The 115836-nt window shown below is 36.2% G+C and overlaps 12 protein-coding genes, 1 long non-coding RNA gene and 1 pseudogene across 20 annotated transcripts; 8 read left to right on the top strand and 6 right to left on the bottom strand.

Annotated features, from left to right (window-relative positions):
• Positions 1–6795: 6795 nt before the first annotated feature.
• On the bottom strand, positions 6796–12961 carry LOC129567934 (probable cyclin-dependent serine/threonine-protein kinase DDB_G0292550). 2 transcript variants are annotated; one of them, XM_055445319.1, is made up of 6 exons: positions 12844–12961; positions 7975–8192; positions 7801–7892; positions 7628–7718; positions 7479–7549; positions 6796–7369 (listed from the first exon to the last, which is right to left on the bottom strand). In XM_055445319.1, exons 1-6 carry the CDS (start codon positions 12850–12852, stop codon positions 6861–6863), a joined length of 990 nt encoding a protein of 329 aa, XP_055301294.1. In that variant the 5' UTR covers positions 12853–12961; the 3' UTR covers positions 6796–6860. The 2 variants fall into 2 exon arrangements, with proteins under 2 accessions (XP_055301294.1, XP_055301295.1); XM_055445320.1 differs by lacking the exon at positions 12844–12961 and adding an exon at positions 8285–8387.
• A 1120-nt stretch (positions 12962–14081) lies between these two features.
• On the bottom strand, positions 14082–16485 carry LOC129567932 (general transcription factor IIE subunit 1). Its single transcript, XM_055445311.1, has 4 exons — positions 16061–16485; positions 15787–15943; positions 14642–15592; positions 14082–14486 (listed from the first exon to the last, which is right to left on the bottom strand). Exons 2-4 carry the CDS (start codon positions 15905–15907, stop codon positions 14311–14313), a joined length of 1248 nt encoding a protein of 415 aa, XP_055301286.1. The 5' UTR covers positions 15908–15943; positions 16061–16485; the 3' UTR covers positions 14082–14310.
• Positions 16486–16625: 140 nt separating this feature from the next.
• Positions 16626–24588, bottom strand: LOC129567928 (nose resistant to fluoxetine protein 6-like). Its single transcript, XM_055445305.1, has 14 exons — positions 24318–24588; positions 19758–19787; positions 19582–19669; positions 19345–19482; positions 19062–19250; positions 18931–19004; positions 18676–18875; positions 18382–18497; positions 18168–18270; positions 17988–18098; positions 17672–17862; positions 17400–17529; positions 17003–17335; positions 16626–16927 (listed from the first exon to the last, which is right to left on the bottom strand). The coding sequence occupies exons 1-14, from the start codon at positions 24586–24588 to the stop codon at positions 16751–16753; spliced, it is 2151 nt and encodes a 716-aa protein (XP_055301280.1). The 3' UTR covers positions 16626–16750.
• Positions 20458–23963, top strand: LOC129567933 (cAMP-dependent protein kinase catalytic subunit-like). 6 transcript variants are annotated; one of them, XM_055445312.1, is made up of 4 exons: positions 20458–21319; positions 21677–21841; positions 21982–22138; positions 22247–23963. In XM_055445312.1, the coding sequence occupies exons 2-4, from the start codon at positions 21703–21705 to the stop codon at positions 23103–23105; spliced, it is 1155 nt and encodes a 384-aa protein (XP_055301287.1). In that variant the 5' UTR covers positions 20458–21319; positions 21677–21702; the 3' UTR covers positions 23106–23963. The 6 variants fall into 6 exon arrangements, with proteins under 6 accessions (XP_055301287.1, XP_055301288.1, XP_055301293.1 ...); XM_055445313.1 differs by having other exon boundaries at positions 20458–20548; XM_055445318.1 differs by having other exon boundaries at positions 20487–21497.
• A 278-nt stretch (positions 24589–24866) lies between the features above and the next one.
• Positions 24867–27044, top strand: LOC129567938 (40S ribosomal protein S10b). Its single transcript, XM_055445326.1, has 4 exons — positions 24867–25921; positions 26311–26508; positions 26584–26824; positions 26940–27044. The coding sequence occupies exons 2-4, from the start codon at positions 26312–26314 to the stop codon at positions 26973–26975; spliced, it is 474 nt and encodes a 157-aa protein (XP_055301301.1). The 5' UTR covers positions 24867–25921; position 26311; the 3' UTR covers positions 26976–27044.
• A 298-nt stretch (positions 27045–27342) lies between these two features.
• Positions 27343–28765, bottom strand: LOC129567936 (transcription elongation factor S-II-like). Its single transcript, XM_055445323.1, has 3 exons — positions 28625–28765; positions 27852–28467; positions 27343–27765 (listed from the first exon to the last, which is right to left on the bottom strand). Exons 1-3 carry the CDS (start codon positions 28691–28693, stop codon positions 27515–27517), a joined length of 936 nt encoding a protein of 311 aa, XP_055301298.1. The 5' UTR covers positions 28694–28765; the 3' UTR covers positions 27343–27514.
• A 132-nt stretch (positions 28766–28897) lies between these two features.
• Positions 28898–31388, top strand: LOC129567929 (protein SPT2 homolog). Its single transcript, XM_055445307.1, has 2 exons — positions 28898–29390; positions 29532–31388. Exons 1-2 carry the CDS (start codon positions 29325–29327, stop codon positions 31248–31250), a joined length of 1785 nt encoding a protein of 594 aa, XP_055301282.1. The 5' UTR covers positions 28898–29324; the 3' UTR covers positions 31251–31388.
• A 158-nt stretch (positions 31389–31546) lies between these two features.
• On the bottom strand, positions 31547–33165 carry LOC129567937 (RING finger protein 141-like). The gene is made up of 5 exons (XM_055445324.1): positions 32932–33165; positions 32807–32840; positions 32496–32730; positions 32209–32357; positions 31547–32021 (listed from the first exon to the last, which is right to left on the bottom strand). Exons 1-5 carry the CDS (start codon positions 33053–33055, stop codon positions 31829–31831), a joined length of 735 nt encoding a protein of 244 aa, XP_055301299.1. The 5' UTR covers positions 33056–33165; the 3' UTR covers positions 31547–31828.
• Positions 33166–33330: 165 nt separating this feature from the next.
• Positions 33331–35169, top strand: LOC129567935 (sin3 histone deacetylase corepressor complex component SDS3). The gene is made up of 4 exons (XM_055445322.1): positions 33331–33722; positions 33800–33878; positions 33984–34698; positions 34857–35169. Exons 1-4 carry the CDS (start codon positions 33593–33595, stop codon positions 34950–34952), a joined length of 1020 nt encoding a protein of 339 aa, XP_055301297.1. The 5' UTR covers positions 33331–33592; the 3' UTR covers positions 34953–35169.
• A 213-nt stretch (positions 35170–35382) lies between these two features.
• Positions 35383–38373, top strand: LOC129567931 (histidine--tRNA ligase-like). The gene is made up of 6 exons (XM_055445310.1): positions 35383–35738; positions 36216–36381; positions 36497–36771; positions 36867–37073; positions 37250–37544; positions 37663–38373. The coding sequence occupies exons 1-6, from the start codon at positions 35655–35657 to the stop codon at positions 38178–38180; spliced, it is 1545 nt and encodes a 514-aa protein (XP_055301285.1). The 5' UTR covers positions 35383–35654; the 3' UTR covers positions 38181–38373.
• A 194-nt stretch (positions 38374–38567) lies between these two features.
• LOC129567930 (histidine--tRNA ligase, cytoplasmic-like) lies at positions 38568–40711 on the top strand. 2 transcript variants are annotated; one of them, XM_055445308.1, is made up of 5 exons: positions 38568–38805; positions 38880–39254; positions 39449–39655; positions 39787–40081; positions 40155–40711. In XM_055445308.1, the coding sequence occupies exons 1-5, from the start codon at positions 38614–38616 to the stop codon at positions 40634–40636; spliced, it is 1551 nt and encodes a 516-aa protein (XP_055301283.1). In that variant the 5' UTR covers positions 38568–38613; the 3' UTR covers positions 40637–40711. The 2 variants fall into 2 exon arrangements, with proteins under 2 accessions (XP_055301283.1, XP_055301284.1); XM_055445309.1 differs by having other exon boundaries at positions 38667–38801.
• Positions 40634–43680, bottom strand: LOC129567939 (uncharacterized). Its single transcript, XR_008687894.1, has 2 exons — positions 43492–43680; positions 40634–43398 (listed from the first exon to the last, which is right to left on the bottom strand). It is a non-coding gene; the product is annotated as an uncharacterized LOC129567939 (long non-coding RNA).
• A 681-nt stretch (positions 43681–44361) lies between these two features.
• On the top strand, positions 44362–67102 carry LOC129567852 (uncharacterized). Its single transcript, XM_055445206.1, has 6 exons — positions 44362–45235; positions 45355–45528; positions 45629–45967; positions 63974–64230; positions 65116–65241; positions 65445–67102. Exons 1-6 carry the CDS (start codon positions 44870–44872, stop codon positions 65842–65844), a joined length of 1662 nt encoding a protein of 553 aa, XP_055301181.1. The 5' UTR covers positions 44362–44869; the 3' UTR covers positions 65845–67102.
• A 19694-nt stretch (positions 67103–86796) lies between these two features.
• On the top strand, positions 86797–87942 carry LOC129567894 (prolyl endopeptidase-like; annotated as a pseudogene).
• The last annotated feature ends 27894 nt before the right edge of the window (positions 87943–115836 follow it).

Consider the following 115836-nt stretch of genomic DNA (forward strand, 5'->3'; position numbering starts at 1 on the left):
GGAGGAGGTGGAATCGGAGGAGGTGGAATCGGAGGAGGTGGAATCGGCGGAGGCATTGGCGGGTTCGGAATCTTTTTCACAGGTACCTGTATATTTTAAACAAAAAAAATGAAAAATAGTTGAACCAATTGAAATGTTCCAAAAACACTGAATACAATCAATCCGCTCAAATTAATTTTACAGGTACACCCATCCCAACTCTCAACACAGATGGCAGCATCACGGTAATAAAAGTTATTCATTGTTATTCGTCTTGCTGCATTGAGTAATTTATTTTTCGTTCACAGTTTACATATCCAAGTGGCGCAACTATAACGTACAGTGCTGCAGGAGCTATTACTGGCATTACGTTCCCAGGCTTGACTGGCCTAAGAGGTCTGACAGGCTCGGGAGTGAGAATTTTCGATGAACAAATTAGCGAAGGTCATGACAGTGTTGAACAAGAAACGATCAAACCAGTGAAAAATCGACCATACCCACTGAAAAAACCGCAAAAATATACGAATAAATATAGAGAATATTCTAATTCGCAGCCAACTTATGAAAATCAATATTCTTTATATCAATATCCAAATGGAGTTGGACCGTTTACAACAGTTGCTGGAGCAGGAGCACCTTCATATGCTGAAATCCATTCCGATCGAAATAAATCATCAATGAAAAAGCCGTCGAGTGATCGACAAAAAGGAAGCAGTTCGAATAAGCCTCCTAAAGAGTCGCACCGACAATCGTATTACAGAACGGGCAACAATAAGATACCTACGAAAAAAGAGAAACTATCAAATTCAGTGTATTTTAACTTTTTGGATATGTATACACCGGATCTAAACTACAAAAATGTACCAAGCTTCAACGGTGCCAATTTGTATGACAATCAATTCAATCCATTCAGTAGCCCATTCAGTAGTAGTCAGAGCGTTTATGAAATCAAGCCGAATCAAGGTAGTACTATTCCCAGTTACAACAGACCAACTAACGGGCTGAACTCATTCACAAATGCACCATTCAACGCCTACAATAATCCATCATTTGCATTTAACGGAAATCTTCCCGTTCAAATTATTGCAAATACGAAGCCATCAATTCCATATAGCACACCAAAACCGAACAACAAATCCGAAGAGGCAGAAGAAGAGGTTCGTGTCAACAGACAACCAAGAACATAGATTGCTTGATGCCAAGTCAAATATGATGATTTGAGTCCGCATAATGTGCACCATTGAGCTGTTTCATGAAAGAAATATACATAACAATAGGATTAGCTCAAAATTGATTTGCTCTAAAAACCATTTATTTTTCTACCAATTATTTATTTATTGAATAATAAAAAAAATCGTGTAAAAAAGTCAGAAAATTTGTAGCTCTTAATTTTAAATTGTCATTATGGCATTAAGTGTAGTATCTTAGTAAGTGATGGCAAGTAAGTCGGAGTGGGTGGCAAATAAGTTGGAGCAGCTGGCAAGTTAGGGCGATTTGGCTCTGTTTGTTTTTGGAATGGGGCGGTAGCAAAGTTTGTGTTGAAAACAAGATCGTTTTATACGAAGCCTTTGCCAGTTCGATCGATTTGGGTTCGCATTGTTTGTGTTGAATCTGATGTTGCCACCAGCAGCTTCTTTTTGAATTTGGTTGTTGGCGTTTTCAAAATGGTTATCTAAAGCAATAATATATGTAACGAATTAACCAGTTTGATTGAAGAGCAGTCACACGCCAATTATAATATTTCTTTATAGAGTTAATTTTCATTTGTTTAATATAACGTAATATTCTGTGTTTTACGTATATACTTTTGTTCAAATTTGACTATCGAAACCAATTCCAATTGGAATTAGGTTTAAAAGAGTTGATTCCATTTTCACAGTTCTTATTCGCATAGAAAACACAAAATCTGCTAGCTTTGTTACAGCTATGAATTCACCACAAATTCACAATCATCGAAGATAGAAGTCAATGAGATGGAAACTAGACTTGAAATAAATTTAAATCAAAAACATAAAATGGTTATCGTTCAATTGATGTTCTATGTCGATGACATGATGCCATATTTTTGTGTTGATTACGTCTATTCATTCCGATATGTGTATAACGGTTGCGCGTTGTTGAAAAGACATTTGTGCGAAAAAAGAAATGCAAACCGGCTTTCAGAAGCTGCGCATAATAATCGAATAATCGTTTGCGAAATATTTTATGCTTTATGATATTAAATGCTATTATTTATTGTATCGTATTTTTATTGGATTATATCAATCCACCAGGTAGAATCTAAAGCGGGAACGAGTGTAGCATCAATATGAATAACAGTTATAGAAAGCTCCGTTTTGATTTTGACAAAGTATAAAAGAGAGGTGCATAGGATCGTTTTCGTATTCAGTCGGTGATGTGATTTCGAAGGATTGATCGTTCAATTGCATATTTTCGAAAGAACATGGCAAAGTTTCTAGTGGCGATGGTTTTGTACACATTTCTGGTGTCAGGTAAATGAGAATATTTTCACAGAGTGAGACGTGATTTAAGAGTTTTGTGTTTATAGGTTTCGAAGCCAGAGAAGTGAATCTCAAAGATGAGTTAACCGTTTTGATCGACACCAAAAAGTATTTGAAAATATTCCAACGTTCGAATGAAGCAAATAATTGCACAGAAAATGAAGTGTATCAAGAGTGCGGCGCCAAGTGTGTGCTTGGGTGTCGGAATGCTTCATCGTCAGTAGGAATTACACTATCGAATGATGAATGCGAGAAAACTGAGTGCGTTAAAGGTTGCTTCTGTAAAGATGGATCGGTGCGTCATCGAGATAAATGCATACCAGTCGCAGAGTGCTCAGATCGAAGCGGCAAACAAATTGAAATCGGAACAGAAATATTGTATGATGCAGGCCCAATGAAAATTTTCGGACTATTTCGACCACAAGGTTGCGGTGCAGGAAGCTGTGGCATTCCACAAAACTGTGGACCACAAGGATGCGGAATTCATATCCATAATTACAATGAAGCAATTAATGAAGGTACAAAAATTCATTTCTGAAGAAATTGTGCATTCATTAAACGAAATTGCTATTTTGGCTCGTTGAGCTCTTGTTTTCATACATGAAGATATAGTAGTCAAGATGAAAAACCGATGAGTTTCATGCATGCAAACTTTATTTATTTAGGAGAAGACGAAGTGGATGACGACAGTAGTGAAGAGTGCAACGGCAATCATTGTCAAAATAATCAAGTAGTCCATACAACACATCACCATCACCATTCCTCTGATAGTAGTGAAGAGTGCAACGGCAATCATTGTCAAAATAATCAAGAAGTCCATACAACACATCACCATCACCATTCCTCTGAACATGGACATCATCATCATCATCATCATCACCATCAATCGTCCGAAGAATATGACGGTATGTATTATTCAATCGTCAGTTTAGTGTTAGGTTTTGGTTTGAGTTGTTTGGACAAAGTCCAGCCGACCGGTTGAGGAGCTTGCCTTCATGATTGAAAGGGCTACCGCAGTTCTTCTTAAGATTCTTTATTGCGTTCTATCTTAAGGCAAAAATTGCGAAAAGGAATGTTTGAAGTAACTAGCAATTGGAACATGACATGTTTTATTATTTGCAATATTTCAAATTCCAATTTCATGTTTCATTTATTTTTTTTTCACAAATCTCCCTGTTCGGTCGAAAAAAGTTCCTCTAATATAACTGAATAATTCACAACAGGTGGACACGGAGCGCACGGAGGAGGAGAAGATGTAGAGCGTAAGCATAACAATAATAATGCAGCCAACAACAACAATAATAACAACAACAATAACAACAACAACAACAACGGTTTCTCAAACATCTGGAGCTGGGGTACGAATATTTTATTGAAACCATTGCTCCAATGCATTTTAACGTCATTGAAAGAGTGTTAGGCTGGTATACGCGAAGGGATTGTCACATTTCTGTGATTTCTCTAAATGGCGTTAAAATGCATTGGAATTGCTATGATTCAAACAATCGAACACTATTTAATTTATGACCTAGACGATTTTGCCTGGAGAGCTTCTTTTTGTGAAAAAAAATAGCAATAAGATAATAGATTTTCAATTAGTTTGTCTATGAAATTACATCTAATGTTATCAAACATCGAAAATGATTAAATATGAATAAAATTATACTTCAGGAAATTCATGCCAAGGAGGCAGTTGCAGTGGAGGCTGCCAAGGCTCAAATTGCGGTGGAAGCTGCCAAGGTTCAAATTGTGGTGGGGGTTGCAATGGAGGCAATTGCGGTAAGAGTTCCAAATGCATCGCAGTAATCAAAAACACATTTCGTTCGAATCAATTCTTACATATATAGGGGAAGGTGGGGAAATTCGGAACACACATCGAAATAATCAAAAAGCATTCTGAAAAATTAACATTTTTCCAAATTCTAAAGTGGTACGACTTAGTAAATGTAAAAACCTAACTTTTGGACCTTGCCGCTTGTTGAAATTCGAATCGGTTAAAAAAATGTACCCTGTTGGCAAAAAACCCTTGATTTTCCGATTTTCAAAAATGGTGGGGAAATTCGGAACACTCCATAAATGGATAGAAAACTGAAACAATTTTGATGCAAAACGTTTATGGAGAACTAGGAAAAGATAGAAGAATTAATTTTAATGAGGAAAAAATTCAAAAATAGCGATTGTTGTTAGTCGGATTTGTAATTGTTGCCTGTGAAATAACTACCAATCTTTTTGGTGCATTTCAAGTGAACAGCTCGATCACATAAATTGCAATGAGTCATTTGTTAAAATTTTGCATGAAATATAATAAATATGCATAAAAACTGCGATATCAACTTGAAAAGTATTAAAAACCACTTGATCAATTTTTCGTATATAGGGCGTTCCGAAATTCCCCACTCACTAAGGCTTACAACATAATCGTGTTTCAGTCACTCAATGAATTTTTATGCGAAATTCCTTTTGTGAGTCGAAATATTAATCGTATACGATAATTAAAAACATATTCATCAGAGTTGATTCTTCGAAAAATGTCGTGAAATCAATGCAGACAGGCATTCTTAATATTAAATTTCCATAACTTGATTTTATGTTGATGCCGCACGTACACACTCATCGAGTGCTAATGGAAATTTGAGGTTTTGTTTAGAGAAAACGATGACAGTTATTCACATGTCTCAAACTATTCATTTGCTGCAAAATTTGGCGGTGTTCCGAATTTCCCCACCTTCCCTTAATTGATAAGAAACATCAATTTCCGACGAAGAAGTTATATATATAATCGTCGTCTATCAGATTTCACTTAAATCAATTTATTTATTTAATAGGCGGTAACTATCACCACCAATACAGCGGTAAGCTCTTGAAAAATCTGGAATTATTTATATTCAAAAATTCATGGCTTTTTCTTTACAAGGTCCTTTGAGCGGATGGAACGGTTGGTTCCAAGGGTTGCCAGGTGCACTCCCAGGATCCCAAATATTCCCAGGATTCGGAGGAGCATTCGCTGCACTATCAAATGCATTCGAAGGTATATTTTGATCACGAAAATGTAAAAAAGTTGAACAATTTGAAAGAAAATTGTTCCAAAATCACTGATTTCAATCAATTCTCTTAAATAAATTCTACAGGTACACCCATTCCAAGAGTTAATAAAGATGGCACCATCACGGTAATAAAAGTTTTTCATTGTTTTTCGTCTTGTTGCATAGAGTAATTTATTGTTCGTCCTCAGTTTACATATTCAAATGGCGCAACTCAAACGTATACGGTTAACGGATTTCTCACTGGCGTAACGTTTCCAACTAGATTGAATGGGATGACAAGCTTGACGAGCTTGACTGGCTTGAATGGCTTGGCAGATTTGAGATTAAGAATTTTCGATGAACAAATTAGTGAAGGTCACAGCAGTTCTGAAAGAGAAACGATCCGATCAGTGGAACATTGGCCATATCCACTGAAAAAACTACAGAAACATCGAAATAAAGCTGAAGAATATTCCATTTCGAAGCCAACTTATGAAAATCAATATTCTTTATATCAATATCCAAATGGAGTTGGACCGTTTACAACAGTTGCTGGAGCAGGAGCACCTTCATATGCTGAAATCCATTCCGATCGAAATAAATCATCAATGAAAAAGCTGTCGGGGGATCCACAAAAAGGAAGCAGTTCGAAAAAGCCTCCTAAAGAGTCGCACCGACAATCGTATTACAGCTCGGGCAACAATAAGACACATACGAAAAAAGAGAAACTATCAAATTCAGTGTATTTTAACTTTTTGGATACGTATACACCAGATCAAAACTACAGAAATGTACCAAGCTTTAACGGCGCCAATTTGTATGACAATCAATTCAACCAATTCAATCCATTCAGTAGCCCATTCAGTAGTAGTCAGAGCGCTTATGGAATCAAGCCAAATCAAGGTAGTATTATTCCCAGTTACAACAGACTAACTAACGGGCTAAATTCATTCACAAATACACCGTTCAACGCCTACAATAATCCATCATTCGCATTTAACGGAAATCTTCCCGTTCAAATTATTGCAAATGCAAAGCCATCAATTCCGTATAGCACACCAAAACCGAACGACAAATCCGAAGAGGCAGAAGAAGAAGTGCGTGTCAACAGACAACCAAGAACATAGATTGCTTGATGCCAAGTCAAATCTGATGATTTAGGCTTGAAAAATGTGCGTCATTCAGCTGTTTTATGAAAGACATATACATAACAATAGGATTAGCTCATAATTGATTTGCTCTAAAAACCATTTATTTTTCTACCAATTATTTATTTATTGAATAATAAAAAAAATCGTGTAAAAAAAATCGTGTAATTCTAATAGTATATATGGCATTGTTTATTCAAGTGTATTATCTATGCGATTGATGGCAAGAAGGTTGGAGTTGGTGGCAAATAAGTTGGAGCGGCTGGCAAGTAAAGACGATTTGGCTTTGTTTGTTTTTGGAATGGAGCGGAAACAAAGTTTGTGTTGAAAACAAGATCGGTTTGTTCAAAATGTTTGCCAGTGCGATCGAATTGAGCAAATCCATTGATTGTGTTAAAGCCATTATCGAAGGTTGGTGTGTCTGGGCTGAATCGGCTGCTAAGTCCATTGTTCAATCCGTTTCCGTTGTTCAAACCATTGAATCCATCGTTTTCACTTTGACCGAAAGTGCTGCCGAATGTGTTACCAAATGTGTTTCCTGAATTGAAGCCGTATGAAGCTGCATTGTTGCCGTTTTGGCCGTTATTGAAACCTTGATCATTGCCAAACGTTTGTTGGTTGTTCAATCCTTGTTGTTGTTTGTTGTATGGTAAATCAGGCACGTATCCATCATCAGCATCTTTTTGGATTTGGTTGTTGCCGTTATTGAAGTTGTTACCTGAAGCAATGATACGCAACGAATTAATTAAAATCAATTTGATTGAAGATCTGTCGATCGCTAATGATAATATTCCTTTATAATAAATCATAAGATATAAATTGCTTACCGTTTGAGAACGATGTGAATGGAGCGAATGTTAGTTTTTGCACTGGTGCTGCTGTTGGTTTCAGTTTGATTCTAAATAATGTCATCAATTAATAGAATTTTGATAAATTTAAAATTTGACAAAATCAATTTCGAACGGAAGATTCTTACTCGACTTCAGGTTGGTCATCCAATTCTGTTACGGGGTGATATCCGAATTCATCAGCAGTGTAACGTACTCGGTAGCGTTTACCATTGGAACCTGGACAATTAATCATGTAAGAGATTAATAAGAATTGTTGCAATACGTATCTATCTAATTTGATTGAAAATCAAATACCAACCAGTATATGTGTATGATCCACTGACAACGAAAGTCTTTGAATCCTTAAGTTTTCCAATTTGAGCAACATTGATACCATTTTCAGTTTCGAAACTGTAGACCAGTAAATATTTTGTTAGAACTTGGAACATTGCAAAAGAGCACGAAAATATCCTTGAATCAAATGGTTACTTACTTGTAGTTGAATTTTCCACCTCCTTGTACTTGTTTGATATTGAACTTTGTGGTCTTTGCTTTCATGACATCTCCTTGGAAATTGACTGGTGGGCGATCATCCTCACCGGTAATCAAGTGAATATCTTCTTCGCCGGCAAAGTCAGTGAAGTACTCCGAAATTGGCTTCTTAATTTTGGCAGCCGAAGCCAATGCGATGAATGCAACACAAACAACGATCTTCATCACAATGCAGAAGAAATAAGATAAAACAAATCATGTTTATTAACACATATTTTTTGTGCTCGGTTAAAATGCAAATTCATAGGCACCTAAATAACTTTATTAATAATATTTCTGTAGATGTAAAGCAAAGGTTATTTAATAAGACCATTTAATGTGACTTGAAACAAAGCAACCATGTTTAATGAGCTCACAACTAATTTACAACTTGTTAGTCGATGTGTTATCAAAATGGAATATCAAATATGAGTGCTTTGTTTGTTATTTTGTCATCACAAAGGGAAGACGGTCTGATGGCTATAAATTATAGCTATCGCGATTTGATTATCTGCTAAGATCGACCACGCAGTCTGCTCAAAATTGACATTTCAATCATACATAGACATCTCAATCATAGATAGATAGACAGAGCAGATGTGCCGGTTCATAATTCAGTTCTATCCAATTGACATAATTTCAATCGTTTTTATCACACGCCTAACTGGAAAATTATCCATTTGTCACGACCAGTTTGTTTTAATTAAAATTCAATATTTGTTTATGAAATGATACGTGACATTTGCGATCAATATTAATTTAACAAAGACACATCGATTAGTTAGCTTGGACACACCAATGTCATCATCGATGGAAACAATGAAATAATCCATACCATTAAAATGCGTTCAAAATTCAGGCAACAAATTCATATTTGGTTTTTTGCACACAAAATCCATCCAAAAAATCGATAAAGGCCATCAGATAAATAATCACGATTTTTAGGGTAAGTGTGTGTCGCTGTCTAACGTTGCTGGCTGTCGTTACTCATTAAACCAGTTTGATTTTTGGTGTAAAAGACACCGAAACCGAAAGAAATTTTTTTTCATTCAATCTTCGCACATCTTTCATTATGCATTAGCATACGCAATGCTTGACGCGCTCCATGTTTCAATGCTCATTTGCATAATTCATATGAGCCGTTTTCAATTCATTTTGATGTTAATATCTAACACCAACGAAAATTTTGGTCGACAGCTTGGTTCTGCGAGAATATGAGAAAACCAGCTTAATCGTTATCATGCCATCTTTATTTATTCGAATTCGTTCGATTTTCGTTTTCGATAATTTAATGTGATGCATATTTTCGATACAGTGCTGCAGAGAAGCGCGGCACATGTGAATGAAGTAGCCCATTTCAGTGGAGTCCATTTATCAACAGCTTAGCCTCAAATCACAAAAATTATGTAGCCGCTTTGTCTGCTTACATATTTTTTAGTAAAAATTTCCATAATTTCGGTTGTGGTCTCTTTTTCGATAGCTGACATCGCAACAGAGCGAAAATGGTATGTTCGATCTGGGAGAAAAAGAAGACATGAATGACGTGATTTATGCTTTAATATTTCAATTTGACCGTCATTGAATCATTCCAACCGCCCATTTAAGTCAACTGATACACATTTAGTTGTTTCGCGCCATGTTTATTCATTCCATTTAATTAACCACGGGCTGGATATTTATGTGCCAAATAGACAATTAGTGTCAAACAGTGATTTTATCAATTGGAATGAATTTCGAGAATTTTTATATTTGCTAAAAAAATTGATAGCAATTTCTGATAAAATGTAGAGAAATTTGTTGCATTTGTTATTATGAATATGTGGAATCAAACTAAGATTCGGCAAAATGTGTGATTTTTTTAAAAAATTGTCACATTTTCAGATGATTTTGTCATTTTTAAAAAATTATTTAAGACGAATTTGTTAAAAAAACGGACCATTTGCTTTAGACGAAATTGTTATTTTTTTAGACGTTTTTGTATTTAACCTAATTTTATTTATAAATATGAAGATTGAGATTAAAATCAGCGACTATGCCAAAAATGTCCAGCTTTGAACAAAAACGGGCAATTTCATATGAATAATCGCTTTTAAGTAGCGTCGTTGAACTGCAGTTGTTGACATGTGTTCTCAAGTGAGGCGGTCGATATCAAACGATGAATATAAAGCAAAAAACAAGAATTTTTCTTCTGGATACAACAAAATTCTTTATGTAATCCAGTAAAAAAATAGAAATCAGTCGTTTCGAAAGACGTTATTAACTTTTTTTATGAAATAATAAACAACGTTAATCTTCATTTTATGGGAAAAAATCTAACCGAAAACCCGGTGTGACGACAGAACAAAAATTTCATGGTTTGGAAACATGGTTTTGAAAAAGGGTAATTGATGTTTCACCACTGCAGCCAGAGCTAACATTTAATTAATTAATTACTTGATTAATTGATTTCCAGAAATATTGACATTTGAAATGTATTCATTGATTTTTATGTGACGAACAAATCATGATAATTGGACAAAAGAGAGCTTCTTCTTTGTAAGATAAGACGTAGACAAAAGTTCTAAAAAAGGAGATTTTTTTTTTGAACAACAAGTTTTTCGACGATGTCGATCATATATGGCTTGGTTTGTTCATAAATGTCCATCAAAAATGTTTATTATAGAAATGATTTTATCTATATTATCTATATACGATATACTCTCACACGTGTGCAAGGGGGGTTTTCCGGTTTTACCCCCCCCCCTCTAGGATTCCAAAATGTGAGACCCCCTCGAGCGATTTGAAAAATTTCACACTAGATATAATCGATTTTCAAAAGTGAGGACCTTTTTTTTGGGTCTTAATTTTTTTTGACACCCATTCATAAATTTCCGCCCCCCCCCCCCCCCCTCTGGAATTTTTGACCTTGAACACGTCTGTATACTCTGGATGCATAAAACGTGATCCGACAAGAAAAAGGCAAGGTTCATCCTGTCTATTTTGAAATGTAGAATTCGGCCATTTCGAATGGAACTCATTCGAATTTAAAATTATACCATAATTGCATGACCAAAGTATACACTGCATTTTGAGTGTATATTAACCCATGTAAAAAGGCAACAAATTATTAACGAAAAAAGAACGACAAACAACAAGATAATATTTATGCGTTTTTGTAACATTTCCATTTTGTTTCAAACCGAATAGTGTTTAATCTATCGTCAATGTAAATGTGAAATATAACACGCGATGATCTGATTGAATCAACCGATCGCCCCCAGGCGAAATGTTAAGCATGTATTTAGCGTGTTAGCACACCGACAGATTGAATTTGCAGAAGATGACGATTGAAACGGAATAAAAAAAAGTTTCAAGTAAATATCAATAAAATGGATTAAGATCGTTTTTTATGCGCACCCAATTCGATCATAATTGATTATTTCCTGATTTATGTATGTTGTTCCGAGAGATTTTGATAAAACCGTAATAATGCTACAGTGTAGCAGCTACACATATTCAGTGATTGAAAAAACTGATTTGCACAATTCTTTTGTCTCATTGATATAATCGCAAAATGGATCAACTGGATCAAAGCGAAATGTGTATAATCTCGCACTAAAATGAAACCCGAATATTTGCATAAATGGTTGAGACCTTATCAGCGGCGTGGACAAATGCACCGTTTTCATTTTTGCTTATTATATTGATAGTTGCCCTCTAGCATCTCTTCCGGAGATCAGTCCGTTTCACAAATTATCAGCTTTAATGTTTGAAACTTTTTAATGAATTCACTCTCTGGTTTTTATCTCCCGACTCATTTTTTCTCTGCTTTTAATCGTCATGAAAAACGGAATCGTGATATCTTTATGTTTGTTCCAAGTCAAGTTCAGTTTGTTTGTTTTTTCGGCAAAATCTAGATGGACACCAGTAATTAAGGATGCTGCATGTTCTGAAGTGATTTAAGAAGGAAAATCCACGAAACGTTTGGGAAAAAAGACTTTGATCGAACGTTCAACCATATCATTATAACTGCAGCACACATTTTGCGTGCTCATTTGGCATTCGTCCGGTTGATTTTTCTTCGGCCCACAAAGCTTCCATATCCAAATCTGAATAATCTCTTTAATGACTCCAAAATGAAGAAGACACTTCTAAGTAAGCTCATCTGATTTACTCCGAAAACACTGACAAGCACCAGGAATCAACGTTAATAAATGAGTCACAAGTTGACAGAGATTATGCAATAATAAAATAAGTGGTTAGAAACGAGAATATAGTTTCTTCTTTCATTTTTTTTTGTTCAGCGTATTTAGTGTATACATTAATCAATGGAGTGAAAATTTAAAATACTATGATTTAAAGATTAAACTAGGAAACAAGCTCATATTTAAATCGTTCTACGGTTGTTCTATTTTTATATTCCATATTTTTTGGAACTCGGTCAAAAACGTGTTTAATTCATGCAAATCGAAGCTCATAAATCTTGTAATTTCTGATGAGAGTCGTCCGTATTTTGGTCAGAAATCAAAAGTAAACATAATTTCAACGATGATAAACCATTAAGAAAAGTTGGGTCGTCAAGTGGGTGTGTAGCGCAAATGGTGTAAATTAGTATGTATCAACCCACTCGAGCCACAAACATAAGATAAAATCAAGTTCACTTAATGGATATCAAATATCTGCGTATTGCTAACCGTTTCGAAAATGAATGGTGTCAAAAGAATAATTGATAAAATTGTCCAAAAATGGTATATTGAACACTTGATCAACTTCTTCATTGTTTCAAGTAAGTAGCCAAAAAGTGTTAACTCAATCACAAAATATGGAATAATTGAAAATAAAATTCACTTACAAGTTTCATTATTTTAATATAAAATAGAGAAAACTGCTTCACAAAACTAAATTGAAAAACTATGAAAACGACTAAAGCCAATAAAGCGACTCGAATCAGTCAGTCATTCAGGAACAAATAGTAGATATGAAATGATGAGTGGCTTTGGGTGGCATGGGATATTTATATTGCGGTGAATATCGAGAAAAAATTGTGAAGTTGGGAATAAAGTGTAAAGCATGAAAGCACGACTGCGGCCGGCCCCCACGAAAGAAAAAACAACATCATCAGCAGCAGCAACAACAACAACGCCTATAGAAGGGATCCGTTTAAATTTAACCCATCGCTAAAGTGGTTTCTGCAATTTATTTGTGTGTGTGTGTCTAGTATCTTCTTCTTCTTATATTGATTGGTTGCCATTCTTTCGTCACTGAATGAAACTGTATCATGTTAACACGTGCAAAATACACATATACATTTCGCACTGTTCCCGGAACAGTTATAGCCCGTATAAATGTATGGACGCATGGATTATATATGATCATCGATCGATGTTATATTTTGGCATAAATTTAAATATTAGTTCCATTAACGTTTTTTGCTGCGATTTGTCTCTGGATCGTGACTCCTCACATCAGACCCTTCCCATTGATGGTTTAGGTGCAAGAAAACAAAAACGTTTTGCTTTCTTTTTGGCACAAAATCATGACACTATAGATAAATGCACAGTGATTTTTTGGTTGCGCTCAAGGTAGATCATAATCGCGCATTGCCTTCAAATGATTTTTTTATTAATTGGTTGCGGGCGAATGGTTAAGAAGAAATACAAATACACCATAAATTGATGTTGAACATAATGAGGAAATATTTGCTTCTGATTCGCGCCCTAAATCACATCGACAGATTTGTTAGCTGCTACCATTTACTTCGACGGAGTTGTGTCAACTTTAATTAAATATATGACAAAATGAAGCGCGAGCAAAAAAAAATCGCATTCAAATTCACACGTTGATTAATTGTCAGCTATATTTGGTGGAAAGAGTCGTCTTTTCGATTGATTAGTACAATTAAAGTGTCCAATCATATGAGACACATTTTTTGTTCCATCGCATACATTTCTTACCTGTTTGCAGACGATCAGACGTCTATTGACTTTATAATTAGATTCGCAATGCCCATATGCATCTATCTTAACCTTGTTTTCCATACATCATACACACAACCTGCAAATCGTATTAAAATAAACAAAATCCGCATTGTTGATTTATAATTCCATATGCTCGAGTTCCATCTCGATTTCGTTTTTTTTTATTACTTCTTTTTTATATTTGTTTAAAAAATCGATCTATTTTTCAGTTTTATTTTCTTCTTCCTTCTTTTTATACATTTACAACTAGAACTGATAGTTTTTATGAGAGAACAACAATTCACACAGCAATTTTGTGTTTCGATAGGTTAATAAATGGATCGTAAAATATGCGTAAAAAATTAATCGTACATGTGGCTGTAGCTCTCTTGGAAAACTTGGATGTAGGTCTCTTTTTCTTGGGGCGTCATTTGGGCAATGATTTCATCATTCACCTCATCAAGTGGTATCGGTTTACCAGCAACAAACACGGTTGGCTCATCACTATCCGACTCTGTATCGATCACATCAACATCAGCTGGAGGAAAAAATTATAAAATGCAAGAGAAAAAACAACTCATTAATGGAAATATTGAGAAGATAAAAAGGACCGCAGCACTTAAGCAAAAGTTAAGATGTTTATTGAAATTAGATAAAAATTGTCGGAAGTCAAAAGAAGTTTTGGCCACTTACGAATTTGTGCGTTTTCGATTTCTTGTTCATCATCACTCGAATCACTGTTATTGGTCGAAGCGGCCAACGATCGAACGGCTGCATCGTTTGTATTCCCTTTGCCCGGTTGTTTTTCGTGCTGCAGCAGCACCGACATAATATCTTCATTGTCTTTGCGTCCTCTTGATGCGATAACTTGTGACGAACTTTGCGCTGCTTGCTGTAGCGCCGAGTCAGATGTATCGTTGGCATTCTCCGACGTGACAATTGTACTTTCGGTCATCCAAATTGGCCGTTCTTTCGTTTTAACCATTTCCATTGGATTAGCATCGCCAATCGTAACATCCACACGAGTCTCTTCAACGGCAAAGCCTTGGTTTCGTGTTGCCTCTCCCGACCATGGTTCACTGCCATTGGCCGCATTTCGATTGTCCGAACGTTTGTTCATGCCGCGAATCGTTTCAATATCCACCGGTTCGGGTTCGAGACATTCGGGCGCTAATTTGATATTTTCGGCCGTTTTCAATAGTTCAAAGAACGATTGCATTTGCTCATTAAATCTAGCTAACATTAACCGTGAGTCTTTTTGTGGCAGTGCCGATGCATCTTCTTCCACCAAACAGCTGCAGTAGGTGCACCGAAATTCTGAGGTTATTTGATCAAACAGTTGATCGGCTTCCAAATCGGTGAATGTTTTTTGGCAATTCACACACTTGAAACTAGCTCGACTAGTCGCATCACGCTCAGTCGTCTCCATACGCTTTCGCATCCAGTCTAATTTGTATTTCACTACATTCACCAGTGTTTTGTAATTGATAAAGTAATAGGTAACTTTAGCCGCTTTGCCATCGGGACCAGTTTCCATTTTCAATCGACCTTGGAGCAATTTGTCATTTTTCAATATGGTGATTCGGGCACGCAACTGCTTTCGATCGAAGTTCAACAGATCACAGATGTCATCTTCTTTCATACCTTCATTTTGGGATGGTGAATAGAAAAGGATGAGTTAGAATCGATTGGAATCATCGCATTTATTACACAAAGTTGGAGTCGGGGGAAAGTTGTGTTATTCTAGTAATATTTAGATTGTTTTTGCAAATGAAGCAATATAACTGTATTATTCAATGCTCGCAAAGTATCGCTTTGATTGGCTTGGTTTGGCTTACATGGATTTCGAACAAGCATATCAACAATGAGGGCATCTTCGATTGAGTAGAATCCTCTCACCACGAACCGGGCCAGTTGCTTCAAAACACTGGGAATTTCAGTCAAAAGCTGATCCCCCATCTTGTCAGCTACGTTGATATTTGCTAAATCCTAAACCTTGAATACATCAGAAACAAAATGCAAAAGTTACTTTCTCTTGAACTAAATCACAATCTCACAGAAAGTTTCGTTCTTCATTAGTGTCAATCAACGAATTGAAAAAATGGCTCACACCTAAATAAAAGCACCAAAAATTTATAATAGGGAACAAAATCGTCGAAATCCACGTAATTTTTACAATTTCATCGAGTCAATTGATATGGATATTCTTGTTATTGAACTCTTGTCACAGAAAAATCTATTTGTGTTTGCAAATGTTAGCAACAAAACAAAATACCGCGTTTGTACTATATCAAATGGTCTTTGAAGATGTCAGAATTTATGCACGGTTTTCGAAACCGGTAGGTAGACACTTTGTGTATACCATTACACACTCATATACACACCCAGTCACACTGTGGACACCGCTTAAATAAATGCGCACAACTTGAACAGAAAAATGCAAATTGATCGATACTTGAGATGAATGTCATTTGAATTTGACACATTTTCAATTGAGTCATTTAAGCAATTTATTCGGTGCAGTCCCATTAAATTTGTTGACGAGTTCACAAATAGAAGTAAGCCAAACACAATTTTCCCCGAAAATTTGCAGTAGTAAATCCATCAAAACGTACAACAGATGGCGCTGCATCTGCAAAAAATCTTCACTTCACATAATATTCAAACACTTTGAAACTTTTTGTTTATTTATTTATTTTTTTTTTAATTTTCTTTGGTTTATTTTTCTTTTATTTTGACATGGAATAAACCTAAATATAGAATAAAAATTTGTTTGGCATAGTTTTTCCCTGTGGTTTTGACTTACGATGATGTTTCAGGTGCTGTTGGCGCTTGTGTGCTAGTTGTTGGCATTAAATTCAAATTTTTCTTCGGACCGAACATGAGTTTCTCAAGAACAACAATTGGTGATTCCAACGCGAGCGATGCAATTATACTCAATAATGTAGCAGCAATGATATCACCAAAGAATTTGAAAAGCTGTAAAATGCATCAAAAAAATTTTAATCCTTGTTTTCTAATATCTGTCGAAATGAATGAAAGAAAATCGCTCACAATGGTTCGGCCAGAGAAGATCAATGGCCTGTGTGTGCTTGCGGCAGTCATCAACATGATAGGCATATGCACCAAATAAATGGCATACGTTAATCGTGCAAATGGTTGCCAAAATTGAAGCGATAGGAACCAGTTGACCGGGCCACCGTAGCCTTTGACGCAGGCATAAATCACCAAACACAAGAAGAAACTCCAAAGAACACGACTGACTGGTGTATAAATGGCCGACTCCATTGGAGTGCCTTTGTGATCCATTTGCTGCAATTCATACGTATAATAGGCGAGAACACCAAAAATAGCAGCCGATACGACCCAATGAACCAAAACACGAATCTGAACATGTTTAAAAATTTGTAATTTCAAGCAATTCAATATGTTGTTGCTGACGGAAGCTTACCGCATGCCATCGCTCTCTTCTTCCATGTATTTTGAATATGAAATAACCAAACATAACACCGACGAGCCAAGGTGACATACGAATATGTGTTGGATAGTATGTTAAAATAAATGTTTCATGAATATCATTTCTACAAGGAAGAAAATGTATGTTTGATTAATTGATCAGACATTTTCGATCAGACAAACTCTCAATACAAAAATTGGAAATGAAAATTTGAAAAAGAAATTGTCATTTCAATTTTAGCGTGGATACTTCTGGAGATTTCTTACTTTACATTCAAAACTTGATTGACCAGTTCAAAGTGCACGTAGAGCCAATACGTCCAACCCACACAAACGCCAATCAAAACGCAAATGATCGCAATCATAAAGTATCCAAAATGATACAGCAAATAGCCTATCAATGGTGCGAACAAAAACAATTGCATATCCACTGATAAATACCAGGTGTGTGACAAACACTAAATGTTCATCATCAAAGAGACAGTCAAAGCGTTGTGCATTAAATTCAAAAAATAAGATTTAAAAAATGGGTTAAATTATGTTGTGAAACCGAAAATTGTGTATATACTGCTGTTATACTCACGATTACATCGGGATTATAATAATTTTGGATATACAATAGTGATGACCACCAATACTTATCGCAGTTGATAGCATTTAAAATGTATGACCACCAAAGTGGGCCGCTTCCGATCTTGAAAATGACGTTAAAATCAGATTATATACATTCATGATGTTGATAGCAAATAAATGCGTTTATTACCCTTCTGAACAGAGTCAAACTGATGATTATGATAACGGCTAATAGCGGTGTTAGACGCAGGTATCGATGAACGTATATCATAAGGTAATTTGCTTTGCCATCTCTAATCTCAAAATTAATGAAATTTCAATTTAACTCGATTGAAAAATTCGTTTTTTTTTTGCTTTTGTAATTTTTTTTTCAGAAACAAATTGGTTTTTTTTATTTGGCTTACGTTTTATTCAAATGTTTTAGCATTGACCATGTAACCAAAAGGCCAGATAGAAAGAGAAAGGTGTCCACTGAAAATGGCGCAAGCAAAAGAACGGTTGTCGAATAATGTGATGCCCACTGAAAATTGATTGATATTTTCATTTTTTAACGATTCGATCCATATACGGTTATAAAAAAAAAGATCCATTTTCAATGATTTTAATCCAGTTTTGAATGAAACATAAGAAAAACACACTCATTCCAGAAGCCAGCATACATTTCATGTTTTTGTTTTAATACGAATGAAATTGTTTACCTCTGGAATGTATGCGAAATTGAATATCGGAGCAAGCATTGTCATAACGTGAGCATGAGCATAGATCACCCATAGCGCTGAGAATACGCGAATTCCATTCAAACAATCCATTGTGTGCTCCGATCTGGATCGTTTTGTTGCAAACAGTTTTCGGCCATTTGTGTAAATTGAAAATGCAATGAGAACTGGCATCTTTTCCTCTGAAATCAAAAGAAACTGTAAATTCTGTCTGTGATCGAAGAATATGAAATTTACCGTCTCTTCTGGTTTTAGCCAAATCATATATCGTCGATGAGATCATGATTACTCCCAAGAATAGAATGAATCCTCTATATCGAAAAAATAATTTCAAGAGGGGAAATTGATATAAACTCAAGACGGCTTACAGAACAAAACAGTCGGCAACATCTAAATTCCAATTGAGGTCCTCTTTAACATGGCATGTATTAGGTACTATCGACACTACTGCTTTGTCTCGGAAGATTCTTTTTTGTATTGTCTTGAACAAACGCTCGATTTTTTCTTGTGTACATGATTTTGGAACACAAATACCAAAGTTTAACCCTAACATATTCCTGTAAACAAAAACGGAATCAACCAATTCTGATCGGTCAAATGGTACTTGTAACGATTTTGTTGTGATGTTCTATGATTTAAGTCTGAACTCACGAAGTAGTCGGCACAATTTTCGTTTGTGGTTTCGCTCCATCATAGCCACTCATTGTATCGACCAGTGACTTCATTCTGCTTTGAATGAAGTTCTTTTGGTTTGGCATCAGCAGGTCATCTTTCGATAAACGAGCAAGGCTGAAAAATAATAATTGGTTTTACATAGAATTGGCGACCATATTCATTTGTATCGCTTAAATAAGTCCATCATTTTTTTTGGTTGGTTTGCTTTCGTACCAATATCGAGGATGAAAATGTTCGGGCTTATCAATATTTAAACATTCATCGAAATCGCCAAGGTCATACATATTACCACGCAGAATACCTAATCAGAGAAGATTTATCTTGATTATACACAGATATGATGAAATTGGACCGAGTGCAGGCAGCAAAAATATTGTACACAGGCATACCTGATGGCAGTTTTCCCCACGAATCAAACACTGAAATAGATTAAACACACACTCATTCATCGTTGATTGTTTTTCTGTGCAAATTTTATTTAAATCAATATTTGAACATAAATGTATGTGTAAGTTCACACATCATTTGTTCAAAATAATAAAAAAAGACATAAAGATACGGGCGGAATTAATAAATTATTCTAGCTTTGTTGACATGTTTTGAATATTTTTCACAACGATTTCGATCTTGTTATTGATTTTGATTTGAGTATCAAATTTCATTGATCATCTTTGATTTTGTCTCATCCAAAAATTGAAATAGGGATTTTATCGCTCTGGAAAAATTGTTTTTTTAAACAATTTCCGCCAAACCAAATCGCACAATGAAAGAATTGTCAACGAATCAATGGGATATAACAAAAACATGAATAAAAATCATATTAAAAATTGAAAAAATTTCGAATAAATAAAAAAGGGAACAAAAACCAAGCTCTGGTCTTATTTCCAACAGAAAAGTTCCAATAGTTCGATGAAATTAATTGAAACATTTTCAAATTATAATTTTTTTTCTTCAATTTTTCACGTCACATTCAAAAAATTCATAATCAATATAGTTATCAGTTTGAGCTATTGTACTAGATTGCTCAAGCCATTGGTAAAATGGTCGTATGGTGGCGCCACCATGCATCGCTTGGTAAAACTTCATTAGTGATACGGATGTTTGTGTGTATTGCAAGTGACGTTCATTTTCCCACCAAATAATTTGCTCGGCATTTACGATAATCACCAAAATATTTCGGGTAAATCTTTGAAAAACCATAAAAACTAGTCATAATTTTGAATAATTTACATCAATTCATGTGGATAACTAAAAAAATCACGGTAAAACCGTCGAAAAAAGCATAGTGATTAACGCACACAGACAACGGAAAATCGATTCAAATGAATGAAATTGACTGCTTGCGCCACCATTATGAATAAAAACGCTTGCGAACTACAGTGGAAAAAAATGCTAGCGTATACATAAAACCACCGCAATGCGAACGTGCGTTTCTGACATTTTATTTATTTTATACGGAGCTGGGTATTCATTTTACATTGATGAACGTACGCGCTTCGGTCGAAGTACACAAAAAAAAATTCTGTAAAAAAAAATTCGGAGGCATCATTGTTGATGAATTAAGTGCGAAAATTGTGTGGATTTCGATAATGTAAACGAATCCGCATCGTTTTCACGTTTTACGGACAGTGCAAGAGGTTTTCATAAATCGGCGTTGATTTCTGAAACAGAGCGTATGTGTATTAAAGAAGCGCAAAGTGTTTGCGTTTTGCGGGCTTTCGATTTCATTGAGATATAATTTCCACACGGCGTTGAACAATCCGTGTTTGTATTCAGTTTAGTTTTTTTTTTTCCTGCTATTTCGGCCCGCTCTTCGCATTCGGTAAATTAAACATTTGCGATTGTTTTGATCGAGTGCATAATTGTGTGGTGGTGTAAATTTCGGGACGAAGAATTCATTTTTAGTGCGGTATATACTTCTTTTTTTCAAGTGGAATCAAATAAGTAAAGTGTAAGCATTGGTCGTGTAGCCGTAGTTCACTGTACGACACACACGCATTGTGTGTGCTATTAGTCAATAAGCTAATCAATAAGGAGAAGTTGAGTTTTGTTTTGTTTTCTCTGTGCAACCAAACGACACACGAAAATTCAGCGCATTTAAACAAAAAAACACACACACACATATGAATGTATGGAAATTATGTGCAAAGCATAAAAAAAGAAATTTAAACCAAACGAATGAGAAAGAAATGCATAATTTTATATTTGCCACATGTCATATGTAGAAATTGTTTTTGCTTTTTTCGACAGGTTTTTTTTTGTTCTCTTTCGTTTTATTAATTGGCCATTTGCATTCGATTTCATGCAGGCACTTGTGTGGAAGGAAACGTAACCATGGAAAGTGAAACATACCGCTTTATTTCATTAATTGAGAAACATCCCCAATTATATAATAAAAAGCATAAAGATTTTTTGCGCCAAGACATTCGCAATACAATATGGGACAGCATTTGCAAGGAGATGAATTGGGATGGTGAGTTTAGTATTTTAAATATACACATGAAGCATTGCTAGTAAAAATTGTGTGGAAAGACCCGCCATTTTTTGACATACTCAATTGTTTTTTTTTTGTCTGTATTTGTGTCGTCGTCGTCGTCGTCGCTGTCGCATTAGATACCAACAAGGCAAAGAAGAAATGGCGCAATCTTCGTGATAAATTCGTGAAGAAAAGGCGCCGACATGGCAGCGGCTCCAACTCGAATGAGGACGAAAGCCAACGAGAATTCTACAATAGCCTAATGTTTCTGGATGGGCATGTAAACAGTCGAAAGTGAGTAGAAAAACCAAACTAAGCAAATATGAAAAAAAATCAGAGTGTAACACCAAAAATGAAGTAATACAATTTGCCATTGGTGCTCTTGTTTCTCGTTCAATGTAGTGCTCGTACAAGTCAGGGTCAGACGACGTCTGGATCGACCACCAATACGGTGATAAGTACAACAACCACCACGCAGCAGCCGCAATACGTGCAAGTCAGCACCAATCAAATACCAATCGAGCACATAAACCTGGAATATTTGTCCGGTGTCAATGTCACCGAAGACGCTCAATGTTTACTCGACATTTCTAACAATACGAATGCCATAGCCAATCATCAACACCCTCCGCCGCAACCGCAGCAAACTCAACAAATTCAAACGCAACCGCAATCCCAACAGCATCAAACCCATGGCCAACCGCAGCATCAATCGTTGGCTGCCCAGCACATTCAACAATTCAAAATTGAATTTCAAGATCAGCTCGAAACGAGTATGGACGAAAAGATCAGCTTGAATCAGGTATGTCATCAGGAAGGCGAAGAGGTCATTGTACAGCAATGCGAAGTGGAAAATGCTACATACGATGCACAAACGCATACATTGACCCCAACATCGACCACATTGGCGCCGATACCAACGGCCATACATCGTGCGCACACCACCAATTCGGGTCCGAAAAAGATTTATCATCAAGTCATCAACAGCAACGGATTGATTACCACAAATCAACATCAGATTGTTACGGCACAAATCAAGCGGCCACGTATTGAGGTCGCCGATCAACAGGACATTGGCGAAGCGATCACCGCCGCCGTTGACTATTATAAACAGCAAACGGCCATCGCTGATGCCGATGCTGCATTTGCCAAATACATTTTAGAGGAGCTGCGCGAAATGAACAAAAAGCGCAAAAATGAGTTTAAACGAATGGTTACCACTTGGCTAACCACTGAAGAAGATGACGGACATGCGGAATGACGAATGCCAGTACGGCAACGTCGATACCGATGATGAATTTTCCTTTGATAAGGAAAATATAAACACACACACACACACACCCACTTAACGAAAATAAAACAAAAAAAATCAATGGTTACACAAGAGTAATTTCTTTTTTTGTCGAGAGAAACACACACAAAATAATATGGCGAGCAGTAATGAATGGAGTGAAATAATAAAAGAATGGAGAGGATTCAGAACATTTTTTTTTTCGTCGAAGATAAGATTTGCACTAAGGAGTTACGTTGCTTGGACTTGGATGGGCACGATGCGTTCGGACCCAAATCGCAACGGACATTTCTTTTTTTAATTGTATTTTAAAATTCTTTTAAAACAAAATATCCTTTGAAACATTATTTTTATGTATGTCATAGTAAATTTGCATTGTGGAAATATATATAGGCTTATGTCTCATAAAACAAAACCGGATTAAAAAAAAACACACACACACACCATAAATACGAAATTGAAATTGTAATTCACACATAAGCAACACGTACGAACCCACACCGAAGCAGCAGCAGCAATTGAGAGTCAAAAAAACAAACTCACATACAAACACATATATACACTCAAAAACACACAGAGAGAGAGACCAGGACCCATGGAATAATTTGCATCGATTTGAAGGATGCAATTTACCAATGGAACATAGAAAAAATAGCATGAGAAACATAGATTTCTAATTGAGCACATTTTAGAAAAAAGTGTATTTTTTCTATAAATCAAAATTTAAGAGAATCTACTTTCACATCATGTGTAAATTCTGTAATCGTCTTGTTAAAGAAAAGGAATCAAAATAAAAAAAAATACTTAAAAAAAGCTACAAACAGCAAATACACTGTGTGTTCGCTCTCTCTCTCTCCCACTATCTCTGCGTTGCATTCATTTGGATTAAAATCGTTTTCGAAATTGCATTTCGATAATTGTGTCAGACGAATGCGAAATCCAATTCTAACCTAGGTACATCTTAGATTGTGCGTTGTTATCGTCATTCAATCGGAGATACTTGAACGTCGATCAATAGTCGTTCACAAGTGCAAAATCATAAATTAACCCTTTATCGTGACCAAGTCGACCACACAATGACTTGCTGGAAATGGACATGTTTTTCTCTCAACAGTTTAATACTCGATCGTTCACAGCACTTCAATGAAAAAAAAAAAAGATCGACTCAAAATATTTATTTACCTCGAAAAGCCCAGGGTTTCTTCTTCCTCAATCCGTTAAATATACGGAGAAAATCTAGAAAGCATGGACTTTTGCCGAACAAAATACGATCCGTTGAATTTGTTTTCCGGTCTTCTTGATCTGACTCCAATCGAATAGCTTCTTCTAAATAACGCGGAAAATGAAGAATCAAATCCTCAGCGACTTCCAAATATGTTCCATTTCCATCAGCGGACGTAGATACCACCAATAACACGACGCCAATTAAGGCAAACAAACCGAATTTCAACATCTGGAATTTTTTCAAACACACAATTTAAAGACCAACTTTTAACAGTTGTATTTATAACGATCCGTCGCACTTAATGAACGATGTTAACGGCTGGAAGTTCTATTGATACTGTTGCGTATCCTTCCATTCAGCGGTTGTTTTATTACACGCGACTTAGCACTTTGGCTACCTATTGTTTGCAAGACATACAAATTGGTAGAGAGTAAATTTCAATTGATAACGACACGACAGAAAGTACATTGCATGTAAAGTATCTGCAAATGGAGTGAGATTATATACGAGAATCGTATGTGTTGCAAATCAACGGTGTGTGTATTTCGGGAGTCATCTGTTTTCTTACAACATCAGTATTTCTATATTTGTTCATCATTTGTTACCGTTTGTCGGGTAGAGAGAGAGAGGGGGAGAGAGAAAGAGGGGGGGAGAGTAATCCATAACAAAGAGAGTAACCAGAAAAAAACAGTCAATCGAAAATGACGTGCCTTATAGTAAAAAGAGATTTGCAAGTAGTAAACACGTGCAAAAAAAAATGTCTATCGATCCCGTAGATATGTTATAGTTTAAGCGCCTGTTTATTGCATACCTTGTCGTAGAATTACTTTTTATTGGGTGAATTCCACTATCGATGGCACATTGATACAATGACATTTTTGGCAGATGATTTACAACTCGACCGGTTAATATATATATATATGCAATAAACAGGTGCTTAAACTATAACATATCTACGAGATCGATAGACATTTTTTTGCACGTGTTTACTACTTGCAAATCTCTTTTTACTATCAGGCACGTCATTATATATATATATATTCAAACATATTGAGAATAGCATTTCATTGACCTAACTTCAGTTGCATTTTTTTCAGTCTGCTAATCAGGTCAGATGCACCGCAAATTCAATTGCGAAAAATGCGTTCTTTAAACTTTTTGAAGGAAATCGTTGTTGGCAAATAAAAGTGATAGAAATTCCCGATAATTGCCTTTTTTGCAAACGACCGAAGCATTATGGCTATTCCATTGTATTTTTTTTTCTTTTTTGATCTACCAGAGAAATTGAAAAGTTAAAAAAAATCGTGTTTTCCGATTTCCGTTTTTTTCTCTCTCGATTAATAATTCCAAAATCAAATCGGAAGAAGAAACGCATTTACCAAGCGCATGATTCAAAAAGTGAAGCGCATCGAATTCCGCAGATGCCACACAGATGGCGCCATCAGTGCGTCACGGCGAACATTGACACATTGCTTGTCGGCGAAATCGTACTTCATCTTGAATTTTACGGCAACTAAACTGTCTCTTTTTGTTCCGGTGTTCAAACATTATAGAACGCAAAGTAGGTTTTTCTCTGAATAAAATCGAAAAAATTCCTCATCATCACGTAATTAAATGCATCAAAAATAGTATCGATTTAACGGGCAGACCACAAATTTCTATGATAATCCATTCGATTGGCGAAATTGTGATAGTTTTAAGATAATTTTAATTTAAAAAAAAATTCTTTGGTCAGTTGATGTTATAGTGAATGTTTCAAGAGGCAAACTACTATGGTTATGTTTTTGTTGTACATTAAATGTGGTAGATAAATTTTCGGAAAATTTGTGTGGAATTGAGTAGTGTAACGTGGTTTGCTGTTATTTTTGAAACTATTTGATGTTTTTTTTTTCGGTGACATTTCAAATGATTGTCGACATTTTACTAATACGAGTGTGTTTCTCATTGCAGAATGTTTATGCCAAAGTCGCATCGTGTCCAAATCTATGAACATTTGTTCAAGGAGGGAGTTATGGTTGCCAAGAAAGACTTCAACGCACCAAAACACCCAGAATTGGACGTTCCAAACTTGCACGTCATCAAAACCTTGCAATCGTTGCAATCCAAAGGCTTAGTCCGTTCACAATTCGCATGGAGACATTACTACTGGTAAGAAACAATGCATACATGTGAATGAAAATGTCAGTGGTTTAATTGGATTTTATTTCATGGTGATAATTTCAGGTACTTGGAAAACGAAGGTATTGAATATCTCCGCTCATACTTGCATTTGCCATCGGAAATCGTTCCATCGACATTGAAACGTGCTGCCCGTACCGAACAAGCCGCTCGTGCTCGTCCAAGCGCTGCTCCACGCACTGGTGACAGCAAAACTGGCGCTGATCGTTCAGCATACCGTCGTGCTCCAGCTGATGGACCTGACAAGAAGGGTGATGTCGGTGCTGGAGCTGGTGATGTCGAATTCGTAAGTTTGCTGACTTGAGATTTTTTTTTCTCCCGCTCATTTTTTTTCTACTATTGACACATTCATTGTGATGGCATGATTAATGACTAACGTTTGACTTTCTTTCTATTTGCAGCGTGGTGGATTTGGACGTGGTTCACGACCTCAATAAACTAATGGTATTCGAAACCAATAACACTTGATTAAAATAAAGATCAATTTCTATTGAAAAAAGATTGAACATGACTGCGTTTCACTTGACATCCAATTTTGAACAGTTCCCTTGACGGTATTTATTCAGTTACTTAAAGCGAGTTTCTGAAACGCTTCATCGAATTGCAAAGCTTGCCATGATTTAAAGAGTGGAACAAACACTTGACATTTATCTCCTATTCATCAGGAAGAGATATCCTAATGAATGGAATTGATCATTTTCTTCTGAATTTCGGCTAAAATTGAAACATAATCAAGAAAAGAGGTAAGCATCAGCCTAAATCAAATGAAAATCAAAAGAGAGGTACAACAAAAATCGTTTCAAATATAAGGATAACCATCAAATAGATATATATTTGGTGTAAATGACTTTTTCCACAAGTTAAATGTTAACAATGGTACATAAAAATTGCGGTAATCAACAATAATTGAGATTTGAAAAAATAAGGCGGAAAGAAAGTGAATTGCATTGTTGTTTTAATTGTATTTGAATGTATCTTAGCAGAACTTCCAGCGATTTCCGCACATGTTGCAAAGCACGAACGTTGTCATCGGTTCATCGGCCGATCGGGTTTGCATTTGATTGTATGTACAGTTGCGACCTTTGCATTTGCCGCATTTCAACAAATCGGTTTTGGTTCCTTCAGCCGTGGCCAGTTGCGCGTCATTTATCGCTTCTTTCACGAATTTCTCGCGCACTTTTTTCATTTCATCGCTTGCCATTTCTTCTGGTGTCATTTTGGCCAAGACTAGAAGAACAAATCAATCATGGTTTATCAACCAATAAATTCCAAATTGAGAACGAATAAAAATAATGTTGATCAATAGAGACTACCTGCTGCAGTGATGGCACCAGACACATAATTGTCACGTAGTGTTGGATTTTTGGCGTCTTTTAAATTGGAGACACGAGATCGAACACGATTTTTGTAGCGCATGTCGGTGTTCCTGAATTCGGCATAAATGCAATCTTCCAATTCGTCAGCCAACTGTTCAGCAGTTTTGAAGGAACCTTCTTGTATATCACCATCACCTCGAATGGCTTGAGCCAGCAATTCACGGCATTTTAGTCGAACAGCATCGGTGGTTGAACTTGCTGACGAGTTGGATTTGTTGCCATTGCTCGAGCTGTTCTTCGATTGACTCCGGTCCGAGTCACCCTTGTGAGAATCCGATTTCTTGTGGTTGCTACTCGACGACGACGATGATGATGATTTCGAGGATGACTTTGAACTTTGACTGGAGCTCGACGAACTTTGACTGGAGCTCGACTTGCTTGCTGGCAAATATTTTTTCCAATTTTTTATCAACGTTTTGCTCAAAGAAATCACCTCTTCGTTGTCACAAGTTTTCCGCAATTCATTCACAGTCATTCCGATTCGTGTTTTTGTCAAGATGTTCAGGTCGATCTTAAGATTTTTCAACGTCTTCAATAGATCCAACGCTTGGTCCTGTCGAATGATACAGGAGGTTAGAAAATCATTACAGTTAGATTTTATAGATTAGAAAAGTTTATTAAGCATTAAATACTTGATAATCAACTGTTCAAAAGTCTTTTATCTGTTGAAAAACTTTTGGAACTATGGCATTGGAAAAAAAGCTACTCACCGAACCATTGTTTGAGTTAATTTTCACCAATTTTCTTTGAATATCCAAAACTTCGTCTTCAACACCCATGATGCTTATCAATTCAACGAAATTTGCGTTTCGTTTTCGTCACAAAATCACTTTTCCCTCCGTACAAAAATAAATCGTGTATCGAATAAAAGATACCAGAAAAATATGCCGATTGCGATTTGACAGCGGTCACCAGTTAAACTAAAGCAGTAGTGCGCTGTCAATGAGAAACATTCGAAATGGGAAATGACCATAAAAAAATATATATATTGCACTCATAATGCAAAAATGAAATTCCAATCGATTTTTAGAAGCAAAACAAAACATAGAACCCTTCATTATCTCATAAATTATTCCTGGCTTCTCATTGCAATGTGCTTCGAAAAAGGTGCTATTCAAAAATGTAGTACTTGAGCGAGAATGAAAAACTTGACAAGCGCCAACTTCACGCCGTTCATCCATCTGATTTTTCTCTTTATTTACATTTTGTTCGCACAAAAACATCTGACAATCTTCGGAATACTATCAGTGCCCTTTCAAGTTTCAAGATGGCAGTACATTAAGTCGTATTCGTGTCAAATCTAATGTGTCTCGTAATATTGCATGGAGCAATTGAGTAATTTTCCATTTATAAATTCGTAAATTCCAAGTGAATAATTGGATATAATTTAATTTTCAACATTGATTCAATATGGATTTTGGATCAATATTATCGGTTGCGCAAAAAAATACAAAAACTGTTAACCATTCGTCCGAGGTACGTATGATTAATACAATGACTTGATTGAAGAAAAAAAATTCATCATGCATTGTTTTTAAGGCCCAATGAAAAAAAAAATCGTGTGCCAACGTTTCAAAAAGTGATTCAATTTCCTGTTGTTTACATGAACATTTTCAGAGGAGTAAATTTTATTCGACCAAATTTGAGCCGCCGAAGAAAGAGACAAAGGAGAAAAAGTTATCCGATGGTATCAAGAAATTCCTAGAGCAAAAAAGTCATGAAGAGAAAAAAGATAAGGAAAAAAAGCGTAAGGAATATGCTGAACTGATGGCTTTGCGTACGGACCGTGATAAAAACAAAATCAAAAAGCATTTGAAAGTGACCAAGTCAGCCAATAAATCGGTTTTGGACGATGCAGTCAATAGTACGGATACAGCTGTCACTATGGAAGGTCCAGAGCAACCCGATGAAGATGACTATGGGTATACGTCGAATGAGGCCAGTGCACTGTACAAAAGTTTAATGGATAAATACAAATCAATGCCGGAGGATACGAAATTCGCCAAGTCATCGTTGAATGGTAGTAAAACTGCGGATCTAATGTCGACGAAAGATCGTGTACGTGCGGCAATCCTACGCGAAAAGGAAGATGAAAAGTTGGGGCGGAAACGAACAACCACAACAAGTGCTGATATTTCGAGTAGTTCAAGCAGCGAACAAAAGCATCGTTCGCGTAAGAATTTTTACGATCCAAAGGCTGAACGTGAAGCTGATGAACGAAGGAAAAAAGAGCTTGAGGATGAGAAACGTAAAAGCATAAAAAACAAGCGACCTCCGCCGCCTGTTATGGATTTTCAGAAACTATTGAAATTAGCCGAAGAAAAACAACACGAACCAATCAAAGTTGAAGTGCCACAAAAACCGAAAGAGCCCGAGAGATTGCTGACTTCGAAAGAGAAGCGAGAAATTGAAATGAAAAAGAAGGAATTGGAAGAACGAGAACGACGGCGAATGGGTTTGCCACCAAGCAAACCGCAGATTAATGGTGAGCAACGAAAACCGGAAGCAACACAAATAGCGAATGGTAGAATACCAAGATTGAATGGGTCGAATGCACCATCATCTAAGTCTTCATCATCACAACCAGCATTAGACATTCGCAAACCAAGTACTTCATCCATGAGAGAACCAATTAGACCAGTATCGAGCGCTTCATTACACAATAAAACACCTTCCAAACCGCAATCACAACCGAGCGCAAGCGGATCAAGACCGACATTTGCAAAGCCTAGCACATCACAGCCATACGGAAAGCGACCAGTCGATTTGAAATCGAGAAACCAAACGCATGACAGCACCCGAAATGTTCCCAAACAAAGCACATCATCCAAACCAGCTTCAAAGCCGATCGATTCGAAAATTGTGAAGACACGAGAATTTCCCCCGAAAGATTTAGTCAAACCGAAAGAATTCCCGCCACGCGATGTGGCCAGGTCTAAAGAATTTCCACCTCGAGATCCGGTGAAATCAAGGGAATTTCCACCGCGTGATATGCAACGCGGTCATACGTCGATGAAACACAAATCGGCCGCATCAAAACGTCGCATCATTGAGGACTCTGATGAAGACGAAGATGAATACGATTCGGAAATGGACGATTTCATTGACGATGACGAAGGTTTTGACTACTCGAGCGAAATCCGAAACATATTTGGATATGATAAATCTCGTTACCGCGACGAAGACGATGATATCGACAATATGGAATCGACATTCGCACAACAGCAACGCGAAGAATTTATTAGCAAAAAGATTGGAATCCAGGAGGATTTGGAGGATATACGATTAGAAGCCGAAGAAAAGAAGAGAAAAGCAGCAAAGCGACAACGTCTCTAAAACCACTGTGCATTTTTAATTTTATCACATTAAAAACCTATATATGTAATATTATCCTCAAACACTAACAATGTTGGGCAAACTTATCTATTTTTACGTTTAATAAAATTTTTACCAATTTCAAATATGATTCGAAAAGTGTGGAATGATTTTGAAGTTATTGTTCAATTTTATTTTCAAATTCCGAATTTCAGCCATCGCTTCCATTCCAAACCAAAATTTACACTGGGATGTCTTGGGATGAATGCACCAAACGGAATTGAAGTTGCAATAAAGAAAGAAAAACACGTTACTAATGATAAAAATATTATGGCTGATTTTATTTCCACCATTTTTAATCCCAATGCCAATATATAACTATATTTATCTGATTCATATCGGAATATCATTTAACTCGAAATACAACAAGAAATCACATAAGAAGAAAAACTTAAAAAAATACTTTTCTGTTTACAATATACTGTTAGTTGAAGATTGTTTTGGTTAAACAAATCACACATAAAAGCTAGGGAAAACTCGATATCTCGCGAACGTTGACATGAGTTTGTCAATATTGGTTTAGTTTGGGTAAGTTTGATTTAGTCATCGCTATCATCGTCTTCGTCTTGGTGTACATCGGCCTCATTGGAGGAGTCATTTGTGATCGCATTCAATTCGGTCAAGATTTCTTCATTCACCTCGTTGGTCTTTGGCAACTCGGATAATACCCATGAGTCATTTATACCGTTCAATTTTGTCTGACATAGCGGACACTTGTCGTGATTTTCATTCCTGGAAGAAGACCAAATTAGACAGAAATTAAAAATACTTGTGATCGGAATATTGAATATCGAAATATTTCTGATAGAATTTGAGTAAACTTTTTGAAAAAAACAAAATTAAAACATTCAAGTCAAGAGATTCCTGTGTTACATGAGCCAAAGACATGAGTGGAAAGAGTTAACTAAAAGTGAATTACCATTTTTCGATGCAAGTGCTGCAGAAAACATGTTCGCAAGGTAGAATGAGATCGGTTTTTCTATCTAAACAAATGCAGCACTCAAAAGCTGATTCTTCATCTGGTGAAACTTCAGCCACATTGTCAAGTAAATTCGGTAGACGACGTGCCTGTGAGAAAAGAGATGTTTTTTTCTTCATCCGTATTAATAATCTATTTAAAGAACACTAAGACACTGTGGGATATTCTGCGATATTATTATGTTTTCTTCGAAATTCGGATTAATCAAGAAAAAACACCCAACCCACCCTTTCATGTTGTTCTTCACACGATGACATTGCTTCGAGATGTGTTTGAAAGGTGTTGAACACTTTTAAGAACTCTCTCAAATTGATGAGCTTGTAGTTTTCAATGCGATTGCTTTCTGGATCGCATTTAACGCAAGCAATTCGAACGGTTGCCTTCCATAAAAATGATTGGTCGCTACCTTTTTTCACTGCAAAAATCGTAACTTTTCCATTCGAATCCAAACATTTTCGAGACCTGTAAAATTACACGCACTTTCCTTATCAGTGTATTGTTCATTTTTTCGATAATTATCACATCAGTGTCCACTTACAAATCATTGAGGTTGCTCAGGCAACTATTGAATTCTATGAAAGAAATTGAAAAGTTGAAAAAAAAAATCGTCTGAAAATTTTCTTTTTTTTTTTTCTCTCGATTGATAATTCCAAAATCAAATACCTTCATAGGTGAGCGAACTGATTTCCTTTAGGCATTGAGCATGTTTCCGAATTCCATAGCGAATCGTATCGACCGTATCTTCAATTGATTCGGTTGTTGATGGTGTTCCAATAGTTTGTCCCATTTGTACGGTGGAATAAAAGTGCTCACTCGTCGTTTGAAACAACGTTTTTTGCGATTTGTTTATTATTTACGCGTCGAACGGACGGTGTTAGGTTATCAGTGAAAAAAAGAAACTATGTGCGATGGTTTAGTGTGACAGACAGAGAACAGAGACGAGACAGTCGTGTGTAGTTGTTGCTTGTGTGTGTGTGTGTGCGTGCGATGTCGTTTTGACATAAGCCACTCTCACTCAGCTCACTCTATATGTATGTTGTGTTGTTTTATATTGGGTGCTAGTATTGCCTGCGTGACTGAATCAGAAAAATGGCGACTGTACATCTGACAGAGTTTACTTTTGTGTTTCGCAAGTGATTACCTCAGTAATGCTTGAATCTAGTTTGTGTATACTGTGCGTTTAGTGTTGAACAATCGATGAGGAATACAACGTTCCAGTTTGTGAACGGGAACAAAAAATAAAGCAAATTAAATGGATCAATCACATTTTTAATTCACTAACGACGACGACGATTTTTTTAGACAAAAAAAAACTAGTTGAATCATGGCTTTTGTTGGAATTAGTCAATATAATCACCATCAACAGATTGATGAATATGAATACGACGATACGGAGAATTTTTATGACGACGGAGCGAATTATGGAAATTATCTCGATGTGGACGATAGCGAAGGTAAGAGAAAAATCAGTGATGATTCCGGTGATAACAGTGTTTCAAAGCCTGTTTCTCTGTTTTGTTTTGTTTTGCAGATACTGAGGAAGCCAGTGAGTCGGAGTATGGCCACACGACTGGACGAAATCCAAATGAACCACTTGAAATAAAAGAATTGTAAGTGTTGTGCCCAACGTTTTTCAGTTGATGCAAGAAAAAACTGTTCAACTGAAAGTTCATTGATTCTATGCATAATTCACAAATTCCGATCATTTTCCGTAGAATGTACCAAGACAAATTGTCCAATTTGAAGAAGCAATTAGATCAACTGAAGAATGATGTGCATCCCGAATACATACGACGCTATCGAAAGCTAGAGAGTCAGTACAAAGAGCGTTTACGTCTCAACGAAGTGCATCGTGAATTTTCCATCGAATGTATCGAACGTGATTTTATAACGGAGAAAAAGGCAGCACTCAAAGAATTTGATGACAAACGTGCCGATCTCAAAGAGAATCTCATAGCTGAATTTGAAGAAAAGCGCAAAATGATCGAGTCCGAACGGCATTCGATGGAATTGACGGGTGATTCAACGGAAACAAAACCAACAGTAACACGAAAACTTCGGCGTCGACCCAACGATCCGATGCCAATGCCAGCGGAGAAACGGCGAAAACCAACAGTTAGCCAACTCGTATTGCTTTTAGACGACAAAGAAATCGAAAATGACCTGAAATTGATAAGTCGCGGCAAAACAATGACACCAATTCGATCACCATCCGTCAACAGTAATGGGCTATCGGCGATTAGTGCTAGTCTTGGTATAGCCAGCTGCTCATTGCCACCGACCGAAAATTACTCATTGATCGAAACAAAAATCGAGGATGGTAAATTGTTGTTTGAACGACGCTGGTATCATCGTGGCCAACCAGTTTACATCGAAGGGAAAGATATTGCCAAATTCGCTGCCACCATCTCAGCGATCGGAAATGAAGTTGTAAGTGCGATTTTGAGCTTGTTTGATCTCAGCGTAAAAAGTCACAAGTCCAAAGTATTGTAGCTAATCCTGTTGCATGTTTCGGTGACAAATCTATTTTTAGTCGCTTTTGCACACCTATCACTGATTGAATCAATCGTTTTTCTTTCGCTTTGCAGGTTTGGGTGAAAAAGCTGAACGACAACAACAAAGTGAAAATTCCAACGAGCCAATTATCACGCGGAAAGATAACAATAAAACGAAGGGCCAACTAATCACGGTGTCCTTTACATTCTGTCATTTAGCGTTAGTGAATAGGTTTCTCTTTTTTAAATATAAATTGCATTCATATATTGATATTTTGTTTTAGATTTAATTTCAACAACATTTTACAATCAAACCAAATTTTTAAATAAAATGAAAACGGAACAAACTGTAAAACATTGAATTGTATGGCGAAAGAAAAAAAAAACAGAGAAAAATGCTAATGAATTTTATTTTGTGTTTACAATATATTGCACACAAAACATTTTTTCATCTATCTCTTTGTTGTCCCCTCTACTATTGCACACAAACGCTTTGTTCGACGGTTTTTTGACAGCTGAAGCGAAACCAATACATATATGCATCACCTGGGCTGATGGTATTGGTGCGATGTATACAAATGTCAGTACTGAACGTATACCCATAAACATGCAGCACAGACATTCTACTCGGAACGCGTGTTTCACACACAGTTACACGTGCGCGTGTATAATTTATATCCGTATTCGCAGTTTCGCTCGTCAAAATTATACTTCAAACACACTTTGAATGAAATAGAGTAAAAATTGCATCATTCTTTTTTTATTTCGTGAGCTGTGTAGAAGCCACGTTCCTTTGCTTGATTGCAAGCAAGCACACTACCGAAACTCAATTCCCGAAAGAGTATTATTTATTTATTTGCGTTAAGTGAAATTGATAGTGTTGTGAATACAATGAGTGAAACACTCTTGGAACAAATTAAAGAACAAGGTGAGCTGGTGAGAAAATTGAAAGCTGCCAAAGAACCAGCCGCCAAGGTAAGATCCGCCCGTAATCATTGCGAAATATATTTTTTGTCTTTCAATTGGTTCATCGTTACAAAAGTTTATCAAATTCAAGGAAACATCGGCTTTTCCATAGAGTTTTACATTGAGGTTAGAACAATTTTGCGAATATATTGAAAATGATGTTATTTGGAAAGTTCAATTTTTACGTGCTCAACGCATACATTCCGCGAATTGTGTAAACGTGGGTATTTCGGTTTAGTAAAAACGAATCATATGAATGTGATTGATTGCAACACGACCGCAACTCAAGCACACGGTACAACAAAAAAACTAGACGTACTTTCACTCGTCACACACAAGTGAAAAAAATGTATCTCTCTGTATTCGGCATTGTGAAACACGATCCAAGCTTATGAAACACCAAAAGAGTGTTCATATTCATTTTATCGTATTGAATGTGTGTCACAATCACTTTTTAATTGATTATTTCAATTGCTACATTTGCAGGTCAAAGAAGAGGTCGATAAATTGCTTGCGCTGAAGGCGAAATTACAAGATGGGGCACCTGCACCGGGAAACCAAAAATTCACACTTAAAACGCCAAAGGGTACACGTGATTTTGCTCCACAACAAATGACACTGCGCCAAAGTGTACTCGAAAAGATTGTGGCAGGTAAGTTCCTCTGACTTTTCAGAGCTCCCAGCTCCATGGACGACTTAAAGATTACCTGATCGAAAATCTAGAATATTTTTAGTATTCGTGTTTTTATGAAATTGTACCATTGCAGTTTTCCAAAAACACGGAGCAGAAACCATTGATACACCCGTTTTCGAACTCAAAGACGTATTGACCGGGAAATACGGAGAGGATTCGAAACTAATTTATGACTTGAAGGATCAAGGTGGAGAGATTTTAGCACTTCGATATGATTTAACTGTTCCCTTAGCTAGGTACTTGGCCATGAACAAGGTTTCAAGCATCAAACGATACCACATAGCTAAAGTCTATCGAAGAGATAATCCATCCATCGCTCGCGGTCGCTATCGTGAATTTTATCAATGCGTAAGTATCCAGCGATTATTTTGTCAATTTTGTCAAGAAGATAACAATGAAACTCTCTCTCTCTCTCTCTCTCTCTCTCTCTCTCTCATTCACAGGATTTTGACATTGCTGGCACATACGATCCAATGTTACCAGATGCCGAATGCGTCAAAGTGGTCTCCGAAATATTGAACACATTGGATATTGGCGATTTTGTGATTAAGTTGAACCATCGGCAATTGCTTGACGGAATGTTCGAAGCTTGCGGTGTGCCAGTTGACAAATTCCGAACAATTTGCTCGAGTGTTGATAAATTAGACAAGGTAAGCGACAAATACCGAATACGAATATAATATGCAAATAAATAGAGACGTTTACTTTGTGTTGCTAAGCCATTTCCTTTATATTCTGTCATGTATATCAGTATATCAGTTACTAATCATAGCCGAATTTTATCAAAACAAACATATGTTAATGAATGACTTTGGTTTTTCAACAGAGTCCATGGGCTGACGTTCGACGCGAAATGATCGAAGAGAAAGGTTTGGATGAAGCAGTAGCCGATAAAATTGGCGAGTACGTACAATTGAGCGGGAATGTTGAATTGGTCGAAAAATTGCTGGAAAATGAGCACTTGAGCAAAGTTCCTGCGGCCGTTGCCGGATTACAAGCAACCAAATTGCTGCTGAACTACTGCAACATTCTTGGATTACAGGATGAAATAGTGTTTGACTTGAGCTTGGCTCGTGGTCTTGACTACTACACCGGTGTTATTTATGAGGCTATTTTGAAAGGTACGCCTCATGGTTCCAATTGAGTGGAATGGCATAGAATTTTGGGTTCAATCGAATCAAATTGTTCATATCAATTCTTCTCAATCATAATCTAAACTACTTCCCTCTTCCATTGCAGCCGAACCACCAACAGTAGCCAACCACATGAACGAAGCGTCAGCGGAAGAACGTGTTGGATCGATTGCTGGCGGTGGCCGTTACGACAATCTTGTCGGAATGTTCGATCCAAAGGGTAAATCGATTCCATGCGTCGGTGTTTCCATTGGAATCGAACGAATTTTCTCGGTGCTAGAGGCAAAGTACGCAGCAGAAAAGGTTAAAATGCGTACAAAACTTGTAGATGTCTACGTTGCATCGGTTCACAAAGGCTTGTACGAGAAACGACTTAAAATTACCGGTGATCTATGGAATGCTGGCGTCCGCGCTGAGCATTCGTACAAATTGAATCCAAAACTATTGGTTCAATTGCAACATTGTGAAGAACATGGCATCCCATATGCCGTTGTATTCGGCGACGCTGAACTGGAGCGTGGCGTTGTGAAACTTCGCGAAGTGTTCTCACGAAAGGAAGAGGAAGTTTCACTCAGCGGCTTGGCTGAAGAAATACGAAAACGTTTAATCGAAAAAGAAATCTAACTTCGAGCATTCAATCATCAACACTGGAAATTGGATAAAATACTTTTACTAAGCATTTACTTCGAGATATCAACCAGATGATTTGTATTTATTTTAGGTGGAACTCAGCACAATAAAACAGAAACATAAAATGGCAAATAATGCAATTTACTTGAGCAATTTAATAAAAAGAAAACTTTGGATATCTTGCAAACGAATGGATTCATTTGATTTGAATGAAAGCGATCCTCTTACTTACGAGAACATGAACTAAAAATGGTTTTTCCTTGAACTAATAAAAATGGTCTGACGAAATAAATTCGAATGTTGCGCTACGCTTGACTATGGTTTGGTGACAAGTAAATCGTGGTGTGTATGGAAATATGACAGTTTGAATTGTGAGGTTATGTATTTGTTTTGGTTTTGCAGTCAACAGGCACGGTAAAGAGGCACTATGAGTCTTTGCCGGGTGAATCTTGCCCGAAGTGTGGCATCGTTTTTGTGTTCAGAGCAACGGATTTTTTGTCTGCAGAAAAACAGGAGCATTCAGCATTTATCCAGGGTATCATGTTGTAACGACATTTGTAGATTTAATTATTATTCAACCGACTCAAAGTCGTCTTCATCAAAGCAACAAGCAAAGCAAGTGTGTTTTCTTTTTGGAAATCTCTTTTCTTCTGTAGAAGAAACGATTTAAATTTTTGACATTTGAATCAACAGAAACCATCGAAATTGAAACTAAAAACTGCAAAAGGAACACGTGACCATGGACCACAAGAGATGCAACTTCGACAACGAGTTTTCCAGAAAATTGAATCCATTTTTCAAACTCATGGCGCACAAGCAATCGATACGCCGGTATTTGAACGGAGAGAAATTCTAACCGGAAAATATGGAGAGGATTCGAAGCTAATTTATGATTTGGAAGATCAAGGCGGTGAGATTCTTTCGCTGAGATACGATTTGACGGTGCCATTGGCTAGGTATTTGGCCATGAACAAAATTACCAACATCAAACGGTATCACATTGCAAAAGTCTATCGGCGAGATTCACCTTCTATAGCACAAGGCCGTCTTCGCGAGTTTTATCAATGCGTGAGTAAATTGCATATGAGCCGAATGATTTTGGGGCAGTTAAAAGATTCATTGTGAAATAGGAGACAAATCGCGATGAATCTTATTCTATTCTTTACTTGAAATTTTATTTTGTTGTTCAATCTTCAAAAACGCTGCCGTTGAAAGAAATTTTTATATGAGGTTTTCATTAAATTGTTTGACATTCTTCACAGGATTTCGATATTGTTGGAGTACATGATGCCATGCTGCCAGAGATTGAATGTGTAAAAGTAATGTCGAAAGTGTTAAAATCGTTGGACATTGGTGAATTCGTAATCAGATTGAACCATCGACAACTATTGAATGGGCTGTTCGAGGCATGTGGAGTGCCGCATGATAAATTCAAGTCAATCTGTTCAGCTGTTGATAAATTGGATAAGGTAAAGCCGTGTATATATTTACATGTTCCTCGCATAAAAATTCATAGTTTTACCTACATTTCTCAATCGAATTCACTGTCATTTTGGCATTATTCTAACTATGAAGTATTCTGAATCAATTTTCTTAACAGTTACCTTGGGCTGAGGTGCGCAAAGAAATGGTCAACGAGAAAGGCTTGACTGAAGATGTTGCAGACAACATTGGCCAGTACATTCAACAGTTGGGTCACGCAGAACTGATGGAGAAACTAATGCAAGACGAGCTTCTGAACAAATACCCATCATCTCTGCAAGGTCTGCAAGATCTGAAGTTGCTTTTGAAGCATTGCAATCTACTTGGAATTCAGAATGATGTCATTTTTGATTTGAGCCTGGCCAGAGGTTTGGATTACTATACTGGAGTCATTTTCGAAGCCGTTCTCAAAGGTTATTTCCACTACAACATAAGTCAACAGGCAGAATAAATTGAAATTACAAACTTCTATTAAAAATGTTACAGATAAAAATGACAAAGACGCGAGAGAATCAATAGGTTCGATAGCAGCTGGTGGCCGTTATGACGATCTGATTGGAATGTTCGATGCAAAAGGACATTCAGTGCCTTGTGTCGGAGTTTCGATTGGTGTCGAGCGAATTTTCTCCATTCTACAGTCAAAAATGGTAAAAGACGGTGATGGGCCAACTAACTTTGCCGATGTGTATGTGATATCAGCTCATAAAGGTCTACACGAGGAGCGACTAAAGATTGTGAATCGGCTATGGAATGCGGGCATTCGATCAGAGCATTCATTCAAGCAAAATCCGAAAATTCTGAATCAAATTGAATACTGTGAAAAACATGAAATTCCTTACGCGATAATAATTGGCGACTCAGAGCTGCAACGAAACGTTGTTAAGCTACGGACAATTAGCACACGGGAAGAAATTGAAATTCCAATCAATAAATTAGAAGATGAAATTAACAAACGTTTCCATAAATGATGCTAATTCTTTTATTGCATTTTTCTTTCCAGTTCTTGTATGAAATAAAACAAAAATTTGGCATTTTTTACCCTATTTTTTACTTCATTTTGTTTTAAAGAAATTTGGTTGTACATTCTGTGTATCTTTCCTAGGATTGTAGTAACTTGTTACTTTTGCAGATTGATTCTCACATCTAAAAACGACTGGCGACCTTTTTTATGTAGAAATAAAATGATTTTATTTGAAATAATACAATAATAAATTTGGAGATATTTCAGTGTTTACCATAATTGACAGAGAAAGACATGTTCCTACTAAGTTCCAAATTGCTAAAAACAGCAACTACGAGGTGGAAGAAGAATAACTAGAAATGTGCCTTTGTATATTATGAAAATTTTCAAATTTCAATCAAATTATTTTCTTCATGAAACCGCTTATAAATTCAAACATTTTTATTTTTTCTACATTTTCCTGAGTGTTAAATATTTTCGTCGTCATTTATGGCCAAAATATATTCAAAAAACGAATATTGTGTCATATATTCAGATACTATTACATTGTGGATATGTTGATTATCTGACAGCCTTAGTACAAAAAAACAACTTCTGAACTCTTTGCCGATAAATGAAACGAAAAAAAACTTAGAGCAAAAAAGAAACAAATGAAGTTGCGAGCAAAAGTGACACAAGTGCGCATTGAGCGGAAAACACGTTTTTTCTAAGTTTTTTTTCGTTTCATTTATCGGCAAAGAGTTCAGAAGTTGTTTTTTTGTTCTTAGGCTGTCAGATAATCAACAAATCCACAATGTAATAGTATCTGAATATATGACACAATATTCGTTTTTTGAATATTTTTTGGCCATAAATGACGATGAAATCACGCATAATTCATACACTTTTGCTCGAAAAATACGTTGCAAACAAATAACGACATTTCATTCATAAAACACTGATGACACTCATGCACTCTTATACAAACACTTTGTTTCTTTTTATTCAGGGAAAATAAAAATAAACAAACAATTACTCTTCGAAATTAAAATAATCAAAAGCAGCTTCTTTATTTGAATCTAAAGCCATGAAAGAAAATTTAGGAAATAATGAAATAAATTGAATTAATTGGAATAATCATAGCATTTATTATGGGCGATTCAAAGTTGCAAAGAAATATCAAGAATTTAAATAACGAATAACAATCGTGACGAAATAAAAATGGGTTGGAAAATGAAATTAGCAAACGATCACTAAATGATGAGAATTTAAATAGGTCAAATGAACATTAGAAATTCAAATTAGAATTGGAATTGTGCTACATGATGTATGCTGAAAGGATTTTGTGATTCCTCTGCAGTACTTTCAGTCATGATGAATGCGAATCATATATCATACTTATGCAAACACAAAAAGGCTATTGAAACTAAAACGATGGGAGAAAAACTTGCCCAAATAAGAGTGAGTTGAGTTTCTTTTGATTTATGTAAATTTTATGGCCTAGTCCGGTTACCCCACAAAAAACTAATACGAATCAGGAGTGTTTCTTCGATAGCACAACATAATCATTCCGTCAGTTCATAAGCATCAAACGGGAATCGCATTTTTTCTAATTTAATTTAAATTTGGTGTAAACTTTGCGCACACAAATAGCAATGTAATTTGATGTTGAGGCATAAACGCAACTGAATATATTGAACATAAACACACTATTGTAATTGCTTGTTCCTGCATTTCATCCATTATTCCACTGATAGCATTTGTTCAAATGTGAAGTACCGGCCTCAGTAAAAAAAAGAATAAATGTTCTCTTCATATAACGACACCCAAGAGACTTAACCCTTTTGCATTGTGACAAATTCGTTGTCACGGAAACTTTTTCAGCGTCTCGTCTTCGGCTGACCTTTTTTCCACAAAACACTTGTAATTGCAAACTGCAAAACAATGTCGCCATAAATCTCGATTGGGTCCGAATAAATGACTTTTGTGTGTGACCTTAATGGAAAAAGTCAAAGTTGTTAGTAGGTGGCAAAGAAGTTTGGCCGAGATTTATTGGCTGTTTTACTGGATCCAGGTGGATTTTAATGAGCTATCAATATTCGTTAACCGCTTGTAATGTCATAGCAATGGTTATATTTCTATAAAGTAAGGAGCATATCAGTGCCGAGTCGAATGGTATGATAAAATCGAACTCGAGATTTTGGAAAATAATCTCACTTTTTATTGAATATTCCGGTTTCAAGTTAATTCGATTTCGTTCCAGTGAAAAGACAAAAGGGTGATTTGCTTGGTAACTTTTGTTCGCCGTTTGTTTAAATTTCCGAGTCTGAGAACGAGTTTTACCACTCGTTTGATTCGCTATTTCGATTAATTTCACATTTCCCATTTTGCAACGATTCCGAATCGAGTTTATGTCTGACATTTAATACTCTCATTGGCTACGGCTCTTACTATGCAAATTAATGTAATTGGAAAAGAAACAACCCCAAACAGCATTCGGCTTTTTTCTTTTTCATTAAAATAGAACTTTTCACATTGAATTGAAAGGTTGATTGCATTGCAGCACCGCACTTAATTAACTGGATGGTGGCAAGACACTTGTCCCATACAACGATGCACATTCTCCGTTGCCCTGAGCACTTTACACAATCAAGTCATACGACTCCGTGGTGAAATAAATATCAACTTTATCCCTTCATTTTTCCCCGGCATTCGGCGCATATATGGTTTTGAGTGTCTCTCGGCTTCAATCATTTGGAAATGCTCATTTCTTTTCATTTTTGCTGCTCTCTGTAAAAAGAAAAAAAGAATCGGGAGACTTCAGAAAATGTCATATTCATACGTGGTCCTTTTGTCCCGTTCAAGAATGTCGATCAAAATTACCGGAATTTCATTGCGTTGTCAAGACATCGTATGGGATTGATGCATATGAACCACTTTTGCTTAACAATGAAACAGGTATGATTCAATCATGTTAATATAATTCGGACAAAGATTCACTCAACTGCAGATTCATCTATTCTCAACATCTGGCCGTAGGCTACTCAAGTGTTTTTCTTGTACACTCTTGCTATTCTGTGCATTTTTAATATTTTCAAAGACATTCAATGTCTTGAACATTTACATTTTTCTGTTTGGAAATCACTCATTCGAAACGAAAGGGAAATAATGTCACTGTAGTCCAGTAATGAAATATTCAAAATATTCTTCAAGGGAAAAAACATATTCAACATGAATATTGTCAACAGATATATTCCCATTCAATCAACATTCTCTAACAAAAGATACAGAAAATGACAAACATCACAAAAATTCGCACTTGAGCTCATTCACTTGCCAAATAAAGAGTTTACAATTTATTTCCGAAGAGTTATAGGAGGTTTACAAATTCATAGTCTCCAATGGCTAACATCGAATTGAAAATGAAATTAAATATTTTTTTCGCTCCAAAATTCCTCTATTATTCGAAATTCAAATCTATTATATCAAAATTCTAATTCTATGACAAAAAATCCGAAATCAAAATATTCCAATGAACATGGTCAGGTCAACATTGCATGTTTTGAATACATTTTATGACAGTTTGTTCATTTTTAACGGGCTCAATATACTTGTATAGTGTTAGTAGCTATAAACTTTTACGCTTTTATAACGTTTTTAGGCAGAGTGAATATGATTTAGCATGCACACTAATGCCATTCAGAATAGTCAATACACTTGTGTGTGTGTGTGTGTGTGTGTGTGTCCGTATGTGTCATAAAATCTTCAATAGGATTTTGCATCGCTATGGCGGACTATTGGAGAGGATTGGTTGCCGATTATCGGTAAAATAGCACAGTTCAATAGAAGCATTGTGTCACCCAAGCGCATGGTGAGCTCAAACGATATAGCAACATGCTTGTGTTCAAACGATGCCAATAACACAAAGATAGAGGCAAGTGGCAAAAAAGTTGAACAAAGACAAAAGATGCGATTCGCACTACTGTTAATCAACTGTCTAAAATAGATGTGTTGCAGTCATTCGATGACACGAGTTTAACCTGCGTCAACTTGTTACGCATTGCGTCGCAATTCAATTCACTGCAATATAATTTAGAAAATCAAAAGTGATCTAGTTTGTTCCGTTCGAAGAACGTGATTTAGGTTGAAAAAGTTCTTTTTGTGTTCAAAGGTGAAGAATTTCCTAGACAACATATTTGTGTTTTTGAGTGTCAATTTCCATTGTTTTTCATCGGAACAATTTTGCATAAGACACGAGCCAATGATGTGTTCTCGTGAAGAGCTGAAAAAATTGTTGTACGAGCTACTGTACCGGTTGGATCAAGTGGCATATTTGGGTGCAAGGACGCAATTTAAAGATGAGTGTAACAGTTTGAATTCACAAGCATATTCGGGCTACAACGACAAGATACAATTTGGCAATGGAAATATTCACTTTGAAAATATTCTACGCTTTCAAAAGGCATACATTCGTTATTTCGTGTTTGCCTCGGATCCGTTCACCGAATTCATTGTTCCACTCACATCATCGTCGCTGGCATTGTTCATAACAAACATTCTGGCGCGAGATGGGGCCGTGCCAAAATTACCTTATCACACATCACGTACCATTATCGAATTTTTGCAGGTTAGTTCGTCGGTGCAACCACGTTGCGCTCAAACACACAAACAATATACTCGCTTATAGACAAACGATGCCGGTGAGAATAACATTGAGCACATGTACTCACCACCTCATTGTTTCAGATTACACAAAGTCATGTGGTCGAACGGTTGTTGTTGCATTACAAGAGCGATTTGGTGAAAGTGATCAAGGAGCAACGATTGCCGTACAACATCGATGTGCTTGCACAGATTCGACGTGATTGTTACCATCAGAATTTCAGCGACCCAAATTCATTGCAGAACAGCCAAGTGCTCGTGAGAAGTATAGACACATTGGTGTCACGTGTTGCAAACTTTTCATTACATTTTCTTTTGAACAAAAAGTTTTGAGACAATAATTTTCGATGTTCCATAGGAAATCGCCGAAGAAGCGCAGCAGATTTTTTTTCAACAAATACTGCCCAAAACAGTTCACTACCAATCGATAGAGCACACACACGAAGAGTACGTCATTCAAGTGCCGATTCAAGGCACAAACATTTCGGTGGTGCAACCAGCTACGGCCGATCAAGTGATGAGCACAATCATGCAAGCCGGCCAAACCGAAACCATCATTCAGAATGTCGATGTGACAGCACCATTGTACATTTTAACACCCGGCGCTCCAGTCACCATCCAAATTCCGACAAACGAGAACGCCATACCAGTCGCTCCAGTCATCGAAATTCCCTTGCAAAATGATGTGGCAAACGAGGTAAGTGAATTTACACTCACAAAACAATGCAACAATCACAGTCACAACAGCAATTCAGTCAACCATTTCTCATCAGTCGAACAAAATCCAAGTCATAATGCATCACTATCCTTTGTACGCACATTTCTCTGACTGAATAATAAATGCATTATTGTAAGTGACACACAAAAATCCGAACAATTGAATAAATAATTGTTTTTTTTGTATTCGAGAGATTAATCTTGCGTCGCACACATTTCACATTGCAATGGATTTGTTGTTCGCACGCCCCATCCACTACTGTTACGCATTCATCCGATGTCATGCATGCATAATCTGTTTGTTTTTCCCAAAACGGATTCGATTGTCAACATTTCTGCCATGCCAATTGAATCAAGCGCTCAATCATTTGTATTTGCAGAGACGTTTTTCTCATTGCAAAAAAAAAATCAAACAAGCAAACGGCTGTAATCAAAGTAAATATGTAAATTGAGACAGTGGAAGGTTTTGTTTGCCAAAGTTAAGCTGACGATGATATATTTCCGCTTTTGAATTCAAACGCATTTGGGTTGCGTTTGTCAAGAATGCCAACGGGTTTCTGGCTCTTGTCTCTCTCTCTCTCTCTTTCTCTCTCATTGGTTCTGTCTCTGTCTCTCTTCTGAACAATACCGAAAATATTTTCATTCAAAACCAAAACGGTTTCCCGTATGCAAAGGATACAGTTATTTGTACAGTTAGCATGAGCTCGATGACCAGATTATATGGATGCAATCGAAAGTATTGGGGCACCGAGATTAATGTCTGCCGGCGATATAAACTACCAGAAATCACGTCTAAATGATCGCAATTTATGTTTGCATTTCGAATAAAAGTAACACTTTTGTCTGTGTTTGCACAAATGATTTGCATCCACCGAAAAATCTCCGTGCATTTGACTGACGAATCGTCAGCGACGATGGTTCGGTCTATTTGGCCTCATGACATCGCCGACTATGGTTTTGCCATGGAACATGTTATATTTTCTAACTCGGCGCGTATTTTGTGTAATATTTAATTTGCTTATCTGATTTACATTTTCTAACAATTCACACGCCAATTTCACAGCAAACTATAAATAAACAAAGCAAATTCTGCGAACTTGTTCTCAATTTACCACAGTATATAAAAAACGTTTTATTTATTTCGATTTCTAATATGAGTGCAAATTAATTTCGAATTAAAGTCATTGGATTTCATTGGAAAACGGCTGAATCAGTTGTTTTTTCCATATTCTGTCTCTGCACATAACAAAGACGAGAGACCCTTGTACAACAACAAAAAAATGATGGTGTGTTTTTGAATTTCCAGTTGACAACACAATCTGAATTGTGTTTGTAATTCGATACTCTTACAGTTTAATTAAAGATATTCCTCGTGATCAAGCCTCAGTTGGCGTATTGAGCTGGGCACCAAAAATAAAATTGAATATTCAATCTGTTTGTCAAATCGAATTGATCCAAAAAAGAAATGCACATTTCGTTCCATTCATCCAGCCAGCCACACTGTTGAGTAATAGATCATGCTCAATGCCAGATGAAATCAAATACAATCGCCCAAACGGCATGAGAACGAATTGTAAATTGTATCAAACAATTGAGGCGGTCGAGCTGCATTTTGAGCGGCACCGTAAATTTTTCGGAATATGAAATGGTGACAGTATTTAAGGATGTTATTTATGAAAAGCCGAAAAAAGTTATAGTGCATTTGAATGGAATGAATCGAATTTGGGTGCACATTTCGAAAATGGTTCGCTATTTTGACACGTGACAATGTGAACCCGCTGCACTGAGAAGAGTCTCATCTGGTTGGTGTGACACTCTTATCGCGACGACCAAAAATATTATTCAATAAGCCGACACGTGTACTCATAACCAGTCCTTTTGTATACTCAGTGTTACTGCACACTAATTCGGCATCTCTAGTAGCGACCACAAATTCGAAAAATTGTTTTTTTTCTTTCAGCCAGCCACCAACTCGATGGCTGTGTTGGTATACATTTTATAAATTGCCACAGTTTACGCACTCACTACATTTTAATGGGCCACTTTTCAATCAGACATAAAAATTAAATGGATTTTTCACTCAACCATTTACGAGTCGGAAAAATCGGTGCTGTCACGTTATAGTCGAAAACTAGCCCAACTGCCATTATTCAAAATGAGCGAGAAAGCCCAAGAGTTACTCAACTGTTAGTTTGTTCACGTGCGCATTCACATTAATTTTGGTGAAGCTTCTCATTTGTGTTATGAACACGCATTTAACCATAGTGCATTGATGCATCGCAAATTGATTTTTGGTTTGAGATAACGACATAACTTTTTGCCATACTGTTTATGTGTGTGTGTGTGTGTGTGTGTGTGTGTGTGTGTACTCACATCGAGTTACTGCATCGACGAACGACGAACGTGGCGCAGTGCAATTCAGTGAGTGTAAAGATTATAATTTAATTAAATTTCATGAAAATTGCATTTTTCAATAATACCAACGCCATTTATGCACATGAGTGTAACGATTCGAATGAGTAATGGCCGTGTGGAGCGCACTGAAAAAAATTTATTCGAATAACGGGTTTTTATGAACCCTCATTCGACGACATCAACTCTGTATTGACTGTGTGACTAATTAAAAACCACATCGAAAGATAAACGTGTTACTTTTATTTTTCCTCGGGAAATCGTTTAATTCGATTCAATTTTGGTTAGAAATTTATGCTATAAATTCAGTTTAGGTCGTGACTTTTCATTCGAATGTAAAGTTTACATTGTAAACTGATACTGTTCAAGGTCATCGAAAAAATTAAAATAGCTAATCCCTTCTAAATGTTATTCGATGAAAGAGAAAAAAAAACAGTTAATTGAAAGAATTAAAAAAAAAGTCGAGAGATTCATTGATAAATATTTTTTTTCAATCTGTCTACGAAGCGAAAAAAAAGTCGATTTGAATTAGCCAAATTAGGAGTCTGAGTAGCGATTATATGCCCATATTCATAAGTCGCAGTGCATTGTGTTGGCGTGGTGCTGAAACATGTCGACGTCAGTCAATTTAAACATTATCACGTAAAAAGCGAGTTGATTTCAACATATTCGACCGCACTTAACATCACAATTCACCCTCTTTTCTGAAAAATCACTCTCGTCGACATCATCGCTGCCGTCGACTTTGTATGCATATATACACAGGGCCATTTCTCACTTTGAGGTCGTGTGCAAACCTTGTACACTCGATGAATTTTCGAAGGGAACAACCGAACCAAAGAAACCAAACGTTCTACATTTAACAGATCTAATTTTGCACAAAGCAAACAACACAAGACGAGAAAAAAAAATCAGGATCCATTAATATTATGAGAATAAGAGCCAGGCCACACAGTTCCCGAACCAGTGTACCACACTTCGAACGGCTGACTCTTTTGTTTTCTTCCCACGTCGTTCGTTTGACGTAACTCGCACACACACACACATAATGCGATTTCATTTTAGATTTAGATGTAATCAAATATGCAATTTATCAAATTGATATTGATCAGATGCGTTATGATCTGGTTAAAAATGGATTAAAATAGGAAATCATATTCAGGCGCACAAGTGAGCCATTTCAAAGCCAACCAAGTGAATGTGCTGCCGACCGCGTTCCGAATTGATTCCAGACAAAAAGTAAATGAACTTGAAGGGGGAAATGAAACACATATAAAGTGAATTAATTTCTGTGGTAGACGAAACCTTGGGCACACTCCAATCAAAGATGGTATAAATTTTGATTAAGCAGACAAGCAATTATTTGAATGAAAAGAAAAGCTGAAACATAAACAGTCGAAATAAATTGAGTAAATGAGGAAATGGAGAAAAAATGAGACAGAAAACTATAATGCAATGCCAAAGAGGCCAAAATACAACGCAATATAACGCCAGTATTTATTTTTGCCAGAGAAAAAAAATGCAACCGGCCTGATTCGTTGAACTTTTCATAAAACAATTGATTTGACAGCATTCACAACAAACCGAATTGTGAGTGTTAAAAGAGACACATGTCATATGCGTTGAATAAAAATATATACTCCAACTTCATATTCGCAATATCGCATCGCATCCCAAATACAGTTACCATGTTCGAGCATATAAAATAGCATTGAGATACGTATATATGTATTTTACATCATCATCATCATCAGAACATAATTTGTTTCTGTGTCGCAGTTCTCATTCGCATTGTGTTTTTTTTTTGCTCTGTTCTCTGGTGGCATTCTTTATCAGACAAAGGAGACCGCCCAACATTTGTCGACGAAATGTCGATTTTGCTCAAATAATGCGAGTCTCGTGGAAACGGCTACGTTGAATGTAACATCCCCTTTCCCATACAAGCGCACATCGTACAGAAAATACCATATTTCCCCTTATACAACTGGAAGCGTGCTCTATTTTGCTATGTGTATGACTCTGGAATATGCCGGTTGTGTTTATATTCGTTCTAACGTACATTCCGTCGACAACTCAATCACATGCACGCACACTCGCACAGAGTCTCACACAACCGAACTGTTTATATTGCACACACTAAACGGCATTCAAACGATACCTCATGCACAACGAATCTCGGTCGGTTGCAAACAGTTTTGAGTTTAGTCTACGACGTTTCATCGTCGTGTTATGAATGATTTTGCGTTCGAGCGCTCAACGGTTAAATAGATTTTTCACAGATACACATCGAGTTCGCATTTTGTGACGTGCTTTTTCCTACGTGCCATTCGTCATTTTGCACATTAGTTTGTGTTTTTTTTTCTGAACACGAAAAATTAGAGAGACAACTTGTTGTTTATTAACATTTTATCGCATAATTCGCGCGCTTCAAGTGTTGTAACCAATTAAGAGGTAAATCAAAATTAAGTGTTTGCTCTGAAAATCAATTGCAATTGACATTTATACACATTGATCGCTTAAAAATGCATTCCTAATTGGAGAATAATTGAGACAGTGTCTATGAAGTGCGAGAGAGAGAACGAGCGAAAATAAGCGGCTAACGATCGACCACTCGAAATGCTTGTGTGATAAGAAAGTTGTAATTGAAAATAAAACATAAACGGAGTGTGAGAGAGGGAGAGAGATAGAAGAAAAAATATAGAGAAAACTATGTGCTTAATAACAGATTAAGAACCAGGAAGGAGATTTAAATTGTAAAGCTAATTACATGAACAACATGCTAGTCAAACTGTTGATTTTAAAAGAGAACAAATTTTTTTCCTACTTAACGATTTGCCGACCACTGAAACAAAACATTGTTGTGCATATTCTGAACGGAGCTAAACGTTTATCTTGATTCATTGTTGGCTTGAGAAAAATTTTGGTTCATTTTGTCTGGTGTGTATCGTCGTCTTCGTCGTTAAAAGGCAACCAAGTTGAACGAAATTGTAAGTAAATTGAAAAAAAATTCAATCTATACCATTTTATTGGATCAAATAGGTCATTTCCACTGGTACTTAAGCAATTGACGCATCAATCGGCGTTGTGGACAAAACACAAAATTCCCAGCGTTGACATCGAAATAACGGTCAATTACATTTCACATAGCACGTCACTTTGATTCAATTTAATATCTCGTTCACTCATGAAATGTGCCGTCCGACCATTCAAATGTTGATATACCTAATCTAAAGAGCATTTGTTGCACTGATCCGAATCATATCGACGTCGTAAAAATGCATTTTGTTTCATATAAAGCATAATTCCTAATAACCGTGAACGAGGCAATATTACGATTTTGAATTCGAAAAGGTCTGTTTAATCACGAATAGAGGAAAGAAAGAGCGGGAGAATGGGAAGAAGGAGAGAGAGAGAGCCACATCAGAATGAGCTAAGCGTGTAATGAACGAAAATATGTATTAGGGATCCCTTTTCACTGGGTAAAACATTTCAATATTAAATTCCAATCTAATGTCGGTGGTGTCATTGTATCAACAATATGAAAACATCGGTTCTCATAAATAGGCACATCTCTTAAATTGAAACCCACTCGCATCGCATCGCATCGAAATTGATAACTTTGAAAATAAAGAGGGATGAACAGAAAAAAAATTACCGTCAGAAATGGATATTTATTAAACAGAGGCAAAAAAAACGCATTCGGCTAATCGTTTTTGGCTTGAAATTGCTCGCACCAATTTTCGTTCACATGCGATTTAATTCAATTGTGTATGTTACGAAAACTGTTTGCGTTGGTTTCGCATAAATAATTAGTGCTTGTGTCTGTGTGTTGTACATCCTTGCAATGCCCAGAGAAAAAAAATCCCTCTCAATTTTTTGTCGATTAAAAAAACACGTTGTGGTTACTGTGTCGTGTGCATCGTTTATCATTTTCTCTTTTCACATCCCATCTAAATAGTCAAACGGGCCGGAGTAGTCGCGTTGTAGAATGATTCGGGAGTGGTGCGGTCATTCATCTGTGCCTCGAAGAGTTTAAATGACGAAATGGTCAACCAATCGAGAATAAACATTATTACTCATACCCACTCATGTAACCGTTTTATTGAAACGGGACTTTCTCTCTCTCTCTCTCTCTCTCTCTCTCTCTCTCTCTCTCTCTCTCCCTCTTTCTCGACCAGAAAAAAAAGTTTGACGGCCAAACACACAATTTCCATGCATTTGATATTTCCGCCGACATTCAAATCTGCATGTTTAATTTACCGTGAAAATTTCTTTCGAACAACGCAGCCGTTGAACGAACAAAGCAGCATTTATTCAAATCAAAGCCAAATAGCCGAAAATGTAGCTGAGCGAAGCGTTGTCATTTCAAAATTTACACATTGTTTGCCAAAAAAGAACAACGGGCCATTTGAAATTCGATGGCATTCCACAGTTATGGGACCAAGGATGTATGGAATGCAACTGTTATGTTGATCACTCACCAAACTACGATTGAACCACGAGTTTTTGTTGATACATTTCGCTTCGAAGCGGGCATACACAAACACAACTTTATTCTCAATCTGAAGACAGAAGCAAATCGTCGTTCTGATGAGAGAAAATCGTCATTTTTTCACTGTTTCAAAGATGATTCGAAATGAAATGCTTAATTTTTAATATTCGTTCAAATTGAAAGTAAATCAGGTTTTATTTCTATTTCCGTTGCATTACATCTTCTCAAACTACACTCTCCGTTTCGCACTCACTCTCACTCTTAATCTCGTGCACATTTTTTTCCCCAAAGATTCATTCACATTTTGCGACTGAAGCAAAAAAAATACTAAAAAGAAAAAAAAGACTCTAAAAGCCGGAAATAACAGCAGATTTTTTCTCCTCCGTTCTATTTTTTCCGGTTTGTTTCCAAAAACGATGCTTTTGATAGAGCGAAAAAAAACCGTTGTAAATTTATCAAGCCGACTCAAAATAAATAATTCATCAATGGTCTGATGAAAAAAGAGCGGGAACGAGAGCGAGTCTGCTGGTGCAGACGACCGATTCACAGTCATTCCATCAGGAAAGGGATATGGGCAGAAACAAAACACAATAACTCGAGTCGAGTTTGTTCATCGACAATTGTCACCGGAAAAAGACTAACGGACTTTAAATGCTGTTAAGTAGTCAGTGTTGGAGTTGTCTGTGTTGACGAAGTTAGTGAAACCAACTTGTATTTTTTTGCTCTCGTGTATGGACACACATGTTTCACCTGCATGCATTTTGCATGGATTACTCGTTTTTTGGGGAGGATTCGAATGCGACGACAATTCACATCTTTTATTTTATGAAATTTTTATATCGAGACCCGATTTTCGAGTCTAATATTGTGTTTTTTTTTCTCTGTGTGTGAGTCCAAAGAGAACATTTACCGCAATTTACCTGATTTGAAAATGGCTCAGCCTTGAATGCGATTGTTTCAAAGTTCATTCGCACACGTTTTCGAGGGAGGCCGAGGGGAATGGGAAAGTTGGAATTTTCGAGTAATCGTAATGTATATGTAAACACATGCTTGCATGCCATCGCATTCCTGTCGTTCGTACGTGATTACGCAACGAAAACTTGCGGAATGCCAAACGACCGAGATCCGTTGTTGTTTCGTAATTTTCTCATAACAAAGCATAATTTTTCCACAAAAGGATTCTACGGAACAAAACGCAAACACACACACAATTTGAAATATTTTCAACGGGGAAAATATTTGCCGCATGATGTGGTTTGGGGTTAAAAGACGATCATAAATCACATTTTGTGTCGCTGTGAAATGATTCGTTGTAATTTTGTTTTAAATCGGCTCATTATTCCGGAGAGACATATTTCCATGGAATGTTATAAATTTCTCTGTGACTCTTCCTCCTCCGCCCACGACACTCATATTCGCAAATTCATTGATAAATTGATTATGGATTATTAATCAAACCAAATGAGATTTCCTGTTAAATTCCTGTGGCCTTTGTGCGGAAAGCGACATGTCATGCATTTAATTATCGTGGTTTAGATTCATTAATTCGATGAAAATGTTGTTGGTGCACTTTTTGCCCTAATTAAACCATTTGCTAACGATATTCCGTCCATTATATAGCATGCCATTTGTCGAGCCATGCACATTTCGTGACACCGACACCGAATGCTATACCTGGAATTCAATAACTAATTAGAAATTTGGTGTATAACAATAATTTGTCTCCATTTCTAAAGACTACCTAAGGTATTTTCATTTGTAATTGAATACACTATCTCTATCGTGCCAACGAAGCACTCTCGCTCTTCATATCCCAAACTCGATGATTCGATTGCAATCCGAGATGAACATTCCGAAGAAAATTATTCGAATAATTTTCTCAAGAATTTCCAAATGCAGCCAGCACACCGAGGGAATGCTGACTCTGTGGTTGGCTATGCTAAGAATTTCGTAACAGAATCAGAAAAGCAAAAGGCAAAAATACAGCAAATTTCTCGAAAATTAAGTAAAGTATGCGTAAACAAAGTGCGGTGGTTTCGTATGAACCAATCGTTTCGCTTTGTGCATCTTCTTTCAAAGGATACGAAACTTTTCGCAAGCGGATTAAACATCAAGGTGGGCTCGAGAAAAATGATAAAATGATATATTCTGTATTACATGTGTGTGTGTGTGTGTGTGTGTGTGTTTTAATGTGTACATTTTGCAGTAATTAAATCCGACTGCCTTTGTGCCGCTCGAACGAATGGGTTGAACAAAACACCGAAACCAGTAACTTTGAAAGAGAAAAAAATTGCGTTTATTTCGTAAAATTTCGAGCCAAAGTATGCGTTTGTGTGGTCACGAATGTTTCAAATTCGCAAAGGAAACGGACCAAACGTAGAAAATTCTTTGTGTCGAAACAAGAAATAGTTTGTAAAATCTCCATATTAAATTAGCAGCACCGAAGCAAAAATCAAAAGAAAAGCGTTGAATGTTATGTGGAAAAATATCATACGATGAATGCAAACTTATTTATAAATTATGAGCGATAATCACGCACGTTCGCCGAAATTGTGTGCAGACGGGAGGGAAATCTCTCACGACAACCCGACAAAATTTAGTGCGGAACCCGAATGCACTCAAAGTTTTGGCCTGAAGATGGAAATGTGTTTTGTTTGAGAAAGAGAAAGAGAGAGAGAGAGAGCGCGCGTGAGGTGCACGACACCAATTTATTTCATTATGAACTCAAGCAGGCAAAATGACAGCACGAAAAATGCTAACAATTAGGTACATATTTCGTATGTTGACTGGTTTTCGCATTGACTAATTAATTATGAATTCTTTTTCCATTTCGTCTGTTCGAGCACCCAATATAATATATACTCAAGTCAGACGCAAACACGTAATTGCGCTTTCTCAACTAACTCATTTTGTGTTTGTTTTGCCGTTTTTTGCCCCGTAAACTTGTCCACGTGTAAATCGTACATATGCATCAAAAGTGTTTTGATTTCAAATTCCACTGATGTGAGACCGACTCTCCCGAGAGAGAGAGAGAGAGAGAGAGAGAGAGAGAGTTTGGTGCTCTGTTTGCTGTTGGTTGCCGGGGCGTGTGTGAGTGGAAGGCTTTAGATTTCATTTTGAAATCGAAATTTCAAGCTGTGTGAGGTCACCAAACCAATCTAATTGCGAGCGTAAACAACCGATCTGAACGATAGCACAAAGCTTCGTCGTCAACGACGACAGCAACAACAGCAGCAGCAGCAGCGAAAGAGACGGACTCAATGAATATTTGCCGAAGTCGCATTGATTATTATCGTACAACATTGAAATGCAGCGATAATCGACACAAACATCGGCACATTATATTATGCCACTTGAAATATGAGTGCAACCCAATTTGGTTTTTTGTTCGTCTTTCGTCCGTGTTTTCCAAATGAACAACACCAATTAATTATAACATTCAGCGTCTTTTCACTCTGTTGACACTACTTCTTTTGTTTTGTGTTATTGTTCACTCGGTTGAGTGTAGTTTTTATTTCCCATTTGTATATTTGATTTGTTGTGATTTTTACAACTGATAAAATGCGCGACGATGTTAGCTCTAGATTTACTAAATACCCAAATCCATATCATCTACGCTCGTTTGTTTGCGGTAATGTGATTAAAGCTGCAGTTTTTTTCAGCTCATCTGTACGTCGTTTATTCCGTACAAAAATAGCTAGATGAAGGCATGTGAATGAATAATACCAACAAAAAAAAACACTCATAAAATGTGTTAATTCCAGATGATAAATCTCACGGAATAAAAAAAAAGTGTTTGCTGAAGAAAAGTGACATCGGCATTTCATGTAACTCTTTTCATTGGTGTGCTAATTACATCGGCAAACAGGAGACTAAACCAGACAATGTTGTCTGCATTTATAAGCGCTCTTATTAGAACGGCACGAAATACAATCGCTTGAATGAATAAACAGATTTCTGTGATGTTTGCACAAGTCATATATATATTGGCGATAACAAGACATTTTAGTTTTGAGTTGTTGAATATATTTTTGCTTACGCTCATCACATAGTCTATCGCTTACTAACTCCTATTCATTCGTATCGTTCAGTCACTTGCGCTCTCACTCACTCATTTGTTCTCTTCTGTGAAACGCACAGCATTATGCTCCGGAACGTGCCATAATTGTAGCTGGATCGGCTTGTTTTACAATTATACAAACGGAAAACATGTTGGAAATGCAAAGAAATGAGTTATCATAAATAGAATTTAAGTAGAAAAACAGTTTTTACAAGCAACAACACACACACACACACTCTCCGTCTAATCTCAAAAGGCATAATTCGTACTCTAGTGCCTATGATAGTTGAAACGATCTATGTATTTACCGAAGATGGAGTGCCAAGACTAAACATACTAAATAATTATTACGTTAATTATTTGTGAACACACACAAAACATTCAATCATCCGCTTTAACGGCACACCATTGCACCGTGTGTATTCTCAACACTTGATTAACAAACCAAACATTATGACGTGTGATATTGTATTTATGTTGATATTCCACACCTTCCGTTCTCTCACAGCAGCAAAGTAACGCGGTGTGTTTCTAAAGAGGATTCACAGTCGACGCGTTTTCAAAGAGTAAGGCACTTCCGTTTGGACCCAAAAACCATTTGTAATTACACTTGAGCACTTATTTTTCGGAGAAAACACCCAAATTAACCACATGCGGCGCCAACGCTCAAGAATTTTCATTCAACTTGACACTGAAATGATATTACACGAGCTAAAGCTGGATTTAATAAACACTAATCGACCATTATATCAACTTGACTCTTGTGAACGAGCGAATCAGCTCCGTACAGAGGACCGAAAATCCACATAAAATTACGCAATTTTATGTGACCATTTTTGGTGGAACATGGAATGACAAGTTTATTATTTTGGTATAAGTGCCATTTCAATTGAGCCGAGCAATTATATTTGTTGTATCAAGTGATCATTTGTTAATGAGTTGAACAAGAAAATATTGGAATTGAATAGAAAATCTGTTCGAAAAATGTAAACGAAATGAAAAAATGTTTGTTCGGATATTTTAAAGTAATATTCGGAAATGTTGAAGAAATTCGAAGCATTTTTTTTTCACTATGCTACCAAAAATGCCATAAGATGCATGCATCAAGCCATTTGAAATGCCCAAAAAAATAAATTAAAAATGCAAAATAATAATCTTTAGTAGTCATTAGAATCTAATGTTTTCCTAATATTCATTTCATAATGTATTTTTTTTTTCTTTGTTCCTCATCCATAATTATTTTCTTTTAATTTGAAATGCTATTTCTAAAGCCTTAAGTAAACAAGGGCACTCATGAATTCCGCAAAGAAGCAAACTATGAGTGTGTTTCCCGGCACACATGTGTTCCTGCTGCTCGCTATGAAATGTTTCAAATGCCAAGGCCTAGGAACATGTCGAATGGAATAAGGGGAGTAATTGTTGAGTGTGCATGTGTGCAAATAAAATGGATCGAGAGAGAAAGAAAAAGGGCGATGCATTTGTTTCTTTGATAATAATCAGTGTGTGTGGCTGGCCCGTTCAAGTGTTCTTATTAAGCCGATGCAGTTTTCCTTATACATGTGTAATGTAATATTTAATTTCTATTTTGCGAGGGACAATTTCCACATTTCCTTACCTCTCTGGGTTTTTTTTCTTTCTCTTTTTCTATTTTCTCTCAAATCGCTCAAAGCTAATATAATTAAATAAATATGCCAATGTTGTAATTTAACTGGCAGTCAGTTCGTTTTTCGCATTGCTTTGCGCGTAGCCAAAGTGCATGTGATTATTAACGCCATAAAAACTTAAACATGTGTTAAATGCTTGAGTCAACATGAAACGCAATGGAAAATTTAATTTAACAAGAACAGAAAAAAACACACACCGCACATAGCCGAGGCAGAGAGAGAGAGAGATCCGCGACGATACTCCCTTCCTTGTGTTGGTTATTGGCCAGACTTCGTGCTTTTCCAACATATCAATTACTTGACGACCATAACAAACAACGAAAGGAAAAATATTATGTCTCGAAAATAATTTCATAATAAGAAACGATAATCATAGAGAGGAAAAACACACTAAACCGTCATGGTGCAGTATAAATTTATTCGTTGAACTGTAGTAAATTATTATGCAAATTGTTGGTCAGGAATTCGTTGGTTTTGGTGCGCGCACTTTAACTTTATGATTATTACTCTGGTGGTTGCATATCAAAGTGTCGAATCTCGAAGTGATTCATTTACAATTGTTCGTGAGTGCGGAATCGGATTTGGAGCAAACGAATAAATTTCAAGACCCACTTCAGGTAGCAAGCACACTGCTCCCAGTTGAAACCACACTCGACAAGGATTTTAATTTTCTCATTTGCAAACACTAACTGTGAAAATGGGAATGTTTATTCATAATTGGTTTTTTGTTTGAAATACAACAAAGCGCTTCACATTAGAGAAGCAGAAAAAAGAGATGATTTTTACTCCAACTAAACACTTATCTCAATGAATTACCAAAGCAAATAACGTGGGTAAATGACGATGAACACTTTTGCCCTGAATGAGTTTTTATGAAACATAAAAGTAAATGCAACAGCAAAGGCAAATGTGTGCGCGGGTTTGTTTTAAGCGATTCCATTCTAAATGGAAAATTAAATAGTATTTTAATTTTTTTTTCGAGATTATTAATGAATATGAACTGATATCGTCCATTCGATTGAACGATTAGGAAGTAACTTAGCACATAGAATATTTTCGAAAAAATGAATGGGCTTAAAATGAAGCAAAATATTTTGAATATTTTGCTTGAAATTCTCCCCCAATGAATTTTGAGAAAAGTTGTTTCTTTTCGAAAAAAAAAATGGTCGAGCGCAATAATTTTCTAGCGTTTAAAAATAGATTGAGAAATTTTTAAGGCAAAGCCCATTTTTCATGAAATAAAAAATTATGAAAAAGCTAATAAATTTAATTTTTCATTCCATCATTTTTCGAATGCAGTACCAATTTATCAAACTGGTTCACTGCAGATGTCGGCCTATTCCACTATTGCACAATTGATGCTCCAGTTTTAATTTCATCCATTCCACCGCTTTTTCTAAAATGCTCATCATTATTTTTTTTTTAATCGGATTGAAATGCCGGCCAGTTTTGTACAAAATATAAAGACAAACAATTTATACGAATGACAAAACGTATTTAGTATTTTCCTTCCGACTTTTATTCATTCGGGCCGGTATTGTTATTGTTCTTGAGTGCATAATTCATTTTTATGACGACGCACACACACACACGAACACGAACACAAAGTGCGACAAGCTACGGCGGACCCCCATAAAAAAAAACCTTAGTCACACAGAATATAATATCCTTTATTATTGTTCTGGTGGATTAAATACGGAATTAAAAAGGGATGATTTATGCTGTCAAAAAGAAGAAGAGACTGCATTTTGTCGTTGTACCATTGTGAATGGCGTGAATAAAATGTAACCAATTTTTTGTTGTTGCCCAATTTGAAAAGGTCTCAAAGTGACGATCCAAAATGATTTGATTAAATAAAATTATTTCATAAGGGTACGTTTTTGATGGTTGAATGTGTCAATGCGCTCATGCTGAATGTATCAAATGCAGCGGCATATTCTTCCGAACATTCCCTGTGTTTCAATGGAATGGTTGAATTGGATTAGGAAAATTTCACACGAACCGAAATGGTTGACACGAATTTGTCTTGTTGATCATAATAATCGATGTTTGGTATTTGCTTATTAGCAGCAGATATGTCGAATAACTCGTTTGTGGTGGCAATGCATAGATTGAGAAATGAGAATGTGTCAAATGCAATTGGTATGCAAGACAGACATATCTAAGATTAATAACGGCCCGTATGAGAGAGAGAGAGAGAGAGAGAGAGAGATGCTGTGATGCATTGAATAAATCGAATAACACCAAGGAATCATTCAAGAAAAATTCCAATGTGTCAAGCCAAACCGCAGCGAATAATGCGATGATTTACGAGAATTAGTATGTCATTAGATAATTGCATAAATACAACGTTTTACAGTTAACAATCAATGGTTTAAATTAATTGATACCTTCGAAAGTGCGATGGATGGAATTCATTAAATGCAAACCAGTTTGTTTAGAAGCATCCCGTAATTAAAACGAAACATTGTATCGACGCATGTTTGCTGATGATTAATGAAGAAGGTGTGATGCGTATGTGTGTCTCTGTGTGCGTGCGTGTGGTATCACTTACACAAAGCGATTAGACACTGATCTGAATCGGAAATGTAGTAATAAAGCGAATTTGATATTAATGAAATTATTTCGACCGCAAAACCCCCGCCGTAATAATGACATTATTGATGATTGGTACACCGTTGGATATATCAGCATGGAATAGGCACCAATTCACACTTTTAATTATGCGTAATGATTTGTGCATACAGTGAAACAGTGTGGCAAAATCAAACCTATCAACCGCTTCCATATTCACCTATTCCGATGATTCACCGCAAATGGGCTCAGACATCAGGCACATGCAAAACATGCACATATGCCATATCGGTGATGACGATGCTCCATGCTCGTATGCATCGAATCGATATTTCGGAATGTGTTGTTTGGAAATTTAATGTGTAATAAGTGGTAGTGCTGAATTTGTATAATAAATAATAGAGCATGTTCAGTGGTAAAATAAACATGGCATATGCTTTTTGCCATGTAAAACACGATTTGAAGCGTCTCTGCAACCGTTGAACCTGTTGGCATTCGCTTGTTTATTAGTGCTTATATGAAAAAAGATACAACATCCGTGCTCATGCTATGCACCGCTCTCTCTCTCTCTCTCTCTTTATTCCTCTCTCTGTCGATTCGTGGCTCCCTTTGACAGCGCTCATTTTCGGTTCGATTTTCATTCGTTTGGCAAATGACGGGCGTTTCGATGAGAGGTGTTTTTTTTGTTGTTGTTCAAAAATTAATTTACAAACGTGCTCTTCATTTCGTCAATTACAAAGAGTTTTGAGTTTCACACGCTTAATGATCAACATGTTAAAGCATTGAAAATCAAACACATGGCTCCAGTTACACATTCGAATTCACACAATGCACATGTAATTTTTAATTGCGTCATTCCAACCTACTTTTTTTCTCTCCTTCAATACTCGTCAGACTGCAATGACACATGAAATCCAAAACAGGACTTGTTTTGCTCGCTTCGACTGAAGAGTCATCAAATTAAAAATGCTGCCGCTTGTGATTAAAGCGAATTGTCGAACAAACAAACAAACAAAAACAGAACTTTGCTGAAATTTCAGTTGCATTTTTGTAGCCTTTGATGAATTCGCTTTTTCTAATCGAAATTCAAAAAATTCCACAAAAGAAACATTTTTCTCGCAAACACTTTTTCCATCATCACCACAACAACAGCACAATTTCTACGGACGATGAAATAAAACAAACACATTATTGTTGTGTGTTTGCGTTTGTTATTTGTTGTTGTATGTAATAAAATGTTCTGTGCACATTTTACACATAAATCTATGTGGCGAAAGAGCGCGCATCGCGCACATAGGCAAAAAAAACTTTCTTTTCAACGAGTTTGATGGTTATTTCCCCTTCGCTTGCACCGTACCGTTTTATTTATCGCATCATGTGTTGTTGTTTTTTTTCGCGCGCGCACTTAAATACGCTTTTTCATTCTTTTTTAAATGATAAGAAAGTGATGTGATGTATTTGGTAGACTGAATGTACGTGCGGGATGTGGAAACAAAGCCGAGAACCAGCGTATTTTTTTTCTTCTTCTTCTCCCGAATGTAAGGGAGTGAAAAGTTAGACATGAGATTTCTCAACGCAATAGCGGAAAAAAGGGTTCATTCTTTGGTGTGTTGATGGTGGGTCCAAGAAAATTTTATTTCACCGATTTTCCACATTTGAAATGTACACGCCAACAATAACCACCCACTTATTTAACTCGTTCCCATTGTCTTGTCGAAGTTTTAAACGGAATTTTCGGGTGCAGTCCAAATCGAAAAAAAAAGAACAGGAAACGAAAACCGAGAAATAACAGTCGAATCCTGTACACAAAGTATTGTGATGAATGGCTGAGCACGGACTTGAATGCGCTATTTAACGGTGATGAGAAAACGTGATTGCCGTTTTCTTTTCCATCCGTTTCCCTTGCTCTCGTTCTCGCTCAAGTCAACATAATGTTTTTGATCTTGATTTCCATGGTTCGGGTGTGGAAAATCACAATCACATCAGCCGTAAACAGCAGATTTGTTTCGGTAAATTGACGCAAAACATAAACATAAATATTTTAAAATTTTTCACAAGCAATTCTCTCTCACTCTCGTTGTCGATGTGATTCTGGTTTGCATTTTGATTTGAGCAACTCGTTTGGAATCATGTCATTTCTTTTTTTTTCCTTTGAAATTCGTTCCAGAACAAGTATGAAACAGATATTTATTCATTTTTCTTCACGAAAAGAAAACTTTGCGCATTTATTTTCCGTTGAAACGATTCGCGGCGCGAAGTTTGTGTCGCATTTTAAGGTAAATTCTGCGGAACGTATTTAACATTTGCAATTGTTTCTGTGTCTTGATTGCGTTTTTTTTTTCAAAGGCATGAAACAAAGAAAAAAACATGCAATTTTCAAAGTAGTTCCTAACTACGATTGTCCTCGATAAGTGGGCAACTCTTTAGCAGTTCATTATGCAAACTGCGAGACATTATTTTTTCTGTGCCGTTCAACTTTGTAATTAAATGCGTCGCCAATTGCTACTTACGATAATTACGAAAAACAATAATTCAAGTCGAATGGGAAAACGATTCACGATTTCATGTGAAAATTAGCATTTTGAGGTTGTTTTGAGCATTTCCCTAAGTGGCTTATTTGGAATTTCCTATTTTAATTGCGAATTTTTTCCTTTAATTTTTCTTTTCTGCATAAATGTTTCCTTTTTTCTTAACAAATCGTCTCCTAATCTGGAGAATGTTTTTCATTTATTTGTGCGAGCCAAGAGAAAGTCAATAATCGTTTCGTTTTCAAAATCGTTGCAGAGAATGACCATGGATATTGGTAAAACGGAAATCAGCAGTGTAACAGGCACAGCGTCGAATCCATCGCAGATATCAAACCATCAATTGTGTGCTGGTTGCGGCAAACCGATCCAAGATCGTTATCTGCTCAAGGCATTGGATATGCTTTGGCACGAGGATTGTTTAAAATGCGGTTGCTGTGATTGTCGATTAGGCGAAGTCGGTTCCACATTATACACCAAAGGAAATCTAATGCTGTGCAAAAGAGATTATTTAAGGTGAGTAATTCATACGGTGCTATGCTGCAATATGCAAAACATATGGGGAGGGCGGTAGCATTTAGTGGCTTCCGAAGATTGTGGTGTGTTCGAGTCGAGTCAACATTTTGGCCATAAATTGTGCATCAATAAGTTGGTGTCAAGACTTAATTCACCAGAAATAGGAAAAATTTGTTACTGTTTTGCGGCGGATATGTGATTGTTGGCCCATTCACAACAAGATGCTTATTCAAAACATTTTGCCTTAACCGCAAATGGACAATTTGTTGCTGATTTATGTACATTCACACTTGGTGTTTTATTTAGAACAACCACACAGGTACACTGTCACGGAGAGCATGTGATTTTGATCCGATAAACACGACCATTTACATTAGCATGTACCACAAACAGAATACACACGTGAAATGTTTACCCAGAACGATGTTCTCGTTATTAGTTTGAGGAATTGTACACTGCATTCGTCTTATCTTGACTTGTAAAGTGAATTTATTGGATGTGAGTACATGACGTACTCGTGTCACAATCCAATAGACTGATTCTGACATTATTCACACCTCATTCTTGAAGTGAGTCATTGTGATGATAAAATCAGCTTTGCCTCGAGCAAAAAGTGGGGATGGAAATCAATTGGTTGCATCGCAACAATAATTCAAGGGAAAATCATACCAAGAATCGATGGAAAAATTGCTAACATGATGAAATGGAATATGAAAAATTAATTCTTTGTAACAATTTTTTCCAATTTTCTTCAAAAATGGTCAATTTTTTTGGGAGATAAAAGAAAATTGCTTTAAAAATCCCAAATATCTTCGCTTTTTCTAATTTTTCTTTGGAGAATTTTTAAGTTTGTAAACAATAATCCAATTTTTCTTATTTTTCAAGGTTATTTGGGAATACGGGTATGTGTTCGGCCTGTAACAAAGTGATTCCGGCGTTTGAGATGGTGATGCGAGCACGAAACAATGTTTACCATTTGGAGTGTTTCGCGTGTCAACAATGCAACCACAGGTGAATTACATTTATTTGATGATATATCCAACATTTATGATCAAAGACCACATTTTGGTTCACATTTTTATCGAAATGTTTCAAATCAACGATCATTCTTCTCCAATGTTGAATTTTTCCTCTCGATTGTCAATTGAAAGAGGAATATACACATTTCTCAAGTGTTTACTGATTCAATTGTTTCTTTTGTTTTGTTCCATTAGATTTTGTGTTGGTGATCGATTTTACTTGTGTGAAAATAAAATCTTGTGCGAGTACGACTATGAGGAGCGATTGGTGTTTGCATCGATTGGAAATCATCCGATGATGAAGCGCCATGCAAACACAATTGCCCAGAATCCACCGCCACCGTACACAAAAAGCAGTCCTGGCAATATGCCAAACGGAACCAATGTGAATAGTGTTTCGCCCATGCAACAGCAAGTGATGGGAATGGATCAAACACAGTCACCGCACCATCATCAACAGGCTCACATTCAACAGTCAAAAATGCAGCACGATGATCACAACAACAACAATCATGGTCCAGCCAATGGTGGTAGTTGCGGCATAGCTGCCAATCAATTCAATGCGCCACTCATGAAAATTCCGCATAGCGCCTAAGCTCACACGCACTGCAGATATTTTCTCAACTGGCTCAAAAGTATATAAAGTACTGTAATTTTTTTTTTTGATTAATTTTAAGATATCCAAATACGTACAAATCCAATGAATGGATTTGCATTCATAACCAATGCCAAAACACGAACAAAGGCCATATTTACACATTGTGTGTAAACGATAAAAAAATCATGAAAATAATCTCAATTTGCTTAGGAATTATTGAGTAATTTCTAAGATCTATTCGATTTCCTGTTTTCTTTCGGGAATTCGATTAAAACGTACTGAAACGAAACTGAAATGACTCCACTTTTTGTTCCAGGAGTTCAAATCGATGTAAATTATCAGTAAATTGATTTTTTTTTAACTAGAAAAAGAAATTTTTTTTTCATTAAATTTCCTTCTCATTTATTCATTAATTAACTTCTTTGCTAATAAACAAGAATTCGTTGGACAGTTTGCAGACGTTAGCTATGTTCACAAGTGAGTCTAGATCAATTGCATTGAATGTGCACTGCGGTCACTGACAAATGTAACATGCGCGGCTTTGTTATTTGCCGGTACTCGAGTCGATTCGATAAAAAAAAAGAATCAGAAATGCCAACGAAATTAAACAGAAGCGATTTTTGATTTGAACCCAACGTTCAAAACTCGTTCGAAGCCGAAACCGTTTTGACTAGAGTCAAATTGTGTACATTTCCGACCAGAGTTGGAGTGTAACACATTCAAACGGGCACACGTCGTCTTCGAACAGAGTAAAGCGAAGAGAAAAAAGATAAATAAACCCATCAACACATAATTTTTGTTGTTATTGTGATATTTGTTGAAGAAAAACATTTAAGGAAGAGAAAAATAGCATTTTATTTAAATGAATATTTGAGGATAAAACGAAGATGGTGAAAAAGATTTAAGTTAAATTTGTAAATATACGCTATAAACATTCTATCTCAAATTAACGCTCATTTCAAACCCCCCAAAAAATAAAGAATAGTCGACTGAATGTTGTTTATTTCGAATATACATCGAGGAAGTACTTTTCTTCCGTCAGACAAACGATTTCATAAGAGAAGAAAAACAAATTCCGTGAGAGAAAACAAAAATATTGACAGAAAAAACATATTCACACATCCGAAACTGTTGTCTAAATCGTAAACCAAATAAAGAAGCGAAAAATATCGTGAAATAATCTTAATGTACAATTCAGTATTAAATGTGGAGCGAAACAATTGAGCCAAATAAATAAAAATAATGGAAATGGAAATTGTGGACTTTTGATTCATTTTTTTTGCAGAGATTTTCCTTGATAATTCTTTATTTTTACAGCCTCCTGTTCTGGATTTAACCATTTGCAATGGGTTCATTCGTTTTTTTTTTATTGCAGTGAGCAGACAATTTGAGTCAACCGTAAGTAACCCACCTACTTTGGGTCATTCGAAATAGAATATCTTGCCACTTAATGGATCTCTTTTAAGTAATTAAGTGAAACTGAAACAAAATGCGAATGCCCAAGAAATATGCGTTCATTAAATCTGGTCATCCCTTCGTTTGTTCGTTCTTTTTCTCCACATTTTCGACCGCATTAGCAACAGCGACTAATTTAATGCAATTAATTTGCATTAAGAAATAACACCTTAATAAAAATTCATCCAGGAAACCGTTGCTAGTCGTTCTTCAATGTCCCGAACAATTGCAGGCAAACAACAATTTCTTTTAACGACCGCTTTGTGCACGGCAAACGATCCTATTCTTCAATCAACGAGCGGCACAAAGGAGTGTATCATTTTCACGCATATTTCTGGATGAATGGAGACGAGAGTAAGAACCCCATGGAAAAAAGGGTTACTTATTGTAATTATGAATACATTCACTCACTCACTCGGTGCCACTGCAATCATTTTTATATTCATTCATTTCGTGTATGCAAATAAGCCAAGACACACACACACTCTCTCTCTGTCTCGTTTGCTTGAATGTAGTAAATCTTTATTAATTGCAAAAATACAGCATTCCATCTTTTTGGGTGTGCGCTGTGCTGTGTCTGTGGTGAATATCAAATGCAGATGCAACCTTAACGAGCACAAAGAAGTGTGAAAGTGCGTGGTTTTGTTATTATTCTTTTTCCCTCCCAGTCAAAAGGGTTCCGTTCATTGCCCATCATACGAACAACCATTAAAAAAATTAAGAACGCTGTAATTCGATGGGAAATGTGGGGAGAATTTGTGGAAAATCCAGAGCTAGGAAAAAAATGTAGATTTTTGAACGTCATTCCATTTGATGAGCACCTTTTCTACAGCTCCATTAATTTTAATTCTTTATTACTTTGAGAAGAAAAATTACGGCGGTTAACGCCAGTCGCCAGCTTGTTATTACGTGCAAAAGCGCATTAACCTAAGTGCAAATGGACTCGAATTCATTTTAAATAATTAATAAATCTCCGAATGAACTTTGGTCGAGGCGGTTTTTTCTTCTTCTGAAGGTTGAGGTGAACTTTGTATAAGGAAACGAATATGTGCTTGGTGCCTTTTTTATAAGAGTATTAATCAATGACATTGATTTGCACTTTGAATGAGTATTCATTGTTTGTGTCACATAAAAAAACACCGAGCAAAAGTCTATTTCGAAATTTTGATTAAAAGATTTTATCTCTCATTCACCCCATCGAATTTTCTGTTCGACGACCCTCCTCTGGATTCAAGACGAAATGAAAAATGTCACTTCGCTTAATGAGATGTTGACTCTACTTGAACGGCTATTTTTATTAACACATATTTCTTGTATTGATTTTTGAAGCTTCAAGGGAACATTTTTAGTGAGGAATCAAGAATGAGTTTTTTGATCGGCACAAATGGGAAATGAACCACCAGGAATAAAAGGTAAATATTGGCGAACAGTACGCTAAAGTGGGACTAGATTTAGTTTTCACAAAATTAGAGTGTGACACTCCAAGTGTCCATATTGTTGCATTTCGATTATGTTAGCCATAATCACAACAATAACGTGTTTTTCTTTTGCATACGACATTTTCATTCTCCTGTTTTCAAACATTTCGGTATGATTCGTTTCGCATTTTCAACGGTTCAACTGTTGTAGACTTGAAAAGGATGAATTTAAAAATACAGCGCATTTCAAAATTTAGTACTTTTAGCTGGAACCAAAATTTTTTATAGCACATAATAAAGCAAAAAATTTGCGGCTTGTGGTAAAATAAGGAACAGACGACGTAGTATGATGAAGTCATTTTGAATATAAAACCACAATTCAAATGAATTCAAAATTGTGATAACGAATATGAGCATAACGTCGCATATATAAATGATTCGAATAGAATTAATTGTGAGCTGCTTTATGCCTGCATCACACATGATAAACCTACATGAGCTCTCGTTCATGCAAAAATGCTTTCGCCATTTAAGATACTGTTTTCTGCCTCTGTTCTATTTTGCAGCTTTGGTTTGTAAATCATTTCAGCAAAATAGCTGAGGTATGTTGATGCAGCTCATAGACGTGGCATATTCGATGTTATAACAAAATAAAATGGTTAATAATTCCGAAGTCAGACTGATTTAATGGAAAAAACTAAATTGACAATCACTAAATCATCATTATTCTTTGAAATGTATCAGCAAAAACTAGAAGAACAAAAGAATGATATTTTTTTGCAGAATTTTTATTTTTCTTTCATTTCACAATTTTGTTTTAAAATATGTTGGTATTTATTTATTCGAGGAAAAAAGAATTTTACTTACGAAAATGGTTGGAAGCATTTACAAGGTGTTTTCCAGAATTTTCTATAATTATATCTAACCACTTACGATTAACCTTTAATATATTATGTATACATCGTTAGGAACGCCATCAATTAAATGTTTCATTTCATTAACGATAAAGATTTTAACTTCGACACAACGATCTTTAGCTAGATTCAAAACCGATGTATAATTATCCATGTTTATTTCAAAATTAAAATCATACGTTACTACAATAAGCGTTGTTAAAACTTTATTATATTCCAGGGCCTTTTTAATTCCACGCATAGTTACTTCTGAACTTTCTTTTGCAATCATCACTTCTAATGCTGGCAGATTTTTAACATATTCAACCAACCTTTTGTCAATTAGGTTATCCAGACACAATGTTTTCAATGTTGTGAATGACTTCAATTGCGAGAAAAATTGATACATATCCAAATCAGATCTGGAATAATCGTTTTCTATTTCGATACTCAATTTTTCAAGGGGAATATTTTTTTCAATGAATTCAGTAATCAATTTCTCTTCTGAAAATGAACAGCACGAACTGATTTCCAACCACTTTAGTTTCTGCAAATTGCTTAAATGTATCAAATTTGAAATTGAATCCATATTTTCAACGTGTTGTCGAAAAGCAAGACATAGTTTCCCAAGATTTGGCGTTAAGCGAGCGAGGCTGGATGAAATCATAGGTGTTATTTGATTACAAATTGAAATATCTGTATCTTTCAGTTGCGGATTCAACTTCAAGAACTCAATGAGCTGGTTGGATTTTAATTTGTGCAAACAAAAGAATTTGACAATTTCCAATTTTGGAAATGCATGAATGAGCCAATCGAAGTTTGTTACATTTGATAGATTCAATCTTTTTAATTACGACTGATATGCAAAATTGGAGACGTATTTACTGTATATTTTTAAATACTCTACTGCTTGTAACGGTGATCGAGTTTTGAAATTCACTTGCGCACCAGGTGAGTAGACAACAAATTTGGTCAGTGTTTTACCACAGTAATCTGCAATCAGATTTTGAATGTTGTCGTCAAGTTTTGTATCTGTATCTTGTGTCCAGAAATGAAGTTCCATGATTAGGTGACCAAAAATTATGAGGAAACTGTGCACTCGATTAAGGAACATCGTGTGTTCAGTGTTCGGATGTTCTCCTTTTCTGCAACGGCCATCGAGAAAAATCTTTTTGTATTTCTACCGAAAACTAGCCTTGGCATTTTCTTGGAATCGAACGCAGGTTTCAGCGGCACTCAAAAAATCTCGAACGTTTAGATTTTCTTCAAAATTGACTAAATATCTACGAAGCACTTGACATCATCCGATCTGCAAAAGACTTGATCTTTGAAACGGTGTTTTTTGCCGAATAATTTGTGGTTCATTTATAAGTAAGTGCAGTTATTTCAAATCAAAAAGAATTTCAAATTCATTGCTTAGAATAAAATTCAAATCGTTTTCCATTTTTAAAAAACGTGGACTTTCTTCATCGTTGAAATGCTTTTTTCTCGATTGGTTAGAATAAATTTAAATTTGTTTTTTGTTTTAGAAAATCCAGTTTGCGCCAGTGTTTCTTCATCAATCGATTCAATACGTCACGAGCCAGCAGCTACACTGCTGGATCAACCAATGGAGATTTGAGAACAACACGAAGCCATGGAAGGGATGATTGAAACCGATATTAACTTACCTCCAGCCCAAGAGTCTCCAAAAAACATTCTGAATGTTCTTAATGACGATTGCAATCAAGCGGTCGTATTGAAGCTAGGCAATGTATTGGATTTTCTTCACGCAGCTGAAGTATGTACAAGATTTGAGCAGAACGCACAGCTGTGTTTTCCTTTAAAGGACATGATTTTTTCACGTGAAGCCGTAAATTCGAAAAAGAAAAATGCTCTATCAAAATAATCCAAATATGCTAAAAAATTCCTTGGCAAATTTGGTCGATTTATTAAATCTGTTGATTACTTCCATAATGAACGTAGCTACGTCATACCGACAAATGAATCCATAAAACGCAATACAATGGAAATGAGTGAAGAATTGAGTCTAATTCATAAATATTGTGGAAAAACTTTGGTCAAATTGACAATTAGAGGACACTACTTGGCCTTAAAACTTACGATACGATACGATGCTTTTGAAGAACTAAGCCTGAAAGGTATTCTGCTACATCCGCAAAGCTATTTCCCAAATTAAAACAAATGACTATAGATGATCTTATATTGAACATGAATTGGGTTGCGAATGAATTTCCACATCTAAAAATAGTGCAATTTCTTACCACGCATACACTAACGAATGATATTTTTATTGAATTTCTAAACCGAAACCCGCAACTAGAGCAATTACGGGTGTGGAATAGTTCCTCGTCAAGTCTTACATCATTAGCATGGCAAGGTATTGGAGAACGATTACCAAATCTCGTCTTTCTCGACTTAAAAAACGTTGACGTAGAAGCAGGTGTCTTAGAACTGTGCACTTTGCGTAGATTAGAAATATTATTTCTTACGTCAAGTTTTCCAGTGAAAATGCCTCGAAAACCTCTAATCGATTCGTTTGTTGGAAATAGTGTTCCCATTGAATTATTGCACATCAATCGATTAGATATTGAAACAGCAAACAGTATACAAAAAATGAAACTGTTGACGCATCTAACAATTGATGGGGCTTCTGAACAAATAGTCATCAGTACCGTCAAACAACTACCAGTTTTAGAAACTTTAGATTTACTGGATGTAGAAGATGGTAGTCTTTGGAAGTTTACGAGCTCACTATTGATGCGGACGAGTATAAATCAATCGTAAAATTGGCTGAAAATCGCTGTCAAGTCAATTTAAATATGTGTGAAATTATTCTATATGGTACTCTGGAAATGAATGGCTGGGTTTTTATCAAGATTGATTTAAAAAATATTGTTTACCTTGCTTTATTCGGTGAATATGCTAAAGTTTCAGTTTTTTTATATCTATTAATGTTGTTCACCAATTCATGATAGATTTCAAGATAGAAAATAAGTAAATATATGTAGAAAATTCCATTCATTCGGAATAAATACATCGTAACTCAGTATAAAATCTTTTTATTCTCTTGTTGGAATGCTATGAACCGCACAAAGTAAACGAAGTTGATGGAGTTCTTCATGCAAGTAAAAAGTTTGATTGTTTATGTAATTAAAAATAACGAATAATAACACGGATGCGGAAGAGCCACTTTTGGTTTCACACATGAGCAATGCGTGGCAAGAAGTTAAATGCAATTAAAAATTCTCCAATGAAAACCAAAATGGTATTTGCTTGTTCGTTATGGTGTGTTTCGGTTCCATTTGAAATGTGTGTGTGCGATAAGTTAATTTTAAAGCAAATTTCGTTGATTGTTCGCGCTCAACTTTCTCTGCACATGGGCTGTTTGATTGAACAAAAGGCCAAAATTAAAGGTTGAATTTCCACTCTTTGTCGTCGAAACTTTTACAAAAGAAAACATTTTCAATTAATTGAATGATTTATGAGAAATTTATGCACGAAAAAAAAAGAGTCGTATTGAATTGAGTGTGTGTCGATTGTGTATTCAAACGAAGAGTTTCGTTACGGCAAGAGGAAGAGGTAACCAAATGTGGAATGGAATCACTCAATACACAGCGTAAACCTGACAATAACATTGTCGAAATGTACAAATTTGATTCTGAATTTGAAATTCGATGCCATTTATTGGATTTTGGTGTGAGCCGAGGCCAGCCGACATTAAATTGGAAAATCGCATGAAATGGAAAACCAGAAATTCATTTAAAATAAAAAGAAATAAATCTCTGGGCTTGTTTCTTTTCTTCTACGTATTGTTCACTGTCAGAAAAGACGCATTATAGCATGTTTGAATCATCCCTGCGCGGTCGAAAACAAGAAATCGAAATTAGCCTTGCTTTTTAAATGCGACAGACTCTCGGAAATCTTAATCGTCGTTATTATATTATTTATCGTTTCCCTTCCTCTCCTTCTCTCTCTCTCTCGCACACATTTTCAGTACAGTGCTCATTCAGACATGAGGCATTCAACCCTTTCGACCGCGCTGCAATTTCACCTCGTCGCACTGTGCCGCTTCTGAGTAATCAATGCACGTACAGACGAATTCAACTTCAACGAAATCAAGTCGAACACAAACACAATACACAATTTAATTTGGAAAAACGAGCGCGCCGGGCAAAAAGCGAACCGAATTAATGGCTCAAGGTTTTGCAAAAATAAAAACACACACTCGCACTCTTTCCCATTTGCTCTCTTTTCCATTTGAACAAGGTTGTTTGGCGTGAAGCCGGCAACTCCATTTTCGGTTTCTGAAGCTAACAATTGTGCATGCAATCGATGTGAAGTAATCCAATTAAAAATAATTTCATATGATTATTGTTATTCTTTGCATTAAGCGAACGAGTTGTTTTACTTTACGCTGAAGAGTCAACGAATTTGTTGCCTTGATAAAAGAAGGCAGTGCTGCGATAACTTGGCTGAAATATATGAGTGTAAAGGGTTCACGTTGGTTCGTTGAAGGAAATGCGATTCAACGCGTCACAAAGTAAAACCCTTTAAGCCTATAATGTAAATGATCGTGTTCAGAATGAATTGTCGCTTAAGTGCACCGCTGAATGGATGTACGCACGCTGACATCCGACACTGGAAGAGCAGGTTCATTGAGATATAAAGAATACGAGGTAAATTGTTACAAAGTTTATGCTATCCATGCATCATGAAACTCAATTGCACCAGTCTATAACTGGCTTCATTCAAACGGTGTGATTTTCTTCAAAACAATAAACTATAGGTTGCGTATACGTCGCGCTTAATCTCACTGCAATAACTTTTATAAAGTTTATATTCCGTTGACGATTTCCCGAAAAAACGAATCAAATAAAAGAGCCAAGAGATTTTCGTCGTCGCAATAAGAACGTGTTCGGTGACACGAAGCGAATGTGAAAATCAAGTCAATACTTTACGTGGCGCATTTGTTCCGCAATAAAATATGTATAACAATGAAAATGCGCGTATTCATCTATTCGACGCGGAATTGCGACATTTTTCCCAACTCTTTCACGAACAAAGTTGAGAAAACGACGGCATTCAAGTTTTAAGTCATATTTTTTTCCGTGTGTGCGAGGAGAAAGAGTGGAAACGTCTATTGCTCGAGTTGGAACGTACGCTGCAACACGAAAGGGTTGGTTGCGATTAGAAAGTCTTTATTTTTATGAGTGTGATGAGAATTTGGGAAAACGACGATGTCGTCAATGAGAAAAAGTGTTTGCCACTTTGTCATGGATTATTTACACAAATCACAATATTCCGTCGTTCGCATTCAAATCGACTCGGCGCAGTGCTAAGCTTTGAATTTATAATTGCAATTAAGAAACATTGGTTTGTCAGGGCCTGGCAAACAGATTGACGAGCTAAAGACGAAACTGAAAAATAGATTGGAAAAAGAAGTTATTTTGGTCGTAAGTATTGTGTGAACGAACGGATGGCTGCGAGGAACTTCTTTTTTGGCGTCGCTAAGAAATTCTTCGGTAATTCAACTGCATAAGTAATTAGGTAAATTCAAAATGACACGTTCGAAAGACTGTGTTTAAGTTTTTTCCGTTATTTTCAAACGGGATTAACTCCTTCGAACTAAACTCCAAGAAAAGTACGCCGTTTTCAGAAGCAACTTCTCTCGATACTCGAAACATAGTTGCACTTCATGAAATTTTGTCACAAAATGAGCGTTCGCATCGTTAGCTCGCTATCTCTCTCAACCGAAGTCTCTCTTATGACGGTGTTTCAGTTCAAAACTTTGATTTTGTTCCTCTTTTGTTCACTTCTGCTCAATACTGCATACGGTATGCTGCATACCAAATCAACGCCGAATGTTTCGAGTCTTGGCCGAACGATTACTTGGGTATTATGTTTAATCTATTTCCAAATCCGGCCAAATGACTCAAAATTTGTCTTCATAATTCATGTCAGCCGAGAGAAAATGAAGAAAAAGAGACAGCCGCTTAAATCTAAATCTTGCTTATCGAAATCTCTGCCGCGTCGTGTTTTGTTGCCAAATTTGCCATTTGTCGCAAGTCGCAAGGGTATATTTTTTTGCAAGCCGACATCCCAAATATGTGCGCATTGTTTCCATTGGTTTTGATCTTGTTTCCCATTTATTTATCACTTAATTCAACATTTTGCTATTCCAGTGAGATACTTAATTTATTCTAAACGTGTTTCAAGCCATTAGTAACTCGTATCTCGTGTCTTTTCGCCAAAAATTTTGCGGTACATAAAATGGTGCATAACTCAAACGGAGCAAATGAAAACAACGGGAAAAAACGTGTCACGCGAAAGAAAAAATGGTAAGATCTCCGTTGTCGGGGAAACCATTGTGTGTGTAATGTTTGAACATTAGTCGATGCAAAACAGCTAAACGACTGATTTAAATGCCCTCAAAGAATTCCACCAAGGTAGGAAAAAAAACACAAACTCCGCAAATCTTGATTAATTTTGAAAGAGCGACAACGACGAATTTGATGCAGAATAACGAAACGAACGCGGAAATTATATGAGACAATCGGGAGAGTGCAAATGCGAAAGGAGAACACAAGAAAAGTGGAAAAGCCCACATTTTTCGATGTTGTATTATGAAGATAATAACACGATATGTACTTCCCTGCGGCAATGTGTTTACGTTTTAAGAGAGTTTCTCGCATAAAAAAAGTCGTCCAAAACCGATTTGATTCCACCTTGGCACGCAGTGTAACTTTTTTCCCGCGGTATTGCATCATCATTTGTTCGGCAGCATTGTAATTTGAATGTTTTATTCCAGAGTGAATGGCTGTTTTAATGCCAAAATCTATTTAGTGTCTTCATTTCGACATTGTAAACACAACACACAGCCAGAAGAGAGAAAAAAATCCATGTAACGCAATGTAAATGCGTTGATATCATCCGCATTGCATTTTTCATTCGAGTAGCAATGCGCGCCAGGGATTTAATGACACAATTGGGGATTAACTATAATGATTATCGTTAAAAGTTTTGATTTTGTTTCGCTGCGCTGCTTGAATGCCATATATACTGATGGTGATGACGATGATTTGGGAGAGAGAACATGAATAATACACAGACACACAATGAAAAAGTCACACGAGTCTATGCGAGATAGAGTAGCAAAATCCCATTTTCAGATCCGCAGATTAGATAGATATCCGAAAAAGTTAAATCGAGAAAATTAAACCGATCGACTTAATTGCCGCCCGTCCAAATAGTGACGACGAATGTGGAATAATAAAACCTATTTTGAGTTCGATCAATCGTTAACGAAACTAGTTTCAACATCTAATGTTAACTTGATATCGTTAAGCCGGTCTCTTTTTTGAGAGAGAGTTTTAATTGCAAAGAGGAAAAGCCAATTAAATTGAACTGAGACGAGAGAGGAAGAAAGAGAGACACAGTGAAGAAGAACGAAAGAGGTAGAGAGAAAGAGAAGGAAGGATTTGAAAGGCATTTTAAAAACGCTACTGTGTATCGGCTGCTAATTATAGAAAGTAAGTTTTCCTACCTCCGTGAATAGTCAAACGTTACCTCAGATTCCAATTAAATGATTTTTAATAAAAAAAAAATATTTCGTCAAAAAGGCCGAAATTCCAGACAAGAAACCAATGTCAACTGAAGCGAGCGAAAAGTCTTTTGTGTGGCACGACATTCTGAGAGCATGGCATTATTAAATAATTAATTAAAAAATTCCTTTTGATTAATCCGCAACGTTTGTGTAATCCATCAGCAAAATGCGAACTAGGGTGAATGTTACATTGACACCGTCCTTACCCTTGAACACACATCGACAGTGAATTGCTCTCGTTTCTACTTTTCTACACCTCTTTTGTTCATTACATCTATTGCGTCGTCAACAACAATTGATTCACCCCAATATTACTGATGCCATGCAAGAAGTTTTCTTAAATTAAAACTTTCTCAGTTTACACAGAGCTATCGTTGATTCTGCTCTTGCTGCTACTACTACGGTTGTTATTGTTGATTGCAATGCTCGATCCAATAAGTTAAATTGCGTCTAATTGAATGCATTTCAAATCGTCGAGATTTTTTTTTTTTTTTCGTCAATACTCGTTTTACATGTTTTTTTCCTCTTTTTCTCTCCTTTTCATCGGATAAATTAGATGCACCATAACAACTGAACGCATCCACGAACAATGGACTGGTATCAAAAGGATATAATGAGGCTCGATTCATTTTTCAATGCTATTTTTTCTACACCTTTTGTTATCCAATCTTCTATTATACGACACATGATTTATAATTAGGCAACTGAAGACAAATTTTTTGGATCGTTTTCAATGCACACACCTTTGATGCAGTTTTTTCCTCTGTCAACATAAAGAAATTATAATTTAATTCAATAAGAAAACTTGTTGTTGCCTACTTTGAATTTCTTTTCATTTTATCGGCGAATTTTCAATATATTCTTTTGAAAGTGAAATAAACCCGATGAATTGTGTCTAAATAAGAGTTCATAACAAGCGAAATAATTATATTTTCTGGCGCTCGTTTATAAAACCTCAAATGAAAGCTGCACTGAATCAATCAAAATTTTATTTCAGTTCCATTCAGCGAAGAAAGAGTAACTCCTTGAGCAAGAAGTGACCAACGTCAGTCATTTTTCACTTGGGTTCACATACCCATTTCTTTGTTTACTGTTCCGGGTGATAAAACGGAGCCAAATCCAGGTGATTTATAAAAAAACGTCGTCACATTTTATTACGCTTTCGCTGGTTCTGTATGTGAGTGTATCGTAAGATTTATCAAACAGCGGTTGGTCTCATTGAATCAGTATTAGCAAGTATTTTGTGGTGCGTATTTCAGTTGCTGTCTATTTTTTTCTAACTGATGACCATAATTTTTCCTTATTTGCTTCTAATACACTTGAATTTGAGCCCCATATTTTTTTACCGTCTCTCGTTTTCTAGCTCAATATTGATGTTTGTGATTGAGAATAGAAACCAACAAATACAACGGCGAAAAAAAAGTGAACGCCGTCATTTTATGGCAATTATATCATGTGGCGATTTCAATTGTTTTTTCCACTGTAAATGGAGGCAATTACACTCGTTATGGCTAACACACGAGGAATAGCAAAAACAATATAAAAAGAGTGCGTTTTAATTAAATTCTTTTTTCGCATTTCCATTCGCATAGGAAATGGCTCTGAGTTTGCAAGAGCTAGAAAGGGGAAAAAACTAATAAAAAATCGTTGGTCATTATTTTCACTGCGTGAGCATTTCAGCTCTTGGACTAGCCTATTTTTTTCAATGCTGCATGGTGGTTTTTGTGTGGATTTCTCACAAATCAAAAGCCGTATGAAGCAATGAAAACGTGAATATGATTCGAGTGTGGATTTTTACCGTCATTTATGTGCAAATATTATGGCAGGCACACTCGGCCTTTATGACGGATTATGAGGCATTTTATTCAATCCTTAAATCGTGTGGTAGAAAAAAGAGATTTTTGCATTATGGTCGAATAAAAACATTTTTTTTGTGTGGATGAAGTCGAATTTTGCATTTACTTTTTTTGGAAAGAAAAACAAAATGACGTGATCATAGTAATCCTTTATTGTTCAGTAATTTCTACTTTCAAATCGAAAACATTTTTTCACATGTTATCGCGTTATATACGCTTTTGAATATTGCGTGGAATAATAATATTTCTTCAACTTCAATCAATAATAAGTCGTAAGACGATCCTGGTTAATTTTTGCTACTAATCCATCTGTTAGTTTTTCTGATATATTGTTGAAAAAATGTTCCCAGGTTCCGTTGCATGAAATCTTCGCACGCACTTTGACATCTACTTGCACCGTATATTTTTGATAATCGCAACAGTTCACCGCAATTCTTCTTTGTGATGCGATTGTACTTGCCCGAAAAGAGATTGGAAGGATTTTTTACGTGTACGATTTCTCAAAGAGATGTTTTTTTTGCATTTTATTACTTTGTGTTTTCAAAAAAAAATCGTTAAAAGTTACTTCATTCATGTTATTCCTTTATGACATTCCTTACCGTAGAACAGTGCCAAGAAATCATAGAAAATATCCCATGAGATCCCCATTATATTGATTTCATCACGTTTGGTCGATGCATCGAAAAAGATCGACTTGAACACCGAACTGCCTGCAGCCAACACACATTTATGCGCACGAACACAATACGATGTGAACGAATTATTCGCCAGCAAGAATTTAACATCGCCAGTTTCGTTGGCTTGTTCAAACAACGAATCTATTAGGGGCAATTGAGGTGAAGTCTTGAATTTATCGCGAGACATCTTAATGAATGGAGAAATTTTCAAAATTTATGAATTTTTCTTTGTTTTATATTTGAATTGAATAAATCAATCGGTGTTTTCAACTACTACTTTTTCAAGTCAGCCAAAGCAAGCAAAAAATGAACTGAAACATTTGGATTCTTCTTATTGAAATCATGGCCAGCATGATGAGCTGCTTTTTATTGAAATATTCAATGGAAAAAATGAGATTGCTGTTATGGCAAACTTAAGTAGGCTATGGGATATATTTAAAAACTAGCTGCTCGTCCTCTTTACATATTCACTTGGCCCATTCAATGCATCCTTCGAATAAAATCTTCTCATTTCGCTGCGCACAGTTAATACGAAGAATATCTTCAAGTACTTTGTGTTGCATCTGTGGGAACCAATCTGAGCTCATCCTTCTAACCAGTTTGTTTTGATTTGCTTCAAACAAATGTCATGGAGTTCATTGGAATCAGAGTCAATTGCCAGCTCAAGTGTCCAGAGCAGTAGCTTAGCTTCAATGCGATCTTTCATCACCTCCACACATATAGACTTAAGTTCATCAGCAGCGTATTCATTTGTCAACTACATCAATTCGCAGAAGTAATCGACAATAGAAGCGACGTCGTAGATACCTTGAATATTTAAAAAAAAATGAAAATGAAGAGATTTTACACTAATTTTCGAACCAATAAAGAGTTCTAAATAAGTAAATTTCGATAAAACTATTGAAAAAAAAAACGTCAAATGAAACAAATTGAAATATGAAGGAGAAAATGAGTTCATCGCAACAATTTTCGAAACCTATACTCGAAAATGGAATTCAACTCACCATAAAACATATCGAGAAATGCCTTGAAACCTTCAGATGAAATGTACGTTTTCGATATGATGATATTGTCAGATTTTTTCACCGCACTGTAAAACATTTCGTCAAACACAGGGCTTCTGACAGCTAAAACACACTTGTGGACAGCTATCCGTATCGATCGACCTTTATCTTTATCTTTCACAATAAAACAAACATCAGTTGTGTGTCGCTTTTTATATAAACGTTCAGCTACTGATGATTTATTTGCCATTTATAAGAGAAAACAATTATCAAAACTACAAAATGAAGCGTTTTTTAAACAAAAATCAAATTATTTCGTAGGTTTAACAACAATCTATCTGAACCAAACAATTCCAATTTCCAAACTAAATATGCGCGAATAAAATCCAATGAACTTATATCACCCGATACTGAGATAAGATTAGAATGTTGTGTTTAAAAATGCTTTTGAGTTTATCAACAAAACGAATGAGTCTTCAAATTTGTAGTATTTTCATTCTTGTCAGCATGGTTGGCGTTTTTAGCCGTCAGCTGATAGCTCACTGAATGACGGTCTAGAATCGCCAGTTGACGATAATATTCAACGTAACATTGGGCCTCAAAAACACATCGTCAAACACCGCAAAGTGTCGAATTTCGTATCAATCGCCAAGTTTATCTACCTACCTCATTCACGTGTCCAATTTGCAAACGTGACGACATCATTTATCTTGAAGCCGTAAAGAAAGAATCGTTCGTCTTGTTGACTTGCGATTGTGTCCGCAAAGAAACCGAACAGTAAAAGAGAGCAGCCAACAACAATACAATCGGATGAATAAAATGTTTGCCACAAAACGATGGAGATGAAAGCCATTTATCATATTTATGTAATTTCCGGCTTGAATGCGGCGAAAAATGTATTCAATAAGTATGTGTCTAAGCACATACACATGCCGAATGTGTATAAATCCCCTTATCGAGATGCAACCGTATGTGTTCGATGATAATAATGTGGAACGCTAGGTACACGGACACCCGACAAACTGAAACGTGTTTATTTGCGAGCAGTATGATGGTGAGTTTGGAATTGAATAAATCGTTTAGGTATTCAATGGAATTATTGAATTGTATCAGCCAGTGCGATCATAATAAATGTTCATCGTCTTTTGTGCGTGTGTCTTTGGCCCAGAGAGAAAAATAAAAAGGGATAACAAAAAAAGGAAATTTACATTTTTTTCATCGTCGGTAAACCTGTTCACCAAGTCAGACGACGAAGAAGACCATTCTTATGGATTCCTCAAGCGAATGTGATAAAGTTGATAAGGACGATGAAACTTCAGCATCGCTGTCACAGCAAATAGTAATTGATTTATCACCGGAATTTGTATTGAAACGCCACACACACACAAATCCATTTCATTATTCAGTCACACATACGAGTCGCAGCAATGCAGCTAATTTCAAGCAATTAGCATTTTGAATATATATGCGATAGATTAACATGAACATTGTTCAACTTAATTATCCATAATCCTTGTGATAAATACGAGTCTGTGCTGTGTACACAATTTTCCGCATTTCGTTTTGATAACGTTGCCGACGAGGCTTCAGAATCGATGCACTGGAAATGAGCATTCGATGTATGCAACGACGAATGATTAAGCAATACAAACGATTGAATGAAAATTATCATTTAATATATAAATTGAGGATTTGTTTAACCTTAAACAACATTCATAGGCACAATCAAGCCCATTACAGTCGGCTTATAAGATTCATACGTTTATGCTACACTCTATTCATTGCTGAATGATTGAGTTTTGCATTTCGGTGCATCGATTCGGAATGAACACTTCCAATCGATTTATTCGATTGAGTAGCCGGCTTTAGGAGCATATCCAGAGATTCTAGAGAGCATTTATAAATGTTTATTACTTGGTTTATTATTTGATACAATTTATTAAGAAAAATCACGCCCACACCATTTAAATTTGGTGTTATCGGCACATCGAAATTCGCACTCGTTATCAACTTATCATAATTTTGAAACAGACTGGATCATGTCCAAAATTAGATTCAAAGAGAAACAACACCAATTTGAGAAACAAAGTGCCACAAAGCAAGTTTCGGCTTTAAACTGCAACATGATTTTTTATGTTGCACTTTGTTTCTCACATTTGCTTTGTGTCGCTTTGGTTGAGAAACTCGCGTTGTTGCTCTTTGTTCGCAGGCAAATGCCATGCTTCGATTCAATTCTCAAATATTCCGAGGGAATTTTTTTTATCGCAGCGGTTCAAATATGAATTTCACACGTGTATTGTAATCATCACATAGCATAATAAAAAAATGTATTTGAAATTATATATTTGATTTTTCATGTTTTATTTTTACACCAAATAACAAACTTAGAAAATAAGATAAAATAAATGAAAGAGACTTATTTAAAACCAAATGTTTGGTTGGTACAACATAAGTGGTTTTTTAAATTGAATAACATATGGTACTAGAATCGAATCTATTTACATATCACCCAAACACTACCCAAATACTTTGGTCAGTATCATCACCTAAGTTTGATGTTGTCTATCCATAAATATAAATCCCTCTTCATGCATTCGACATTGCCATTCTTCATTAAAGTGGGCCCGAAAATGATCATATGCGCTGGTATCGTTCAGTTTGAATTCAAAGCACTGTAGGTTTTGGAACTTATCCATGAAATCGATTGCTTCATCGGCTGACAATGTGCACTGGAAGTAAATCGAAACCAGTAACGGCAATAGTTTCGCTATTTTCAACTGATCCGCCACACTTAAATCTTGAGTTCCAAGAATCAAACTGCGTATTGTTGGATTTTCACCGATAAATCTGAAGAAGTCATCATTCAATTGAACCGAATATCCCACATTTAATGTATTGAGTTGGCCGAATGAAAACGGAAAGTTCACTAAAGTAGAACCATTAATGCTGAAGTATGTTACACTTTTCAAATTTATTGCACTAGTTACGGAGTCGATAGACGAATATTCGCCAGAATGCGCGCAATGACAACGGCGAACAATCAAACGTTGCATTCGTGGAAATATTCTACCGATCGAATTCTTAACACCTAGTTGACATCTATCCAAATTTACATCTTCAATTTTGGAAAATGGCTTTTTCAAATGTTCCTCCCAACCGATTGGACCATTTTTTATTCCGATTTCTGCCAATGACTCGGAGCAATACTCGTTTATGTAATTCAAAACATGTTGCTCATGTTCTGAATTAGTCCTGCCAGATGAAAATTTAAAAGTTACGTGTGAGATCAAATGTCCAAAACATCGTAACAATGTTAAGCTCGTTCTTAAGTCGCCGATTTGAATATTGCCAAAATTGTCCATTTCGAATTTTATTCGTCGATTCCGTGACAGATGTATACCTTGAAATTCCGCCGTTTTACCACTGTGTTTGCGCACAAAAATTAAATTGGCAGCTGTATTCAGTCGCTGGTTTGCATCAGCCACGTTGATGAGATCATTGAGATTCAAATATCTGAACACATGTTCGAGACAATCAATGTTCAGGTCGGTTAACTTCATTCTTTCACTTGATTTCTTCCACTCGCCCAATGTCTGCCACGAAGATACTTTTTTCAGAAAATTATTGGTTTTTGAAAAAATATCTAACGTATTTTGGAAAGCCATCTTTTGTTTCACGATTTTATTTTTCGTAATTATTTACACAGAAGTTCCGTTTCTCTGGCTTTTTTGTTGTTCAAATTGTTTGTATTCGAAATAATTGAATTTATTTTATGCAACACAATGCACCTCCAATGAACGTTGAATGACTGTGCTCAGTGTGCACTTTTTCTGTTTATTTATGGGCATACATTGCCTACCAATTGTTGTCAAATGTTATAATGACACGAATTCTAAGAAAAACAAATACCTAAGTACATACAGTTGAGTCCACTAATAACAACATTTCGTAAGAACTGAAGAGATTACACAAAATTTTAACGGGTTTTTTGATCGAGAGGTAATTTGTCGCCAAAAAAATTGACGCCGACTGTCTCGAATCAGGTGATATCCTGTCGCCAGACGTCAGTCAACTGCAGCGATTAAGCTGGGCGAAAGAACAACAAACTAATATAAGAACGAAGTGAAGTACAATTACAAATATTTGGTGCATGAGAAAATATTTTGACAAGTAGATTAATTTTGGATATTTTTGTGGACTAAATATAATTATCAGGAAGTTCGAGACTCCAACCAAATGTACGACTGTAGTTGACTTCAGTTATAGTCGCCTGATAGCTACTGTTCGGTCAAAATGTTTGGAGTCAGTCGTCTGCATAAGAGAATAGCTAGACGTGGCTGCTTGTATACAACATTTTTGAATTCAATCAACTCAATCAGTTTCAGCTGTTTGCCGCTACACACAATCAAGTGACGGTTAGTCATTTCATTTGCATACAAATAGTGAATTGCTCTCAAGATTTACGCTCGTTTTACACATATTACTGTCACATCACCCTCTGCGCTTAAATTACTTATGCTTAGTTCAAGAGAAGGAAAATCAACTCCGAACCGTATTATGAAATTAAAACCGATCAAAAACACCACATAAAAACCCATTAAAATTGAATTGGAAAAGAAACTAGGCGCCTTTTGAGCAAAAATGTTGTATTCCAATGATGGTTTTTGCCTGGGAGTGATTGTCCATTTTTGGTTTGCCACATTTTGTTGGCTTGCCCGCAAACGGAACTGTAAATAATGTAAAACATTGAAATAAAAACGATTTACCTACACAACACGGCTTCAGCCAAACGAACAAAAAAGGCTAAAATTTCATTCATTTTGAAATGCCGAATGGGTATCAATGATAAGATAGGCTTCAATACTTTTTTTTTGCCCAAAAAATGTAATGCTTCCCAACTATAATAACTTTATATTCTGGGGATGGAATCCGGAGTCCGGCTGCCGGACAAAAAACAATGTGAAAAATTCTTGTGATTTTTCTGCTAGGAAAATAAAAGAGCGGTGTTTCCAAATCGGGCATTCGAAATTCATAAAGCATTTACATACAAATTTAAATGTTTCGGGAGCTGTTTTTTCTAATCAAAATGCGAGAGTTTTGGGTATCTTTTGCTGCAATCAAACAAAAGCAACAATGTTGAAGGTAATTTTTTGCATAGCCGAAAAATCGGGATGTGTCCAGTCTGGAAAATATTTCCCCATAGAAATGGAATCGGCACGGCGATCTGTGCCGGTATTCTACGACTTTCCGACAAAATCGTTCGGAATTATTTTTTTCGTACATAAGACCATATTGGAGTGAAAGAGAGAGATTCCACTATTTTTCAGCTTTCCACCGGAATTATTCCTCACACAATCCACTCTCCCTTGAGTTATCGAAATAATTCCGGTGGGAAGCTGAAAAATAGTGGAATCTCTCTCTTTCACTCCAATATGGTCTTATGTACGAAAAAAATAATTCCGAACGATTTTGTCGGAAAGTCGTAGAATACCGGCACTGTGTGTTGATGCTGAAATGGCAATTATTTGGTGGTATGCACAAATGCCCAAATAAGAATGAGCATCGTATGTGCTGTGCTGAGACAAGTGCCAAATTGAAATGTAAAAAGTTGACATTTCAGAAAAATAAACAAATGTTCAATTGAAATCGAGTTGTGTTTCATATTTTGTCAGATTTGCCAAGTCAAATTTGAGGCTGATCTGGCTGGGAATATGAATTTTGTACTGTGAATGCGTTAATAACGCTTCATGCGCCTGAGTTAGCAAATTCAGCTCAGCTCAGGCCTACTCAGCAGCAAATAAGCAATCTCTGTCATTTCATATTCTAATCTATTTTTCATCCATTCTAATTTTTAAAATGTTCAGTATTTCACGAATACCGGATCAAAAGCCGTATTCCTTACGACAAAAAATGCACCCAATAAACGCCTTATAGTCATTGACTTTGATAATTATTCGGAGGGAAATTGGAGTACATTTATATCGTTTTGTTAAGTTTTAACTTCAAATTATTATTTTGATTCAAAATGTGAAGTACACACATGGAAATTCATATGATTATTTTACAGGAAGACCCAAATGATGTGATAAATGAGGCGTTGGTCGTTGATGATGATAAAATTGTTATTACTTATTTGCATGACGTAAAGGTACAGCAAATTTGGGGTGCACTCTCTTGAGACCGGTAAACTGATTCGTAAGATTCCGCTTGAAGATGGTTGAATAGTTATTGCGTCTAGTGAAAGCAAGAAATATTCGGAAGTATTCTACAAAATCCAGTTATATCTAACACCAGGTATAATTTACCGATATGATTTTTCAACACCTGATGTAGAGCCGACTGTGTTGCGCGAACTAGGATTGAGTTTGAAAGGGTTCGATAAGGATGACTTCAAAATGGAACAAGTATTCTATCCCAGTCGTGACGGTACAACAATTCCAATGTACATTGTACAGAGAAAGGCTAGATCCAAAGAGCTAAAACCATGTTTGCTTCATGGCTACGGAGGATTTGATGCACCATTGCTGCCGTATTTCAGTCCGCCTTTCTTATTCTTCATCCACGAATTCGATGACATTTTGGCAGTTGCGAACATTAGAGGCGGTGGTGAATATGGTGAAAAATGGTACGATGCAGTTCGTTCACTCAACAAGCAAAATTCATTCGATGCAGTCGAGCAGAACTATACTGGACACTAGAAAATTGCAATCACAGGTTTATCAAATGGTGGATTACTCGTTGGAGCTTGTATCAATCAACGACCTTACCTTTTTGGTGCTGCTGTAGCTCAAGTCGGTTTTAAGATATGCTTCGATTCCACAAGCTCACCATCGGTGAATTGATTATTTCCGAGTATGGCGACCCACGTGAAAAGATTCACTTTGAAAATCTCTACAAATACTCGCCGCTACATAATATACACAAGTCAAACAGCACTTAAAATCAATACCCGTCAACATTGATAACAACTGCTGATCACGATGATCGTGTCAGTCCATTGCATTCGTTGAAATTTACTACAACACTACAATATGCTGCTAGAAACAATCAGTTCCAAAAGAATCCAATTTTATTGAATGTCTACAATAAGGCAGGCCATGCTGGAGCTAAACCAGTCACCAAAATAATTGAAGAGGAAACTGATATTAATACATTCTTAAGTCAAGCTCGATTTGAAGAATATTGACGCGTAATTTGGGCTATTTTTCATTATTTTTCGAAAATTAAGACAAAACAACGACTTACTTCTGAATGTTTGGACAGAAAACACAATGTTAATAATATTTCGATACGAAATTTAGCTTAAATAAAAAATTTATATTCATATATACGAATACGAAGTTTATTAACTTTTTTCTACAATTTTTAAGCTAAGAGCACTTTTGAGCACTGAAACAATGCAAATTACTCGAAAAATCGACTCTGAACCATCTTGTCGAGTTCATTTGTAATGCCGATCACTAAAAGTCACATAAAATTCATTAAAATGGATTTACAATCGAAACGATGCGTGTTGCACATAAACGTCGTTTTGCATTGATGGTTTTTGCCTGGGAGTGATTGTCCATTTTTGGTTTGCCACATTTTGTTGGCTTGCCCGCAAACGGAACTGTAAATAATGTAAAACATTGAAATGAAAAATCGCTTTACCTACACAACGGCTTCGACCAAATGAACAAAAAACGTTGAAATTTCATTCATTTTGAAATACCGAATGGATATCAACGATAAGATAGGCTGGAATACTTTTTTTGCCCAAAAAATGTAATGCTTCCAAACTATAATAACTTTATATTACGTCCACATAGCCGGACAAAAAACAATGTGAAAAATTCTTGTGATTTTTCTGCTGGGAAAATAAAAAAGCGGTGTTTCCAAATCGGGCATTCCAAATTCATAAAGCACTTACATACAAATTTAAATGTTTCGGGAGCTGTTTTTCCTAATCGAAATGCGAGAGTTTTGGGTATTCTTTTGCTGCAAACAAACAAAAGCAACAATGCTGAAGGTAATTTTTTGTGTAGCCGAAAATTCGGGATGTGTGTCCGGTTTGGAAAATATTTCCCCATAGAAATGAAATCGGCACGGTGCGGTCTGTGTGTTGGTGCTGAAATGGCAATTATTTGGTGGTATGCACAAATGCCCAAATGAGAATGAGCATCGTGTGTGCTGTGCTGTGAATGAAAATTGCAATGATAACAAACAGTCGGCCGTTTTGTTACATATCATTGTCACCGAAATGTTGAATAGCTAGAAAATTGGCTTTTTCAATTGTTTCGCAGCGTTGGCACAAAAAAACCGCGAGAACTTTTGTTTTCAACATATTCCACTTCCACCGACGAAACATTCGGTTGACATTTTTACAAACGGCGTTTTTGTTTCTTTTACAGTCTCCCAGTTCACGTTTCCATTTGCATCGAAGATAAGACAAACAGTCATTTTTCAATTACGGATTGGCGTACCTGCATCTGAATGTGCATGATAGGGAGACACCATGGTTCGAACAACAGATCTGTTGCCGTAGTCGTCGTCGTCGTCATCGTCGATGCTGTTATGACACATTCGATTTAATCTTCTTAGACTCATTTCGGCAATATGCTAATAAAAACACATGTCGGTTTGGCTTTTTCACGCCAAATGCATATGGAAATGTGATGTGTGACAAGTCAATTTTTGTTTGCACGTTTTAATCAATTTTAGGTTTAGGAGAGAGAAAAACCGAGACGCGAATGATGAAAATTGGTTGTTTTAATGAAAACCATTTTACTCATATATCGAATACTGCCATGCGACGAATAGGAAGATTTGTTATGTTTAAATTAATATATTCGAATTAGACATTTTACGCTTAGATTCGAGTGTACATCCCCAGCCAACGTTATACGACTGCATTGTCTAATCTAAGAGTGACAATCTTCGTTTTGATTTTAATTATTCACATGATCGAACGATGTAATTTTTGATTTTGCGACAAAGTGCTCTTCAAATTTTGCGGCAGCCTTCATAAAACACTTCATTCAGTCGCGTCGTTTGTTTTATGATGAATTTTTCATTAACGAAAATTTTGTTGATTTTAGAAAAAGGAAGTGTTCGAAGGAAAAACGTCGTGATTTTGATGGAAACTTCTTGAATTGAAATTGAAAAGAGACAGAGAGTGTGCGACACACATTGTACCGACGTGATAAACCGTTTAATTTATGCATGTCACAAAAACTTCGACTGAATCGGGCGAGAGAGACAGAGAGAGAGTGTATGTATGTTGTCATTGTTCGTTACAATAGCTATTCAAGTGCGATGTATAATGGCTGCGAAGCCGACGGTAGTTGAGAGAGCGAGTAATATAATGAACAATATGTGTCATTGGAATATGTATATGTGAAATTTACTGAATTAACGTCTAAAGTTGCACACACGATTCAGGTTGACGTGATGTGCAAACATATATCAAGTATCAATTGGAGTGGCGCGGAGACAAAGCGTCGAGATACGGTGTAGGTGGAGGTGAGATAGCGTGCCAAATGTAAATGGAGACATTTTCTTCTCAACTTGGTTTCGGTTAAATGGCAAGAGGCAAAATATCGAAAACGATAAAACGATAGAAATTTACACGCTCGAGGCCTTAAGGTGACTGCTGTACCGTTTGCAAAACGAAGATGTCATAATAGAATATAATTAATAATGAATGGCATACGTCTTAAATAGTTAATACTTCGAGTGTGTGCGCAGACACTTTGCAAGTCGAACCGCAACAAAACTTTTGCTCGCTCGTCAACATGTCGAAACGCCGTACCGGGAAACGAAGACGACGAAAAAACGACTAAAACCAATTTAACTGTTGACAAAAACTTTTGTTGCGACAGGTATATGTATTTGTTTGCAATGTGATAAGATGACGGTGGTGGGCATCTTGCCGAAAACTTTTCAGCTCAAGTTCGTGTCTTTTGGCCGTCTGTTTCATTTGAATGACAGTAATTGATAGAGAGCGATCCGATATGTGATAGAGGCAAGCAAATTATAAGTGGTACTAATGCCATTAATTCGAATCATCAACTTCTCTCTAGGTTTGCACGACACGAATTAATACATTATATTGGCCGAGCACTACCTCGCTCTGGACATCAATATATAATTGCCAAAATTAACTCACATCCAGATAAAAGAGATGTTTCATACGGGCTCTCGGGTTTAAATTTACGGAATCTTTGGACGCTACAATCTTTCGAACCATTTAAAATAGAGGATTTTCTTAAAACCCAAAACTTGTTCGACTTTACCGAAGGGAAAACCAATGCTCTTCCCATTTAATGTGGGTCTAATTTATTAACTTTGACCGAACTCTTTGCCCGTGTGCACATATTCAAACACCACTTGCTCTCTACGTTGCCCATTTTACCCCGAAGAAGTTTTCCATTCAAACATAAATCACATGAAATGATCTCACACATGCTGGGCTTAAGGTATTTTATTGGTTTGAGATTCCAATTTGGACCGACTTGAAACCGTTTCGCTTTTGTCTTTTTCTAGAAAATATGAAAACTTTGCAATGACTTACTGCTGTAACTTGTAATTAGTTACTGTTGGCAATTTTATCAAAGTGATTATTCTATTTTATGTATCGAATGCAATGTATTGAAGTAAGAACATCTCGAATGGATGGAAAAAAATCATTTTTCTAATAAGGGAAATGTTTCACTTGTACAGATACCAAATAGCTCGCAATTCAAAAATCTTCAATAATTTAGAAGAGAATGCAAAATATAATTAAATTCATAATTCCATTCGGAAAACTACCAAACAGATCTGTGACTAATGCGTGAAATTTGAATTCGTATCCATGGAAACGAATTTGAAATGCCTCCCGTTTCATAATTGTTGGTTTCCGTACTAAATGGCTCGGATTCGAATCGCTTACGAGTGAACGAACAGTTAAATTTGAACTGATTATCAACCGTTAAAATATCGTTTTCAATCAAAATAATGGTCGAAATGAAAATGACCATTCATTAATTCACTGCCATATGGCGTAACATGATGTATTCGCTCATTTTAAATTCGATTCGAGTCGAGTGTTCGTGCCAATGCAACAAGGCTTTTGGTTCTCTCTCTCTCTTCGTCTCTCTCGTTTATACGCGCGTTCAATCACCATACAGGGCGCTGGACAAATACACGATTACACGCTAGTTCGAATCACATTTGATGGGAAATACGTCATTTTGATTAAAACATCGCTTCGGGCTGATTAATTTGACTGACTCCATTTGGATTTATTCCCAGAAGTTTTGTAATTGAACCATATATTTTCTATTTTTTTCCCTTTTTCACTCCGTAGTATCAAATATGTTTATACATTTTATTTTCGACAAAAATGGATGCTTCTTTCTTTGACAGGTAAATAAGTTTTTCAAAAAAGAAAATTAATTTCATTTTCCAAAGAAAGGCAAATGATTTTATTCCATTGAAAATTGCTTCAATTTATTCTTCTAACTGCTTATTGGTGTTATTGTATAACTTTATTATGGTTTTCCTATCTTGGACAAGGGGATTCGCAAAATGCAAGGGAGCGAACGAAAAAAAAACGAACAATAAAATGTAATTTAAAGGTCGAATTGCTCTGAATGCCAAGAAAAATGTGGAAAAAAGCGATGAACAATGGCCATTTTTTCAACGTTTCTATAGATTTTTATCGCTTCTCCCGCCGACGATTAAAAAAAGGCGCAAATTTAATTTAAAAAGAAGTATTATTATTGGTCATGGCAACGGCACTGTTTTTGAATGAGACTTTATGGCTGGTCGTTATTCTTTTCGAGTGTATGGATTCAGTGCTAACGCGAGGGTTTATTGATATATATCAAAACAATGTTTTTTTCCGAATCGCAGCGAACGATTAAAAAGTCGATGGAAATGCCACAGCGTTCAAAAAATACGGTTATAAATAAATGGCTTTCTTATAGGTCAATCCGAAAAGTCAATTTTTTTCATGAAATAAACTAAACCAAATCCATTTTTGGCGTGCACACACAATTTCCATCGCATTTTCACTGGCAAAAATGCAATTTTAATCGTTGAATAAATACGGGAATATTACGGTATTTGGCGGCCAACAAATCCGATTAAATGTGAGTGTATAATTCAAATTGATGAAAAATCATGGGCATTAAAATGGACTTTGTGTTGGTTGCCGAAGTTTTGGCATATTTTATTGAATTGGTTTATCATTTGAATAATCTTTAACAACTGAAAATTATGCATTCAAACATTGATAATAGTTCGATGAATAAACAAATGCGTTCATTGTTTTTCATCGTTGCGTAATTTTCCTCATTTGTGCCTGTCCCATTCGAATGCGAACACACCACCTACAAACGACAATACTTGAAAAATAATATTGTTTGTATGTGTATATATTTGGCGAGTGAAAACTTTCGGGCCCCATCGAAACAACGGTGTAATTACATCAATTAATTATATGATTTTGTTGCAAGTGATATGCATATTTGAATATTTATTCAATTTCATTCGGGCAAATGCAACGGACTGCATGCATTTCGATAGCCAGGCGACAAAAATGTTCAACCACTAGACCCCAATAATGATAATTATATTGTTAAGCGTTTCAGTTTGGCTCTTGTCGGCGTGTGTATGTGTTGAATGAGTTCGTTTACAAATGCGATACAATTTTATTTTCATCGATTGCCCACTGAAACGTCGAGATAATTTGTTGAAAATTTGCTCTCAAGCACCGATATCAATGCGAATTAAATGATATGCGAAACACAAAACAATGGCCATTTAAATACAGAATATAGATAGCCAGATATGGAGCCGGATGCACACACAGCACACACACGCTACCACTAACCCATTGCATACATGTTTAATTGCCCATTTTTAGGTAGGCTGTTGAGGCTGTTGTTTTTTTTTAACTGTATATATTTCATTTAAAAATAATGCATTAAATCCAAGGCATTGGCTGAAAATCGATTTGAGCATCGATAACCACACATACACAGGGAGACAGAGCATGTAGTTGGTGTTGCATTTTAATTATACGCGCGCCCAGCAATAAAGTTTCGTCCACTACCATCGTCGATTTTTGCGATATAGCCATTTTTATGCAGATATAAAATATTTTGTCATTCACCCATTATTATTACATTAAATGATAATATTTATTTAATTATTTCATAATAAATGTTATGCGAATTGTGGCTTTTGTGCTCGATGCACACAAAAAAAACAGCAACAGCAACAACAACGACGATAGCCATCGAAACATGCTGTCCGAATCGATGCGACATTTTAAATTATATATTTTTTTTATGCACTGTGCCCATACACGTTTCCACTGATATATTTGCAATTTAATAAGTTAAAATATTAATGAAAATTATCAAAATGAATGCAAAAATTAATTATCCAAGTCGAATGTGGGAAACACATGTCGTTACAATATACGTTTTTTTCTGTTGTTTAACTGTTATTTAATCAATTAATGGAGCCGAATTTTTCACGAGACGACTGGATACAAATTGAATTGATTTTTAAACAAATAACGTATAATGCAAAGAAACTGAAGTCAATTTCGAGTGTTTATTTTACGATCGAAACAATTTTGCATTGGACAATTTTTTCTGAACAATTTATTCATTTAATTTTACCAACTTTTCATTTCGAACTGATTTTATCGGTATAATTCCGAACATTTTTCCATTTTTATTTATTTCTTTTGTTTTTTTCTCATTTTCTTTGTTAAATTCGAATCAGTAAAAATCATTGCAAATAGAATCAATTTTCATATGTAGTAAATTTTATAGAAATTCGATGGTGTTTTTCATCATTTTTGTTTTTCACCATTTTCAACGAGCTAATCTAAAAAAACCCTCTTACGCCAGTTTTAGGAACCGTTAAAATAAAACGGGACGAACAAAAGAATTGAACCGGGGCATTTTGAATAAATTCTAATGGATAATGAAATCGTACAAAAGGGATGGCCGGTGTTGATTTGTTGACCGGTTCAGTACACCGAGCAATGCTCGATTCGAGCATCAATTCATACAAACATGAGCGCTGAATTGATTCAAAATTCATATCGAAAAGTAATTGTGAAACTGACATGCGATATGTTTACGACATTGAAATTGATGGAGTAAATGCCAGCTCTGACGTCAATAGCCCGAACCCTGCGCTCATTGAATTACAATGAAATGTAAAAAAAAAATTATTGAAAATTCTGCGATTAAAAAAAGTCTCATTGAAATGGCACAATATTTGTGTATAAAAATATTTGTTCAAGAACAAAAGTTGTCTGAAAAATATCGGAATAAATGCAATTGCAGGAAAATCATGTTGTAAAACTCCCGCTTCTTTCATTAGTCGAATAAAATGTGAATGTGAGCGCTCATCCTCTTGGCGCTTGGCTCGGTGGAAATTAGCTCATTGTTTTCCAGAATATGAACCGGCATTGAAATCGTTTATTGTACGGAAAATACACAATACATTTGTCGTTCATTCGCTCAAATTTATCGCTCGTGCGAATTGAACTCGGAGTTTTTGTATCAAATTAAAGAATAAAACTAATTTAACAATGAAACGTTAAACAAAAAACACGACACAAGATTCCGACGGTAAATGCGCGAGCGGCGGCGGCAGCGTCAAGAGAGTGATGAAGAAGCAGATAATACGGCATCGCGCTCTATACGGAATGTAAAAGGGACTCTCGGTTTAATTGGTATAATTAAGATAATACTCCGCACCGAGATAAGCTTTCGTTTCAGGTTTTTGCCATTGTCATTTGTATTATTGCCACCTTTTGTTTTCCCAAATGCAAACACACACCGTGTTTCACTTTCAAGTGATGCCCGATTGTTATGTTTGCCAACGACACTCCACGCTCCGTTATTCCACGCTGTTATTAGCGCAATAAAATGTTAAACGCAACTAGGTGAGATTTTATATTGTAATGATTTTTTTAAAACAACTAAAAATTTTCCGGTTTATATGCGTTATTTTACACCCACAACCACGATTGTTTGCTTGGAAATTGTAGCTGCGAGGAGAACAATAGAAATTGTTGGCTTGAAACTGGTGTTTGCCATTGGCAGAATGGAACAATTCTCATTTGGGGTTGATTTTAATGGGAGAACGAGCGAGGGTGAGGAAGAGTGCAGTGATGAATGAAGGAGAGAAAAAGGGTACAGAAATCCGAATTATTGCTAGTCTTGTCTCGTCATTTTGGTGACGAATGCCAAACACAGATTTTGTATCCTTGAGCTGCTGCTTTTAAACGAAATGAAGATTGTTCTTAGATAAGTTTTAGATAGTTGCATTGCACCCAGTTGTTTTCTGGTTTGAAAATCATAATTACACGCTCTCTCTTTTGAAATTACTTTCGACTTCAAATGCAAATCGAATTGAAACAAATCCACGGACAATGCGAGATAAAGCAAAAAAAAATTCGCCACACTGAAATTTTTTCGCTATACGATTGATCGATCATTGCCGATGATTCGATTTCCTCTTCCCTCAAAACAATATGTTTCATCTCTTCTTCGCCGCGCTCTTATCAAAATTGCGTAATCGAGACCAATGTTTATGTTCATGGTCATAATGATCCAATGATTTCTATCTAAACGCGTCTCGAGCACAAGCGTCTTATTGCTTTCAATTCGCCAAATGTAATCTTTCGTGAAATAATTGAATTGATTCCGCTTGAGGCGAATCATCGATAAAAATGTAGCATCTTGTGACAAGATTCTGGTGGTTCTCCTCGTCTAAAAATCGGCCAGTGGAAAAAGAGTAGCAGAAAATCGATAGATAAATGGTTTTATGTGTGTGTAATTCCATTTCATTTGAAACAATGTACGAACCATCAAAACTTTCCATGTGCGATAAAGCGACAACAAAAACCCTGGTGCAGAGAGAAAAAAACGTCGTCAAAAATCCTGTATCTTGATACTTCCTGCTTCCCGTACGCTAGGATATTAAATTTAATAGTGTTTTATTGCCAAACCGAGATATAAACTCGTTTTGCCAGCAGAAAAAACAGTGTTTGTGCAAACAGCAATCAGATTTAGATCACGATGTTTGTGTGGGCGACCAAAAGTTAGAAACGAACAAAGCAGAGGAGCAAAAAAAAAGAATCAAATTAAAATAATATAGAAAACTGTCCGAAAGTTTGTTCAACATTTCCGTTTTCCTTCCACCGGCTGAGGATAACATACTCACGCCGAGATGCTGTATATGTAGTTTATTGCTCCCTTGAGAATATACACTGTGCTGATGCTTGGACTTTTTTTTCGCTGTCAGCCAAGCACACAATTTTGCTCGCTCTGTTTCTCGCTGTCTCTCGTGATATAGCCTGTCTCGATGCCGATGCAGCTCCATTCCGGCAGCTAAGCTGAGATGAATTATCTGCGAACAAATAAATAAATTATATTTATAAATGATCACATGATGTCAACTCTTGGCCACTTACGTGCAACGCGTCAACACACACACACACACAGAGAGAAACAGAACACAATTGCAATCAAAGTTAAGCGACACTGTCTCATATCTTCCACATTACGGAGGAAACTTTGTGGCAGCCACAATAAAATATGCTTTTTCGATGATGATGAACATGCGATTTTTTTTGCTGCGTTCGAAGTTTTGTTCAGATTTTGGTATAAAAACCGAGGCGAATGCATCCGAGGTTTATGAAATAATGCCAAGTGAATGATGAAGTTTTCGAATGCCATTGTAAATAATGACAAAGTGAAGAAGTAAAAAAAATGATTTTTTCTTCAGATAAAAGATTTTTGGTGGAGAAAGTGAAGACTCCCACGAAGACAGAGAAAGTGAAAGAGTGTCTCATTTGATCAAAATTAAAGAAGAAGTAAGAATTTGTGAAGAATTAACTACAAAATAGAGAATTTTCTGAACACAACATGAGCAACAACCACTTTTTTCTCCATGTATGCACAAAAATTTCGTCTCACAAAGGCTCCAAGTAAGAAAATTGTAGGAACAAAAATCTTGAGCATCTTCTTATGCGTACCTTATAACAAATTCCACCTTAAGTTTATTGAAGATTAAAATTTTAATGGAATTTTGTCGTAGAAAATATTTTGCCGCTAAAATCCGTTTTAATCTGAACATATTGGTGTTTGCATAAACTCTTTAGTTTTCGTCAGACACCTAACGAAAGCATTATCGTACGATAGCCAAAAATGAAGTTATTGCACATAAGAACTCATTCTGCGTGCATCTTAATATGAACAAGTATCGCACATGGCTACTTGAATGTTTTCCTAAGCGAAAAGTAAGCTGAAATAGTGGGAGATTTCCGACACCACATAAGATACAATGAATACATTCATTGGATATATGGACGAAAGTGGCACGTTTCCGTAGCGGAAAGGTCGATATTCTAATTTAAACCAATGGCAATAAGAATGAAACAATCCCCAAACTGGAAGATAAGTGTCAAGACCAAAATAAGTCATTAAAACACGAGCAGCAGAGCATCGATCGAATGGGCCGGGTGTCAGAGAGTAATAACACTACCTAAAATGAATGTGTGTATTCGAATTTAACAAATTTTCAACACGCATAATGTCTTGCTTACGATTTGGCCGCAATAATTTCCAAGACAACATGCATGCGTCGCACAGATAAGGATTCTATTATTTTTGCATTTGGCTCTTCATCATGAAAACTTTAAAGCAAAACTAAAAAGCTGATTAAAACAGCTAATTTTCTACATAAAATAGAGAGGCGAATAGAAACCAAAAGTAAGATTTGCGTCTGTTATTATTGTTTCAAAAAGTTGCCCATCCGTGTGCGAGTCAATGCGTACATACCAAATGCCCAAAAACCCGAAAATTAAATGGGATATTTTCGGTGTGGCTCAGCGATAAATAACCGTAAGTAATTTGTTAGAAACATAAAACTCATTGCGAATCACCAATAAAACCATTATCTGCTTAAAATGGCATTGTTTATGTTGCAACTTGCAAAAGTTCATTTATTTTTCGCCGACCGCTTTGCGAAGGAGGGAGTTGAACGAGGGAATTTATTGGCTTGAATATGGCCTATGAATGGAATAGTAAAAACTAATTTAATCAAATAAAACCACTTATGCAATCATTTTCAGCCAAATAGTCTGGGTGGCGAAAGGGAATTCTTCTATTCTTTATTCTTCGTTCTTTGATTGTTGTCTCTTCATTTCGAATCGATTTTTCCTTCTTTATTCTTCAAGATTTACGTCGTTTTCGATCGATTTTCTCTGAAATCTTTTTTTTCCACCCAATTAAAAACTAAATCGTCGTTTCCACGTTAAAAATGTGCGGGTGGTGATTCGAATCTGTGGAATTTGCACAACGATTTGTCTGCAGTATTATTAGCCAGTTTGTGGTTGTGATTGTTGATGTTTGCGTCTTCATGAGCGGCGTAACTTTTGTAAACGTCGTTGTCATCCCCTCTCAGCTTGAACATCTTCTTTTCGCCCGGGCTCTATTATTATGTATTTAGTCGTATCGTAAAAAAAAAGTCTCTTCTACTCAAACAACCATAAGACTCTCGTGTCGTTAATTCTTAGCACAGTCACGATGGATGGTGATTCCGTTGCACACACACACACACAACGCCACCGCATAACCAACCGTTTCGTTAGAAAAATGTTCGGGTGTAATGAAGAGGAATGAATTTGGGTGTGGGGCTGCTTTCTTTCGACGCGTTATTTTTCCGCTCCGATTTCACGTTTGTATTTGCTGCTTTCTTCGCTGCTCGTTCGGTCGCATCAGCTCATGGCTCATGTAATCTTATTTTATTAAAAGAATAAAAGTGTATACAAACAGCTCATTTTATGGTCGTTATCTAGTTGTTTGCGATAATCTAAATGTCTTTATAAAAACAAAACAAACAATACAGCAACATTCAGGGAAAAAAGTGGGAAAAACCACTCGCTTCCACACAAAAGGAGTTTGACATTCTGAAATTGGATTAAAAAAAGTGGAAGTTTTTTTCTCCACAGCAAAAAGACTGAGCGTGCTCGAGACAAGTGTTACGCAAAGAGACGAGAACGTGACATTATGAAGTTTCAACAAGATACGCACGTTTTCAATGCATTTTTTGCATTTTTAATCGGCGTGACCGATTCGCCTTTTTTTCTCGCTAAATGCCGACAAATGAAATGAAAGGGGTCCTTTTATGTTTGTTTTTTTCTGGTGTAGAGTGATGTAAGTAGAACCACTGGAAGGTAGGTAATTCTATTAAATGACGATTTTTTCTTCAGAGTAAAAATTTTTGAATTCAGATTTAGAGTTTACAATGATGAATTTAAATCTAGACTCAGATTTTTTTTTCGTTTTCTCCCATTTTTTCTAACATTTCTCTCTATTTTCTATTTTCTACCCAGCAATGACACCCATCTCAGCTCCAAATGCTTAGAAGCCCAGTAGAAGCCCACAAATTACAGTCCTTTTCTCGAATTTCCTAAACGAAGTTCATTTCCACTCCGGCTGGTGCTTTGAACCATTTCAAACTGAGTGCTTATTGCCATGCACCACACTAATTCATAATTAATTTATTATTTATAATACTTCCTAAATCACTATCAAAAGCACAAGTTAGATGGTTGCAGAATGTGGCCACCGCCACACATGAACACATGCCGGGACGCGAGGCAAAATTGGCTGGGCACAAAAAAGGATTATGCTTTATGAGCATAAAAAGTAAAATATGCGATGGCCGTTTGTCATGTTAACAGCTGTTTGAAATAACAACAATATTTCGTTTGCCGAACTAATAAATACACAGGAGCGACAACAACAGTAACAACAACCAAAACAAGAACACAAACAAGCATCTATATGGTGGCAACTGATGCGTAGAAGTGTGACTATCGTCGCTTCTCCATGTTCCTGCTTCGGAGCATAAATCCTCTCGATGTGCAAGTTTTTTTATGGCCTATTTTCTGTGCACATGAATTACGTAAAACGGGTTCATAATTTCGCCTATTGAGAAATATTCACAGATATTTTCCTCCGCACACAGACGCTACGCAGTTTATTAAGTTTTTATTTATTTTTTTTCTGATTTCAGTGCATTTGCCATAAATTCGAAGCATAAACGAAGAATAAAACTCTATTAAATTATATTTCAGCACAAATGGAACGTTATAAGACACCGGTTTTTATTGTCGTTTCGCCATTTTATTGCCAGCACTTTATCATTTTTGGCTTGACTTACATTGTTGCTCGAGCAAATTCACAATAAAGACTTGATGAAAATGTTTCGCTGAAGTTGAAATATGAAGAATTTTCTACGATTTCACGAAGAATTTGTTGTTTCAAAGATATTGATGTGATGTATTGATTTAGGAAGTAAAAAGTTCACTGAGTTATGAAGGGCGTTGTTTGGTTAGACATTTGTTACTATGAAAAACATGGCAATTTTCCTAAAAATGACTAAGTTCAAGGACAGGGCTGAATGACTTTGGTGGTTGAAAGATAACACACGCATGCAAATGATGCCCGTCATTCTGTGCATAAGTTCGAGGTAAACGAAAAATAATGATTCAATTTAATTTAATCGTTTATAATCATCGTTTAGCAATGTAATTACCCACACTTCAAGCGATATCCTGCTGTATGTCATTTTCTATAGCGTAAAGAATGTGCAGGTCGTCGTCAACAGTGGCGGTGGCATTTCAGTTGTACACCGTTCCAACGCACAATCACCGTCCAAAATTACGATATTTATTAGAGAGAGAGAGAGAGAGAGAGACAGAGAGAGAGAGAGAGAGAGAGAAAGCAGAGCGTTGGCGTTCATGTACCGTACAATTGTCTATTGGCCGTTGATCAGAGTTGGAAATTTATGCGGCTCATAGCCGACCCAATGGAACGTAATGCGTACGTAATAAGCTCAAAACGGTGAACCATTAATCATGAGAATTGTATTAAATTTGATTTGAAGGGGTTTTTCAATTCATATGAAAATAATAAACGGGAGATATGTTTTATGGCTTGAGCCATGGCATTGACTAAATAGAATTGTCGCTGTCGCTGTGATTGTGCGGGGATGATCATCATACAAAGCCAAACGAGAATGTTTGGTATTAATTTTGGGAGGCAATTTTCATTTATTTGTTTTATAAACGGCAATTCATCCTTATCCATTCCACACACGGGCTTCCGAACTTCGGCTTCAACCCATTCAAAACAATTAAACGCCCGTTTCATATTTTTGCATCTCCTACTCAAATGACATCGACGAGATATTCCGCAAACCCCAAAAAAAACCAGTGAGAGCAAAAAAAACAAGAACCGAAGCACAAGTCTGTCATTGCTGCCGCTGTTGCTGCTATTGGGCTGCATAGAGATGGTACTGAGCACAAAAAATGATGCAAAATTTAAATTGAACATCATTAATTACACGCAGCTAAATGTCATTTATATTAAAATGTGAGGCACTTGCCCGAAATATAAATCGCTCGACACTGACACAAAGCCATCCATGTCAACCCTTTCACATATTCTCTGAACGTCCCGCTGCTTTTTTCTGACCATTGTTCTTAATGCCATCAAAACAAATGCTAAAGCCGCAGCTTCAAACACGTCACTTTTGCCATTAATTTTTTGATGGCATTAGATTGCTTTGATTTTGCAAGTGACACATTGGTTTTTTTAACCCTATAAATCACACAATCACCACCATATTTGTTCGAGATGTGGATTTGAAATATCGAGAGGTTGATAAAACAAATTGATTGAAATACTTGAGATTTAATTTGACATGCAAAAAGAGTTGAAATGTAGTGAAAAATCACTTTACTGGTTGAGAAATGCATTGAAACAAATTTCTGTTCCGTAAATTCTGTACTGTGAAATATACGTTTGATAGGAAGATAAAACTTGAATGAAAAAAACTTTATTTGTTTTTACCAAAAAATATGTTTATTTATGCGTGTTAGTATATGAATTTAATCTCAGGTAAAATGAATATTGTGAATAAAATTCGTGTTTTCCTTCTCAAAATAATCTCATCTGTTTTTCCATATCTTTCGAGTCCTTCAACATGATTTCCGTGTTGTGACATGTTGTTGAAAATCACTCTGGAATTTGTTAATCAAAATTCATCGCATCCTATGTATTTCAGCGTATAAATCATGTTGTGTGAAGTTTATTTATCGAAAAAATACAGTTGTTAAAACGGCGAATCACGGAGAGAAGGAAAAAGCAGATGAAAAATAACACCATTTTAATTAATCAAAGGTCATGCGAACAGTTGTGGAATTTTTTCTGTGTTCATGTGAATAAATCACAAAAATAGTGAATGTTTGAAATGTTCATTTTCGTTGGTTATCTCTTTGTTTGGCTCGCATCGTAAAATCCGTGCTTTGCTCTTTCTGTTTTTTTTTTCGTCGACATTCCCTTTCCATGCGAAATATTTAATAAGAGCAAAAGCCCATCCCAAAGTGTCGCTGGGAAAAAGCGAACACGGAGCAAAATGTATCAAAAAAGCTTTTGTGCGCAATCAAAACGGATTTTCCAGTGTATATAGACCACGCCTTCGGCTGCTCTTATCAGCAAATTCCCAGTCTCTTGGATGTTTTGCTTCACTTGACACGTTGCCAATGTTTAAAGCACATCCCCGTATTTTTGGAACGTTGCTACGAAGAAACTGGTCAAACGGCACACACACATATATTCTCCATACGAAGGCCCCGGTCCTTTTGTCCTTACTTTCTTTCTTTTTTTGTTTTTTTTTTTGGTGCAAAATATTCGCCATTGCAACGAACAGATAATAAATTTTACAATTTCCAAACAAGCTCCAGTGTTCTTTTTTCCGAGTCGCACTTATTAATATTAATGCTAATTTAAGAAGTGGAAAAAATGATTCGAAGCGTTTAATTTGCATTTTGATTAAATTTATAGTTTCAAAAATGTTTTATCAGTTTTGTAACAGTTGTGTCTCTCGTATGTATGCATGCACGAAACGAATGCGCCCTTCGTATGTATGCGCGACGCACGGTGCGAATGCAAAACAAGTTCACATGATAAGAACTTTTTCGACACAAGTGAAACTTGTGCAAATGGCATATCATATTATTTATGAGCTCTCTGATTGTTTTGTTGGATTTTTCTGGGCAAAAAAGGGGGAAATATTTGAATCGGAACACACACACATTTGGTGGAATCTTTCGACTTTGGAATTTGCTCTTAACAAAAAGAGTGAAAAATCATTTGAAATACCTTAGAGCAACAAAACTTTCGACAGCCTCATCAATTTTCCGAAAATATAGCAACAAAAGTGCGCAATTTGTGTTCGATTTCAATTCGCACCTTCCTTCTTACTTTACAAATCAAATGGAAAAATAAATGCAACAAATCAAATAAATATGTTCAACGCTTGTCGTTTCATTTCTATTCGCTTTGTTCGCTCACGCGTGCGGTGAATAATCGTTGTTTGCCGACTGCTTTGACAGGAATCGATGCTCTAAGTGTTTCTAAGCACAAGTGTGACGTTCTCAAGAACAATCACACAATTTATTGTTGTTCGATATATTTACTCTGACGGTTAAACGATTGATTTATCACTTTTGCGTGAGAAACAAGAGGGGAAATTCCGCTATGGGTGCCAGTATCGATGAGGAAATGTTGCAGTTTTTCCGTATTTCCACAAAGAACAAAGTAAATTGTAGTCGGCATGTGATAATTTTAGCCCGCTTCCATGGCAAATAGAGAACAAAACCAGATACTGAAACCATTTTTCGCTTTTGTACTTTTGAAATGAAGCAGCCGCTTGTAAAAAAGATGTGTTTTTGAGGCTTTATTTGCACTGCTATTGTGATTGACACAAAAATAGATTTATGCTATTTCGGATGCTTTTCACGGCATATATCAGGTTTCAATATATTTGTTCCGTTTGAATGATGACGTTTTTTTACTTCAATCTTGTTTTAGTTTATTTACCTAACTGAAAATGACACGGAAATTTTTTTTTTCGCTGAGAAGGTATTGTTCAGACTTTGAACTACAGAGAATGTTCATCCGAGGTAAAAATGTCAGGGCAATGTTTGAAAGCCCAAATTGAACGAAGCTCCGATTGAATGAACGCATTATTCTGCTGCTGATTCCACAAACATTTGCTCATGTTTACTATTCCAGAGTACCGGAGTACCTAGTAGAACCGCCAAATGACCATTGAATTGATTATCCTTCTGTATCTTAATTTCTTGTCCGAATTTTCGCTAAACACGCAATTCCAGTTCGAACTATGCATAAACATTACTTGAATCGTTTCTCTTCTTCTTCAAGTGATCACATGCTCTCGAAGCCAAATAAACAAATCAACGAAGAAAATTAATGTTATCAATTATTTGTATAATGAATGTGAATTCGTTGCACGTCGAACGCTAATGGCTAACGGCACGTAATTGATGTTGAACGTCGAATGAACGTTCTGACTAAAACTATCATTTACTGAAGATGAAACGTTTATTTAGTGAATAAATGCGATACAATTAATGACATTCGTTCACAATATCGATTTCATTTTCGGACTACTTCATTTTTATTCCATATCAAAATGAATAGTCCATTACGAAAAGGAGCTAAATCATACTCATAATTCCTGATGATTTCGGGCAAAAGAAGTAAATAAAACGGAGGATATCACGGTGTTAATTCACAATTCAGTAGTGCAATCATCGTAAAAATGTGTACTCACGTCGGCATTCAGCCGTCATCAGACGTAAATAACTGTGTGTAATGTTGACGGTTGTGTGTATTTATGAACCGATGTGTAACACACCAATTCACAGGCCCATTTCAACAAATGCAATAACATCGAAAATATTGTAGATGGAACAAGCCGAGAGAGAGGAAAAAAAATCGTCGTGTGTCATGTCAAACATTTATTTTTATTTACTTTATGGCAGTCGGATTTCGGATTTGTAGGATAAACCAACTCGTCTCGCTTCGTAAACGCCAAGTGTTACCAAATGCCTTTTCAATGTGTTGTAAAAAAACATCGTGAGATTTTCCTTTTAAATTTTCCATGACGCCGAACGGAGGGTCGTTTTGAAGATGGTTTGTTCTTTTATACCGCCGTGAACCGGTTGCTGTTACATTATATAGCCTCTTTCAACTCGAAACTGGTGCCGAGACGGTGGACTGTGTTATTGGAGCAACTGCTAAGCAATACGATTAAGTTGAACAGCCAATACTTCAAGTTTTATTATGATGTTGGATTCCTCTGAAGTGAGTCAAACGGAAGGCGATGCCTATGGAAGAATGCACAGATTTTCCTTGGCCATAATTCTTAAACGTTTTTGCCTTTAAATCGAACATATGTTGGTATTTTATTGAATTTTCATAGCTCACCCATTCTACCTCATCTTTCGCACCTTTCTCTACTTTAGGCAGAAATGTGTCTTTTGCCATTTTCAATCACAGCCATTTAAGTCTTAAATCAAGAAAAATTGGCCATAAATACTTCTTGAATTTTTTATTCGGTATCTGTTTTCCCTGAGCGACGGCACTTGGCCATATTAAAAAGCAATTAGTATTAAAATTCCAAACGAGATCCGACCGACGGTTTTCGCGGCAAATTAAAATTCGAGAATATTTTCCAAGCGATAAATTGAGGGTGAAATCCACATTTTTTCGACTGTCCTTTATTCCCTTCCTACTTTTTTTTCTCTTGATTACCGTCCCAAGATGCTATTGTTTCCGGCACTTTAATTTTTTTTTCTCGCCGGAAAAAATGCACAGTTCAAATCCGCTTTGGAAAGAACGGATCTTAAATCAGGCTTTTTTTTGCCTTCGTTCGGGCTAACTGTTGCGCTTATTAGCGGGCAGATCGTTAAACAAAAGAATCACGCACGCGACCAATGAACATAATTCACTTCACTTTCCACCAAGTTAGCATTAATTAATGCGATAAGATGGAAGAATTATTCGACGCAATTTTTTCTTCCGGCCTTTTTTGGCTTTCGTTATATTTTCATTATGTTGTATTTATTAAAAGTAGGTGATTTATTTACATTTGCCTCGTATTTATATCAGTTTGAATTATGGCCAAGGCACGAAGAAATATCAAGAAGAGATTTTGAGATTGGACTGAACTTCAGTCACTGAAGCTCTCATTGTTTATTAAAAATGCTCCAAAACGACAAATTCTAGACTTGAGCTGCCTTTATCACATGCGGAATGTCGCATGTAGAATTCAAAATTGCCCAGGGAAGAATAAACTTCATAAAAAATTTAGAATTATCGTTTTTTGCCCAGAACACATCACAATAAGCATTTGTATTGTGAAGCAAAAAAAATCAAATGCCATTTATTGTTGTGATAAAACAACGTGCTTCGTGTAAAATTTATATTTAATTTCCGACCGAATGCAGCATTTTTTATGCGCTTGTTGGCATTCGGCAGCATGGGAGAGGTTATGCACAGCAAATACTGTTCCAATGTCAACTCGATATTAATTTCGCATACATTTCAGTCCGATGGTTAATTTAAGGTAGCGTCTGCTTTTAATTTTTTTTTGCTCTCAATTGGTTTTTAGAGTGAAACAAATGGAATAATGGCAGTGAAGCATAGCTCTACTAAGCACATCCATATTGTGTTTCGAAGTATTTTTAATGTCCCGTACAAATCGATTATTTAACTTTCAAGCAAATTCAGTCTCCAGTCTCAATTCCATATCTTCTTTAGCAGAAAAAAAAACTGATTTGATTTCGTGCTAATGAACAATGGTTGAGTTAAACAAATGTTTTTTGTTTTTAAAATATTAAGAAATGCTGTTCATATTTATATTCTTGTTTATACTTTCACATTTGCTAAACCAAGTTTAATTAATGCTTGCATGTGCTTCGAGAGTATGCAAGCGAAGGTCTTAGATTCAAATGGATCTATCAACTTACAAAGGAATATAAAATGAGTGTAAAATGTGCGAGTGTAGAACGCTCAAGTGTTCAACGCGTCAAAACCCTTTAACAAAAGTAGCAAAATCCTCAATTTCATACACTCTTCGTCTGAACTTATACTTCTTTCGGTGATGAAGTGTGAAAAACGGCATTGTTTTTCCCGAATCATCTTCATGCAAATCTTATTTTATGTTGCCACATCTCATCGACGTATTTGATACATTATACATCTTCGCTTCATCCCGAAACTCATGTAGCTCTATCGAAAATCCCAGTGAAATCCGAGCCATATGAACGCGAAGAACAGAAGCAATCTACTGAAGCGCACAGTATGGAAATCTCCATGAGCGAAATTTGAATAAAATTTGCATTTTCTGTTTGTTATTTTGTTCATTCCACTTCAACAACAAGTTCGCGTTCCCTATGCCATTGGAGGTGTCGGTGGGTGCTGCCGATGTCACTTATCTTCTCGTTTAATTTTTAAGCAATTCCGATTAAGAGGATACAAATTATTATGCTTGATACTTTATAATTTGTCACCGCCAAGAAATTGAAGTGTCTTTTAGTGTTTATCATTACCGTTGAACTCGAGTAACAACGCAATTGCTTAGAGTGGGATTCCGTTTCAAAAAGGCTCTGATCTACGAGACACTTTCATTAGCGCAGCCAGAGAAGACAAACAAACGACGAAAACACTACAATTAAAAATTAACAATTTAACAAAGTGCTGCTTCTGTTTTGTACAAAATGGAACAAGGGTGAAGGGTCAAATGTTATTGGAAAATATTTTGACTCGATGCAAAAATATACTTATAACAACAAAGAGACTTTTTCTTTCTCGACTGAATTTTGATGGAGGAAAAAAAATGGAAGTTTCGACTTTAGCACGTCAGTATCAAGAAACACCTACGAAATATTAAGTTGATTACATCTTCAAATCCAACATCAAAAAGGGTTTTGAAAAAATGAGCAATATTTCATTCTCAAAAGATGTTTCGTGTGTTTGCCTAGCGCCCGTGAAGGTCGTTGAATCGTCATTGTGTAAGAAAAACGGCGAAACAAGAGTCCATAACACACACCTTATCACATGCCCATTCGATTTGCCATTTCATTTTTGCTTAACCATACAGAATAGAACCGTATGAATGGCGGCAATATGTGTATTTACAAATAGCTTTCATTCGGCGATAACGAGCAACAAAGGAGTCGTTAAGAAATAGCCTGTTATACGAAATTGAATTCCTTTATGTGTCATTACATTGTTCAGCATGAAAATAGTTGCTGTTTCCAAAAATGGCAATGCATCGCATTGAGAGGGCACACGTCTGAATGTGGGTTGATGAGGAAATTTTTGGCTAGAAAATGGCAAAATTTATCCACACCAGCAAACGGAAGTGGTACGCATCTCGGAATCGCATACAATGCCAATGCAAACGACACCGAATATATGTGAATTGGTGCACACAATGTTCTATTGTCGATAAAACCTCAGTTGTCTCGTTTTTATTAGCAGTTTACAGCCGTTTATGATACGCGCGCACACACACACACACGTTTGTGCAAGCGAAGCTAGTCATTTTTCGCTTTCTCTCTCATTTCCATTCCCAATTTACACGGACATTATGCGCACCTATCGTTTGTTTGTTTGCCATGTATCACACTTCGTTTACATTAAATACAATAACATGCTGGGGCCAAACACACACACACTAAGCTCTTCATTTTCTGGCCTGGTTGGTGAACGTTGAAATGATGATGACAATCGCTTAAGTTGAATGGCAGAGCGAGAACAACTCTTATACGTACGCATCGTGGTGCAATTTAATTGTGCGGCCCTTTTCATCAGCATTAAGGTACACTTTTGTACAGGATTCCATGGCCGCAACGAAATGCAAAAGATAACGCTCCAAAGATTATAACACTATCAAAATGAATGGCGTACACAAAAATTTATCGTTACACGTAAATGATCTCGTTGTTATTGGACTGCTGGGCTTTTGTCGGAGTAGCGTTGATTACACTTGAATGAATAGTTTTATTAGGTTGATCTAATTTTCGACATCGATTTTCAGACGACGACGACGACGACGACGACTCGTAACCGATGCTCATGATGTTTCCAGCCATTCCGAATGGTTTGCAATGGAATTTGGTTGCCACTTCTTCAACCCACCGATAAATTGCGACGACAATAGGAAAATCCGATATGTGCTTGAGTTTATCCAAGATGCGGAAAAATGCTTGGCAAATGAATCAATTTGATGTCTTTCTTCTTTAGCGACACAATAAGCAATTAGTTTTGGGCGCTTCTATATGTGATAACTGACCCACAGCCCATAATTGCCAACACTCGAATGCTGTTATAATATTATTACCACTCGGTTGAGCAAAAAACGTGAAATATTTTATCTGAAATTCTATTTTCAAAACGATATGAAATTTTAAACCAGAAAATTAATATTTACCGCACCATAAATTTCATTAAATTTTCGACCAAAAACGAGAACAAACTCAAATGACCAGAGGTTTTCCGGTGTGGACGTGTGTGTGTGTGTGTTTTTTTTACTCCACTCGCCACTTATATGCGGGAGAGCGTTTCCTGTGTTTCAAAGCGGTGAAATGGAAAATATCTCACACTCGCACCGAAAATAGCCATCCTCGGCGATGTGCTGTCTCCTCGCTCTCTCTCTCTCTCTCTCTCTCTCTCTCTCTTAATTTGAACGGCTTAAACGATACATGGTCGAATCGGTGTTTCGGAGAAGTGCAGGTCTAACGACAAAATTCGGCTTGCGGAAGCCTCTGTCGTCGTATATTATATTTAATTTTGCATTGTTGTGAAAATGCACAGGAAATAAGTTTGCGTGTGTCCCATACTCGATAAATGGTGTCGCATCGTATTTGTACACACATTCACTGTTTCCATTCCGGAGGTTTTCCCATCACCCAAAAATCTTTTGCAGCAATTATTGCCTTGTATCTCTTTAAAACAACGATGTGATGCAGGTAGAGGCACCAAATGGGTTATCATTGCATGTTTCATTAAATACCAACGACACACAACGACCGTCACATCCGTTTTTACTCGCCTAATGAGCATTTGAACTGGCCATATACAGAAGCACCAGGCTCTTGACATCCTAAACGATTTACGATGAAATTTTAATTTTCACCGTACCAACGACGCTGGTCATTACTGATGATAATTTAATATTCTCTCCCTTCAAAACACTCATCGTTTGCATAAATTTTTCGATCTTCGTTCTGGATTTGAGCCACTGTTTCTTTTCGATTTCAAATGCAAAGAGCAAGTGATTTATATTTTCATTTGGGCGCCTTCGAACAAGTTATAGAAAATTACCTAATTTATTGGTTGCCAACCAATGGTTGGGCTACTCCCAGGCGAGATAACGAATGAATTGAGCCGAATGTTTAATTTTTGTATTAGACTTATTTTGAATATTAATATAGTGTGAAACAAACTACGCAAATTGAATTCATAGTACGAAACCATTTTTGATCATTTTGTGCTTCAATTTCCATTCCTAAATGGTATTATAATATTTCCACTCAACTGGTCGAATACCACTGCTAAATAAAACGAATTACATACGTAATCCAAACTTTTCCGCTCCGCGGCAATTTACCTTCCGCTTAGTATCACAACCCCTGCACCACACTAACAAAACAAAGTAAAACACGAATTTGCGATGAGCGAATTCAGTGAAATTCATTTCAATTCTTTACGTCGTTAGACGTACTCATGAACGCGACAAATTTTTTACTTATGAAATTGATGTTTATCACGTGCTACGCTCTCACAAAAATCAATTTTGCACATTCGTGACATTTTTATTTTTTTTGTCTACTTTATTAACAAATATAAAAAAGATTCAATAATACATTGAACGATCTGTGTCACAATTTTTGACACTTGTCTCGTAGCGCTAGAAGTGAGCTGTCAGACGCTTAGATGCAGGACCTTCGCTTAGTATTTAACCAAAATTTCAATGAAAACTCTTTTCATAGCACTTCTGAGCATCCGGCATATACACCAGTGAGCACAACTACATTTGGTTTGACGTTTTGCTATTAAGTTAGTTTGAGTAACTTAAAAGTATGTTAAGTAACAGTAAAGCCGCTGAGCTTCACGTTAAGTCTACTGTTGAGTAGAATTACCACTCATATTGAACCAGTCAACCAAGCGCGATAGATGGTCAGCTACGGCTGACGCTCGTTATCCAGATAATTTGCGTGCGGTGAACGCATATAGAACGCTCCGCTGACATTCCGTTTTTGTGATGAGCGATCCATCCAAATTCATGATAGAATCCATGAATTTGTTTGGATACCACGTCACAAAGTCAGAAAAATTATGGATTCTATCATGAATTTGGATGGATCGCATGTCACAAAAACGGAATGTCTGTGCCGGTATTCTGGAGCACAATCCGCAAAAATAATGCGGAATTATTCCGAGCGATCAATTGTATTTTGGAAGGTGCTATCCAAACGTTATATATGGATTTGTCTCTTTTTCATTGATTGAACATTTGGATACCACCTTTCAAAGTACAATTGATCGCTCGGTGGAGGCGGAGCGTTCTATATGCGTAGCTGACCATCTATCTCGTTTGGTTCGGTGTATTGAACCAAGTAGTTAGTACCATAATGATTTCTACAAAACTCAATAGATGTCGTTAGGGTCTTGCATGGTCCCTACGCTTCTGAGCTTGAAAAATAACTATTTTGACCATTTCCCATATGAAACAGAATTTCAAAAATTTCAAGAAATGTCGGTTTTGGACCAAATTTTTGGGCAAGTGGGTGTTCGGTTGTTCGAAGGTTCCCTTTTTTTGCAAAAAAACATCAGTTTGCCTTGACTAAAACCCTAAAAAATGAATTTTTGGGTGATTTTTTATACAAACATGTCTTTCTCAGAGAAAATTTCGAATTACATACGTTTTATTTATTATTGTTTTAGTTGTTGTAATTTTTTGGCGTGCGCTCGCACCACAACACATTGTTACATGTTTTGCTTTCTGTGTATACTTTTCTTCTTTTTTCTCTCACTTATAATCGCAAACAGAGAGCTGAGTCCAGTGTAATTTGATACTCGCTGAGGATGACAAATGTCGGAATGCATCCGATCCAAAATTTCGTTTATAAATAAATATAAGTTTGAAATTCGAAAAAGCAAAGTCACTTTAAGGTATTTTATTTAAAATTTAATCGTAGATTGAAAAAATCTTTCTATTTCAATTCCCTTAACAAAGTGTACGGAAAAGTAAAATTTTCAACATTATCATTGTTGGCAGCATATTGAATCTATTCCAATCGTTCTTCAATATTAATTTGGTTTCTTTTACCGATAAAAAGTTTGGCGACATTATTGTGCCCTGAAAAATAATACAGATGAATGAAAAAGATCAAAGTGGCATTTAATTTAGTCAGTAGTACCATGGTTAACAGCTAACTGACGAGGTGTTAGATTCTCAAGATTTCTAATATCAACTTTGGCTCCTTTTTTGATGAGAAGTTTAGCAACATTCTTGTGACCTTAGAAATAATTTAGATCGATGAAAAAGATCAAACCGATTCTTCATTTTGTGAATATAACTATTCAACATTACCATTAAAAGCAGCATTATGAAGAGGTGTATTATTAAAATAATTCACGACATCTATATTGGCGCCTTTGCTGAGGAGAAACTCGGCGACATTCTTGTGACCTTAGAAATAAATTATTTCAAATAATTAAGATCGATGAAAAAGATCAAACCGATTCTTCATTTTGTGAATATAACTATTCAACATTACCATTCTCAGCAGCTAAATGAAGAGATGTCCGATTCGAATTATTTCCGATATCAACATTGGCTCCTTTACTAATGAGAAGTTCAGCGACACTCTTTTGACCTGAAAAATAACCCAGATCGATGAAAAAATTAAACCAATTTCCCATTTAGTGAAAAAAAAAAAAGAGTCAAGGCTACACTGACGAAGTGTAGTAGACATCTCACACAACTCTGACACCAGTGTATGCTAGTCGGTTTTGTGTGTGAGTTGGTTGCGATGGCTGTATAGTGTATATGCGACGTTTGTTTGCATGATAGTTGTGTGCGCGGCAGTTGCATCGCGATATGCTTGTCTATTGGCCGAAGCATATTCAATGCTTGCTGCTAAGCAATACTAATGCGCATAGTACTCAAAAAAAGTATTCAAAATTACCATGGGAAGCAGCATAATGAAGAGGTGTCTCATTCCAAACATTTTCGATATCAACATTGGCTCCTTTAGTGGTCAGAAGTTCGGCGACTTTCTTGTGACCTGAACAATAACACCGATCGATGGGATAAAATCAGGCCAATCTTTTATTCAATAACAATTAGTATTCAACGTTACCTTTCATAGCAGCATAATGCAGAGCTGTCACATTAAAATTATTTCCAATATTAGGGTCGGCTCCTTCAGCGATGAGGTTTTGAGCTTCCTTCACTTTGCCTGAAAGAATATGAAAAATATTCATAGAAACGGATTGAACAAAACTTTCTTTTTTATAAAAACATGTCCAAAATTACCAGCAAAAGCAGCTCTATGCAGAGCTGTCTTTCCATTTATGTCTCTTTCGTTTACTAAAACATGTATGAAAAGTTTAGCATAAATGAGGTTCCCATATCTTCGTTACAAGGTGCTTTGTATATGGAATTTAAGAGTTGAACTGGATAAATAAATGAAACTTCAATCTTACCGTTCCTCCCGGGTGGTGCTCCGCTCACATCCCCGATTAAGAACTGTGGAAATAGAATCAAAGTGATACATTTGGAATGGGAACAACGGATGAGATTAATACATTATGTATTAATAACAGTTTTCAACAGTTTTCAACTGTTTTTAATAGAATAAAAGTTTCCGGTGGACATTTTTTTGGAATAGAAGAATTTTTTCAATTGAAGAACTTGAAAAAAGGACACTTTTCATTTTTTTAATTATTTCAGAGAAAATTATCACAAATTGTCCACGAAAAGTATCAAAAATGAAAAATTTAAAAAAAAATCGACTGAAATTGTTGACTCACCTCGGATACCATCAAGCCAATGAGCAGCAGTGTGAAAGAACTTCGACTCAGCATTTCTCTAGCTTCGAACTATTAAAAGTTTACTATGAACGTATCAATTGGTAAGGACTGTTTGATGGACATGCGAATCGAACGCATCCTCTTATATACTTTTCAAGTGTATAACGGCCACGTCGGTGGGTAACACACTGTATGATTCAATCCAAGTACAGTGACGATTCTAGTTAAAGTCCACAAAATATTATCGCACACATTTTTCAAGATAACAATGTCAAACAATTGATGGAATTACAATTCCACCTGTGCACGTGTGTTTAACCCTCTAATGCATTAATTTTTCCCAGGTCTAGGAGTACTGGTACTTGGTTGATTTGTGGCCATAGATAATTAAAAAAATATTCATAATCCTGGATTTCTCATGGTTTAGTCAGGAAATGCGATTGACATAAATCAGAGAACAATCAAATCCATTGATTAAAAGTGTCAAAAATTTGTCTAATTTGGAAACCAAATAATTTATTTTGTAAAATTTTTGTTTTTGCACACATTTTTGTTAATATTACAATCACACTACAAAGATAAATATTGTCAAGGACAAAAATGAAGAGAAAACATTGACCAATAAAAATTCTATTTAAAGCAATGTGATACGATGTACGGTTTACGTTCTACAGGCATTCAAATGTTGCCCGTCTAGAGGCGGTTGTATGCATTTAACCCTCTAATGTATTTCGCGTTTCACATTTTCACGCATTGAAAATATCAGATGTTTACATTTATTCTTTCATCACCTTCTTGAAACTACAAATTCAATGTAAAAATTTAGAAAGTAAATTTTTTTCATTCTTGAAGGGTTGAGTGGTATGTTCAACTATGGCACGTGGCTGTTCAAATTTAAAAATTCTCACATCTTCGCTGCATGCACAAAACACATTCCGTTTCAAAGTCGATCCAAAGTTGACCACAGATCAACCGTCGCTTACATGATGTAAATTAGAATGTGAATGATCAAACGACATGACGCATACCTTTGCGTTACATTCAGGCTCACATGCCATGGTTGCGTTGCTTTGTTCAATAGCTACAGT

This window comes from Sitodiplosis mosellana, unplaced genomic scaffold (genome assembly GCF_009176505.1).
Source record: "Sitodiplosis mosellana isolate CC-2019 unplaced genomic scaffold, AAFC_SMos_1.0 Smas_scaffold_13, whole genome shotgun sequence".
Lineage (NCBI taxonomy): Eukaryota > Metazoa > Arthropoda > Insecta > Diptera > Cecidomyiidae > Sitodiplosis > Sitodiplosis mosellana.

Bases quoted from the DNA above. Each gene is read 5' to 3' on its own strand.
- LOC129567934 (XM_055445319.1), bottom strand. The intron at 7,550-7,627 runs GTAAGAATCTTC...GACATTATTTAG, and splicing joins GATGACCAACCTGAAGTCGA to AATCAAACTGAAACCAACAG. The intron at 7,370-7,478 runs GTAAGCAATTTA...TCATTGCTTCAG, and splicing joins ATTCACATCGTTCTCAAACG to GTAACAACTTCAATAACGGC.
- LOC129567932 (XM_055445311.1), bottom strand. From the start codon at position 15,907: ATGGGGGATCAGCTTTTGACTGAAATTCCCAGTGTTTTGAAGCAACTG. The intron at 15,593-15,786 runs GTAAGCCAAACC...CCCAAAATGAAG, and splicing joins TATGCTTGTTCGAAATCCAT to GTATGAAAGAAGATGACATC. The intron at 14,487-14,641 runs GTAAGTGGCCAA...TTTTTCCTCCAG, and splicing joins AATCGAAAACGCACAAATTC to CTGATGTTGATGTGATCGAT.
- LOC129567933 (XM_055445312.1), top strand. From the start codon at position 21,703: ATGGAAAGTGAAACATACCGCTTTATTTCATTAATTGAGAAACATCCC. The intron at 21,842-21,981 runs GTGAGTTTAGTA...CTGTCGCATTAG, and splicing joins CAAGGAGATGAATTGGGATG to ATACCAACAAGGCAAAGAAG. The intron at 22,139-22,246 runs GTGAGTAGAAAA...CGTTCAATGTAG, and splicing joins GGGCATGTAAACAGTCGAAA to TGCTCGTACAAGTCAGGGTC.
- LOC129567928 (XM_055445305.1), bottom strand. From the start codon at position 24,588: ATGTTGAAATTCGGTTTGTTTGCCTTAATTGGCGTCGTGTTATTGGTG. The intron at 19,251-19,344 runs GTGAGTTCAGAC...TTTTGTTTACAG, and splicing joins AAAATTGTGCCGACTACTTC to GAATATGTTAGGGTTAAACT. The intron at 17,863-17,987 runs GTGAGTATAACA...ATGAACATTTAG, and splicing joins ATTATAATCCCGATGTAATC to TGTTTGTCACACACCTGGTA.
- LOC129567938 (XM_055445326.1), top strand. From the start codon at position 26,312: ATGTTTATGCCAAAGTCGCATCGTGTCCAAATCTATGAACATTTGTTC. The intron at 26,509-26,583 runs GTAAGAAACAAT...TGATAATTTCAG, and splicing joins GCATGGAGACATTACTACTG to GTACTTGGAAAACGAAGGTA. The intron at 26,825-26,939 runs GTAAGTTTGCTG...TTCTATTTGCAG, and splicing joins GAGCTGGTGATGTCGAATTC to CGTGGTGGATTTGGACGTGG.
- LOC129567936 (XM_055445323.1), bottom strand. From the start codon at position 28,693: ATGGGTGTTGAAGACGAAGTTTTGGATATTCAAAGAAAATTGGTGAAA. The intron at 28,468-28,624 runs GTGAGTAGCTTT...ATCATTCGACAG, and splicing joins TTAACTCAAACAATGGTTCG to GACCAAGCGTTGGATCTATT. The intron at 27,766-27,851 runs GTAGTCTCTATT...TTGTTCTTCTAG, and splicing joins TGGTGCCATCACTGCAGCAG to TCTTGGCCAAAATGACACCA.
- LOC129567929 (XM_055445307.1), top strand. From the start codon at position 29,325: ATGGATTTTGGATCAATATTATCGGTTGCGCAAAAAAATACAAAAACT. The intron at 29,391-29,531 runs GTACGTATGATT...GAACATTTTCAG, and splicing joins CTGTTAACCATTCGTCCGAG to AGGAGTAAATTTTATTCGAC.
- LOC129567937 (XM_055445324.1), bottom strand. From the start codon at position 33,055: ATGGGACAAACTATTGGAACACCATCAACAACCGAATCAATTGAAGAT. The intron at 32,841-32,931 runs GTATTTGATTTT...TTTCTTTCATAG, and splicing joins CAGTTCGCTCACCTATGAAG to AATTCAATAGTTGCCTGAGC. The intron at 32,358-32,495 runs GTGGGTTGGGTG...CTTTTCTCACAG, and splicing joins GTGAAGAACAACATGAAAGG to GCACGTCGTCTACCGAATTT.
- LOC129567935 (XM_055445322.1), top strand. From the start codon at position 33,593: ATGGCTTTTGTTGGAATTAGTCAATATAATCACCATCAACAGATTGAT. The intron at 33,723-33,799 runs GTAAGAGAAAAA...TTTGTTTTGCAG, and splicing joins CGATGTGGACGATAGCGAAG to ATACTGAGGAAGCCAGTGAG. The intron at 34,699-34,856 runs GTAAGTGCGATT...TTCGCTTTGCAG, and splicing joins CAGCGATCGGAAATGAAGTT to GTTTGGGTGAAAAAGCTGAA.
- LOC129567931 (XM_055445310.1), top strand. From the start codon at position 35,655: ATGAGTGAAACACTCTTGGAACAAATTAAAGAACAAGGTGAGCTGGTG. The intron at 35,739-36,215 runs GTAAGATCCGCC...CTACATTTGCAG, and splicing joins CCAAAGAACCAGCCGCCAAG to GTCAAAGAAGAGGTCGATAA. The intron at 36,772-36,866 runs GTAAGTATCCAG...TCTCATTCACAG, and splicing joins ATCGTGAATTTTATCAATGC to GATTTTGACATTGCTGGCAC.
- LOC129567930 (XM_055445308.1), top strand. From the start codon at position 38,614: ATGAGTCTTTGCCGGGTGAATCTTGCCCGAAGTGTGGCATCGTTTTTG. The intron at 38,806-38,879 runs GTGTGTTTTCTT...TTGAATCAACAG, and splicing joins CAAAGCAACAAGCAAAGCAA to AAACCATCGAAATTGAAACT. The intron at 39,255-39,448 runs GTGAGTAAATTG...CATTCTTCACAG, and splicing joins TTCGCGAGTTTTATCAATGC to GATTTCGATATTGTTGGAGT.
- LOC129567852 (XM_055445206.1), top strand. From the start codon at position 44,870: ATGATGTGTTCTCGTGAAGAGCTGAAAAAATTGTTGTACGAGCTACTG. The intron at 45,968-63,973 runs GTAAGTGAATTT...AAATCGTTGCAG, and splicing joins AAAATGATGTGGCAAACGAG to AGAATGACCATGGATATTGG. The intron at 65,242-65,444 runs GTGAATTACATT...TTGTTCCATTAG, and splicing joins TGTCAACAATGCAACCACAG to ATTTTGTGTTGGTGATCGAT.